We start from the raw sequence: 134,668 nt of genomic DNA, 5'->3' as shown, positions 1-134,668 counted from the left end.
GTAGGTGGCAGGGTCCGGGCAAAGAGGAAGAGCCCTCCTCCCCACTCCACGGGACCCTGGCCTCCCTCCCACGCACCTCCACCATGGAGACCCCCTGGGGTTAGTTTTGAGCCCAGGTGGCTGACTCAAACATCACCTTCACCCTGGGATAAAAGATGTTCGGAGTCGGGGTTGAGGAGGGGGACACGGGGCAGCCCCACTCCATTGTGCTGTGCCGGCTCCCAGCTCGGGAGAGGGGGCCAGCCATAGTCCCCCCACCCTCAACCTCACAGCTCTTCTGTCCTGACCCTTCCACTCTGACACCTCCCCCTGGTAGCTGTAAATTGTTTTCAGGTCTCTCTCCTCATCTAGGCTGTGGACGGGGTTGGTATCGACCAACTCTAATACCTCACACTTTCCCAAGCGCTTAATACAGTGCTCTGCACACAATAAGCGCTCAATAAATATGACTGAATGAATATAAATACATAAATCATAGATGTGTACAGAAGTGCTGTGGGACTGAGGGAGGGGGTGAATAAAGGGTGCATATCCAAGTGCAGGGGGGAGATGCAGAAGGGAGTGCTTTGCACCTAGTAAGCACTCAATAAATGCAATGGAATGAATGAATGAGAAAAGAGGAAATGAGGGCCAAGTCATTCATTCAGTAGTATTTATTGAGCGCTTACTAGGTGCAGAACACTGTACTAAGCGCTTGGATTGTACAATTCAGCAACAGATAGAGACAATCCCTGCCCATTGACGGGCTTACAGTCTAATCGGGGGAGACAGAAGGACAAAAACAAGACAACTTAATCACATTAAATAGAATCAAGGGGATGTAAACCTCGGAGAGCCTCCTGGAGGAGATGGGCTTTTAAGGAGATTTTGGAGGTAGAGAGAATGATCATTCATCTCATGGCTTGGGGGCAATGCAGGGCTGGGAGTCAGAAGCCCCAGATTCTAGTTTGGACTCTGCCCCGGCCTGCTGTGTTACCTTAAGCAAGTCATTTACCTTCTCTGGGACTCTGTATCCTCATCTGTAAAATGGGGGTGAGTACTTAGTACAGTGCCTGGAACATAGTAAGTGCTTAACAAATGCTACAATGATTATTATTCTTATTATCATCCCTCCTTCTTGGACTTTAAGCCCTGTTTAGGGCAGGGATTGGGTCAGTCAGATTATCTTATATCTATCACGGGAATAAATGCCATTCTTAGCTCCGAGTAATCGCTCAGTAAGTACCAACACAAAAATTGTGATAGTAATCATGGTTCTCTGCTGTCCCAGCCATCTCAGTCTCTTCTCCCCGCCCATAGTACCCCCAAAATAAAACTACCCCTCTGAGCTCCTGCTCTCCTGAGATGCACCTATTAGTGTGATGACCTAGGGACAGGATCCTGGCGTTTGGGCACCCGCAAGCACCAAAGACCTGCTTGGGTACTCGAGGGCACCAGAAACCCGCTTGGGCACCCGCATTGGGCGGTTAGCCCTCATAGCGACACCCAGCATGAACGGCGGCCGGTTGAAACATTTTAATGACTTTTGGAAAAAGCTTCATCGCTCCTGCCAAAGGCTCCCTCAGACAATTATGCAAACCGCCTTTTCTGGCAAACCACCTATCGCGGCAGAAGCACCCAGCTGCTCAGACTTATAACTGCCGCTCCATCAGGGCTGGGAGTAGTATTTACATAATTCTCCGGCTGATCCCGAGGCCGCTTTCTGCTGGGAATCCCGGCACCGGGGATCATTAGCCACAACAGGCAGGGCCCTGATTCAGTCCCGACCCCAGCCCGACCCCTCCCCTCCTCGGCCCCGCTGCTGGCACCAACAGTGGGGCCTCGCTAGGACTCTCACTTTTAATTCTGAAGACTCGAAGTCATTGACCCAACCAGTTAAGTGCTCTTGGAAGAGGCAGATTATTTATTATTATCATTATTGGAAAGTCAGGGGGAGGACAGAATTTGGGTGGGAAGATGAAGAGCTCAAGCCTTTTGTACAATGCTCTGCACAGGGTGTTCAATAAACGCCATCGATTGATTGACTGACTGAGGAGAGGAACTACGTGCCTTCTTCCCGTTGTTCTCTCCAAGAGCTCAGTACAGTGCCCGATCCTCAGAGGATGCCCAGGAATGCGGTTGACTGCCAGCCTGACTGTCTAAGGATGGGTGACTGCCGGGCGGGAGGATCTGTCCCTTCCCCCGTCCCTCGTGTCGTCCTTCCCTTTCTTTCCTTCCTTCCTTCCCACCCAGCTTCCCACCCACGGGCTCCCACTTAGCGGGTTGGGCCCCCGAGGACGGCATTCATTCATGCAATTGCATTTATTAGGCACTTACTGTGTGCAGAACGCTGTACTAAGGTCTTGGTAAAGTACAATACAATAATAAAGAGCGACAATCCCTGACCACAACCAGCTCATAGTCTAGAGGGGAGGGCCATGGGGGGACAGACACCGATACAAATAAACAGACATCAATACAAATAAATGAAATGACAGATCTGTGCATACGTGCTGTGAGGTTGTTTTGATGCCTGTCTCCCCGCCTTCTAGATACTGTGAGCCCGTTGTGGGCGGGGATTTTCTCTACTTGGTGCTGAATTGTATTTTCCAAGCGCTTAGTACAGTGCTCTGCACACCGTAAGTGCTCAATAAATATGATTGAATGAATTAATGAATGAAGGGGGGAAGAGCAAAGGGAGCAAGTCAGGGCGACACAGAAGGGAGTGAGAGGTGACGGCCGCCAAGGAGGAGCCAAAGTGTGTGTCCGGCCACTGGCCAGAACTTAACGAGCAGGGATCCTCAGGCCTCGGAGGCCGACAGCTGTCTCCCCCCCGCAAACCATCCACCCCCACCGGAGGCCAGCCGGGTGATGAAGGAGGCAGGGAGTGTCCCGCCGTGATCCCTCTAATAATAATGATGGCATTTGTTAAGCGCTTACTAAGTGACAAGCACCGTTCTAAGCGCTGGGATAGATACGAGGTCGTCGGGCTATCTCACGTGGGGTTCACAGTCTTCATCCCCATTTTACGGATGAGGTGACTGAGGCCCAGAGAAGTGAAGCGGCTTGCCCAAGGTCACACAGCAGACAAGTGGCGGAGCCGGGATTAGAACCCACGTCCTCTGACTTCCAAGTCCGGGCTCTTTCCACTAAGCCTCGCTGCTGCTTAGAAACCAGCCAGAAAGACGGTCTCCATCAGCCGGGAGGGGACAGAGTCGGGGGGAAGCAGGGGTGGAGGAGGGCGGTCGAAAGGATGAATGGATGGATGGTTGCAACGATGGAGGGCGGGCAGTGCAGGGCAGCGCAGGGTCCTACAGTGGGGGAGGCGAGCATGGCTAGCTCGAGTCCAGCTGCTGGGGCCCCAGGAGCAGGTTCCCGGACCGTCACCTGGATGACCACCCGCAGGGACCCCGGGGGAGGGGAGGGGCCGTGGCTCGGGGCGGGAGCAGGTTCGTGGCCTCCGGGAGGCCTGGGCCCAGCCCCCGGACCGACCCCTGGACCAGCTCTTAGCCCAGCCCCTAGACCAGCCCCTGGACCAGTTCTTGGCCCGGCCCCTCGCCCGGCCCCTGGAGGAGCCCCTGGGCCAGCTCGGTCGGAGGGGCCTCGGCCCCCGGCCCGCCCTGACTTCCCTTCCTTCCCCGGCCTCCTCCTCCGGGAGTTGAGCTGTGATGTCCAATTCATCAAAGGTGGGGCCCCGGGCGGATGGAGCCGGCGGGGAGCCTGGCTCCCTTTCCTCCTCCTGGGCCGGGCCGGGCTGGGGCCCGAACCCTCTTCTCTCCGGCCGCCCGGGACCCGGGCACAGCTGGAGGCCGTGCCCAAATCTGAGACTCTCCCGGCCCCCCGAGCATCCTCTGAGCACCCCCTGCTGAGCACCCCCTCCTGAGCATCCCCTCCTGAGCACCCCCCGCCCCCGCTGCTCGGGCCCTGCGGTGCTGAAAAGAGCGTTGCCAGGTCTTGGAGGAGGCGCCGTGCCAGCGGTCGCCACGGCAACGGGCAGAGGAGGCTGGCACAGATTCGCCTGGGGCGACATACCAGAGATGTCGGGAGCGACGTCACAGAGACTCCGGGGTGACGTCACGGAGACACGGGGAGGACTGGCCGTCCAGGACGTCATCATCCCGTTACCCGGTGGCGGTCCGGTAACAATAATTAATGTTGGTATTTGTTAAGCGCTTACTATGTGCAGAACACTGTTCTAAGCGCTGGGGTAGATACAGGGTCATCAGGTTGTCCCATGTGAGGCTCACAGTTAATCCCCATTTTACAGATGAGGTCACTGAGGCCCAGAGGAGTGCAGTGACTTGCCCACAGTCACACAGCTGACAAGTGGCAGAGGCGGGATTCGAACTCATCACCTCTGACTCCCAAGCCCGGGCTCTTTCCACTGAGCCACGCTGCTTCTCTTAATCATGATGGTATATGTTAAGCGCTTACTATGTGTGAAGCACTGTTCTAAGCGCTGGGGAGATACAAGGTGATCAGGTTGTCCCACGTGAGGCTCACAGTCACAGTCTCCATTTTACAGATGAGGCCCAGAGAAGTGAAGTGACTTGCCCACAGTCACACAGCTGACAAGTGGCGGAGACGGGATTAGAACCCGTGACCTCTGACTCGGTACAGCGTCTGGGATACGGTAGGGGGCCAGGACCATCGTCTGTACAATGCTAGGCCCGCTACAGAGCCCCGGATACAGCACGCATCTAGTATGGCTCCTTCAACCCAGCCCGTGGCCAGGTGGATGCTTAGTATAGTGTCCTCAGGAAATTCTACTGAACGGGCGAATGCGAGATCCCAGCTGCACAGGAATGATTTGCCCCGCCGTGCCCCGAATGCCCATCCCTGCCCCGTCTATCTCTCAGGGGAGTGTGTGTGAATGTCGGGGGGCAGTTGGAGAAGGGGAACTTCCTGCTCTCATTTATTCAACCGTATTTATTGAGCGCTTACTGTGTGCAGAGCACTGTAGTAAGCGCTTGGAAAGTACAATTCAACAAAGACAATCTCTGCCCAACAACGGGCTCAGAGTCTAGAAAGGGGGAGACAGACTTCAAAACGAGTAAACAGGCATCGGTAGCATCAATATAAATAAATAGAATTATAGATATGTACATATCATTGATCAAATAAATAGAATGATAAATATGTGCATATACACAAGTGCTGTGGGGCAGGAAGGGGGGAAATAATAATGTTGGTATTTGTTAAGCGCTTACTATGTGCCGAGCACTGTTCTAAGCGCTGGGGTAGACACAGGGGAATCAGGGTGATCCACGTGGGGCTCACAGTCTTAATCCCCATTTTACAGGTGAGGTCACTGAGGCACAGAGAAGTTAAGTGACTTGCCCAAAGTCACACAGCTGACAAGTGGCCGAGCTGGCATTCGAACTCATGACCTCTGACTCCAAAGCCCGTCCTCTTTCCACTGAGCCACGCAGAGGGAGCGAATTGGGGCGATGGGGAGGGGAGGAGGAGCAGAGGGGAAGGGGGACTTAGTACGGGAAGGCCTCCTGGCAGCACTTGTGTATATATTTGTACATATTTATTATTCTATTTATTTTATTAATGATGTATATATATATATATGATTCTATTTATCTATTTTGATGCTACTCATGTCTGTCTACTTGTTTTGTTTTGTTGTCCGTCTCCCCCCTCCTGGATTGTGAGCCCGTTGTTGGGTAGGGATTGTCTCTATCTGTGGCCAAAGTGTACTTTCCAAGCGCTTAGTCCAGTGCTCTGCACACAGTAAGAGCTTAATTAATACGATTGAATGAATGAATGAATGGATGAGGTGAGCTTTCAGGAGGGCTTTGAAGGGGGGGAAGAGTGCTAGTTTGGCAGCTGTGAGGAGGGAGGGTGTTCCAGGCCAGAGGTGGGAGGTGGGTAAGGGGTCGACGGTGGGACAGGTGAGCTGGAGGCCCAGTGAGGAGGAGGCGAGCGGCGGCAGAGGAGCAGAGTGTGCGGACTGGGATGGAGAAGGAGAGAAGAGAGGGTGAGGTAGGAGGGGGCCAGGGGATGGACTGCTTTGAAGCCAAGAGTGAGGAGTTTTTGCTCTCGGCGTCTACACCCGGGCCAATTCTCCAGAATCGTTCTGCTCGTCACCAATTTTTTTTTTTTAGGTGATCTAATAAAAGCCCAAGGAAAATGTGTTCCTAATCCCATTAGCTGCCTTAATATGGAGTTATTAAGCGCCTTGCTATGCGGGGTTTAACAGGGCTGCTCTGTCAGGGTGTGATGTAATCTGGGCCCGCGCCGCCGGCAGAAGGCTTTGCCTTTCAGTCAACTCCGGTGTGTCAGAGATCAAAAGGCAGCCCCCTGCCGTCGAGCCGCGGCCGCCGGTCCCTGGCTGCGGGGGGCCGGGGGCGGGGGGCTGCGGGGCCCGAGGACGGCCCGGCCCGGGAGCCTCGTGGCATTTCCAAAGATAGAGAACCGACATTTCCCAGCGTTTCAAGTCCCTAATCCCTCAGGAGCCGGGAGGCCGGCCGAGGGTCGGTGGGTGGGTGGGTGGGTGTGGGGGGGGGTGGATATGGGGTGGGGGAATCGGACCGGGAGAGGAGGAGGCTGCGATGCCCCGGGTCATGCTAGGCTGAGGGAGGTCTACTTTATTATTATTACTATTATGGTATTTGTTAAGCACTTACAATGTGCCAGGCACTCTTCTAAGTACTGGAGTAGAGATAATAATCATGTGGGTATTTGTAAAGCGCTTACTATGTGCAGAGCACTGTTCTGAGCGTTGGGGTAGATACAGGGTAATCAGGTTGTCCCACATGAGGCTCACAGTCTGAATCCCATTTTACAGATGAGGGAACCTAGGCCCAGAGAAGTGAAGTGACTTGCCCACAGTCACACAGCTGACAGGTGGCAGAGCCGGGATTCAAACCCATGACCTCTGACTCCCAAGCCCGTGCTCTTTCCACCGAGCCACGCTGCTTCTCTAATGGAATCAGGTTGTCCCACGTGGGGCTCACAGTCTTCATCACCATTTTGCAGATGAAGTAACTGAGGCAAAGAGAAATTAAGCAGTTTGCCCAAGGTAACCCAGCTGACAAGTGGAGGAGCTGGGATTAGAACCCATGTCCTCTGACTCTCAAGCCCGGGCTAAGTCACGCTGCTTCTCTTTGTGGGTCCCTACGTGAAGAGTTACCTCATCAGCAACCCCACCGGCTGCGGTAGTTATTTACTGTGTGCAGAGTACTGTGCTGAGTGCCTCCTGGCAACTAATGAATCCATATTTATTGAGTGCTTGCTGTATTTGGAACGCTGTACCGGGTGCCTCCTAGCAACTAATCGATATGTGATATTTATTGAGCGCTTTCTATGTCATAATAAGATAAGCACTAGAAGTCATGACATATGATGAAAATTAATGCTAGGAAGACTTGCTGTGAAGAGCCCGGAAAAGGTCATGAAATGTGCTGATATAACAATTGCCACAAAAATACAAATTGTCAGCTATATGGTGGTGTTTCTGGTGACAGTGTATGGATCCGAAAGCTGGACGGTAAACAAGCTAGAAAGAATATCGATTCTTTTGAAATGTGGTGTTGGAGAAGGCTTTTGCGAATACCACAGACTGCCAGAAAAACAAACAAATGGATTTTAGAGCAGATTAAACCCAGGTGGTCTTCGGAAGGCCAAATGACTCGATTTAGCTTAGCATATTTTGGATACATAATCAGGAGGATTGGTTCTCTGGATAATGCTAGGAAAAGTGCATGGAAAACGAGAAAGGGGCAGGCCAGCAGCTAAATGGATAAAGACCATAACAACGATAACGGAAGAACCGTTAGAAAGGTTGCGGATTAAGGCGGCACGTTCTGGAGAAAGTATATCCAAGGAGTCGCTATGAATCGGAATGGACTTGACGGCACATAAAAATAATAATAATAATTGTACGTGCGGAGCGCTTGGGAGAGTACAGTGCAAGAGTTGATAGGCACGTTCCCTGCTCACGAGGACCTTAAAGACTAGACGGGGAGACAGACATTAAAATACATTAAAAATAAGTTCACAAGGGTTTGTGGGGGGAGGACGTGTTGAATATCAAATGTTTAAGGGATAAAGGTCCAAGTGGAAAGGAGAGGGAGCTGAGGAATTGAGGACTTAGTCGGAGAAGGACTCTTGGAGGAGATGTGATTTTAATGAGGCTTTGAAGGTGGAGAGAGTCATGGTCTCTCTGGTCTGTAAACTCGTTACGGGCAGGGAACATGTCTGCTAATTCTTTTGTATTGTTCTCTCCCTAGCGCATAGTACAGTGCTCTGTACACCATAAACGCTCAATAAATACCATTCATTCATTCAATCGTAATAATAATGTTGTTATTTGTTAATAATAATAATAATGTTGGTATTTGTTAAGCGCTTACTATGTGCAGAGCACTATTCTAAGCGCTGGGGGAGACACGGGGGAATCAGGTTGTCCCACATGGGGCTCACAGTCTTAATCCCCATCTTACAGATGAGGTAATTGAGGCATCGAGAAGTGAAGTGACTTGCCCACAGTCACACAGCTGACAAGTGGCAGAGCTGGGATTCGAACTCATGACCTCTGACTCCAAAGCCCATGCTCTTTCCACTGAGCCACGCTGCTTCTCTATTTATTGAGTGCTTACTGTGTGCAGAGCACTGTACTAACTGCTTGTCGATTGTTTGATTGATATGAAGGGGGAGTTCCGGGCCAGAGGGAGAAGGTGGGCGAGGGGTAGGCGACGAGATCGAGATCAAGTGAGAAGGTTGGCAGTAGAGGAGTGAAGTGCGTGGCATGGATTAAACCACCCCCCCAACTTTTCCTCAGCTCCCCCTTCCTCAGCTCACCTCGATTCTCTCCCTTTGTTCTTCCCTCCCTCTCCCCGCCGACAGCACTTATGTATACATATATATATATATATATGTATACATATATATATATACATACATATAGGTGAGAAGCAGCGTGGCTCAGTGGAAAGAGCACGGGCTCATCCCGGCTCGGCCACTTGTCAGCTGTGTGACTTTCTGCAAGAAACTTGACTTCTCGGTGCCTCAGTTACCTCGTCTTTAAAATGGGGATTAAGACCATGAGCCCCACGGAGGACAACCTAATACTAATGTTGGTATTTGTTAAGCGCTTACTATGTGCCGAGCACTGTTCTAAGCGCTGGGGTAGATACAGAGTAATCAGGTTGTCCCACGTGAGGCTCACAGTCTTAATCCCCATTTTACAGATGAGGAAACTGAGGCACAGAGAAGTTAAGTGACTTGCCCACAGTCACACAGCTGACAAGTGGCAGATCCGGGATTTGAACCCATGACCTCTGACTCCCAAGCCCGGGATCTTTCCACTAAGCCACGCTGCTTCCCCAGCCACGCTGCTTCCCCGATTCCCCTGTGTCTACCCCAGCGCTTAGAACAGTGCTCGGCACATAGTAAGCACTTAACAAATACCAACATTATTATTATTATTATATATCTATAATTCTATTTATTTATATAGATGCCTGTTTTCTTGTTTTGCTGTCTTTCCCTCCCTCCCACCGCCAGACTGTAAGCCCTTTGTGGGCATGGATTGTCCCTCTTTATTGCTGTATTGTACTTTCCAAGGGCTTAATACAGTGCTCGGTGTCATCCTTGACTCGTCTCTCTCGTTCACCCCACGCATCCTATCCGTTAGCGAGACCTGCCGGTTTCACCTCTACGATATCGCCGAGATCCGCCCTTTCCTCTCCACCCAGACGGCTACCTTACTGCTACGGGCTCTCGTTATATCCCGGCTAGACTACCGTGTCGGCCTTCTCTCTGACCTCCCTTCCTCCTCTCTCGCCCCGCTCCGGTCTATTCTTCACTCCGCTGCCCGGCTCATCTTCCCGCAGAAACGATCTGGGCCTGTCACTCCCCTTCTTAAACGACTCCAGTGGTCGCCTATCGACCTCCGCTCCAAACAGAAACTCCTCACTCTAGGCTTCGAGGCTCTCCATCACCTCGCCCCTTCCTACCTCTCCTCCCTTCTCTCTTTCTACCACCCACCCCGCATGCTCCGCTCCTCCGCCGCCCACCTCCTCGCCGTCCCTCGGTCTCGCCCATCCCGCCGTCGACCCCCGGGTCGCGTCCTCCCGCGGTCCTGGAACGCCCTCCCTCCTCACCAGCATGGCTCAGTGGAAAGAGCACGGGCTTTGGAGTCAGAGGTACATCGCCTTGATTCTATTTAGTTGCCATCGGTTTTTACGAGATGTTCTTCCCCTTGACGCTGTTTAGTGCCATTGTTCTCGTCTGTCCGTCTCCCCCGATTAGACCGTAAGCCCGTTAAACGGCAGGGACTGTCTCTATCTGTTGCCGACTTGTTCATCCCAAGCGCTTAGTACAGTGCTCTGCACATAGTAAGCGCTCAATAAATACTATTGAACGAATGAGTTCGAATCCCAGCTCTGCCACTTGTCAGCTGTGTGACTGGGCAAGTCACTTAACTTCTCTGGGCCTCATTTACCTCATCTGTAAAATGGGGATTAAGACTGTGAGCCCCATGTGGGACAACCTGATTCCCCTATGTCTACCCCAGCGCTTAGAACAGTGCTCTGCACATAGTAAGCGCTTAATAAATACCAAATTATTAACAAATTATTATTACCTCCGCCAAACTGATTCTCTTCCCCTATTCAAAACCCTACTTGAAACTCACCTCTTCCAAGAGGCCTTCCCAGACTGAGCTCCTCTTCTCCCTCTACTCCCTCTGCCGCCCCCCTTTACCTCTCCGCAGCTAAACCCTCTTTTTCCCCTTTTCCCTCTGCTCCTCCACCTCTCCCTTCCCATCCCCACGGCACTGTACTCGTCCCCTCAACTGTATATATTTCCATTACCCTATTTATTTTGTTAATGAATTGTACATCGCCTCGATTCTATTTAGTTGCCATTGTTTTTACGAGACGTTCTTCCCCTCGACTCTATTTATCGCCATTGTTCTCGTCTGTCCGTCTCCCCCGATTAGACCGTAAGCCCGTCAAACGGCAGGGACCGTCTCTATCTGTTGCCGACTTGTTCATCCCAAGCGCTTAGTACAGTGCTCTGCACATAGGAAGCGCTCAATAAATACTATTGAATGAATGAATGAATGAATGCTCTGTACACAGTAAACTCTCAGTAAATATGATCGAATGAATGAATGAAATGATAATGAATAATTATGGTACTTGTTAAGCGCTTACTATGTGCCAAGCACTGTTCTAAGTGCTGGAGTACATACAAGGTAGTCAGTTTGGACACAGTCCCTGTCCCACGTGGAGCTCACAGTCTCAATCCCCATCTCGCAGTTGAGGTAATTGAGGCACAGAAAAGTTAAATGACTTATCCAAGGTCACCCAGAAGACAAGTAGCCGGTCGCCATTCGAACCCATGACCTCTGACTCCCAAGCCCGTGGTCTTTCCACTGAGCCTCGCAGCTGTATCCAGAATGGAGGTATTTATATTACTATCTGGCTCCCCCCTCTAGACGCTAACCTCGTTGTGGTTCGGGAACTTGTGTATTGTACAACTGTGTGGCATTGTACATTCCAGTCTGGCCGAGTGGATAATTCCACGAGCCTGGGAATCAGAAGGACCTGGGTTTTAATCCCGGCTCCACCACTGATCTGCCGAGCGACCTTGGGCAAGTCACTTCCCTTCTCTGTGCCTCAGTCCCCTCATCTGTAAAATGGGGATGAAGACTAGGAGTCCCAGGTGAGACAGGGACTGTGTCCAAAAGTAAGCACTTAGTACAGTGGTCTGAACACAGTAAGCGCTCAATAAATACGATTGAATGAATGAATGAGCCTGATGATTTTGTATCGACCCCAGCGCTCAAACATCGTAAGCGCTTAACAAAAGCCATTATTACTAGTAGTAGTAGTAATAGCAAATGCTATTATTATTACAATGCTCTGCACACAGTAAGAGTTCAATAATAATAACGATGTTTGTATCTGTTAAGCGCTTACTATGTGCAGAACACTGTTCTAAGCGCTGGGGTAGACACAGGGGAATCAGGTTGTCCCACGTGAGGCTCACAGTCTTAATCCCCATTTTCCAGATGAGGTAACTGAGGCACAGAGAAGTGAAGTGACTTGCCCACAATCACACAGCTGACGAGTGGCAGAGCCGGGATTCGAACCCATGACCTCTGACTCCAAAGCCCGTGCTCTTTTAACTGAGCCACGCTGCTTCTCAGTTGAATGCATGAATGAACCAGATGATTTTGCATCTGCCCCAGCGTTTAGAGAAGTGCTTGAAACATAGTAAGCGCTTAACAAAAGCCATTATTGTTATTATTATTAATAGCAAATGCCATTATTATTATTACAGTGCTCTGCACGCAGTAAGTGCTCAATACATGCCCTTATTTGATTGCTTGATTGGGGCCAGGGTCCGGCCGGCAGGTCGTTAACGGTTTGGAGCCGGAGAAGGTGAAGGGGTTAACGCTCCTCGGGGAGGGGGGCTTCGTTGCCATGGCGACCAGAGCTTCTTCGGGGGGCCCCCCTCTTTCGCGGGGCCTGGCTGCGCAACGGCAGCTGATTGGCCATTCATTAAATCGTATTTACCGAGCACTTACTGAGTGCAGAGCACTGTACTAAGCGCTTGGAATGTACAATTCGGCAACAGATAGAGACAATCCCTGACCAATGACAGGCGCACAGTTTAATCGGGGGAGACGGACAACAAAACAGAACAAGTAGACAGACATCAATATCATCAAAATAGATTAAATAGAATCATAGATGTATACACATCTATAAAATAGAGTAATAAATGATATATACGGATATACACAAGTGCTGAGGGGAGGGGAAGAGGGTAGAGCAGAGGGAGGGAGTCGGGGCGATGGGGAGGGGAGGAGGGGCAGGGGGAAAGGGAGGGCTCAGTCTGGGCAGGCCTCCTGGAGGAGGTGAGCTCTCAGTTGGGCTTCGAAGAGGGGAAGAGAGTTAGTTTGGCGGATGTGAGGAGGGAGGGCGCTTCCCGGTCAGTGGTGGGACGTGGGGTCCCAGGGGTCGGCAGCGGGACAGGCGAGCTGGAGGCCCAGTGAGGAGGCGAGCGGCGGCAGAGGAGCGGAGTGTGCGGGCTGGGATGGAGAAGGAGAGAAGCGAGGTGAGGTAGGAGGGGGCCAGGGGATGGAGATGGAGATGGTGATGAAGAGCTTTGGGCTTTGGAGAAGCAGCGTGGCTTAGTGGAAAGAGGACCGGTTTGGGAGTCGGAGGTCCCGGGTTCTAATCTCGGCTCCGCCACTCGTCAGCTGGGTGATTTGAGGCAAGTCACTTCACTTCTCTGGGCCTCAGTTACCTCCTCTGTAAAATGGGGATTCAGACTGTGAGCCCCACGGGGGACAACTGATGACCTTGTATCTCCCCCAGGGCTTAGAACAGTGCTTGGCACATAGCGCTTAACCAATACCAATATTATTAAGTCAAAGGAGTGACGTCGTGCCCGGAGCCCCTCTTCCCGGCCCACCCCCAGCTGGCGGCTCGTTGCCCTCGAGTGGGTCCTGGCCAGCGGGGCTCCGGGCCTGCCATCGACCCTCCCCGGCCTGCTCTCCGTCTCATGTGACTGGGAACGCCCCCTCCAGAACAAGGTCCATTCATTCCTTCGATCGTATTTATTGAGCGCTTACTGTGTGCAGTACGCTGTACTAAGCGCTTGGGGCAAGTACAATACAGCAATAAAGAGAGACAATACCTGCCCATGACGAGCTCACAGTCTGGGGACGGGTGGGGGAGGACAAGTAAACAGCGTTAATATAGGTAAATAAAATGACAGATATAGACATAAGTGCTGTGGGGCGGGAAGAGGGGGGAACAGCAAAGGGAGAGAGTCAGGGTGACCTGGAAAGGAGGGGGAAATGAGTCCATGCCTAAGTCCATGCCTCAGGTCTCTGCCATCTGCTCTCCAAGAGCCAGGACAGTGCCGGGCACACAGCAGGCGACCAGTACAGTTCCGCGCACCCAGGACGGCCTAGTAGAGCTTCGTGGAGGTAGCAGGTGCCCAGTACAGTGCTGTGCATCAGCAGGTGGCTACTACAGTTCCGCACACGCTGGGGGAGGCTAGTAGGGCTTTGTGGAAGTAGAAGGCACCCAGTACAGCTCCATGCACGCAGCAGGCCCCCAACTAGAGCGCTGTGCACATGGCAGGCGCCCAGAACAGCGTGCTGCTCTCCAGAGGTGTGGTGCTGCGGTGAGAGCGCCATCGGGCCTTGGCCCGCGAGGACTGGGGACCCTACACTAGTGAGGACAGTGAGGACACTAGCTTCTTTCCCACTTCCTCCCAAACATCCCGTTTTCAAAAGGCTGGGGTCCGGGGATCCAGGGGCCCATCCACTCTCTGCGCCCAGAGTGTGACTGAGCCTGGAAAAAAGGCCACCACCCTGCCAGGGGCTTTGCCTCTCAACACTCTTGGAGACACTGGGCTTCGGATGCCCTCCTGGACATTCATCTCGTGGTCAGAGGTGGACCACCCACCACCCTTGGCTCTCCCTTCTCCATCCCTGACTGTTCCCCACTGACCCAGCACGGACCATCCCACAACTCGGACTCTTCCTCAGTGACCCAGCATGGGCCATCTGACACCCATGACTCTTCTCTCTCCATCCCTGGCTCTCCCTGCCACCCTCAGTGACCCAATACGGACCATCCAACACCCCTGACTCTCCTCTCTCCACCTCTGACTCTCCCCCAGTGACCCAGCACAGACTGCTCCTCCATCGTTGTGATAATAATAATAGTATCTGTTAAGCGCTTATTATGTGCCAGGAACTATTCTAAGCGCTGGGGTGGATACAAGCAAATCGGGTTGGACACAATCCCTGTCCCGCATGGGGCTCGCAAACTTAATCGCCATTTCACAGATGAGGGAACTGAGGTACAGACACGTGAAGTGACTTCTCCAGGGTTACACAGCAGGCATGTGGCAGTTCTGGATTAGTACCCTGACCCTTCTGACTCCCAAGTCCGTGCTCTATCTATTAGACGTGCTTGTGTCTCCGACTTCTCTCTTGGTCATGGTGAGAGGCTAGATTGGGGCAGAGTGTAGGGCAGGAGCTGGTCTGGGGGCAGAGGCTGTGTTGGGGTAGGGGCTGGGCTAGTGGCAGGGCTGGGTGGAGTCAGGGGCTTGGCTGGGCAGAGGCTGGGGCAGAGACTGGGGCAGGGGTTGGGGCAGGGGCTGGGCGGAGGCAGGGGCGGAGGTAGTCTTTGCCGCGGCAAAGTGGGTCAATCAATCAATCAATCAATCCATCTCCAGCAGAAAGGCACTGCGTCCTCTCCCTCGGCCCAGCGCTCCCCACCCCCGAGCCTGGCCTTGGGGGGCTCCCCGGCCCTCTCCCCGCTCTGCCTAGTGTCTGCGCCACCAGATTCCTCCCTGCCGATTCCCATGCCCCATGCCCCATGTGGGTGTGTGTGTGACTACAAAGGCCAAAGTGGAACCTTCAGTCTCTGCTACATTGTGCACACAAAAAGACTGTCTCCTCTTGTGTTGAAGACAAAGTTGAAGGGGAAGAATGAATCGGGCCATTGGACTGGAGAATGGGTAGGATTAATCAGAAAAAGTTTCTTGAAGGGGGTGGCCTGGAACTGCAGTTTAAAAGAGAGGGAAGGGGAAGTAGGGAAAATGCTCCCCTCAAATGAAATAGCTTGGAATTCTGCTCTAGTATCTACCCCAGCGCCTGGTACAGTGCTTGACACATGTAAGCGCTTAACAAATACCATTTGAAAAAACAAGCAAAATCAAGAAAATCTTCCCTGCCCCACTCTGAACCGATGTTCTGGCTCGGCCCAAGTTGCCCGCCTCATGCCCCTGCCTGGGCCGGTGCTCCACCCACGCCAGGCCTCGCTTATGAGCCGCCCACGGGCACCGGAATAGCCACTTCCAGCACGGTCCCGCCCGTCCCGCTGTTGAAGAACATCGGAGTAGGCAATGCCCGTCGTTTGATTTGGGCTACAAAAATGGGCAATGGATAAGTCACAAGGCAAAGGCTACTCATTCCTGCGCTCCTGGGATTCCTATGGGCTCCTTATAATAATAATGGTATTTGTTAAGCACTGTACTGAGTGCTGGGGTGGATACAAGTAATTCGGGTTGGACAGAGTCCCTGTCCCACGCAGGGCTCAGTCTCAACCCCCATTTTACAGATGAGGTAACTTAGGCACAGAGAAGTGTAGTGATTTGCCCAAGGTCACGCACCAGACATGATTTTCTGACTTCCAAGCCTGTGCTGTACCTACTACGCCATGTTGCTTCTCATTCTGCTCCTGGGACTCCAGGGAGGAGGGGGTCCTCATCTATAAAATGGGGATTGAGACTGTGAGCCCCAAGTGGGACAGGGGCTGTGCCCAACCTGATTTGTTTGTATCCACCCCGTGATCAGGACAGAGCCTGGCACATAGTGAGCACTTAAATACCACAATTATTCAGTACTGCCTCCGCCTGCCCAGGGAAGGCTAGCCCACAGCAGCGCCACCCTGCCCACGTGCCCGCTCGGCTAAATCGTGAGCTGGTCCCGGGCAGGAAACGTGTCTGCCAACTCGGTTGTGTTGTACTTTCTCAAGCGCTCTGCCCACAGTAGGCCCTCACTGAAGCCCACAGTGTGGTTGACCACGGGCCCTTGGAAGCCCACAGGGTTCCCTCCCTTCATCCCTTCCTGCCTGCTTTCGGTCTGGGAGGCCGACCGCCGGGGCGGTACCCGTTTCGCCGCCTCCCTCCTCTGATCGCCGCCTCCAGATGCGGGCCGTGGAGTGTTAAGTGCAGACCCAGCCCTCGCCGCTGACTCATGTGGCTTCTTGAAAACATCGTTTATTAGACAAAGTATTTCCTTTTCATATCTTTCTTCATGACCGTGTTGCCCATTCTGGGGGTAAAAGGGGGTGATACCTGTCACCCCTTCCTGCCCCCCAAGGGGGACTGAAGCCTCCCGCCACCCAAGAACCCCTTTGGGAGGAAGGGGCAATGTGCACATTTTAGACCCAGGGGCCTGGCTACCAACCGAGACCCAGCTGGGATTGGGGTGGCTGCGATGCTCCTCTCTAGACTGGAAGCTCACTGTGGGCAGGAAATGTGTCTGTTTATTGTTATATTGTACTCTCCGAAGTGCTCACTACAGTGCTGTGCACACAGTAAGTGCTCAATAAGTACGACTGAATGACTGACCCTTGTCAAGGTGTAGTTTTCTAGGTCTTCCACTGTGAGGGCAAGGGCAGGGGACAGATCAGAGCTGAAGCAAACAGCAGCTGGTGGGCCGGAGGGCTGGGGGAGGGAGGGAGGGAAGACTTCTGGAAAGAGACAGGGCACCGGGTGTTCTAGGGAGCCACTGCCGACCCCACCCCCGCGCCTCCCTCTGGCTTTCACCCCTGACCCGAGGGCTGCCTATCCGTGCCCCGGTCTCGTGCCACTGACGGGATCTGGGATCGGTCTCGGAGAGACAAGGCTGCCTAGATTATCTGCCCACCGCACCGGTGGCGGGGGCAGGGTCTTGTTTCCCTCCGCTCCTCCCCCGACGTCGATCGGTCCCGCCGACGTCCCCTGACCTCGCTGTTCTCACCCATGAAAGGCACACCCTCTGTCTTCTGGAAAAAAAGAATGTTGTCGCAGGAAGCCCTAAAACCCAGGGGGCGGAGGGTCCTCTGAGGGCCCGGGGCAGATGGAGTGGGAACCCCTACCGCCCCTCCCGCACTCGGGCACAGACGGGTGGGTGGGGCCGGCCGGCAAACTGGTGGAATCAGGGCCGCGGGATCGGCTGCCTGCCCCCTATCCGGGTGCCCGCCGAATCCTTGAGCAGCTTGCGCATCTTGGCATCGAACCTATTCTTGCTCCAAGAGAGAAAGAGGATGTTGAGGGTCCCTCGGTGGCAGCCGGCGTCCACCAGCTCCCGCGCGCGGCTCCTGAGCGTGCTGACGCTGGCGCTCAGCACGTTGGGGCAGGCCGTGATCTGCGAGATCTCGATGCGCTCCTGCAGGAGGCAGTCGATCTTGTCGTTGAACGTGGCCCGGGACAGGAAGAGCATGGGCAGGTAGCTCCGGACGAAGGCGCGCACCTCTTCCTCGCGGCAGCCCAGCCCCGCCAGCTTGGCCTCGATGTTCCAAAAGTTCCTCTTGATGCAATCGCTGGACATGTCCAGGATCTTGCTCCCCGGCCCGCCCAGCGCCGCCAACAGGTCCTTGCCGCCCAGGCGGAACGTGCCCTTCAGAAAGTCAATGTTGGTCTCCACCCGCTTGATGCTGTGGGTGAGGATGAAAGCGTTCTTGGAGAGCACCCTGAGGGCAAAGTCCTGGGGGCTGTCACCCCCCTGGGACCGGCAGACCCCCTGCAGGTACTCCACCATCTGCTGGTTCAGCTCCAGGCTGTTGGAGAAGGCGCGGGGCACCTTGGTCAGCAGACGGGAGAGGAGGGTGGGGCTCAGCCCGAGCGAAGAGAGGAACGCGATGTTCTGCTCCAGGTTGGTGTTGCTGTTGCCGCGGAAGAAGGACTCGGGGCAGCGCTCCAAGATGCTGACCACCTCCAGGTCGGAGGTCACGAGGCCACGCCACAACTCCCAGCGCCGCTGCAGGACCTGGGGGCTGTGAACGATGGCCCGGGGGTAGCGGGAGATGATGCTGGCCACCGCCTCCTGGCTGGCGCCCCTGGCCAACAGGAACTGCTCCAGGCCCGTCTTGTTGATCGCCGACTCCCTCAGGTGGGTGGGCCACCGCCGGTGCCGCCGCACCTGGCTGCTGTCCCCTCCTGCGATGGACAGGTTTCTCAGCAACTTGTCGTTCTCCGCCGAAGGCTCCCCGCCTGGAGGTCCCCCGCCCGGGGACTCCGCTTCACCACTCAGAGGCCGCCTGGGGGTACCAGGCTTCGGTGGCAGGGAGGCTAGGCCGCCGGCGCGGGCCCAGACGCTGGGGTGCAGAGAGGAGAAGAGGACCTTGGCCATCGCCAGTTCGGGTGCTCCTGTGCTGGCGGCGGGAGGGTCACGGTTCGGGCTCTCGTGCCTGGGTCTCAGAAAAATCCACAAATCACCAACCGTCACTCTGTGCCGGGGGCGCCCCAAGAATGCCGAGCACTTTTGGATGCAGGGGATACTCCCTCCTCCTCGGGATTCTTTCTGACGCTCAGGATGGTGCTCTTTCATATTTATATTCACGTCTGACACCCCCTCTAGACTGTAAACTTCTTATGGGCAGGGGACGAGTCTCTTAATTCTGTTGTATTGTACAGAGAAGCAGCGTGGCTCAGTGGAAAGAGCCCGGGCTTGGGAGTCAGAGGTCATGGGTTTGAATCCCTGCTCTGCCACTTGTCCGCCGTGTGACTGTGGGCAGGTCGCTTCACTTCTCTGTGCCTCAGTTACCTCATCTGTAAAATGGGGATTAAGACTGTGAGCCTCATGTGAGACAACCTGATTACCCCTCTATCTACCCCAGTGCTTAGAACGGTGCTCTGCACATAGTAATGTTGGTATTTGTTAAGCGTTTACTATGTGCCGAGCACTGTTCGCTTAAGTAAGCGCTTAACAAATACTAACATTATTATTACTCTCCCAAGCGCTTAGTACAGTGCTCTGCACAACGATTTTGTCCCCGGCATGCAAACACCGGACTCCCACAGGACCCCGGGGAGGACTGGAGGGAGGGGGCGTAAGGTCCGGGGGCGGGGAGGACTGGGGAGAAGCAGCATGACGTTGTGGCTAGAGCCCGGGCCTGGGAGTCAGAAGGTCATGGGTTCTAATCCCGCCACGTGTCTGCTCTGTGACCTTGGGCACGCCATTTAACTTCTCCGGTCGTTTAGACCGTGAGCCCCTCATGGGGCAGGGATGGTCTCTATCCGTGGCCGAACTGTCCATTCCAAACGCTCAGTCCAGTGCTGTGCACACAGTAAGCGCTCCATAAATACGACTGAATGAATATCGACTAAACGGGCCTCAGTTCCCTCATCCGCAAAATGGGGATGGAGACTGTGAGCCCCACGTGGGGGAACCTGATGACCCTGCCTCTAGCCCGGTGCTCAGAACAGTGCTGGGCACCATCGTAAGCGCTTAACCAATGCCACAATTATTACTCTCCACCCTAGGTTTCAGCACGGGTGCAGAGCAGGCGTTTAACCCATGCAATTATGATTCATATTATTCTTTTTAGAGAGGGAGCGCAAGGTCCAAGGGGGAGAGGACAAGAGGAAGGGGGAGCTGTGGCCAGGGCGGCTCGGGAGAGAGGGTTTTTTTCCTCTTCTTTTTTTTTTTTTTTCTTTTTCTCCTCCTCGACCCCCCCCGGAGCCTCCCAGATCCCCAAACTTACCGGGCCCCTTTGGCTTCGGCCGCCGGCAGTGCGCATGCGCAGGCGCGGGGGCGCGCCGGGCCACGCGGGGCCGCGCCGGGCATGGGGAGCTGCGCTGTGGCTGCCGCCCCCTGCCGGCGGCCGCCGGACGCGCACCCGGGCCAGCCTTCTTCGGATTCATTCATTCATTCATTCAATAGTATTTATTGAGCGCTTCCTATGTGCAGAGCACTGTACTAAGCGCTTGGGATGAACAAGTCGGCAACAGATAGAGACGGTCCCTGCCGTTTGACGGGCTTACAGTCTAATCGGGGGAGACGGACAGACAAGAACAATGGCACTAAACAGCGTCGAGGGGAAGAACATCTCGTAAAAACCGATGGCAACTAAATAGAATCGAGGCGATGTACAATTCATTAACAAAATAAATAGGGTAATGGAAATATATATAGTTGAGCGGACGAGTACAGTGCCGTGGGGATGGGAAGGGAGAGGTGGAGGAGCAGAGGGAAAAGGGGAAAAAGAGGGTTTAGCTGCAGAAAGGTAAAGGGGGGGTGGCAGAGGGAGTACAGGGAGAAGAGAAGCTCGGTGTGGGAAGGCCTCTCGGAGGAGGTGAGTTTTAAGTAGGGTTTTGAAGAGGGGAAGAGAATCAGTTTGGCGGAGGTGAGGAGGGAGGGCGTTCCGGGACCGCGGGAGGACGTGGCCCGGGGGTCGACGGCGGGATGGGCGAGACCGAGGGACGGTGAGGAGCTGGGCGGCGGAGGAGCGGAGCGTGCGGGGTGGGCGGTGGAAAGAGAGAAGGGAGGAGAGGTAGGAAGGGGCGAGGTGATGGAGAGCCTCGAAGCCTAGAGTGAGGAGTTTTTGTTTGGAGCGGAGGTCGATAGGCAACCACTGGAGTTGTTTAAGAAGGGGAGTGACAGGCCCAGATCGTTTCTGCGGGAAGATGAGCCGGGCAGCGGAGTGAAGAATAGACCGGAGCGGGGCGAGAGAGGAGGAAGGGAGGTCAGAGAGAAGGCTGACACAGTAGTCTAGCCGGGATATAACGAGAGCCCGTAGTGGTCAGGTAGCCGTCTGGGTGGAGAGGAAAGGGCGGATCTCGGCGATATCGTAGAGGTGAAACCGGCAGGTCTCGGGAACGGATAGGATTCGTGGGGTGAACGAGAGAGACGAGTCAAGGATGACACCGAGATCGCGGGCCCGAGAGACGGGAAGGACGGTCGTGCCATCCACGGTGATAGAGAAGTCCGGGAGAGGACCGGGTTTGGGAGGGAAGATGAGGAGCTCAGTCTCGCTCATGTTGAGTTTTAGGTGGCGGGCCGACATCCAGGTGGAGACGTCCCGGAGGCGGGAGGAGATGCGAGCCCGAAGGGAGGGGGAGAGGACAGGGGTGGAGATGTAGATCTGCGTGTCATCTGCGTAGAGATGGTAGTCAAAGCCGTGAAAGCGAATGAGTTCACCGAGGGAGTGAGTGTAGATGGAGAACGGAAGAGGGCCGAGAACTGACCCTTGAGGAACTCCAACAGTTAAAGGATGGGAGGGGGAGGAGGCACCAGCGAAGGAGACCGAGAATGACCGGCCAGAGAGGTGAGAGGAGAACCGGGAGAGGATGGAGTCCGTGAAGCCAAGATGAGATAGGGTATGGAGGAGGAGGGGATGGTTGACAGTGTCAAAGGCAGCGGAGAGGTCAAGGAGGATCAGAATGGAGTAGGAGCCATTGGATTTGGCAAGAAGGAGGTCACGGGTGACCTTAGAGAGAGCAGTCTCGGTAGAGCGGAGGGGACGGAAGCCAGATCGGAGGGGGTCTAGGAGAGAATGGGAGTTAAGGAATTCTAAGCATCGATTGTAGACGACTCGTTCTAGGATTTTGGAAAGGAAGGGTAGTAGGGAGGTAGGGCGATAACTGGAGGGGGAAGTGGGGTCGAGAGTGGGTTTTTTTAGGATGGGGGAGACGTGGGCATGTTTGAAGGCAGCGGGGAAGGAGCCATTGGAGATTGAGTGGTTAAAAATAGAAGTTAAGGAAGGGAGGAGGGCAGGGGCGATGGTTTTAATAAGGTGAGAGGGAATGGGGTGCGAGGCGCAGGTGGAGGGGGTGGCACTTGCGAGGAGGGAGGAGATCTCCTCTGAGGATACTGCAGGGAAGGATGGGAAAGTAGGGGAGAGGGTCGGTGGGGGGGAGGGGAGAGGCGGAGGGGTGACTTTGGGGAGCTCAGACCTGATCGTGTTGATTTTCGTGAGGAAATAGGTGGCCAGATCATTGGGGGTGAGAGATGGGGGAGGGGGAGGAACAGGGGGCCTAAGGAGAGAGTTAAAGGTCCGGAACAATCGGCGGGGGTGACGGGCATGGGTGTCGATGAGGGAGGAGAAGACGTTTTGCCTGAACGAAGTTTCATTCGTTCAATCGTATTTATTGAGCGCTTACTATGTGCAGAGCACTGGACTAAGCGCTTGGAATGGACAAATCGGCAATGGATAGAGACAGTTCCTGCACTTTGACGGGCTTACGGTCTAATCGGGGGAGACAGACAGACAAGAACAATGGCAATAAATAGAGTCAAGGGGAAGAACATCTCATTCATTCATTCATTCATTCAATAGTAATAATAATAATAATAATGTTGGTATTTGTTAAGCGCTTACTATGTGCAGAGCACTGTTCTAAGCACTGGGGGAGACACGGGGGAATCAGGTTGTCCCACATGGGGCTCACAGTCTTAATCCCCATTTTACAGATGGGATAACTGAGGCCCAGAGAAGTTAAGTGACTTGCCCACAGTCACACAGCTGACAGGTGGCAGAGCTGGGATTCGAACTCATGACCTCTGACTCCAAAGCCCATGCTCTTTCCACTGAGCCATGCTGCTTCTCTATTTATTGAGCACTTACTGTGTGCAGAGCACTGGACTAAGCGCTTGGAATGAACAAGTCGGCAACAGATAGAGACAGTCCCTGCCCTTGGACGGGCTTACAGTCTAATCGGGGGAGACGGGCAGACGAGAACAATGGCAATAAATAGAGTCGAGGGGAAGAACATCTCATGAAAACAATGGCAAATAAATAGAAGCAGGGTGATGTACATCTCATTAAACAAAATAAATAGGGTGATGAAGATATATACAGTTGAGCGGACGAGTATGGTGCTGAGGGGGTGGGACGGGAGAAGGGGAGGAGTGGAGGGAAAGTGGAGAGAAGAGGGTTTAGCTGCGGAGAGGTGAAGGGGAGGGGTAGAGGGAGCAGAGGGAAAAAAGGGGGGAGCTCAGTCTGGGAAGGCCTCTTGGAGGAGGTGAGCTGTAAGTAGGGATTTGAAGAGGGGAAGAGAATTAGATTGTCGGAGGTGAGGAGGGAGGGCATTTCAGGACCGCGGGAGGACGTGGCCCAGGGGTCGACGGTGGGATAGGCGAGACCGAGGGACGGTGAGGAGGTGGGCGGCCGAGGAGCGGAGCGTGCGGGGTGGGCAGTGGAAAGAGAGAAGGGAGGAGAGGTAGGAAGGGGCAAGGGGATGGAGAGCCTCAAAGCCTAGAGTGAGGAGTTTTTGTTTTGAGTGGAGGTCGATAGGCAACCACTGGAGGTTTTTAAGAAGAGGAGTGACAGGCCCAGAGCATTTCTGCAGGAAGATGAGCCAGGCAGCGGAGTGAAGAATAGACCGGAGCGGGGCGAGAGAGGAGGAAGGGAGATCAGAGAGAAGGCTGACACAGTAGTCTAGCCGGGATATTACGAGAGCCTGTAAGTAGTAAGGTAGCCGTTTGGGTGGAGAGGAAAGGGCATCACAATCCTAATGACGGCATTTGTTAAGCGCCGACTATGTGCCAAGCACTGTTCTAAGCGCTGGCGGGGGGAATACAAAGTGATCAGTTGTCCCGCGTGGGGCTCGCAGTCTTCATCCGCATTTTCCAGATGAGGGAACTGAGGCCCAGAGAAGTGAAGTGACTTGCCCAAGGTCACCCAGCTGGCAAGCGGCTGAATCGGGATTTAATTAATTAACTAATGCTGGTATTTGTTAAGTGCTTGCTATGTGCAGAGCACTGTTCTAAGCGTTGGGATAGATACAGGGTAATCAGGTTGTCCCAAGTGAAGCTCACAGTCTTCATCCCCATTTGACAGATGATGATGATGATGATGATATTTGTTAAGCACTTACTATGTGCAGAGCACTGTTCTAAGCGCTGGGGGAGATACAGGGTCATCAGGTTGTCCCAGGTGAGGCTCACACTTAATCCCCATTTTACAGATGAGGGAACTGAGGGAACTGAGCCACAGAGAAGTGAAGTGACTTGCCCACAGTCACACAGCTGGCAAGCGGCAGAGCCGGGATTTGAACCCATGACCTCTGACTCCCCAGCCCGGGCTCTTTCCAGTGAGGCCCCGGTCCCTCCCCTGCAATCCAGGCCCCGCCCACCTCTCCGGCCACACACACCTCCATCCTGCTAACTGCCCAGCCCAGCTCTTTGCCCAAAGTAGGTGCCCAATACATTGCTATGTGTAGAGGGAGCCTGGCACCATACTCTGCTTACCGAAAGTGCCCAGTACAGTGCTCAATAAAGACTAATGGCTGACTGGCAATGGAGCTCAAGACCCATAACCAGCGATGTGGGGCATGTACCTCTATGAAAATCTGGCCCGATAGGAGAGTCTGGGAAGAGAGTGTGAAGCGGTGTGGCCTAGTGGATAGAGCATGGGTCTGGGAGCCACAAGACCTGGGTTCTAATCCCTGCTGAGCCAATTGTCTGCCATTCATTCATTGTCATATTTGTTGAGTGCTTACTGTGTGCAGAGCACTTGGGAGAGTATAATGCAATGATAAACAGTCACGTTTCCTGCCCTCAACTAGCTTACGGTCTAGACGGGGCAAGGCAGACATCAATACAAATAGATATAATAATCGTGGTATTTGTTAAGCACTTACTATGTGCCGGGCACTATATTAACTAAGCACTGGGATGGATGCAAATGGGGTTGGACACAATCTCGGCAGTCGTGGTATTTGTTAAGCACTTACTGTGTGCCAGGCACTATATTAACTAAGCACTGGGATGGATGCAAATGGGGTTGGACACAATCTCGGTCCCATATGGGGCTCACAGTCTTAATCCCACTTGACAGATGAGGTAACCGAGGCACAGAGAAGTATGTAATTTGCCCATAGCTATACAGCAGACAAGTGGTAGAGCTGGGAATAGAACCCGTGACCTTCTGACTCCCCGGCCCCTGCTGCTATGTGACCTTCTCTGTACCTGTCACCTCATCCGTAAAATGGGGATTAAAACTATCAGCCCCATGTGGAACATGGACTGTGTCCAACCTGATTAGCTTGTATCTACCCCAGCGTTTAGTATGGTGTTTGGCATATAGTAAGCACTTAACAAATACCATGAAAAAAAAAGAGAAGGGGGAGTCTCAAAAGATGAAGATTGTAGCAGCATTGTTAAAAGCAAAACCTAGATATCTTTGAGGGGAAGTCAAGTGGGCAGGAAGCAGGCAGATTTGGCAAGGACAGAGAGAAATAGGCAGAGAAAGGATTCTGGCTTTGCCGGGTGATGAGGGAGTGAAATATGAGAAAATGGGATATTGGAGATGATGGAGAAATGGATGCGGGGGAAGGCGGAGGGCACGGGGGAGGGCTTGAATTACCGGAAGGCAGAGCAGTTTGTTTGGTCTTTAATCTGGTCCAAGGACACCGATATGGCAGCCCTCTGAGGCCTTACAGCTACCTCTGCCCTCTGCTAGACGGTAAACTCCTCGACGGCATGGATGGTCTGCTAGCTCTATTGTGCTCGTCCAAGTGCTCAATACAGTGCTCTACGACACAGTAGACTCTAAACTTCTTTGGAGTGGAAATGTCTTCTAATTCTATTGTGCTCTCCCAAGTGCTCAGCACAGTGCTCTGTGCCCTGCTGAACTGCAAACTTGAGTTCAGGGATTGTGTCTGCTAACTCTATTGTGCTCTTCCAAGTGGAAGCAGTGGGGCCTAGTAGATAGAGCATGGGCCTGGGAGTCAGAAGGACCTGGGTTCTAATTCTGGCTCCACCGCTTGTCTGCTGTTTCACTTTGGGCAAGTCACTTCACTTCTCTGTGCCTCAGTTCTCTCATCTGTAAAATGGGGATTAAGACTGTGAGCCCCATGTGGGACAGGGACTGTGTCCAACCTGATTAACTTGTATCTACTCCAGTGCTTAGAACAGTGCTTGGCATATAGTAAGTGCTCAACAAGTACCACAATTATTTATTATTATTATTTTCTAAGTACAGTGCTCTGCCCACAATATACTAAACTCCTCCAGGGCCAGGCTCATGTCTGCTAATTCTACGGTACTCCCCCAAGTGCTTAGCGACATTTAGCTCTGTTAAACTGAAAACCGCTAAACTGCAAACTCCTCGAGGGCAGGGATCGTATCTTCTAACTTGTGCTCTTTCGAGTGCTCAGCATAGTGCTCTGCACACAGTAGTCTGTAAACTCCTCAAGGGCAGAGACTGTGTCTTCCAGTTCTATTGTACTCTCCCATGTGCTTCGCACAGTGCAGTACAGGCAGTAGAGTGTAAACTCCTCAGGGCAGGGATCGGGATCTCGACTATGTTGTGGTCTTCCAAGGGTTTAGCACAGTGCTCGGCACCCGGGAGGAGCCCGATAAATAGCATCGATCACATCTGGCTCTGCACTGAGGTGAACGCTTTGCCCATTGTCGGGTGACCCGATGTGGCGGGGCCCAGAGAAGGGTAATGCTAACCTTCTCACTGCCCCTCCATCTCGTCTATCTTGCTGTGGACCCCTTGCCCACATCCCCGTGGCTTAGCGGAAAGTGCACGGGCTTGGGAGTCAGAGGTCATGGGTTCTAATCCCGCCTCTGCCGCTTGTCAGCTGTGTGATTTTGGGCAAGTCACTTAACTTCTCTGTGCCTCAGTTACCTCATCTGTAACATGGGGATTAAGACTGTGAGCCCCATGTGGACAACCTAATTACCTTGTATCTACCCCAGCGCTTAGAACAGTGCCTGGCACATAGTAAGCGCTTAACAAATACCAGCATTATTATCCCGTCTCTGGGCTCAAATGTCCTCCTTCCTCAAATCTGACAGACAATGACTCTCCCCCTCTTCAAAGCCTTATTGAAGGCCCATCTCCTCCAATCAACCTTCCCTGATCAAGCCCTTCTTTTCTCTTCTCCCAATCCCTTCTGCTTCTGACTTGCTCCCTTTGTTCATTCCCCTTCCCAGCCCCACACCGCTTAGGTATATATCTGTCATTTATTCATTTATATTAATATTCATCTCCCCCACTAGACTGTAACCTTGTTGTGGGTAGGAAATGTGACTTTTTATTGTAGAGAAGCAGCGTGGCGCAGTGGAAAGAGCACGGGCTTTGGAGTCAGGGCTCATGAGTTCGAATCCCAGCTCTGCCACTTGTCAGCTGTGTGACTGTGGGCAAGTCACTTAACTTCTCTGTGCCTCAGTTCCCTCATCTGTAAAATGGGGATTAAGACTGTGAGCCCCACGTGGGACAACCTGATTCCCCTGTGTCTACCCCAGCGCTTAGAACAGTGCTCTGCACATAGTAAGCGCTTAACAAATACCAACATTATTATTATACCGTACTCGCCCAAGCACTTAATACAGTGCCCTGCACACGGTAAGTGCTCAATAATAGTTAGCGCTTAACAAATACCACCATTATTATTATTATTAAATATGATTGAATGAATGAATGAATGAAAGATAGGTAATCACCCATTATTCTTAAATGTCCTTCTTACTGCTTCTTGTTTGAACCCTGCGGAAGGGTGCTGGATGGGTTGGGCCACCCCAGAGAGAACCGGGGTGATTTCTCCCCTTCTCCCTCCCTCCCCCCGCCCCACCTCAGTCTAAATAGGCTGGATTTCTCCCTCGCCTCGTTATTTCAGCGTCGTGATTTGCTTCCCCCACCCCCGGAGACAGCCGGTGGTTCTGGTTTCTGGCCTCTTTTGAGCGGCATCTCAGGCCGGCGGTGCCGCAGCAGACAGAGGCGGCAGCAGAGACAATGAAATCCCAGGTCTTTGTTCTGCTCAGCGCTTCCCCTCGCCCACCTCGATGGTGGTGAGCCCTGCCAGCCGCCCGGCCCGCAGAACACCAAGCGGGGACGCGGGCTACCAGCTCGGCCACCGCCCGTCGGGGACAGATGCCCCCCGGGCCCGGCCGGCCCCTGGGCTGATCTGGTGCGGCTGCACAGGGCGGCAACATGGAATAGCTCTGCTAGCCTCTGCTTTTTGTCCTTCAGGCTTTTCCAACTGACGCCTGGAGATTTCCCCCCACCCCCAGGCAGCCTTCAGTTGGCAGCAGTGCAGCTCTTGTTGGATGGCCTTGCTGCTTTTATTGTTTGCCCGTAGCTTCCTTTTCTCTTTCACAGCGGAGCTGGGTTTGGTTTTTTTTTTAATTTTGAATTAAGTCATCATTAAAATCTGCAGAGCAGCATGATCCCGTGGGCATCCGGAGATAGTGAGGCCAGGGGGCAGAGTTCGGGAGTCAGAGGGACCTGGGTTCTAATCCTGCCTCGGCCAATTGCCGCTGCTGTGGCACCATGGGCAAGTTACTTCATCTCTCTGTGCCTCAGTTATCTTACCTGTAAAATAGGGATTAAGACTGTGAGAAGACTGGGATAAAACATGCGGGAGAAGCACCGTGGTTTAGTGGAAAGAGCCCGGGTTTAGGAGTCAGAGGTCGTGGGTTCTAATCCCACCTCTGCCACTTGTCAGCTGTGTGACCTTGGGCAGGTCACTTGACTTCTCCGGGCCTCAGTGACCTCCATCTGTAAAATTCATTCAATAGTATTTATTGAGCGCTTACTATGTGCAGAGCACTGTACTAAGCGCTTGAAATGTACAAATCGGTAACAGATAGAGACGGTCCCTGCCCTTTGAAGGGCTTACAGTCTAATCGATTGTGAAGAAATGAAGTAAAATGAAGATTGTGAGCCCCACGAGGTTCAACCTGATGACCTTGCATCTCCCCCAGTGCTTAGAACAGTGCTTGGCACATAGTAGGCGCTGAACAAATACCAAGATTATTATTATTATTTATTATAAAGTGGGGCAAGGGGCTCTATCCAAACCGATTAGCTCATATCGACCCCAGGGCTTAGTATGGTGAGTGGCACATAGTAAGCGCTTAACAAATGCCCCAATTATGAGTATTATTATGATCGGAGCCAGACTGAAGGGGTGAGGGAGGTCTCCAAGGTTGGTAAGGGCTAGTCCGACCCTGCCCAAGGGGGAAAACTGAGGCCAGGGTAGAATCAGCGTGGCCCAGTGGAAGGAGCCCGGGCTTGGGAGTCAGAGGTCATGAGTTCGAATCCCAGATCTGCCACTTGTCAGCTGGGTGATTGGGGGCAAGTCACTTCCCCCCCATTGGGGGACCATCTGATGACCCTGTATCTCCCCCAGCACTTAGAACAGTGCTCTGCACAGAGTAAGAGCTTAACAAATACCAACATTATTATTATTATTATTAACTTGTCAGCTGTGTGACTGTGGGCAAGTCACTTAACTTCTCTGTGCCTCGGTTACCTCATCTGTTAAATGGGGATTAACTGTGAGCCTCAAGTGGGACGACCTGATTACCCTGTATCTATCCCAGCGCTTAGATATGATAATTGAAATATTATAATTATAATAATTAATAGTATTAATAATTATTAATATTAATAATTATATTATTAAGGGCTCTGATGGGGGGGGGGGTGTCCTGAGGTGCAGCCCAGCCTCCCTGGCCTCCTCAGGGCAGGGGCGAGGCCGACCGCCCTCCTCACAGCGCCTGCGCAAGCGCGCGCGCCCGGGGCCACGCGCGCAGGGGGTGGGGCCACGTGCGTGGGCCGGGGCCACGTGACGGGACGGGGACACGTGGATGGTGCGGCCCCACGTGGTTGGGGCGGGGCCTCCATTCATTCATTCATTCATTCATTCATTCAATCGTATTTATTGAGCGCTTACTATGTGCAGAGCACTGTACTAAGCGCTTAGAATGGACAGTTCGGCAACAAATCGAGACCCTCCCTACCCCACGACGGGCTCACGGTCTAACCGACTGTGAACCACGCGGGATGGGGGCGGGGCGTCGTGGAGGGGGCGGGGGCGTCGTGGAAGGGCGGGGCGAGGCTGGATAATGAGAGTAATAATAATAATAATGATAATGTTGGTATTTGTTAAGCGCTTCCTATGTGCAGAGCACTGTTCTAAGCCCTGGGAGAGATACAGGGTCATCGGGTGGTCCCACGTGGGGCTCACCGTCTTCATCCCCATTTGACAGATGAGGGAACTGAGGCCTAGAGAAGCGAAGGGACTGTCTCTGTTGCCGATTTGTACATTCATTCATTCAATAGTATTTATTGAGCGCTTACTATGTGCAGAGCATTGTACTAAGCGCTTGGAATGAACAAGTCAGCAACAGATAGAGACAGTCCCTGCCGTTTGACGGGCTTACGGTCTAAACGGGGGAGACGGACAGACGAGAACAATGGCAATTAATGGAGTCAAGGGGAAGAACATCTCGTACATTCTAAGCGCTTAGTCCAGTGCTCTGCATGTAGTAAGCGCTCAATAAATACTATTGAATGAAGTGACTTGCTCGCAGTCACCCAGCTGACAAGTGGCAGATCGGGAATTGGAACCCATGACCTCTGACCCCAGCCCGGGATCTTTCCACTGAGCCACGCTGCTTCTGGATGGGGGCGGGGCGTCTCCAATGGGGCGGGACTGGGACTGCGTGGATGGGGCGGGACGAGGCTAAAATAATAATAATATTGGCATTTATTAAGCGCTTACTATGTGCCGAGCACTGTTCTAAGTGCTGGGGGAGATGCAGGGTCATCAAGTGGTCCCACGTGAGGCTCCCAGTTAATCCCTATTTTCCAGATGAGGGAACTGAGGCCCGGAGAAGTGACTTGCCCACAGTCCCCCGGCTGCCAAGTAGCAGATCTGGGATTCGAACCCATGACCTCTGACTCCCAAGCCCGGGCTCCTTCCACGGAGCCACGCTGCTTCTACCCTGGCCTCAGTTTCCCCCCTTGGGCATGGTCGGACTGGCCCTTACCAACTTTGGAGACCTCCCTCACCCCTTCAGTCCGGCTCTGATCATAATAATATTTGTCAGCTGTGTGACTTTGGGCAAGTCACTTAACTTCTCGGTGCCTCAGTTCCCTCATCTGTAAAAGGGGGATGAAGACTGTGAGCCCCACGTGGGACAACCTGATTCCCCTGTGTCTACCCCAGCGCTTAGAACAGTGCTCGGCACATAGTAAGCGCTTAACAAATACCAACATCATTATTAAGAGAAGCAGCTTGGCTCAGTGGAAAGAGCGCGGGCTTGGAAGTCAGAGGTCACGGGTTCTAATCCCAGCTCCGCCACTAGTCAGCTGTGTGACCGTGGGCAAGTCACTTAACTGCAGCGTGGCGCAGTGGAAAGAGCACGGGCTTTGGAGTCAGGGCTCATGAGTTTGAATCCCAGCTCTGCCACTTGTCAACTGTGTGACTGTGGGCAAGTCACTTCACTTCTCTGGGCCTCAGTTCCCTCATCTGGAAAATGGGGATTAAGACTGTGAGCCCCACGTGGGACAACCTGATTCTCCTGTGTCTACCCCAGCGCTTAGAACAGTGCTCTGCACATAGTAAGCGCTTAACAAATACCAACGTTATTATTATTCTTCTCTGTGCCTCAGTTACCTCATCTATCAAATGGGGATTAAAACTGTAAGCCCCGTGTGGGACAAACTGATCCCCCAGCGCTTAGAACAGGGCTTTGCACATAGTAAGCGCTTAACAAATACCACCATTTATTTATTTATTAATACTCATAATTGGGGCAGAGCGGGGATTCGAACCCTTGACCTCGGACTCCCCGGCGCGGGCTCGGGCCACTGAGCCACGCCGCTTCTCTCAAAGGGGGCGGGTGGAGGCGGGGCGTCCGGGCCCCTCCCGGCCGGAAGGGGGCGGAGTTGGGGCGCACCTGCCCGAGCGGCGGGGGCGGCGGTGGCGCCTGCGCAGTGGGGCCGTGGCGCGGCTCTATGGTTACGTGGAGCTGAAGATGGCGGCGGCGGTGGAGGCGGTGGAGGCTGTGGAGGCTGTGGAGGCGGCGGCGGCGAGGGTGGGGGGCCCGTAGCCGGGAGCGCAGCGAGGCGGGGGGCGGGACAGGGGCGGGCTCGGCGAGCCTCGCCCCCCCTCCCTCAGGCTCCTCCCTCCCTCCCTCCCTCCCCCGCGGACCCCTCCCCCCCGGGCCCCTCCCCCCAGGACCGGCCATGGAGGACGAGGAGCGGCTGAGGAAGCTGGAGGCGGGAAAGGCCAAGGTGACCGCGGACCCCCCTCCTCCCCCCGTCCCTCTCCCCACCTCCCTTTCCCCTCCTCCTCGGGGGGTGTTGGGGCGCCTCGGCGGAAGGCCGCGCTTGGGGGGGGGGGCATCGTTTATTCACTTATTTATTATGCATTTGTTCATTATGTAGGGATTGTTCATTCGAGCGCATTTATGGAGCGCTTACTATGTGCAGAGCACTGGACCGAGCGCTTGGAATGAACAGGTCGGCAACCGAGACCATCCCCTGCCGTTTGACGGGTTTTCGGTCTAATCGGGGGAATTCTGTAGTCATTCAATATGGAGCGCTTACTGTGTGCAGAGCGCTGTTTTTAATAATGTTGGTATTTGTTAAGCGCTTACTACGTGCAGAGCACTGTTCTAAGCGCTGGGGGAGACACAGGGGAATCAAGTTGTCCCACGTGGAGCTCACAGTCTTCATCCCCATTTTCCAGATGAGGGAACTGAGGCCCCGAGAAGTGAAGTGACTTGCCCACAGTCACACAGCTGACAAGTGGCAGAGCTGGGATTCGAACCCATGACCTCCGACTCCAAAGCCCGTGCTCTTGCCACTGAGCCACGCTGCTTATAATGTTGGTATTTGTTAAGCACTTACTACGTGCAGAGCACTGTTCTAAGCGCCGGGGGAGACACAGGGGAATCACGTGGCTCAGTGGCAAGAGCGCGGGCTTTGGAGTCAGAGGTCATGAGTTCAAATCCCGGCTCTGCCACTTGCCAGCTGTGTGACTGTGGGCAAGTTGCTTCACTTCTCTGTGCCTCAGTTCCCTCATCTGTCAAATGGGGATGAAGACCGTGAGCCCCACGGGGGACAACCTGATTCCCCTGTGTCTACCCCAGCGCTTAGAACAGTGCTCTGCACATAGTAAGCGCTTAACAAATACCATCATTATTATTATTAGGTGGTCCCGCGTGGGGCTCCCAGGCTTCATCCCCATTTTACAGATGAGGGAACTGAGGCGCAGAGAAGTGAAGTGACTCGCCCACAGTCACCCAGCTGACAAGTGGCGGAGCCAAGATTCGAACCCATGACCTCTGACTCCAAAGCCCGGGCCCTTGCCACTGAGCCACGCTGTTTTTATCCGTCCGTCTCCCCCGATTAGACCGTGAGCCCGTCAAAGGGCAGGGACTGTCTCTATCTGTTCCCCATTTGTCCATTCCAAGTGCTTAGTACAGTGCTCTGCACAGAGTAAGTGCTCAATAAATACGATTGAATATTGCATGAATGGACTAAGCGCTGAAAATACTAATAGTAATACAGCGTGGGCATGTATTTACATATTTATGTATGTGTTTATTATGTATTTAGAGACGCAGCGTGGCTCTAATAAGAATGTTGGTATTTGTTAAGCGCTTACTGTGTGCAGAGTGCTGTTCTAAGCGCTGGGGGAGATACAGGGTCATCAGGTGGTCCCACGTGATGCTCACAGTCTTCAGCCCCATTTTAATAATAATAATGTTGGTATTTGTTAAGCACTTATTATGTGCGGAGCACTGTTTTAAGCGCCGGGGGAGATACAGGGTCATCAGGTTTTCCCACCCTGAGGCTCACAGTCTTCATTCCCATTTGACAGATGAGGGAACTGAGGCATAGACCGGTTAGGTAATAATAATGTTGGTATTTGTTAAGCGCTTACTGTGTGCAGAGCGCTGTTCTAAGCGCTGGGGGGGATACAGGGTAATCAGGTGGTCCCAAGTGAGGCTCACAGTCTTAATCTCCATTTTACAGATGAGGAAACTGAGGCACAGAGAAGTGAAGTGACTTGCCCACAGTCACACAGCTGACAAGTGGCAGAGCCGGGAGTCGAACTCATGACCTCTGATTCCCAAGCCCAGGCACTTTCCACTGAGCCACGCTGCTTCCCAATGAGGTTAATGAGGTTGAGCCACGCTGCTTCCCAATGAGGTTAATGAGGTTGTCCCACGTGGGGCTCACACTCTTCATCCCCATTTGACAGATGAGGGAACTGAGGCATAAAGTTAGGTAATAATAATAATGTTGGTATTTGTTAAGCGCTTACTATGTGCAGAGCACTGTTTTAAGCGCCGGGGGAGATACAGAGTAATGAGGTTGTCCCACGTGGAGCTCACAGTCTTCATCCCCATTTGACAGATGAGGGAACTAGGCACAGAAAGGTGAAGTGACTCGCCCACAGTCGCACAGCTGCCAAGTGGCGAAGCAGGGATTCGAACCCATGACCTCGGACTCCTAAGCCCGGGCTCTTTCCACTGAGCTACACTGTGAGCCCGTCGTTGGGCAGGGAGGGTCTCTTTCTGTGGCCCAGTGGTGCATTCCAAGCGCTTAGTCCAGTGCTCCGCACGCAGTGAGTGCTCAGTAAATACGGTGGAATGAGTGAATGAGGGGGAGGCGGCTGGATGGGCCGGTGGTTAGGGCGCGGTGGGGCTGGAGGGAGGATTCAGGGACACACGTGGCCCGGCTGGGGCAGTTTCAGGGGCGGTGCCAGGGCAGAGGGGCAGGGCTCAGCCCCTGAGGGTGCAGGGAATAACGGGGGACTGTCAGGCTCTTTGCAACACTCAGAAACGACAACAGGAAATAAAAATCAGCGCCTTCCTCAAGCCTTTGGGCCCTTAGTGCTCACAGTCCCACCTCAAGGTGAATAAGAAAGCCCTACTGAGAGCTCACCTCCTCCAGGAGGCCTTCCCAGACTGAGCCCCCCTTGGCCTCTGCTCCCTCCCCCACCCTCTGCTCTTCCCCCTTCCCCTCAGCACTGTGCTCATGTGTATAGATTATTTATTACCCTGTTTATTTTCTTAATGAGGTGTGCATCTCCTTGATTGTATTGATCTCGATGATGTGGTCTTGTTTTGTCTTGTTCTGTTTTGCTTTGCTGTCTGTCTCCCCCGTTTAGACCGTGAGCCCGTCGTGGGGCAGGGATGGTCTCTATCTGTTGCCCAGTTGTACATTCTAAGCGCTTAGTACTGTGCTCTGCACAGAGGAAGTGCTCAGTAAATACTTTCGAATGAACGAATAATGATGGCACTTCTTCAGCCCCTACTGCGTGCCAAACGCTGTGCCAAGCGCCAGGGTGGGTACCAGCAAATCGGGTTGGACACAGTCCCCGTCCCCCAGGGGGCTGGCTGTCTCAATCCCCGTGGTACAGGTGAGGTCACGGAGGCACAGAGAAGTGAAGCGACTTGCCCAGGGTCACACGGCAGACAGGTGGAGGAACCGGGATTCGAACCCACGACCTTCTGACTCCCAGGCCCATGCCGCTTGCCAGCTCTGTGACTTCGGGCAAGTCGCTTCGCTTCTCTGGGCCTCAGATACCTCCTCTGTAAAATGGGGATGAAGACTGTGAGCCTTCCTGATCACTTTGTATTCCCCCCCCCCCCCAGCATTTAGAACAGTGCTTTGCACATAGTAAGTGCTTAACAAATACCACCATTATTTATTATTATTTTATTTATCTGCTCTGCCACGCTGCTTCTCAACCCCAAAAGGAACCATTAGCCGAGCTGCTTGGAAATAGCAATCAATCGTTTTTATTGAGTGGTTGCCGTGTGCCGAGCAATGTACTAAGCCCTTGGGAGAGTACAACAGAACGGAGTTAGCGTACATGTTCCCAGCCCACAAAACTGACTGATTCTTTAGGATGGAAAGTGCTAGCTCTCAGTAGCTGTTTTGAGAAGCAGCGCGGCTCAGTGGAAAGAGCCCGGCCTCGGGAGTCAGAGGTCGTGGGTTCTAATGCCGGTTCCACCACTTGTCAGCTGTGTGACTTTGGGCCAGTCACTTCACTTCTCTGGGCCGCGGTTCCCTCATCTGCAAAATGGGGATTGTGACTGCGGGACTCACACGGATCACCTTGTATCCCCCTCCAGCGCTTAGAACAGTGCTTAGCACCTAGCAAGCGCTTAACAAATGCCATCATTATTATTATTGTCGCCCATGTTGGATCAAACCTCCTTGATGATGGTTGTTTAGCTCCCCAGCCCCACCCACCCCAACTCCCCATCCCCCTCTAATTGTAATAATCATTGTGGTTTTGCCTCGCTCTGGGCTAGGTACCCGATAATCGGGACGGACACTGTCGCTTCCCCACCCCTCAGTCACCCCAGTGGCACGTCCAGGGAGACTCCACCCTGTCCCAGTGCCGGCACTCTGGCGTCCGGAGGAGCAGTGAGGCCTAGTGGAAAGGGCACGGGCCTGGGAATCAGAGGACCTAGATTCTAAACCCGGCTCCGCCACCTGCTTGCTGTGTGACCGCGGACAAATCGCTTAACTTCTCTGCGCCTCAGTTACGTCATCTGTCAAATGGGGATTAAGACCGTGAGCCCCATGTGGGACAGGGTCTGCGTTCAACCCCATTTGCTTTTATCTACCCCAGTGCTTAGTACAACGCCTGGCACATAGTAAGCTCTTAACAACTATCAATGTATTATTCTTTTTAATAATAGTGATATTATTATTATTACTGTTATTATTATTGTGCTGTTGGGCTCTGCTGGCTAGCGAGTGGGGCCGGGCTGTGTCAGGGAGGGGTTGGGCTGGGGGGAGGCCTTTCCCCTGGGACCGCCTGGAATGGGCAGGGGTCAGGGTGGAAATCCCTGACTTTCTGGCCGGGCAGAGGTCATCCCTGGGGAGCGGTTCTCAGCGCCCCAGGCTCCATCGGTCGGTTGGGTTGGGCGGAATCCCAGCACCCTGGTCCTCCCTTCTCCTGTGTTTGCTTTTGTCCCCATAGGGGCCCCAGCCGTGGGGATGGGAGCAGCCCCAGGCCGGAGACAACGGGATGGGAAGGGCCCCGGGCTGGAGCCGACGGGATATAAATAATAATAATGTTGGTATTTGTTAAGCGCTTACTATGTGCAGAGCACTGTTCTAAGCGCTGGGGTAGACACAGGGGAATCAGGTTGTCCCACGTGGGGCTCACAGTCTTAATCCCCATTTTTTACAGATGAGGGAACTGAGGCACAGAGAAGTAAAGTGACTTGCCCACAGTCACACAGCTGACAAGTGGCAGAGCCGGGGTTCGAACTCATGAGCCCTGACTCCAAAGCCCATGCTCTTTCCACCGTGCCACGCTGCTTCTCTAATAATAATAATTATGGTACTTGTTAAGCGCTTACCATGTGCCAAGCCCTGTTCTAAGCACCGGGGTAGATACAAGTTAATCAACTTGGGCACAACTTGGCCAGTTCCTGTCCCACATGGGGCTCACCCTCTTAATTCCCAGGTAACTGAGGCCCACAGAGGTTAAGTGACTTGCTTAAGTGACATGTGGCAGAACAGGGATTAGAACCCAGGTCTTTCTGACTCCCGGGCCCGTGTTTTGATGATAATAATGATGATGGTATTTGTTAAGCACTTACTGTGTGCCAAGGACTGTTTTCTATCCACTAAGCCACTGCTTCCCGGAGCCAATGGGATGGGAACGGCCGCAGGCAGGAGCAGCCGGGATGGGACCGGGCCGGAGCCGACGGGATGGGTCTCGGACCAGTCCGTGGGGGGCCCTTTGGCTTCTCCCTTCTCGGCGAGGGCCCGGGAAGCAGTGGAGGAGCAAGGCGCCTCACCACGGGCAGAGAGCGGAGGCCCGCCGGCCTTCCCGGAGCCGGAACCGCGGCCCGGCCCACCACCCTGAATACCCGTGAGCCCATGGCCGGGGCTTCAGAGGGAGCGACCGACTCTTCCCCGCCTCTGCCACAGCCCTCCCGCCGGCCCCGTTCCCCATCTTCCTCGGGGCCCCGTCCATCTTCCTGTGGGTCGAGGGGGCCTGCGGACCGGGCTCTGGCGGGGGGGGGCAGTCCGGGTCTTGTGTTTGACTGGAGGAGGAGCTTCCCCCGCCCCCTGCCCCCAACTCGCTCAATGCGCTTCAACTCTGCCCAGCTGCAAGAAGCCTCTCACAAATGATGCTTCTTCACATACAGAAAGCGGTTGTCACCGGCCACGGAGGGCCGGACCTTTCGGACTCCTTCTGGGTGGCGGCGGCTCTCCGTCGGTCCCGGGAGGGGGCTGGCGAGGGGCCAGCCGGGTGCCAGAGGTCTTTCCGTCGGGTGAGTCTCTCCCCAGGATTTGGCTTTCCAGGTGGGAGACTGCCCTGGGCGGGTGAGCAGGTGGCAGCCGGGGGGAGGGGGCTGCCGCTGGCTGGAGGGAGCCGGTGGCCCCGCAGACTCCCTCCCTCCTGGGTCACACTAGGGGACGGCGGCGGCCGGGGCAGCCGGGGGCCGGCTCAGAATTGCCAGCCGGCAGCGGCGGGAGGAGAACCCGGCTTCTCCGTTGGCGGGAAGGGAAGGGGGCACCTGGCAGTCGCCCACCAGGCTGAGGGTCAGTTGTACTCGAGCGAGCGGTGCTGCCTGCGTGAAACGGAGCCCTGCCGTGGACTTCACCTTTAGCCACGCTGCTCAGTGACCGCTTTCCGAAGCGCTTAGTACAGTGCTCTGTACACAGCAAGCGCTCAGTAAATACGACTGAATGAACGAATGGAGGCCCCACGCTCTGCCGAGGACTAAGAGCAGGCTAGGTGGACTGCTGGCCACCGTAGGCAGAAATGGTGCCTCATTATTATTGTTAACAGCAACTACGATATTTGCTAAACGCTCGTGTGCTAAGCACGAGTGCTAGGTACCATATAATGAAATAAGGTGCAGGCCCTGACCCACGTGGGGTTCAGAGGATGTCAGTCAGTCAGTCGTATTTATTGAGCCCTTACTGTGTGCAGAGCACTGAACTAAGCTCCAGGGAGAGTATGGTATAAAAATAGACACATGCCCTGCCCACGTGAGCTCACAGTTTGTAAGGCAGAGGGGGAATTATTATCGAATCCCCATTTTCCAGGTGAGGAAAAGAAACTGAGGCACAGAGAAGTTAACCAGCTTGCCCACAGTCACCCGGCAGGCCAGTGGTAGAGCTGGGATTTAGAATACGGATGTTTTAAGAGTAACATGATGCCAATTCAAATGAGGAAGGAGAGAGTGTCCGTCCAGGGCTGTCCCAGGATCTTGGCCTCCTGACTCCGAGTCTTGGGCCGTTTGTATCCCGCCATGTCGCTGCTTCCTCCCGACTCCTGTACTGCCAGTTGCCGGTCTGTGTCCGAGCCCCACGCAGGCCTCTGGGTCCCAGGGCAGCCTGCCCCGCGGATAAAGACCTCACTGTTGGGCCGCAGAGGAGCGGTTGGTGAAGCCAGCGGGGCCTAGTACAGAGCCAGCTCTGTGTGCCGCCCACCCTGACGCCGCCCCGCGGTGTCAGCGGAAAACAAATTTCCGAGTGGCTTCAGGCCACCAAGCCTTGGCGGACGGCAGTGGTGAACGATGAGGAGCCCGCTCAGAGGAGGTGACCGCTACAGTGCTGCCGGAGACCACCGAGTCAAGTCGCGGAGAGCTCGGGTGTGTCAGTTCAGTCAACCAGTGCTATGTACTGAGTGTTTACTGTGCGAGTCTCGAATGGCTCGTGGCTAGTTGTTTCCGGTCCAGGGAGCAGAATATGGTGGTCTAATGGAAAGAGCACGGGCCTGGGGGGTCAGAGCTCCGTCACTTGTTGTCTGTGTGTCGGTGGGTAAATCACTTCACTTCTGCTTCACTTGGAGAAGCAGCACGGCCTAGTGGCAAGAGCACGGGCTTGGGAGTCAGAATAATAATGTTGGTATTTGTTAAGCGCTTACTATGTGCCGAGCACTGTTCTAAGCGCTGGGGTAGACACAGGGGAATCTGGTTGTCCCACGTGGGGCTCACAGTCTTAATCCCCATTTTACAGATGAGGGAACTGAGGCACCGAGAAGTGAAGTGACTTGCCCAAAGTCACACAGCTGACAAGTGGCCGAGCTGGGATTTGAACCCGTGACCTCTGACTCCAAAGCCCGTGCTCTTTCCACTGAGCCATGCTGCTTCTCGTCAGAAGACGAGGGTTCTAATCCCGGCTCTGCCACTTGTCTGCTGTGTGACCTTGGGCAAGTTCATTCATTCATTCATTCAGTAGTATTTATTGAGCGCTTACTATGTGCAGAGCACTGTACTAAGCGCTTGGAATGAACAAGTCGGCAACAGATAGAGACAGTCCCTGCCGTTTGACGGGCTTACAGTCTAATCATTATTATTTAACCAGTCATCATTATTTAACTTCTCCTGTGCCTCAGTTACCTCATCTGTCAATGGGGATTGACATGGGACAACCTGATTACCTTGCATCTACCCCAGCACTTAGAACAGTGCTTGGCACGTAGTAAGTGCTTAAAAATACCATGATAATTATTGTTGTTATTCTCTGGGCCTCGGTTTCCTCTTCTGAAAAATGGGGATCCGGTACCTGTTCACCCTCCTCCTTAGACTGTGAAACCCTTCAATTCTTGGATGGGGACCGTGTCCGACCTGATGATCTTGTCTCTACCCCAGTGCTCAGTAGAGTGCTCGGGCCATAACACGCTGACTAAACCACACACACACTGTTCTAACGGCAGTTTTGGGTGGGATAGGTGTGACGGCAGTCACTGGTCCCAGGGCCAGCCGCGGGGTTGGCGGGTCTGTTTTGAGAGTTGTTTCCAGTCTGAGGCGAGGGCTCTGGGTAAGGGTTGACAGGGTGGGAGCGGTTTTCCGGGGATGTGGGAGCAGAGCACCTGGCGTCACCGTCTTTTCCTGGGTCTCCAGCAAGAGACGGTTGCTCTTGCCAAGCGGTTGCCCACAGAGGATGGTGGCTGGTGTTGGCGATCAAGCCCGAGGCAGTGGCGGTGGTGGGCCCGGGCCTGTGCCGCCCCCCGGGGCAATCCAGCAGAAACCCGGGGCCCCGGCCCGGCCCTTCGTCCTCCACCTGCCGCCGCGGTCCCTGCCCGGACCGCTCGGCCCCGCTGGACATCGCTCCCTGGTCAGGAAGCTCTCCGTCGGGGATTCTTTGCCGTGGTCCTTCTGGGAGTCCTGGGTAAGCTCGGGGCGGACCCGCACGAGAGCGAGGGTGCCCGCGGCACCCTGTACGGCCCAGTGGCACCACTCTTTCCCCAGTCCGCTCGCGTTCCAGCCCAGAGTCCCTTGGAGGAAGGACCTGCTTCACTTCGAAAACCTTTTCTGCCAGCGGCCCTGGGGGCACCCACCCGACTGCCCACCTGCCCTTCTGCCCTCCCCTCCCCACAGCCACTCTAGGGAGTCGGTACCCGTGGTTGTGACTGGGCCTGGGAGCGGGCAGAACTCCCCGGAAGCCCTCTTCTCTGCCAGGATAGTACGCCGATGTTGTTGTCATAGCCGTGCTGAGATACTGGCCACCGCCTCTGCCACCGGGGACTGAGTGCGGGGTCCCGGCCGGGACCCTGGAGATCTTCCGCTCTCTGCTTTCCTGGGGTTCTTGCGATTGGCTCTGCGCCGGTGAACGACTTGGGAAGGAGGCCGTGCCCAGGCCCCGGGAAACTGGACGGATTAACCCACGGACCGTTCGGAGGGTTCCGAGGAGCCCAGATAATCCCCAGCTGCTGAGAGGAAAAGAGCAGGGTGGTCGACTGGCAGCTGGTCCTCTGGGCCTCCCGACGGGGACCCCCCAGAGGAACAACTGTTTTGGCATTCCGTCGTGGAGGTGAGCACCAGCTAGGAATCTCTGTCGTCCTAGCAGCTGGACCTCCGGACTGATGTCCGCTGGTCAGTGACCCAGTGGACTGACGACCGTGTTTAGCAACCGGACCGATGGATCGGTGCCTAGGTCTAAGAGGTGGCCTAGCAGAGCGGACGTGTGAGTTTAGCAGCTGGCGTTTTATCCCGGGATCTGGTGGGGGCCGGAGGGCGGAAGAGGGACTCGCCTGAGGCGTGAGGTTCCCCGACTCGCCCTGACCCGGCTCCGTTCTGCAGACCGATGGGCATTGACTCGTTCCTCATGCGGGCCGAGGGGTCCCGACTCGTCGCGGTTCCCGTACCTGGTCCCGAGGGACGTTTGAGCCTCGGTCCTTGGGAGGACTGCCCCTCCCGTTGCTCCCCCCTGCTGCCGCCGCCACCACGGAGCTGGCTGGGGGTCGTTCGAGCCATCCTGCCCCTGCAGCACCGTCCCATGCCCTCAACCAACCTGCTTGTCCTTTCCGGGTCTCAGGCTGAGGCAGTGCAGAGTGCCGGGGGGTGGGGCTGTAGTGTGTGTGTGGTGGGGGAGGGGGGAGGCGTGCTGCTCTGGCCACAGAGGGTGACGTGAGGTCAGGGCCTCTAAGGTGCCCAGGCAGCTGGCAAGAGGCATGAGATCCCATGAGGAATGGGATCTGGGCAGTGGGAAAGCCCAGTTGGTGGCCAGAGAAACTGAAATAACTTCCCAGGTCTGCCCCTTCTTCCTCCTCCTCCTCCCTCACCGGGGCCAGGAATGCTCACCGAGCTGCAGGGTGGCAGGTTCAGAACCAAGAGCAAAGTGGCAGGTGAACCTGCAAATCCATTCCTCCACAGACTTGTGCCTGGCATCCGGCCTAGAGGGTCAGAGAGAGAGAGAAAGACGAACCAGGAGGAGAAGGTTGAAGGCGTCGGAGGGGGTGGGCAGTATCCCGATGGTGGGCGGCGGGCCGAGACGGCCAGCGCGCTGTCGGCTCCCCGGCAGGGCAGAGCCCGGGGCTGAAGGGGCCGGAGGTTCGATCCCGCGATGGGGTCGCTCACGCTGTCCCGGTGGGTCTCCGTGGCTGCCGGATTGGCCTACACACCTGCCTTTACCAAAACCTCAAGTTCCTTCGTGCTCGGGGGAAGGAAGCTTCTTGATTTGAGGCTCCCATTTTTCCTTGCATTTATCATTCTTACTTGGGCCATCTTTAATGCTAGACATATTGGGTTTTTGGTTCTGGGATCCGCCGTTCAGTAGTTTCATCTCGATTCGAAGAACGGCACTTAGTATTATTGTTGTTATTGTCATTGTTAGTACTTGCCGAGAACCTCCTCGGGGCACAGCTCTGCATTACGTGTGTGAAAGTATTCCCAAAACATGAACTGAAAACAAGGAGCTTATAGTCTAAGGGAGGAAGAACAGGAAGGAAACTAGTTGGCAATGGCCACTTGATCTGATCCCCTCCCCGCCACTCACCCGTCCAGAAACCTTGTCCCCACCTGGCACACCCGCTCAGACCAGGCAGGAATGGGCTGGGGAACACAGTGGTGGCTGATTCTCTTGGGAAGACCACCCGGGCCACGCGTCTGGCCTTGACCCAGTGGGGCTCAGGCCATGTCCCCCCCCCCCCGCCCCTTGTCCGGCCCGGATGGTTTCAAGATGACCTCCCTGGATGCTTCTCCCCTCGGACGCCCAGAATCCCAGGCCAGCTGACAGGGGCCGACCGGGCTGCTCGTGGGACCGTCCTCGGCAGACGCTCCGTCCTTCCCCGATTGAACCGGCGTCTTGTTCCCCCTCGGACACCTGTATTCTGAAAGGCTTTTCTCCGGTAAACCGTTGTAGCCGATTAACTGATGAGCTTTGCACGAGGCCGTCTGGAAGCACTTGCATAGCTGGGAGCTAATTGGCCTCGTCCTAAAGACTTAAGACCCTAAGCGACACCAGCCGGGGCGGCCGGGGTTCTGTCCGCCGCCCATCTTGCCCCCTTCCGCCAGAGTCGTTCCGGCGGCCCGGGCTGAGCTCGGAGCAGTCGGCTGCCCGACCCACCGTGTCCAGGTCATGTTCTGCTACAAGGTAGTGGATGATCCACCTGGCCGCTTATCCAGCCTCTGCTCCTTCGGCTCTCTAGCTCGAATCAGGGCTCATTCTGGGGATCCCTCTGTCAAGGATTCAGATAGATGTTGGCCGATGTAGACCTGGGACTGGAGAGTCTCCCCTTGGACGGGATGAGTCATCGTAGATTCGCGGCGAGCCAGAGGGAGTCGTCGGCGGCGTTTTCTTTATTTATGAAAGAAATGCGCCAGGCACAGCCGGCCCGTAGCCTGTACTTTAAAAATTCTATCTGAGGCGTTAATGCGGCGGAGGGGATGGGAGGGCGAAGGGAGGGATGCGAGGGGGGTTATGGTCAGCTGAGATGGAAGTACTGACTCGAATCCCTTGGTGAAGTCTCATTAGCGATTGAGGAATTTCCCTCTCTGACCCCACTTTTGGATTCCAGCTCGCCCAGTTTCGGCAGAGGAAGGCGCGGTCCGATGGGCAGAAGACAAAAAAGAAGAAGCAGCAGCCGCCCCCGGGCAGCAGGTATGAGGTGTCCTCGGCCAAAGCTGTGGTGGGCCCGGACGGGGCCCGGGACGACGAGGTGCCGGCGGACGGCCCCGGGCAGGGCCCGACGCCCCGAGCGGCTCCCGCCCGTGGCGGGGCCCGACCGGACCAGGCCTATGCTGTCGAGGTAAGTGCGCGTTGGCAGGTGGGAGCGAGGTCAGGCAGACGTGCGGGCGGGAGTGGTGCCTCAGAACTGCAGAGAGGGAGCTTCTCGGCTGTTCTCCCACGGGGTCTCAGGCAGAGTCAGGAACGGGGGCTCCCTGTGGGACTCCTTGCCATCTGTGCCGGGGGGCGGGGGGCACGAGACCTCTGTCCGAGGCGGTAGAGTTGAGCTCCCAGGGTCGGGGCACAGGATGCAGGATACAGGGTTGGTCTCGGGCAGGGCTCACTTCTGGCCCCGCGGGGCAGCCCCTCGGGGATTAAAGTCCGGTGAGAGAGGGAAGCAAGTGGTCCCCTCGTGCTACCATGGCAATGGATCGACAGGGAGTGAGGGGCTGCCGTTGTCTCACCTTTCCCCAGCCCTTATGTGGTTTAAATTCCAATGTAAGCCCCTCCAGACTTGTACGTGGGTAATTAGGTTTTTGTGAAAACGAGAGACCGGAGCGAGATCTGTCAGAATGGGACGAAGCTGGAAATCCCGAACCTTACTGTGGGGATGGGTGGGGGAGAGTTTGGAGCTGGCTTCCCATTTCTGATTCCCAGATGTGGTGCTGAGGGAGCGAACGCTGCTGGCTCATGCCACCCCCTACCACCGTCCTAGAGGTCCAGAAACAGGGACACATCTTACTGTCCATGGTTTTCGGTCCGGCGGGGTGGGGAGGAGAGGATGGGGCTGGCCAGCGGGTCCCCGTGACCCTGGCTGTCCTGCTTGGGAGGGTGCCACAGGGTTCAGTGGGACCCCCGCCACGGCAGAGCCGCGGGAGTCGAGCACCTTTTGCCGTTCTTCCTGCTCCATTTCCCCAGGGAAGAGAAGGCTCTCTCACCATTCTGCGCAGTTTAAACTTCGCAGGGGTACGACTTTGGCACCCGCCCCTTTCCAAGCTCAGCCTCTTCCCTGGCATCGTCCTGGGGTCGAGGGTTTCTGCCAGCACTCGGTTGACGCAGGAGGCAGAACGGAGGGGTGACTGGCCTCTCCGGAAGGGGGAGGGCCCTCGGGCAGTCGCTGAGTCCTAGGCATGTCTCGGTCAAGTGGGAACACTCTCTGCTTCCCAAACAGGTTAGAGCAGAAGAAAAAAGATGAGGCTTTCAAAAGCGCGGTCATTTTCCCTTGTTTTCTTCTCGTAGCCAGAGAGTGAGATTTCGACCACGGCTGACGGTTTCAGCTCAGAGGTAAGAACGGGGCACCCGTCTCGATCGGTCCGTGTCAGAATAGCGGATGACGTAGCCCATCTCCCTCTCCCCGACCGCGTCTCGACTGGGTTTGACGGTGATGGTGTGAGCACCGGCCCGGAGTTGGCGGGTGGGGGCCCCCTGCTGAGTTCAGAGCCGAGGGATGGAGGGAGGATGGTGGGGAAACGGCAGGGGGGTGGTGCAGATGGGCAGGGATCAAGGGGTTATTGAGGGGTGGGGAGGGATGAGGGCCCGGTGCTTTTCTGCAAAATCCAGAAATCCAATTAGTCTTTCTTCGGTGAGTCTCCTCCTCTCGCAGCCACTTCTCACTTCCTTCCTTTCAGCTTGGGGCTAGCTGGAGCCACGCCCCCCACCACAGGGGCCAGCTGACCCCAAGCTCCTCTACCCTTTCCATTCCCTGTGGTGGTGGGGTGGGGCGGGGAGGGCTTCCTCCCACTCTGTCATTCCGGCGACGACGGCCAAATGTCCAACCCCTGGCAGATACGTCGGAGGGTCCCGAGCGTGTCGGTGAAACATCAACTCCCCAAGTGGCGTGTGCAGAGACCTAAAAATGGGGGTGGCAGAAGATTGATGACAAAGAGGCAGAACCAGTGGTTCGGGGAGGAGCGGATCCTAAGGAAATCAAATTTAAGCATACTCCTCACATGCTTGGCCGCATGTCCACCCCAGACCTCCATATGCTAGCATGCGCGCCCCGTGTACACACCCCCTCTGAAAGTATCTTGTGGGTGAGGCCCTTCTGCCCTGTCCAGGGCTCCCTGCTCCTCAGCGCAGCAGGAGGGAGTTGGAGTCCAACGTGGGGAGTCTCTCCTGTTTCCGTAACTCACGGACTTAGATCCAGACTCCTCTGCGTGTCCAAAGATGAGGTCGAAGAACAGGCACAAAGCTCTGTCTTGTAAAAATCTTGGCACTTATTCAGCGCTTACTTGGTGTGAAGTGCTGGTGGGACGACGAGGTTACTTGATCGGACACTCTGTGAAGAAGCAGATAGCGTCCCACCCCACTATCTTGTGGCTGGATACCATTTCTGATGGAGGCTTTGTGGAACCTCCAGGCGAGCCGCGGGACCCCGGCTAGTCCCAGGGTAGGGGCATCTTGTCCCCCACCCTGGCTGCTTCGGTCCGGCGGCAGTTGGCTTGAGCCCCGGGGATTTCTAAAGACTGTGCCTAGGGGTCAGTACGGTGCTCGGGCGCTAAGTATAGTCCTTCGCACACCTAAAGTGCTCAGTTAATTCCACCAATTGATGGAGAGGCGGGCCCTCCAACCCCACTTCTCCCAGCGCCCAGCGGGCTGCTTCGGCTCCGTCGGGCAGCCCCGTGGTGGAGTTTTCCGAGCACCTCTTGTGGGCAGAGTGCTCTGCTGGATGCTTGGGAGAAGCCAAAGGAGGTCAAAGATACAGTGTCTGCCTTCAGGGAGCTTTCAGGCTAAGAGGAGAGGCTCACCCAGAATTATTTTCGAAGAAGAGAAAGAAGAGCATGGAAAGCGGGATGTGTGGGTGAGTAAGTGAAGAACTAATAGGTTACGTAAGGCAGCACGTAGGTCCCCAGGGGCTGGGAGTGCTCAAGGCCTGAGCCGTGGAAGATAATATTTAGGGTATTTATTAAGTGCTTACTGTGTGCCAAGCACTATACTAAGCACTGGAGTAGGAACAAGCAAAATAGGGTGGGACAGAGTCCCTGCCCTACATGGGGCTCACAGTCTTAATCATCATTTTACAGATCTTAATCATCATTTTCAGATGAGGTAACTGAGGCACAGAGAAGTGAAGTGACTTGCCCAAGGTCACACAACAGACTAGTGGCAGAGCCGGGATTAGATCTCAGGTACTTCGGACTCCCAGGCCTTTGCTCTTTCTACTCTGCCATGCTGATTCTCTAAGAGAGAAAGACTTTCTCAAGAAGAGAGACTTTATCGGGGAAAGCTTGTTGGAGAAGGGCGATTTTGGGGAGTGGGGTATGACGGGACGGGACATGGAGGAAGAAAGTGGAGAAAGAACGAGGACTTGGGTTGGCAGAGGGGGCAGAGCGGGAGGTACAGCGATGAAGAGCTCTGTCTGCGGGCCGGGGCATGGTGGACTCGGGGGAACAGATGAAGCAAGGAGAACCGGGAGCGAGCCTCGGGTGGGCCGAGGGAAAGGGATACTAGCCGTCGGAGCAGCAGAGTTCGAATTATATTCTGGAGAGCTCCACTTTCAAAGAGATTACTGTGATTCGGTGGCTTAGCAATAATCTATTAGAGTTGTTCGGTGTTAGAATTCTTGTTTCGTGGCACGGTCAGAATGTAGAATTTTTAATTTCCTGTAGAGAAGAAGGTCAGTGAACAGAGTGATTCTTCTCATACCCCGTTTCTGCAGTTGTAGTGCCCTCAGTTCTCCTAGCACGCGAGGTGACGTGTCTGTCAAGCCCCGTGCTGAGAAAGATGTGCTCTCGCTCCATCGCTCTCACTATCTCTCCCTCGCTATCTTCCTGTCGTATGTGCCATTTTCCCACTGCTGTGGGCATGCCCACGACTGTTGGTTTCGGTGGCACACTCCTGCCGATTACCAGTGGTGGGATGCTCCCCTATTCCCCAGCGATGCTCCTGCTACTGTGGGCACCCTGGGGCTTGGGCAACGCTGGTCTGAAAGGGGCAGGCATTGGGGAGGTGGCAGGTCAACCCCAACCGTGTGAGAGAGGAAGCTGAGGCCATCGGTTACTCCTTGGTCCCGTTTGTAGTCCGCACCCCACCCGGCTGGGCAGGAAGCTGTTCCGGCTGTCAAGTGGTTTCAGAAAGTCTTTCACTTGCACCCTGGCCCTGAGCTGGGAATCGCTTAGACTCTGAACGTTGCCACGGCGATGTTCAAAGCAGGTGCTTCCGGTGGAGCGGGCGTTGATGCACCAAACGAAATCGAGCCTCTCAACCCAGCAGACACACAATTGCCGAGACACGGTCTAGCTGTTCAACAGAGACGAGTCGGCAGGCAAAACGGGGATGGGTCGGAAGGGCAGGCCAGAAAAATCCGCTTTGCTCGGGACGGAGCCCCTGGTAACGTCCAAGATCGTGAGGTTTCCAGGCGTCGATTGTCTTTCACAGGTGAACGGCTGCAGTTTGGGGAGGACAGAAGCACCTCCAAATGCGATAAGGGTACAGTATCATTGTCACCGGCTATAGCCCAGTACTAATGTGCGATACTAAAAACGTTGGAGCGTCTAGCGATGTGGTTTCAGCAGAATGACCCAGCTTACTAACAGATCCTTGCCGTCGCATGCAGCTCGGAGACAGCCGCGTGAAACCCGGAGCGCTTCGCGTGCTGTTGGAATATGGAGCTCGTAGCCCCGCTGCCTGTCAGAGCTCTGAACGCGAGGCGGGTTGCCATAGCGATGAGCCACGGGCTGACGTGTGCTGTCTCAACTCCCGAGAGGTGTTGGATTCAGAGCTCGGCGCCTGAATCGGCTCCCCCGCCGGGGATAGCCCCGAGTAATGAGAGACCTGGCTTGCTTTAGGAGGAAGAAGGAGAGTTTGGAGTCGGAGAGGTGTTTTCCGAACGTGGAGCCCAGGACGGGCAGGCCCGCCTTGAGGCGGCGGAGACCGAGCTGGCCGGGAGGCTGCAGGAGATCGAGGAGCTGAGCAGGGAGCTCGAGGAAGCGAGGGCAGCCTACGGCCCCGAGGGGCTGCAGCAGGTACTGTCGCCTCTCGCGCCTCCCCGGGGCCCCTTTCCAGAAGGAAGATCTGGAAGCCGGGGCCCGGCGTCCCGGTGGACGGCAGGGCGTATGTGGACGGAGGGCCCCCAGTTGGTCTCGTCCCTCGAATGAGCACTGGGTTTTGAGGTTCGGCTCGCCGGGACTCGATCCTCCCCCCTTCAGCAGAGAGGGTGCCCCACTCTCCACATAGCTCTCGGTCAAGACTATTTCCTGGGGGGGTCAGAACCTTTAGGTCCACACGTGCGGCCTTCCGGATAACGTCCGGGATACTTGCCCGCCCCGCCACGAGCCTCCAGTCGGTGCCACGCTTTGTCCCGGGCCTCTGTGAGCCCCCGCTGACCCCCCGGTTCCCCCCTGGGGTTGGGGAGGGCCAAGGGGTGGGTATAGGGTCAGGGGGAGCTGGAGGGCTACTGCTGGGGTCCTGACCCCATCATGGCAGGGTGCAGAGCCTTCTGCAGGGACCTGATATTGTTACCGAGCATTGGCTTCCATAATTCCCTCAGTCACATAGCATCCCCCTTGCCATTCTCAAGATCATCCGCAGTTCACTGGGCCTTTTCCAGAAAAGTGGCTACAGCTAATTTAAGTTTGCTTGAAGCAGTTAGACAGTCATCTAGCCTCTCCTTCTTGAAAAAGAAAATCAAGGCAGCACAAAGCCCGGAGGGTAAGAGTCTTTGGATAATTTGAAGGTGGCTTTTTATGAATTAGCCCCTCTCACTCTGCTCTTGAATCTGGTAGGGGGCCCCACTTAGACCCAGCTGCACAGCCGCTGCTGGAATGCACACTGAGACCACGGTTGTGACTGTGGACATTGAGCTGCGAGGAGCCTGAAATTCTGCTCGTCTAGCCACAGTCTCCTAGTGATCTCTGATTTTGTCTCTATGTTCGCTTTCATCCTTCCCTATGTGTCTGTGCCAGTCTCCTCCTCCCGTTTTTATTTTTAGTGTGTGAACCCCCCTCGAGGGACAGAGACCCTTTCTAATTCCCTTCTGTGTATTCTTTCCCAGTGCTCAGTTCGATGCTCCACACGCGACAGGCAGCTAATAAATGCTATCGCGAGGATGTTGACGCAGCCCCGCTAAAATCCAGGGGGCCCGGAGTGGCTACTTTCCGATGAGCCCTTGGTAAAAATGTGGCATCTGTGGGATTTAGTAGAGCTGCGGGAGCTGGGGAGAGAGAGTTTGGTGGAAACGGTGACCGACTGGGTTATCCAAGCTCGAAGTCAGGGGCAGGGGGCGGATAGAGCGTGCACTGGAACCACCGATTTCACAGGGTTCTTTTTATTTTGACGACCGGAAAGAATTGCTGGGATGAAATAGGATTTTTAAGTCAAGCAAGGTAATGTTTGAGTGATTTACAGAAAATGACCACCTGAAGTGTTGTTGAAAAGTCCCTTGCCGTTGCTGAAGGAATCTTTTGCTTGTGAAATTTTTGCACATTAAGTCCAAACGTTCATCACCCAGAATTGTTTTTGGGCTGTAATAAGGGGCAGCTGTATAACTTCCTGCTAGTTGGTCAATTCCCTTCTGGAGCAAGCCCTAAGCAGTACAGACCTCCTAGTTTAGGGTTTGACTGGTAAGCCAGGGAGTCATGGAGACTTATTTAAGCCATGTGCTTTTATTTCTAGGCCGGCCAACCCATCGATCGATCAGTAGCATTGACTGAGTACCTTCTGCGTGCAGAGCACCTTACTAGGCCCTTGGGAAAGCATAAAACAGTGATAGTTACGATCCCTACCCTCAGTCACCTTGCAGTGTCATAGGGACGATGGATGCGGTCAGACTTTGCAGACAACCGTGAATGAGGAGAGCCCCGTTGTCACAGCTCTTTTTTGTGTTTCTGGGTAGTTGCAGGGATAGTATTTACCGAGGGAGGGCCTACCGAGCGTAGTGCTCCGTACTGATCCCCGCCTGAGTCCGCTCCCGCTGCTCCAGCAGCTCCGAAGGAGGTCTTGTGTGGAGGAGACCCGTCTCGCTGAGCTTCAGCCTCCCCAAAACAGCCTTGTGTCTGGTTCTCGTACATTAATCCGACTCACACTGCCCTTTCTCACCGCTCTGCCCAGCTCCAGGAATTTGAAGCAGCAATCACGCAGAGAGATGGCATCATCTCCCAGTTGACGGCTCACCTTCAGCAGGCGCGGCGGGAGAAGGACGAGAGCATGAGGGAGTTTTTAGAGCTGACCGAGCAGAGCCAGAAACTACAGCTCCAGTTTCAACATGTAGGTTCTCCTCACTCGCCAGCCGCGTGCGGTTTCTTACTCCGGTCGGACAGGCGGGACGAGACGTCCTCCTTCCGATGTCTAACCGGATGTCTGCAGACAACGGAAATCGCTGTCTGCTACCCGAGGGTGTGGGGGTCACATTCGGGAAGGTCCAGGCTTCAGTTCTGACCCCACATCTGACAATGCCAGGTTAGCGCCGTGTCCCAAACGTGAGGGGATTGTGCGTACAGCGGCGTAATAGCTGGCGCTCACCCCTGGGCTCTTAGCGGGTGCCCACTTTTTTATTTTTAATCGTATCTGTTAAGCTGTTACTGTGTGCCAGGCACCGTAGTAAATGCCGGGGAGGATGAAAGATAATCAGGCTGGACACAGTCCCTGTCCCAAATGGGGCTCACAGTTTTAATCCCCATTTTACAGATAAGGCAGTTGAGGCACAGAGAAGTCAACTGTCTTGCCCAAGGCCACACAACAGAGCAGCGGTGGAGCCGGGATTAGAAACCAGGTCCCCCGACTCGCAGGCCCGTTGACTCGCTTCCACTCCTGGGTGGGCTGGGGAGCTTCAGGGGGTCAGTCCCCTTCATTCTCCAGGGTTCCGTCCCAGATCTGCCTTAGGGACGGACGGCGTGTCCGGCTTTTTTCCTTAACCTCCGGAGCTGCGCTGCTCCGTCGGGGTGGACGGACCCCAGGTGTCCTCCCATGAGCAAAGGCAGATCTCCTCCTACCCCGACCCCAGAGCCCGGTCCTTAACCCCGGCCCCGCCGATCCTTAACCCCAGCCTCTTCCCGGTACGCTCCAGTTACAGGCAAGCGAGACGCTGCGAAACAGCACCCACAGTAGCACTGCCGCAGATTTGCTGCAAGCCCGGCAGCAGGCCGCGACGCAGCAGCAGCAGCTGGAGGAGCAAGGCCGCCGGCTGGTGGATTATCAAAAGCAGCAGCAAGAATTCCAGAAGGAAATTGCGATCTTGGAGGAGAAAATCCAAAGTTCTCAAACGGTAGGTCCTCCCGCCGGTCACGTTCCCCGACCGTTGGGTCTGAGAGAGTGGCGGGGCGAGGTGGAACGCACTGGTGGTGCTGAGGGTTGCGCCCCTCAGTAGATGGCTCCGGAAATTCTTGCCAGTCCGTACGCCCCCGGCATCGGCACGGCGATTGCCGAAAGTGGCATTCGGGGAAGAACCCGGGGTGGACGGATAAGGCTATCCCCGATCGCCTTTTGCCGTCCTCACAGGTTTGGATTGATTAGCAGTCCTGCCCGCACCGCTGCGCCCGCCTCCCCGCAGAGCCAATCTTAGGGACGGGGAGCCTGGATCAATCAGCAGCCCTGTCTGTGCTGCTAGGCTTGCCTCCCAGCAGAGCCAGTCTTAGGGATGAGGTGCCCGTGTCGATTATCAGTCCTGCGAGGGGTGAGCTGGAACCTGCCCAGTCTGAGTTTCTACGGCGGCTGGAGGCTGCCCGTTCTTGACCCGTCTGGACCTTCTGAATCCATGTATGTTAGATGGGAATATTTCAGCTCTGGAGAAAGCTAGCATTCAAGCAAGTTATTTTTTGGCGGGGAGTGTGTGGGTTAGGAAATATTTCTTCTTCCCGGCACATGCAGTCATCCATGGAGCTCACCAAATGGTCGACGGTCGAGCTAGTCATTGGCATTGTTGCCAGTATGGCCCGGCCATGCTCGGTTTAGGTGTTAGGCCTCAGCCTCAGTCCCGAGCTTAGAAGCTTCTCTCTGTCTCTCTCTTTTTCTCTGACTCTCTCTGACACTCTCTTTCTCTTAATTCTGTTTCTCTGTCTGTTTTTCTCTTTCTGTTCCTGTCTCTCCCCCTCCTATCCCAGGGCTTTCATTTGGAAATGGGGGGATTCATTGTCTATCAGTTGAGCGTCTGATGTGTGGTGTGCAGAGCACTGTACTAAGTGCTGGGTAGAATATGGTAGAGTTCCTTCCTTCATTCACTCGTATTTATTGAGCGCTTACTATGTGCAGGACAATGTACTAAGCGCTTGGAATGTACAATTCGGCGACAGAGACAATCCCTGCCCGATAACGGGCTCACGGTCTAAATGAGGGAGACAGACAGCACGAGTTAGGAAGCGTGATCCCTCATCTTGGAGCTTACAGTCCTGCCCCAGGGAGAGACAGAAAATAAAGTAAATTGCAGGTGAGGGGAAGCAAGAGAATATAAAACACATAACAAAAATACTCTCTTTTGTGTGTGTGGTGGGCGGGGGCCAGGGGGAGGTTGCCGGTGGGGGAGAGTCGGGGTCGAGTCCCCAAGGATTTGGGTAATGCGAAAGGGCTGAAATGGCAGTGGGGGCACCTTGAGTGGGGAGGTTAGGATGGGCACCGAGCGAACCCAGTTTCCAAAGCAATTCCAGGCCCTGTCCTGAGCGGGGATAAAGGACAGAGCGTTCCTAATCGCACACCAGGACTCTGCCAGCCCGGCTCCTGCGCTCAGAGTCAGGGATTTTCACTCGTGTTTACCAGAGCAGAACTAGGGTAGGTTTGAGCTTAGTTTACTCCGTGGCATCCAGAGGGCGTTCAGTAAGTATCTTCGGGATAGGGAATTATTAAAAAAAAAATCAGCCTCCCCTAAATTCAATTTTCTGTTTTGTTTTTTTGTGGGGGGAGAAAGGGGACCGAACCCTAATTTTGAATCAGCAATTTGGCAGTTCGGAATAGCGTTAAATTGGGGAAGACTCCAAAGACATATCCACCCCTGAATTTGAGGGGCTCCAAGCCGTGGCTGTAGGTCAGCCTTCCGGAAAATCGTTGGCCGGTCAGTTGGAGCCACGGGCATTCGGGACAGACGTTTTCCAGCACGAGATTCCCCAAGCCGGGCAACCTAAGGACAGGCTCGATGGTCGTCTTGCTCCCTAACCCTCCCCCTTCCCACAGGAGCGCCATAAAGAGGCGGAAGAGTCGAGGAGCCGAGAGCTGGAAAGAGAAGCGGCGCTAGAGGTGCTGAAAGCCAGGCTGGCAGAAGGAGAAGAAAGGCATTCCACGGAGCTGAAGGACCACGGGCTGGCCAGGGAGAAGCAGCTGGAGGACCTGCGGGAGCAGATGGCCCGGCGGGACCGAGAGGTCGCGAGTGCCAGGCTGGAGCTGGCACAGGCTCGCCAGAGGGAGCGGCAGAGCTCGGAAGAGGTGAGGCGGCTGATGGGCTCCGTGGAGGAGCTGCAGAAGCGACAGCATGCGGGTGGCTGGGCAGAGCAGGAGGCCCAGCGGAGGCTAGAGCAGCTCCGGGCGGAGCTGGAAGAGACGCACGGGCAGCAGATCGTCCAGATGAAGAAGGAGCTGACCCTGCAGCACCTCGCCCAGACGGAGGCCCTGCGCGCCCGGCACCAGGCCGAGCTGGAGAGAGCCGCCGCGCGGGACCCCGTGCCGCCGATCGACGAGCTGAGGGCACGGCTGCACGAGGCCCTCGCTCAGAGAGACGGACTCTCGCGGGACCTCGTGCGAGAGCGGGAGGTGGCCTCGGCCGAGAAGAGCACCCTGGAGCGGCGGCTGGGGGAGCTGCAGGCCGAGCTGGACCTGGCCCGGGAGCGGGGCCGGCAGGCCGGCGCCGACCTGGAGCGCCGGCTGGCCGAGGCCCTGGGCGCCGCGGAGGACCTGAAGGCCCAGGCCGCGACGGCGGCGGAGGTCACCCGGGAACTGCAGGCCAAGCACGAAGCCGAGGTCACCAACTACCGGATCAAGCTGGAGATGCTGGAGAGGGAAAAGGACGCCGTCCTGGACCGCATGGCGGAGGCGCAGGAGGCCGACCTGGACAGCCTGAGGACCCAGCTTCTGTTCCGCCACGAGGAGGAGCTCTCGCGGCTGAGGGAGGACCTGGAAGGGGAGCACCGGGCCAACGTGGCCCGGCTGAAGGAGAGCCTGGGCCTCCGCCACGAGCAGCAGCTGGAGGGGCTGCGGGCCGAGACGCGCCGGCAGGTGGAAGCCTTGCAGATGGAGAAGGACGGCCTGGTCACCAGGCAGAATCAGCTGCTCCTGGAGCTGTCCGCCCTGAGAGACGTGCAGCAGTCCCCGGGGACGTCCGAGGCGGAGGAGACGGCCCGCCGGCTCCGGGAGCTGCAGAAGGAGGTCGAGGGGCTCCGCCGGGGGGAGAACGAGAAGGGAACCCTGGAGCTGGAGGTCCAGGAGCTTCAGCTGAAGGCGGAGCTGCTGGAGAAGGAGCTGAGGGAGAAAGAAGCCCTCCTCCGAGAAGGCCTCGGCCCGCCCGGGGACGGCGACGGGCGCGAGGAGCCCCCGGGCCTGACCGAGGAGAACCGGCGCCTCACCCAGCAGTGCGCCCGACTGAAGGAGGAGGTGGACAGGCAAAGGGACACGTTCTCGTTTGCCGAGAAGAACTTTGAGGTCAACTACCAGGAGCTGCGGGAGGAATACGCCTGCCTGCTCAAGCTGAAGGCGGATCTGGAAGAGGGCAGGAGCCGGCAGGAGGCCGAACATCGGGAGAAGGTCCGGGCCCTGACCCAAGAGCTCCGCCGCCTGCGAGCCTCTGGGCCGGGGGCCCCCCGGGATGCCGGGGCCCCCGGGGCGGAGACGGCCGAGCCTGGGGAAGTGGTGGAGAAAGACACCACTGAACTGATGGAGAAACTGGAGGTGACGCAGCGGGAGAAGCTGGAGCTGTCGGAGAGACTCTCGGCTCTCTCCGGCCAGCTGGACCAGAAGCACCGGGAAGTGGACCGGCTTCACGGGCGGGTGGACTCCCTCCAGCGGGAGAAAGATCAGCTGCTGGCGATGTGCCGGGAGCTGGAGGCGGTGGCTCAGCGCCAGGGGGCCGACCTCCACGGCGCGCCGGTGGCCCCGGAGCCCAGTGGGGCGGAGGCCGCCTCCCAAGAGTTTCCGCGGCCCCCCGGCCAGGGGGTCCGGGAGAGCCGAGGGTTCGGCGACGGAGCGCAGGCGGCGGAGGCGCGGCCGCCGACGCCAGAAGCCCCTCTCCCTCCCGGCCCGGGAGGCAGGGAGGGGAACCGGCAGACCCGGCTGCCGGAGAAGCGGCCACGCGGGGGCCACTCGGGGCCCCAGATGAGCGGCCGCCGCCGCGGCCGCCGTGGCCACCGCCGGGCCGGCGAGGCGCCCCCCGGGGCCTCCGCCCAGAAGGAGGAGGGTGACCAACTCCGGCGGGAGCTGGGCAGACTGGAAGCTGAACAGGTACGCCGCCCGTCTCGCGGGTGGGCTTCCCCTGGCCCCGGAGCTTCCAGCCTCGGCCTCCTTGAGGAGCCCAAGGGCGGTCTCTGCAGGCCCGGGGGTGGGTGGCATCGTGCTTAGCCGGGGCACCCGGCGGCGTCTCCGGCTGGAGCCGTGGGCCTTATCCAGGCGAAAGGCAGAGCGGGAGGGAGGGAACGAGACCCAGTAATAATAATAATAATAATGTTGGTATTTGTTAAGCGCTTACTATGTGCCGAGCACCGTTCTAAGCGCTGGGGTAGACATAGGGGAATCAGGTTGTCCCACGTGGGGCTCACAGTCTTAATCCCCATTTTACAGATGAGGGAACTGAGGCACAGAGAAGTTAAGTGACTTGCCCACAGTCACACAGCCGACAAGTGACAGAGCTGGGATTCGAACTCATGAGCCCTGACTCCAAAGCCCATGCTCTTTCCACTGAGCCACGCTGCTTCTCAGGAGCCCGTTCAGCCCTGCCCTCCCCGCTGCTCCCATCGGCGCCTCGGGGTCCGGCTTGGTCCCCGGGGACGGGGGTCTCTCCGTGTCCCGGGATGGTGTTTCAGAGTGGACGGCGAATCCCCAGATTTTTCGCTGGTAGCCGGCCGGTTCCAGTAGGATGGAATAGTCTGGGAGGGGGCATGGGGTTCCCTCTACGCTTCGAGAGAGGGGACACTGCCCCCCGGGATCCAGGGGCCTGACGGAGGTCACGGGGGCGGCCTGGCCGGAGGGCCTGCGTGGCTGGCATTCCCGGTTCCAGGGTCTTCCCTGCCGCCTGCCCACTCTGGACCGGACGCACCCCACCTCCTCATCCCGTCCCGTTCTTCGTCCCCCGACACGGAAAGGGGTCGCCGGCGGCGGCAGGAGGGGAAGGTGTCTTCCTCTGGTGGTGGTATCTCTTTCCATCCCCGGGGCGCTCGGGAAGCCGGTCGTTCACAGTGAAGGGGGACTCTTTAGTGCCCTCCTGCGCCTCCACCCGTCGGAGATCGACTGATTGAGGGGAGGCGGTTTTAGACGTCGGCACCTTGGGCGGAGTGGGGCTTGAGAGCCGGGGCCAGAAAGGCGGCCCTCGGGGGCTGCCAAGATGCGGGGCTGCCCTCGTAGTGGGCTGGGGGCCGTTCAGCCCTGCCCTCCCCGCTGCTCCCATCGGCGCCTCGGGGTCCGGCTTGGTCCCCGGGGACGGGGGTCTCTCCGTGTCCCGGGATGGTGTTTCAGAGTGGACGGCGAATCCCCAGATTTTTCGGCTGGTAGCCGGCCGGTTCCAGAAGGACTGCTCGGGATCTTAGCTGCAGCAGGCTCGTGGCTGCAGACGGACCTCCCCCTTCCACCTGCCCGGCCCAGTCCCAGGGGGCCGTGCCAATCCAGACGTGTAGCAAGGGGGAAGCGACTGATTGCCCAACCCTAGGGAAGCCAGCCCACTTGTGTGTCCCTCGGTTCCAGGCGGATTTGAGGCTCCAGATGGAGGCCCAGCGCCTGTGCCTCTCCCTGGTGCACTCCACCCACCTGGCCCATGTCCGTGAGGCCATGGAGAGCGAGAGGGAGCAAGCGCTTTCCGGCCTGAAGGAGGAACTGGCTTCTGCCCATGCCCAAGAGCTCGAAGAGCTACAGGAAGCGCATCGTCTGGAGCTCCGGACTTCCCCGGGGCGTGGGGCAGGTATGTCGTCGGGGCCGCTGCCGAGGGGGGGGGCTGCGGGGTGCTCTACTGCGGTATCCCCCCTCCCCCCGCTCCCTGACCTTCACCACCTCCCTCGGCCCCACCCGCCGAAGGGCCCGGGGTTCATCTCTCGTCTGGGATGGTCGTCGGGGCTCACCGGGTCTTTGCCCACGGAGGGTCCCCACGTGGACGTAGCCCCGGTCGTCTGGGTCGTCCTCTCCTCGCGAGGCGCCCGACGGAGATGCAGAGGCCGGAACGGCCCAGGAATGGGCTGGCCGTGGTCCCGCGGGGTTGGGCCCTGTCGTTGGCTCAGCCCGGGCTCGTGCTCCGCGGCTAAGGCCCACGCCGATGCCCCTCGGCCCCGGCCCGCCCCTCGGCCGCAAGGCGCTGGAGTTAGCTCCCGGGTTTTCACAGTGGGTAGTTGGGTACCCCGGGAGGATTCTGTGCCAGAGACGAGCAGGGGATTGCCCTGTAACGATTCTCCAGGCCGGGCGGTGGAGCGGCCGGATGCGATCCCTCCGTGGACGGGGGATGCGGGGGCGGATTCCCAGTTTCTTATTGGCAAGCTTTGGGAGGCGGTGTCTGAGGAGTGCTCTTCCTTTACCCAGGTGAGTCTCCCCCTTTTCGGACGTCTTCGGCGGTGCCCCTTGCTGGCTCTGAGCCCCTCCCTCGCTAGCCCCACATCCCTTCTCTCCCCTCCAACCGCCCCCAGCTGGCCCCCTCCCCTCTCTTGCTAGCCCCCGTCCTCCCCCCCCCCCCACCGCTGGCCCTGAGCCCCTCCCTCTCTGGCTCTGAACCCCCCTGCTTTTCTTTGATTTGGAATTTGGCCCCTCCTCCCCACCCTTTCGTGTTGGACCCATTGAGAGGTCTCGTATCCCTGCCGCTTCTGCCGCTGTTACATTTAATCCTTCTGTCCGAGCCCCCCAGCTGTGGAGCGGGCCCCGCCTTGGGTTGGGGGGACTCCGCGGTGGTCCGCGTCTCTGATTTGGGCCGTCGCATTCGTTCCGTTCTAATAGTCATTCCTCGATGGCCTCGGAGAACCATCCGCCACCACTCCCCAGCGGGGCTTCCCGGAAGAAGATGGTGGGGAGGCTCCGGACACCCTCACTCCCACGAGGGAAGAACCGGGTTCAGAAGTTCGGGCGCATCGGGCTGAAGGTAACCCGGGGCGAGGGCAAAGCACAGCCCGCTTCCACTGTAGTAAGTTGCCTGCCTCAACCGCGCTGGCACTCTCGCTCCAACCCCGTGGCCCTGGGGCATTTTGGTGAGGGTGGGAATCTGTGCCCCCTCGGGCCAGTGCCCCCCCCCCCCGGGCCGGAGCAGGGAGCCGGCTCTGGAGTCCGGGGGTTTCCCAGGAACTGAGGTGGTCAGCTGGGCGGGACTGCCCACTGGCTTTGTGCTGAGGAGATACCCACCCACCCTGTAGACCTCACCTCCAGTCGCTTTAGCCGCAGTCAGATGCAAGGCCCCGATTCCTCATTTGGCAGTGGCCGAGTAGGCGACTCTAACTGTGACGGTGACGGCGGTTCCCCTGACCACGTTGCCCCACCCTGGGATCGCTTGGCTCTGCGTTGCCCGAGTTGACGGCGAAGTGGCTGTGCCTGGCCCCGGGGGCTTTTGCCCAGAGCTTTGCACCAAGGGCCGTCTTGGAGGAAATAAAGTGTTGCCCCCCGGGACCCCGAGAGTGGTCCCGCTGGTGTCACTCAGCGTCTCTGGTTCCCCGTGACAGATCTGCGAGCGGACCTGCGAGCGCTCGTCAGCAGGATATCCCAAGAGCACAGCCGGCTTCTGGAGCTTCAGGCCCGCTTGGCGAAGGGCGGCAAAGAGGTAGGCAGGCTGCGGAATGGGGACTCACTGGGCGCCGCCAGCTGTCTTCTACTTCTGGGCGCTCTGAATGATATTCCGTGGAAAGGAGACTCGGCCAAGGGAGTGCCGGCCCCGGCTTTATCTGGGGGAGACGGGAGCGTCTCCCTCTGGGCAGGTAGACCGGCCTGATGGCCCCTCTGGAGGTGGGTGGGAGTGTGTCTTTGCGCTCCCTCGATTCTGGGGGGTCGATGATTCCGGAGGCACGAGATGGAGCTTTTTCTTGCTGAGGGGCTTGTGCTGAGGGAACCTAGGGATTTCAGACTGATCCCGTCTTGGGGGGTGAGTCGGGGCAGGCTGTTTTGAGAATGAGCCTTGCTTGAAGGATCTTCACCAAATTCCATTGGTGGGCCAGAACATTAGACTGCAATGTCGGGGCCCATTCTCTGCTTCCAACACCGTTCTCCCCGTTACTCAGAAATCTCCAACATTTGCCCATCCTTCTCCAATTCCAATGGATACTCCTGTCCATTCGCGCTTAGACTCTCCCTACCCCATATGCTTTCTCCTGCATTCTTAATCTCTCTTCTCCCGTTTCATCCCAGCTGACACCCTCCTGTTCCTTCCAATCTCACCATCGCCGTGCCTCATTCTCAGCTGCCCAGATCCCACGGCTGCTCCCTCGCTCATGCTCTTCTCCTTTCTGGCACCTCCCTCCCACCCCCCGCCCTCACCAAACTCCCCCTTCATCCCCACCTGACCACGGCTCTCCCCTCCTTCGTGGTTCTTCTGCCCTTCTGTCAGCCGAGCTCCTCTTGAAAGTCTTCCCCGGCGAGCTTTTCGTTTCCCCCGGACATCCCTCTAGAACGTGAGCTTGTCGTGGGCGGGAAATGTGTTATATTGTACTCTCCGAAGCGCTTAGTACAGTGCTTTTCACACAGCAAGCGCTCAATAAATATTGTTATTATTAATAATGATAATATCTTCTCCCCCAGGACCTTATATCCTCACAACCTACCACTGCACTTTTGTTACTACCGATTTGCATCTTGCAAGTTTTTCAGCACTTGTTTGTCCTCTTTTCTGTCTTCCCATCCTCTTCCTTCTCTTCTCTGCCAATTATATTGTGTCTGTCTGTCTCCTGTTGGATTGTAAGAGGAGGTCCGGGGGCTTGGCTCTACTCACTTGCCGGTGCTCTCCCAAGCACAGTCACCCCCAGTGGGCGCTCAGTACTCGCCGCCGACTGACCGACAGACCGGCCGATTGGCCCTCCGGCTGGTAGAGCGTTCTGCTGTCCCTCGGGGCTGTCACTGCCCGTCTAGCCAGGGAAAAAGAGTGGATTCTCGAACCCCGTGGGTCATGCCCGAACTGGCCTGTCTTTGAGCTCCCGGGTCAGAGTCAGTCACCGTCTCCGTTTTCCCCAATGTCCGGTCCAGGTCGGAGAATGGCCGGCTGGAGGCGCGGAAGCGGGGCGACGGCCAGAGGAGGGCGAGAGCCGTGTCTGCCGGGTGGACGACGCCGGCCCCCCGGCCCCTGCCCAGGCCCCCTTTCTGCCGGGCTGTCCCGGTGAGATCTCTGTGCTCATAACCATTAGGGGCTCCAGGGTAGACAGCGGGAAGGTGGTTGGCAGGTGGGGTGGGAGGCAAGGGAGCAAGACACTCCTGCTGGGGGGTGTCAGGATGGGACCTGTCTGGGCCCTGCCTGGGCGCGCCAGAGTGGGCTAGAAGCTAAACTGTTGTGGACTGAACTGTTGCGGCCTGCCTTGCTTGGGTCATTAACCCCGCCCAGGGAGAATGGCAGCCCTGGAGGAGGCTGCCGGGGCCGCCCTGGAGCCAAGCAGTCTGGCTCCATTTTGGGTGGACGTTGCCGCACGGGCGGCCTTGGCGGTTCCCCCGGCGGGCACACCGGTAGTTCTCCCCTCTCCGCGCAGTTGCCATCGGAGACCTGGCGGCTGGGGCGTCTCTCTGGGAAGAACCGTCCGGGTTAGCTTCGTCACCGGGAGGAGAGCCCGCCGGAGAGACCGGGAGACCCGAGTCCTGTCCTCAGCCACCGTCGGGAGATGCGTCGGCGGAGGGAGAGTCTAATGTCCAGCACCGGTATGTGCTCCCCCGGTCTTTCCTCTGCATCTGTCCTTCCTGGCGGATGCCCCCGTGCCTGGTGAGAGCGGCAGAGGGCCGGCGGCCACGGGCGAGAAACTTCTCCTGGGGGCGTGCAGCAGTGGGGTCCAAAGGGATCGTTGTTTTGGGGGGGGGGTTTATGGTATTTGTTCAGCGCTTACCATGTGTCAAACACTGTTCTAAGTGCTGGGGTAGATCCAAGTTAATTAGGCTGGACCCAGTCCTTGTCCTGCATGGGGCTCACGCTCTAAATAGGAGAGAGAACAGGTACTGACTCCTCATTTTAAATTTTACAGTGGAGGAAACTGAGACACAGATAGGTAAGCAACTTGTCCAAAGTCACACGGCAGACAATCAGCAGAGAGATTAGAACCCAGGTTCTCTGACTCCCAGACTCGGGCTGTTTCCGTTAGGCCACGCTGCCTCTCAGGACTTTGTTTGCGGGGTCAAGGGATTCCCGGAGGGCCTGGGGGCAGTAGAACAGCTTCCTTCACCCCAGGCTGCAGGTCCAACCCCCACCATCTACCCTGAAGTGTGTGTCTCCTGCTCTTTCGCTCCTACGACAGCCACCCCGGTCTCCGGCATCCCCTCTCCTGAGCCCGGAGCGTTCATCGCGCCAAGCCCACCTGCCCTCAGGGAGCAGCCGGTCGTCTGCTAGGGGAGAGAACCCTACCGCTTCCTTGCCCTTGGCTTCTCCCCCTCCCTTAATTGCCCCACCGCAGGTAGCCCCCAAGCGACCCTTCCCCGTATTCAACCTCCTGCTCTCCTGGGCCATCAGGGGCTGAGAGGGCCGGGAGGCAGCCCTCGGCCGCGTCTGCCTTCCTGGGACCGTCCAGCTGCCAAAGTTTCTTCTTCATCAGCCTCGGGATGGGACCGAGCCTGGGATGCGGGGCCGGTGCGACCGGAGCCCAGGAGAGCGCTGCCCCAGAGACAGACCTACTGGCCGCTTTGCTTCGCAGTTGGTCTGCCGGTTGGATCTCTGCTGGCAGCGTGCAAGAACCACGTGGGACGGCCAGTCCCTCTTGGGTCAGGGAAGCGGGGAGCTCAGCAAGCCGAGCTTTGCTCGGCCTCAGAGGTGGCCTCTCTTTGCCTTCAGCCACCGAGCTGAGCGAGCCACGCTGCCCTGTCCTCCGTTCTCTGGGAGAGTCATTCGGTCAGTCAGTCATATTTATCGAGTGCTTACCGTGTGCAAAGCACGGTACTAGGCTCTTGGGAGAGTACAATATAACAGACACGTTCTCTGCCCACATGAACTTACGGTCTAGACGGGGAGACAGACATTAATATAAGGAGAGGCCTGGAGGGATTCCCAGGCTCAGGTTCTGCAGGTATTAGAGAAGCAGCGTGGCTCAGTGGAAAGAGCATGGGCTTTGGAGTCAGGGCTCATGAGTTCGAATCCCAGCTCTGCCACTTGTCGGCTGTGTGACGGTGGGCAAGTCACTTAACTTCTCTGTGCCTCAGTTCCCTCATCTGTAAAATGGGGATCAAGACTGTGAGCCCCACGTGGGACAACCTGATTCCCCTATGTCTACCCCAGCGCTTAGAACAGTGCTCGGCACATAGTAAGCGCTTAACAAATACCAACATTAGGTATTGGGAGGTTGAAGGGGTCCTGCGCAGGTTGGCCTCTACGGTCACTCTCTCACCCCTCGGCGTCCAGTCAGAGAGCCAGCCTAAAGGGAGAGGGTCCGCCGCAGTCCGCTCCGGATCTCCTTCCCGTCTTCGGGGGGGTGGGCTCCGTTGGGATTGGAGATCTCTTCCGACGGGGGGCGGGGGGCCCGCCGCCAGGTTGGCTTGTATCTCGCTTCCATTGCACAGATGTGGAGGTCGCCCTCTTTGTCCTCTGTGGATCACGTGACCTGGCGACCCCAGAAAGGGAGCTGAATTCTTCTCTGTCCCCCTCACTTTGCGGTTTAGATTGCGCCCCGTCTCCCCGCCGGACCCCGGGCGGGGGAACAGTGGTCCTGGGAGGCAGATGCAGAGGCACGCGGACCTTCCGGTGAAGGTGGATGTCGTGAGTTTGATTTTCTCTGCTGTTGGCTGGGACTCCTTCCATAATAATAATCGTATTTTCTAAATGTTGCCTGGGCGCTAAGCACCGTGCCAAGTGCTGGGATAGATACAAGATATTCAGTTCGGACATGGGACGGGCTCACAGCCCAAGGGGAAGCAGTTTGGCCTAATGGAAAAAGCACAGACCTGGGGGTCCCGGCTCCACCATTTGCCTACTTTGTGACCTCGGACAAGTCACTTCACTCCTCTGTGCCTCAGAGCGCTTAACAAATACCACAGTTGTTATTAACTGTAAGCTGGGGATTCGATACCTATTCTCCCTTCTGCTTAGACTCGTGAGCTCCATGCGGGACACGGACTGTGCCCGGTCTGATTAACTTTTATCTATCTCAGGGCTTAGAACAGCGCTTGATGCGTAGTAAGTGCTGACGGTACTCCCGATTTAGTAATTAGGCTTAAGCGCATACTGTGGGCTGAGCCCTGGGGTGGACACAAGCTTATCAGATTGGAGACAACTTCTGTCCAACATGCAGATTACAGTCATTTTATCCCCATTTTACTGATGAGGAAACTGAGACCCAGAGTGGCCGAGGGACTTGTCCGAGGTCACACAGCAGGTCAGGGGCAGAGTTGGGACTGGAGCCCAAATTTCCTGGCTCCCACTGGGTCCCACTGTATCCCCTCCACCTTATTTGTGGGGAGGATGAGTCCCTCAGGTGAATGGAAAAATGGCATGATTCAAATAGGTCTGATGTCACCCGTGCTCGAAGCTGCCGCCGATGAGAAGGGTCACCCTTGGCTATGTGGGAGATGGAAAAGACCAGTGTGTGCTTCCACATGAGGTCCCCCCGCCCACCCCTTCCCTCCTCTCTCGCCCCCCCCATACACACACGCACACGTGCACTTGCAGGCACACTCTCCCTGCTGTGCTGTCAGGTTTGCTGGTTCCAGTGCCTGACACTTTTGCCTCTTTTTCTTGATGGTATTTATTAAGCGCTTACTATGTGCCAGGCAGTGTACTGAGCACTGGAGTAGATAGAAGGTAATCAAGTTGGACACAGTCCATGTCCCACATGAGGCTTACAGTGTTAATCCCCATTTTGCAGATGAGGTAGCTGAAGAACAGAGAAGTTAAATGACTTGTCCAGGGTCACACAGCAGACGTGTGTCGAGCCAGGATTAAAACCCAGGTCCTCCCGACTCCCAGGCCTGTGCTCTGTCCACTAAGCCATGCTGTTTCTCTGTCTCCCCGACTCTCCGTCCTTGGAAAGCTTCTATTCCGAGGGTTGTTCTTCTCTGGACTGGGGAAGCTTCAGCGTGAGCGTCTCAATACGGCATCAAGCGTGTGTTAGCGAGGAACCCGGAAGAAGCAAATGTTCTTCAGTAACGCTGACCTCGCAACCCACCAGGAATAATGCGGGAGCGACGGAAGTACTGGAAGTACTTCCCCAATTTTTGGCTAGTCGGAAAGGCAGAAAGACACTTCTGCTTCCGCTCCTCCGGTGTCCCCTGGAGGTTACCCGCGGGACCCTCAGTCTGGCCATCCTGGGCCAGTCCTCGGGGATGCCTGTTGGGACTGAGGGCTTCTGCTCTTTTTCGGGAAGTTCCCAGCCCGGAGGTGGGAGGAGGCCCGATTGACTGGCGAGGACTAACAGGCAGTTCTTTCTTTCAGGGAAGGGTCGTCCCCGAAGACGAACCAGACGCAGATGTTGTCCGGCAGCTGGAACGGCGCTACCAGGAGAGGCTGGAGGAGGAAGTAGCCAAGGTACTGGCTGAATGTCCCGGAAGGTGGTCTGGCACCCCCGGGGGCCCTGAACGCCCACGCTTGTCACCCGCCGGACCACATGACTGTTGCCCTCCATTCTCTGGTGGTTGGTGTGAGAGGGGTACCTAGCCGGGACCGCTGTAGGAACGGGTGGGATGTCTGGCCTTTAGGTCATCAGGAGCAGTGTCCTGGAGCCCGATGGGTGTCCCTTAGGGGAAGAGGCCAGTGGGGCCCCGTCCCTTGGTCCACGAGGGTCCCTGCGATCTCTTAGCCTCTGCTCCTGGGACAGGGCTTCTGCGTGCTTTATCCAGAAACAGCCCGGGACACGTGGTTTCCCTTCCCGCCCATTCTGAATGGTTTGTTGGTTTTTACCTGAATGAGGAACAAGTTGTCCAAGCAGCCGAGATTCTGCAAGCCTATATCCTGGGGAGAGTAGAGATTAGAGTAGCGCCGGGGCCGACCCTTGTTACCAGCCGCCGAACCTGGGTAAAAGAGGGCCTGGGGCTTCGGAGATATAACGTGGCTTTCCTGGATCTTCATGCCGTTTCGGTCAAACGGCAAGAGTGCTTTAGGGGTAGCCCAGGGCAGAGTCTCCTTGTATTTCAGCGTCTTGGGTTGAGCTCAAGACTCATGGGGAGAGTGTGTGGTCAGCTTTGTGGCCAAGGGAGAGGGCAGCTTTTGACAATCAGTAGTCTTTGAGGTGTAGGCCATTGTACTAAGCCCTTGGAACAGAACAGAAAGGAGACATGATCCCTGCCCTTAAGGAGTTTACAGTCTAACAGATGACCTGCTAGAGTGACTCCTGGGGAAGGTATGGATCCCTGGAAGTGTCTTTGGGAGTCTAGGGGATGATCCGTTTGCCCTGCAGTGCTCCTTGCTCTGGCATCTAGAGGAGGGTCTTGTCTAGTCTGGATCCCCTGCAGTGCTCCTTGCTCTGGTATCTAGAGGAGGGTCTGGTCTAGTCTGGATCCCCTGCAGTGCTCCTCGCTCTGGTATCTAGAGGAGGGTCTGAGTCCTCTGTAGCGGCCCTCACTCTGGCACTTAGAGGAGAGTCCGCGTCCCCTGCTTTGCCCCTTGTTATGGCACCCAGAGGAGGGTCTGGATCGTCGTCGTTCCCTCTCTGTCTCCTGTCTGTCTTTACTTCTTGGAAGTTCTCTGGAAGTTGCCTGCTTTGTTATTTTTCCCTACTAAAGATAGTCAGTGCCTTGGTTTTCCCAAAGTGGCATTTCTTATTGCTTCTTAGCAATCGGGTAGGAGGCCCAGGGTTCTAAGAATGAGTTTGGACTCATCGTCATCTTCATCAGTGGTATTTATTGAGCGCTTACAGTATGCAGAGCACTGTAAGCACTTGGGAGAGTACAGTATAATAGAATTGTTATTCCTATATCTTGCTCACAACGAGCTAAAAGGCTGGAGAGACGGACCTTAATATAAATTATTTGTTATATATAATTTATATGAATGAATGAAGTGCTGAGGGTGGGGAGAATGTCAAACGCTCAAAGGTCACAGGTGCAAGTGCACAGATGACGCAGAAGGGAGAGGGAGCTGGCGAAAAGAGGACTTAATCGGGGAAGGCCTCTTGGAGATACGATTTAAATACGGCGGGGAAGGTTGGGAGAGTAGTGGTCGGGTGTATGTGGAGGAAAAGGGAGTTCCAGGCCAGAGGGAGGAGGTGGGAAAGGGGTAGGTTGTAAGATAGACGAGATGGGGCCCAAACTGGCACTGGAGAAGCGATGTTTGCAGGCTGGGCTGTAGTAGATCAGGAAGGCCAGGTTGGAGGAAGCGAGCTGATTGAGTGCCTTAGAGCCAGCGGTAAAGACTTTCTGTTTGTTGTGAAGGTGGATGGGTAACCCCTGGAGGTTTCTGAGGAGCGGGGAGATGTGGACCGCTCTTTTCGGGGGAGAATTATCCATGCAGCAGAGTGAAGTATGGACTGGAGTGAGGAGAGAAAGGAGGCAGGGAGATCAGCCAGGAGACCGATGCAATAAGCAAGGCGAGGAAGGATAAGTGCTTGGATCAGCGTAGTGGCAATGTGGACGGAGAGGAAAGGACGGGTCTTAGCGATGTTGTGAAGGTAGAAGGTAGATTGAATATGTGAGTTGAATGAGGGAGACGAGTCGAGGACAACACCAGGGTTATGTGCTTGTGAGACAGAGGATAGTGGTGTCGTCCGCAGTTTTGGGAAAGATGGGGAGGACCGGCTTTGGTTGGGAAGATGAGTTCTCTTGTGGACATGTTTAGTTTGAGGTCTCAGTGGGACAACCAGGTAAGATGTCCTGAAGGCAGGAGGAAATGCGAGACTGCAGAGGAGAGAGGCCTTAAGGGACTCCCATCCTCCGAGGGTGGGGCGGAAGGAGGAGCCAGGAAAAGAGCCTGAAGAGAAGCAGTCAGAGATAGAAGCGAGAGGACGGCGTCAGTGAAGTCGAGAAGGGGATGGTCCACAGTATCGAAGGCAGCCGATAGGTCGGAGGGGATTAGGATAGAGCAGAGGCCATCGGATTTGGCGAAAAAGGTATCGGTTACCTTAGAGAGGGCCGATTCCATGGAGCGAAGGCGGCGGAAACCAGATTGGAGGAGTGCGAGGAGAGAATTGGTGGCGAGGAAGGGGAGAGAGCGGGTGTAGTTGGAGAGTAGTGGTAGCAGGGAGATGGGCAATAATTAGACGGAACTGTGGAGTCAAGGGAGGGATTTTTTAGGATAAGGGAGACAGCATGTTTGAAAGCAGTGGGGAAGAAACCATTTGAAAGTGAACAGCTGAAGATGGCTGCAAAGGAGGGAAGAAGGGAGGGGGCAAGTACTTTGGTAGAAAGGTAGAAAGGGATGGTGTCAGAAGTGCAGGTGGAGAGGGCAGAGTTTGAGAGGAGGCAAGAGAGGAGAGGAGGCTACTCTCTCAGAGCATCTCTGATGAGCTGTCGGCAGATCCTCTGGCCTGCCGCAGGTGTTCCGATTTGTCCTCTTCCTCCCCCCTCGCCCCACCCCCAAGCCCGGAGTGCTAACTAGCCGGTCACGTTACCCGTCTGAGTGAGTCGACTGCTGGCAGGGATGTTGTCCACCTCTCTGCTTGGGCCCTGGCCAAACACGTCTCGGCAGTCCAGCATGGTCGTGGGGAAGGAATGATTGGGAGGGTTTTTCAGGGAGAGACAGCAGGAATGAGATGGTGGAGGTTTGAAAGCCCGAAGAGAAAGGGAGAACCTTGAGGCACGTAGAGAATCTCATAACAGCCCTTTTCCTAACTGTGCCAGCAGCCCTGCCATTAATGGGTTTCCGTGGGCTTGTTTTCTTTCCCAAATGATCTTTTACTCAGTGGAGACATAGGACTGTGTTCCCTTGTCAGTCAAATGAGGCAGTGAAGCACAGGCGTGGCCCGGGATCCCCTGTCTGTTTTCAGGCCAGGAAATGGCCTTCGGGGGGCAGGGCCCGTATCGACCTTGGGGCGGCGGCCCCCGAGTTTTGACGTGGGTTGGTGCCCGTTCCTCCGCAGGTGATCGTGTCCATGAGCGTCGCGTTCGCTCAGCAGAGCGAACGGGCCCGGCTGTCGGGGCTGAGGGAAGCCCACGCCCCGGGAAGGCGAACGCACGCACCCTTCCGGCCGGAGCAGAGCCTGGCCAGCGAAATGGAACTCGCCGACGGTGAACCGGCACCGCCACCCTGGGGTGCCCACGTCTCCACCTTTCAAGAGGAATTGAAGGCCCTTAGCCAAGGACTGAGCGAGGACGAGTCCCGGAAGATTCTCGTGCTGGGAAGTGAACGTGGAGATGGGGAACTCGAGCTGGAGGCCCGGGAGCTGGCTTGTGCAGGACGAGTCTTCCCCAGAGACCAAGACTTCGTTTTGAAAGACACGGTAAGGGGACCAGTTTACCCTCTGAGAAGCCCTGGGAACACCCTGGCCAACTCTCCAGTCTTGATCTGGCTTAGATAAGCTCTGTCCCTTTCCTCCTCTCCCTCTTCCTCCTGCCAGTGGTATTGAACATGGTCCCTATTCCTCGTGGGGATCAAAATCTGAAAGGTTAAGATGGGAGAAGGGAATGGAGTCCAGACACAACAGGAGCGAGGAGACTTTCGAACGCCACAGCGATCATTTCTCTGTGATCTAGCGCAGGGTGTCTGTGCCTGATGCTCTTGGCTTCTAGAGTGGCAGCCTGGAGCCGGCAAGAGTTGAGCCGGGTTTTCGAGACTGGCAGGGACGTGTTGGTGCTGGAGGGCAAGCTGAGATTGACACGTTTTGGGTTGTCTGTCCTGCGTGATGGGGCCGGGGCGGTCACTGGGCCGGCGCTGGTCGGGGGCCGGGCGGGGCAGGGTTGGACACGTCTGTCGCTAACCTCCCAGATGCGGCACGACGTGCCAGAGGCGTCCCTGCAGCTGCGGCTGCACGAGGAGAAGCTGGAAGACCTGCGCCAGGAACTGGTACGCCAGTGCGAGGAGCACCAGCAAGTTACGGAGCGGCTGCGCCAGGCCCACATGCGCCAGATGGAAAGGCAGCGGGAAGACCAGGAGCAGCTCCAGGAGGAGATCCACAGGCTGAACAGGCAGTTGGCCCAGGTAGCGGGGCCTGGGCTCGACGACGGAGCCCGTCTCATCCTCCCCACTTCCCCGGGCCCTCGGGAGCTGACTCCAAGGGTGAAGCGTGGGTCATCTCTCCCCAACACCCCAGATCGGAGGGCGGTCACAGCGTATGTAGACCCTCGGCCCCCCGGCTTTTGCGTGGACCGGCCAGCCGGCCCTCCCGGGCCTCTCTTCGGTGCCCGGCTCCTGAGCCCCTCACCCTGTCTGGAGGCTGGCCCTCCTGGGAGTGAGTGACTTTTCCTTGGGTCCTCTGGACCCCCAGCCGGTGGGCAACTCCCCTCTGGCCCAAGAGGCCTCTCCTCCCTCGGGGTTTCTCCAACAGAGCACGCTCTCTCTCCCTCCCTGTCGGTCCTGCCCGGGTTCTCCTCTCGCCTCCTTCCCTCCTCCCCATCACCCGGCCACGTTCTCGGGGCTCTCTCTGTGCAGGCCCTCCTCTCCTGGGACCCCTCCTTGCCATTCTCGGATGGCAAGATGCCTCCTTTTCCACAGTTCTCTCGGGCTGCTCCCACCCCTATTATGATCTCGCTTCGATTCGGGAAACAGGGTTCCCGCGGGTCTCGGGTCTGGGATCCGTGCAGAGAAACCAAGCGGCCCGGCACCAGCCGCGAATTCGGCCGCAACCTTCGGAGTGGGGGGTGTGCGGGGAGTTTCCGGGACCCGGCTTTCCTGGCCGCGGGAGGTTGTTTAAACGAGCAGCCCGCAGGCAGGGGCACCCAGATGCCCGCTGCCCAAGGGCAGGTGTGCGGACCTGACGGCGCACATCCTACCCGTAAATCGGCTCGGCTTCTCTGCACTGGATTCCGTGGTGGCCAACCTCTGGCTTCCGACGCAAACCGTGCCTTCTAAGGGCAGCGATCGACTAATCGGTCCTGCCCGCTACTGGGCCGTCGTGATGCTGACGACTCTCGTTCTTGTGAAGTTCTGCCTTGACGGTCGGCCGTGCCTTTCACCCCGGGTGTGGCCCCGGCTGCCCGTGTCGGGGGGGCTACCCACACCCCGACTCTTTCTGCTCTCTGCCTGTCGCCAACGGATTTCTCTTCTGACCTCTTTTCTCGCCTAGAGTTCCTCAGTAGACACTGAAAACCTGGTTTCTGAGCGAGAGAGGGTGCTCTTAGAGGAGTTGGAATCCTTAAAGCAGCGGGCTTTAGCTGGAAGAGAGCAGCTGTGCTTTCAGGTGCACAGCCGCAGTACACAGACCCAGGTAGTGTGGACTTCGGCTCCGTAGGAGCAGTTGAAGCCAGTGCCAAGGGGCTGGCTCTTTGTGTGTGTGTGTGTGTCTGTCTGTCTGTCTGCCCGCTAGTCTCTGGCAACCATTTTTCCCAAGTAGTTTGGGATGGCCCACGATAGGTGAGGTGCAGGGAGGGGATTGCCGAGGGGACCTCGAACCACCCAGCCACCCACGTTCTTCAGTCCCACCGTTGTCATCGTTCTAGCCCGGCCCCGCCGCCGAGGCCACGTCCCGACGTGGGAGCGGCGGCCTTATCTAGACGCTGCCGCGCCCCGGATCGCTCCGCCGTGCGCGGTTAAACATTAGTTAGTCTGAGCAGTCTCCGGGCCCCACGCCGGGCAGCAGGCCGCTTCTCCTTGGGGCACCTAGAAGGATGTGGTGCCGCTTCCAGGATGATGGGGTTTTTGTCTCTCTTGTCCTCCCTGCCCTTGCCCAAGCTTACACAGGAGGAACCCGACCTCTCTGAGGAAGCCCAGGAGCCCATCCCCGGTGGGGAGGAGCGGGAGAGAAACGCGGAAGACGTGGCTCCCGACGGCCTGTCCGCAGAGAGGTACGCGGAGGGGATCCTACCCCGGGCTGCCGTTGGCAGGAGGCCAGGCAGGAAGTTGATGATCTTTCGCTTACGCTCCGGTAACGTGTATGCGAACGATAGTGATCGGAGTTTGGATTCGGCGCTTACTGCGTGCCGAGCGCTGGAATCGGTGTTGGATAATCGGGTCGGCCACAGACCCTGCCCTACGTAGGACTCACAGTCTAAGAGGTTGGGAGAGTAGGAGATCTCATCCCATTTTACAGGAATGGAAACTGAGGCCCAGAGAGGGGAAACGATTTGCCCCAGGTCCCAGAGCCGCCCAGGACAGAGCCAGAATGGACCCTGGACTCTGAGCCTTGCGTGGTGTCCATCCGCCCTCCGGGCTCTGTCAGAGCGGCGGTAAAGGGAATAGGGGCCACTCCTGTGGCGTGTTGGATTAGGCCAAGCCGTCTGGCCGTTCTTGGGGCACACAGTCGTCGGGCACTCATCCTGGGGTGCCCCGCCGCTATGGCTAAGCCGTCTGGGCCGTTCGGGCTGGCAGTTGAAGCGGGGATGCTCCTCTCGCCTGCCCGTGGTCGTCCGTGTGGGCCAGGCACACGGGGCTTTGTCTTTCCCTGCAGCCGGACTGAGGAGCGGAGCACCTTTTGCCTGCCCCCTCCCAACTGGGATGTGAGGAGGCCACAGGGAATAGGCTAAGGAAATGTCCTCGGGCTTCCCCTCTGATGGACCCTCTCCCCTGCATCTGCCGACATCCCCTCCCATTCCATTAAAATGGGATGACAGACCAAAAGCGCTCTGGAAGACCAGAAGCTCACCATAAAAATGAGAGAGGCTCCCCTTCTCACTGATTCCTGTGGCCTGGCCTGCTCCCACCGGCCCGTGACCCCGGGGATGAGAGGAAGAGGCCCACTCCCCTTCCCTCTCCTCCCCATTCCCACGTGGTCACGAGGAGAACGAATGTCCGAATGCGACTTCTCTCGCTCGGCCAGACACGCCCTGCGTCAGGCCAACCGCCGGCTCCTGAAGGGACTGCTGGAGGTGGCGAAGACGACGGTCGCGGCGGAGGAGACCATCGGCCGCCACGTCCTGGGACTGCTGAACCGGTCTGGAGGAGGCCCGCCAGCCGAGGGGCCCACGCCGCCCCGCCCCTGCGAGACCCACCCTGAAGGTATTTGCTCTATGGCCGCTCGTCGCCCCGGGGGGCGAGGAGAGGGGTCTGCCCTCGGGCACGTGTTTCCCGGCTTGCCGCCGGCCGGACTCGGGGGCTGCCGTCGGAGGAGTTTTCTCTCCCGGTGTCACTTCCGCTCTGCCTCGTGGGCACAGATCGTCCGGAAGCTGGGAAGTATTCTGGGTCTCTGCTCCTCTTAGTCCCGACCTGGCCTGGAAGAACAGGGCGAGGATGCCGGTGTCTTCCGGTCCCCGCGCCGCCTCCCACGCTGTCCCAGAAGTGTAGGTGAAACCCAGAGGACTCTCGGCCCTGACTCTCTCCCCTTTTGAGCGCTCCCCTCCTAGGTTCCAGATGGAGGAATCGTGGGAAGAGTTCCCCGAGCCAGATCCTCAAAGGAAGCAGTGGGTCTGGTTGGAGAAACGTTCAGCGTTTGTCTGCCGCAGACGTTTCCCCTACGAAGAGGGGGTGACTGGTTTTAGAGAAATAACTCTGGACTGGCGTAAGGGCCTGCGTAGTCAGTGGTGGGGGACAGACACTAGCCTCTGCTAGCCTCTCCTGAGCCCCTCTGTGCTCCTGGGGTGCCGCGGTGGGGAGAGCACTGGCAGGAAGGATTTTGATGAGCTGGCAAGGGCCAAGTGGATTTGGATTGGCCAGGAAGGGCAGAGTGGACTTTGGCTGGGAATTATCATTATGCCACTTGTTGAGTCCTCACCGTGTGCCAAGCACTGTACTGAGCACTGGGGTAGATACAGGGTAATCGGGTTGGACTCAGTCCCTGTCCCACCTGGGGCTCAAAGTCTAAGTACAAGAGAGAACGGATATTTTGTCCCCATTTTCCAGATGAGGTAAAAGGCACAGAGAGTTAAGGGACTTGCCCAAGATGAAGCAACAGACTAATGGTGGAGGTTGGGATTAGAACCCAGGTCCGCCGGCCGGTAGGCCCGTGCTCCTTCCGCTAGGCCACGCTGCTTCCCATTTGCAGCCAGTCGCCCTTCCGTCCCTTTTACAAGATTCCCCGTCCCTCTGTCTCCGTGACTGCCGGAAGGGAGGAAGGAGGATGTCACTGAGAGATCTGCGCGGCTCATTGGCTTCTGCGGCCTGGGTCGACGGCGGCTGCAAGCTTGGGTCTGCTGAAAGCCAGCAACTCCGAAGGGGCTTGTGTGGTGGCTCTGCCCTCCGTGCCCCCTCCACTGCCCTGTGTCCCCAGTCTCTGAACGGGAAAAGGTCGGGGGAAGGACTGGGGTGTGGCGCTGTTGGAGGGCATCCAGGCCCCCCCGTCCCCATCGCCGCCTCGATCCCTCCCGCTTGCCAGGCACTCGCCACGGCTGCCGTTTCCACGGCTCTCACTGGGCCGGCGTTTCCCACTTTTGTGGGTGCCGCTGTCGTGCCTGCTGCCGGTCACCCTCGAATCTCTGCGTCGGCTGCAAAATCTGATTCCCCAGACTTCACGGCGCGTCTGAACGGCAAGCGGTGTCTCTCCGTAACGAGTGGTGTGTGCTTTCAGGAGAGCCTGCGGCCCCCTTCTTGGAACGCGAGGGGCCGGGTCGCGCCCCCGGCCCGTGGACGGAGGCGCCCGGCGGAGGAGAGGACCTGTGTCAGCTGGTCCTGCGGAGCGGCTCGGCGGGCCCGGACGTGGGCCCCGAGAGCGAAGAGCTGGCCCTGAACGTCAGCTCCCGACTCCAGGCGGCCGTGGGAAAGCTGCTGGATGCGATCAACACCACCAGCGACCAGGTGAGGCCCCCACGGCCTGCAGCTTCGGGGCCCCCGCCTCGGTGCTCCCCTGGGGTCCCCCGCCCGGCCCCCAGAAGTCGTCTGTGGCCCCGAGGGAGGTTCCGAGAATCTTGGGGTTCCGGGGGGGAGGCAGCGAGGGGAGCGGGCGGGGCTCAGGCCGGGCGAGGAGTAGACCCTTTGCGGGTGTCGGTCGGGCAGATCTGTCGCTCACCCTGAAGTTGGATGGGTGGGGTTCCCCGTCGCAGGGTTCTTCCACCTGCCCCCTTCCCTGTCACTCGCCGCTGGAGGCAGAGTCTGAGGCTCAGCGGGGCTGGGCCTCGCTTGACTAGAAGCTCCTCGAGGACGGGGATCGTGTCGACTAATTCAGCTACTTTCCCGAGAGCTCAGAACAGCGCTCCGCACACCGCGGGCGCTCAGTAAATGCCATCAGCTCATCGAGTGGGGCGGCTGGGCGGCCGCGGCCCCGCGGGTCGTCGGAGGTTCTTCCCGGCTCGCTCCGACTCAGTCCCTCCCTTTTCCCTGGGGAGTGTTTTACTTGAACTGCGGGAATCTGATTGCCACACTCGGACTCCAAGCGGTGTCTGAGCCCGCAGGTGTTTCGTTCCCCCCTCCCCAGCGGGGACCTGGCCCGAACAGGTCCGGGAGTCGGTGGCCCTCGCACGGCCGGAACTTCCCGGTCCTCCCCAGAGAATGGCCGAAAGTTGGTCCGTCGCTAATCTTGCGGGTTATTGGGGGTGCTGCCTGCCTCCGCTGCCATTGCACACTGTTGTTCCCTGGCGCACCTTGTGGGCTTCGTTGGACACCTGGACCTACGGAGCTTGGTGCTAGAAAGATGTGTGTGTGTGTGGAGTTGCGACTCTCTGATTGCAGGATGGAGGGTCCGGATAGAGGAATGGTGGGGAGAGCTGAAGGGAGCGGTGTGGGGGATGATGGGGAGAGCTGAGGGGGCCCTCTGGGTAGGCAGAAGGACACGGGGCTTGGAAGAGAAGGTCAGTCGGTCGTCTGCTGAGCCCTTATTTTGTGCAGAGCACTGTACTAAGTGCTTGGGAGATCGGGAGTGTATAGCATAATGTGATGGACATAGTCCCCGCCCGGTGGGCGGAGCCGGTGCCGGGCCGGGGACGGGGGGGACCGCCCCTTATCGGGGTCGTAGCATTTGTGGGCATTTGCTGAGATTCTCCGGAGGGTGATGTTTCCGAGCAACCGGATGAGCCCGTGGGGTTGTCGGCGGGAGGACGACGCGCCCTGTGTGACGGTGCGGGTCACGGATCAGCTGCAGGGGGCGCCTTCGGTAAGGATAAAACCCGGAAACACGGGGCCCGTTCCTTGCACACATGGAGCTTCCCCTCTACCAGGGGAGGCAGAAAACGTTCACCGGGTGAGGAATCAGAGCGGGTCAGTTGATTATCCATATCCAGTGGCCCTAGCTGCCCCGGGGAGTTCCGCGAGGTGACCGTCGAGGCGGGGGACGGCCGTTGGCTCGCCCCGGCTTGGAGACGAGCGGACCGGGCGAGGGCCGGCCGGCGGGCGTCCTCCCTGCCGACCTCCGCGGCTGGATCTCTCGCCACCGGGGTTGGGCCCGAAGACTCGGGGAGACTCGGCCCCGCTCTCGGTCCCCTGGGTGACTCGGCCCGGTTCTCGCGAGGAGAGAGCCGTCTGAGGTTCTGGAGTGATGGAGTGGCTGGCCAGAACGGATCCCTAGCCACCGTAAGAAGGCCCGGGCTCCCCACCTTGTCCAGAGGGTCCTAAAGCCCTTGAGTTTTACTTTCCCGGGCGTGGACGGGATTTTGGGAGCCCCACCGACCTGCCACCACCCTTTGACTCTCAGCTCAGCACCCCAGAGAGCAAGGAGATCATCTGGGGTCCATTCTTCCCGAGGGCTAGGTGCCGCGGCAGGCTCGGAGGAGTCTTAGCCCCGCCTTCTCCTCCCCCCCCCCCCCGTCCCTCCCTGCGAAACCACCGTTGACTTTCTGGACACGGAAGTCAGAGCTCTAAGTGGGTCAAGAATACATCGATCGACAGTATTTACTGAGCGCTTACCGTGTGCGGAATACCGTACTAGGTGCTTAGGAGAGTACAGTGCAACTGAGTTAGCGTATAAGTTCCCTGCCCACAATGAGCTTATCGTCTAGAGGGAATGAAAAGATTGTTAACGAGATAATCGTGGCCCAAATAAGAGAATTCCTACTGAAGACCGCCTCTTCCTTTCCTCTGACACGGTTTCTCGGGACCCTTTTTACTATTCCACAAGCATCCCTGTGGTCCTTTCCACTCCTCTCCCTAGGGACCCCGGGTCCTCCGTTCCCCCGCCCCTCGGATCCTTCCTTCCAGATTTTCAGACGCTGGGGGAGTTCTGCTGCCAATCGTCCTGACCGTTTTCCCCGCTCGGGGCTCAGAACCTTGCTCCACTGGGGTCCTCGCCGGTGGGTCCCGGTGGGAAAACCCCTTTTCCTGCATCCCATCCCTTGAGCCTCTCAGCCCTGATTTAGCTTGGCCAGGGGCAGGTAGCCTAATAGCCCCCTCCTCTTTTCTGTTCTCCCCCCCACTCCCGGGGATGGGATGGTTTCCAGCTGGAGCCACGGGCCATGGGGTAAGACCTGGTACTCGATCCAGTTAAGTTTCCCTCAGAAGAATGAGCGTGTGTGTGTGTGTCCCCACCATGTGTGGGCCACCCTAATGACCACGTGTCTGTCCCACACTACATGTGGGCTAGCTGTACGCGTATTTGTGTCCGTGGAGGTGGGGGTGTACGTATCCCATCCCGTGTGGGCTAGCTGAGCAAGCGTCCCAGTGGGACCTACGCGTAAGAAGGCACCGTGACCGACTGTCACCGGTGTTTTGATTTCCATTCTGGAGGCCGCTGGGCTCCTCTACTGGGGGACTGCGGGAGCCGGGAGGGAGTGGTGGGGGGGAGCGTGCAGCGATGGCGTTGGGCACCGGTGCCGCCTGCAGCCCAGCCATCCGGTGGCTCGGGAGCGGAAGGAGGGTTGGAGTCGTTCGCCATCTGCGATCAGATCGTGAAGGCAGATGGGTGTCCGTGGCTCGCCCACGAGCCCTCTCAAGTTCCAGGCTTGCAATTTGGATCCAGACTAGGTGATTAACCGAAAGGCAGTTCAGCCTTGGGCCCGAGAAGAACCGGTCAGTAAGCACGGAGACTCCAGCGCTGTTTTCGTCCCCCTACCCTCTTTGCAGATTTATGGGTGCTTACCGCCAACCTGCCCCCACGGCCAGTTGGCTCTGACCCCGAGGGCGGCGGGGGAGAATGCCCGCTCCGCCTGACGGCCCCTAGCCCTTACGCCCCAGCCCCACAGCCCCGGCGTTCTCCAGGCCGGCCCGCTGCTCCCCGCATTCGCGTGAGCGGCCCGTCGGTCCCCGGACCCCCTGTGGGACTCAGGGAGGTTTGGGGATCGGGAGGGGTTGATCCGAGAGGACCTCGTGGAGGAGCTCTCAGGTAGAGAAGGGAATTGGCTTGGTGAAGAGGAGAGGCCATTCTAGGCTGGGGGCCTGGCGTGCGGGCAGATGGGGTGGGAGAGTGGCGTCTGGGGGCCTGGGTGAGTGCAGGCTGTACGTGGAGGGTCCCGGCAGAAATGGAGTTGGGGTCAGGGAGCGGGGTTGGGTATCTTGGTCTGAGACTTCTCTGTTCTGAAATGCGTTCCTCGAACAGAAAATGAGATGGCAGAACTTGGAATTCTGGGGGATTTGGAAATAGCCGAATGCCGCTCAGAAGGCACGGTCTGGAGCGGCATCGACTCGTTCACTTTTTCCCAACCTGGTGGGGTCAACTTTGGGTTTTATTTGCTCCCTGCGCCGGCCTGGATATGGGAACCCGCTGACTGGCGCTTTCCCGGAATGGACCGGGAACTCTGGGGCGAAGGATTTTGGTCTTTTGACTTAGCTCTTCTCCGTTGGGCCGGTCATTCGGTAGCATGGAAGACTGAGAGGTGTACGGCCCCTTTAGCGCTTTTGGGTCGGGCGGGTCGTCCGATGAACCTCTGCTCTTTGGGGCCCTGCCCTCCCCCGTCCCCCCCCGGGCTTTGGGGTTTTGCATCTTCACCTTAGAGGTTCTGGATCTCCACAGTCGGGGACTGACCTCTTACTCCCGTCTGCTGCCAAAAAACAACGAGCGCCTTCTGCTAATGAAAAATTCTCGCTCCGCTATAGGAATAGTTGGTGCTGGAGCTGGATGTCCCGCGTTCCAGCTGGGGAAAGTTGTGGGGAGGCTCCCGACTCATTGCCCAAGGCGCGGGTGCCCGGGCAGTGCCCTTTGAAGTTCCGACTTGGAGGGTGGATCTCGCCAGGCAGCTTTGCAAAGGGTGTGTTGACACACACTCTCCCGGCAGTGTCCACAGAGGACCGCGCGAGTCCACGGGCAGTAAACCGCTCCCTCCCTCCCTCCCCGGGCCCGCATGACTGGTCGGCCCCGAGTCTTCTTGAAGGGCTTTCGCCACCCGGAACCGGCCCGCCCCCTCCCTCCGTCCGGCTGGCCATTCGAGGAGACCGACCCAGAGCTCCTCCTCTCGAATGAACTACCTGGCAGTGCTGGCGGCCCCAGCCGGGAGTGGTGCCGGGTCCCGGCACACCTGGGTCTCTCGGCGACGAGGAGGTTGACCTTTTCCCATCTGCGGGTGGCCGGCCGCGGGGAAGGGTCGGAGGGCCCAGCGGCGTCACCGCGAGGCTTGCGGACCCTGTCCGCTCGTGTTTTTTTCACGTGTGGAGCACCGAGAAGCCCGTGAGGCTTTCCTCGTCCTGAGGCGGCCACCCGGCGCCCGTTTCGGTCCGGGAATCTCGCCGTTCCGGGTTGCCGCGGGCTCTCCGGCCATCTGGCCCGGTCGCCCCGTGGTCCCCCGTCGGTCTCAGAGTCGCGGAGGGACCGACCGGGGAAGAGCCCTGCCTCCCATCAGCCGGTCGGTGGAATCCCGAGCGGGCCGGCCGGCCAACGGGCGGCGGCGAAGCCGTCGGCATGGATCCCTTCCGGATGTACCGGGAGGCAGCCGGAACGTGGAGGGGGTCGTGGGTGGAAGGGCAGGGTGGCGAGCGGGATGTCCTGGAGGTGGAGTCGCGGGTGCCGCTCCCGAGCCCCTTCCCACTCAGCCCGGGCCTGGACCAGAATAACGCGGTTGTGATCAACACGTCCATCCTTCGCTGCGGTCGCGGGAGAAACGGGCACCTCCTGAAGCTGGTGTCCAAAATCTCCTTGCCGACCCCGCCGTACTCCGTAAGTCCGGTGGGCGTTCTCGGTCTTGGGTCGGCATTGGTCAGGATGGACGCGGTGGCGGTGGGCAGCGCGTCGCGGGCCGTGGAGGAGCGGAGTCGGGAAGTCCCGTTGGGCTGGGCCGTGGGGAACTTTGGCTCGATCTGCAGCGGCGGCCCCTGGCGTCTGTTGTACTTGGTGTCCTGCGTCGCGATGCGCCGCTCTGGCGGTGCCGCTCTCGCCCGTTGATCCTCTCGGAGCATCAGCTGGCCGGCGCTGGGCGTCCTGGTGGCTATCTCTCACGTTCCAGCCGGGGCTGCCCCTCACGCCACCCTCTAATAAGTAGCTCCTCTGGCCTCCGGTCTCCCCGTGCCTTAGCTTCCTGTCTTGTGTTTCAGAGTGGTAAGGGTTTGGACAGGGCTTTGGGCAGGGAGACGACTAGGGAAGCGGATGGGCGGGGAGAATCTCAGACCGTGGCTTTTGCCTCGTCTCCCACCGTGGCCGGCCAGTACCCGGCTTGACCGAATGGCATTTGCCGCCATCCCTGCTGCCGGTTGAGGTTGGAGTCTGCTGCAGTAAGGCACGGGGTGAGGGGCTACTCCTTCCCCACCCCTCACCCCCTTGGGCCCCTGGGACTGGGTGGAAGCTTGCTCATCTGTAACCGGCCGTAGGGGATTGGAGGGCTGGGATGTTTTCCTCCCCGGTACTCGGGTTAAAGGGGTCTGTTTTCTGGTTGCCGTGGGGACCCTGTGACACCCCCAGGGAGTTAGTCCGGCAGTTGACTTCAGGCAGCGTTTGTCCCAGCGAGAAAGGCAAAGCTTTTTGAACTCGTCGCTCTGAGGCTGTCCTTCCTCCAGAGAGCCGGTCCCAGGTCCGAGAGGTGGTTTGCAGTCAGCTGGCTGCCTGACCGGAAAGGAGAAACTGATATTCCTCCTCCCGGGCCCGGCTGCCCTCCGGCAGAGCCGCAGAGTCCCTTTAGCGACCGAGGACTGTGGAAAGCGAAAGGGGGTTCCCTGGGGCCGCCTACCTTAGTGAGCTCAAACGGGAGACTTCTCGGGCACATCTGTCATCTTCCCGAAATAGGAGGCAGAGCCAGTCGAGGTGGAGCTCAATTTTCTCCTTTTATATTAAACCAATATTTGTTCTGTTGTTTTGGATCACGAACACCAAACTCTCAGGAAGGACAAAGGCCGAACGTGGTGGGTTGGCGCCTGGGCTGGGCTGGGCCGTGCACTCGTGCGGAGTCTTACTCAGAGTCGGATCTTAGTCTTGGGGAGCTTGGGGCTGGGGGGAGGTGTGGGGTGTGTGTGTAGGGGAAGAGAGATCATTGTCGTATTTATTCATTCAGTCATATTTATTGAGCACCTACTGTGTGCAAAGCACTGCACTGAGCACTTGGAAAAATGCAGTATAACAATAAACAGACGCGTTCCCTGCCCTCGGAGAGCTTATGGGGCTTGCCTCGTGCAAACCACTGTACCAAGCTCTTGGGAGAGTACAGTATAACAATAAACAGACTCATTCCCTGCCCACAGAGAGTTTACCTTTCATTCTGGTAACCTGGACCGAGCCCGATCCGATCACCCCGCGTCAGCCCCGGCTCTGAGCCCAAGCGCCTGGCCCGCAGTTCACGCCTCAGTTAAAGCACCCAATGCCCTCGCCCCCTCCTACCTCACCTTGCTCCTCTCTACTTCAACCCAGCCCTCACACTTCACTCCTTCGCCTCCTCAAATCCGAAAGACAATTACTCTCCCCCACTTCAGAGCCTGATTGAGGGCACGTCTCCTCCGTGAGGCCTTCCCTGACTAAGCTCCCCTTTCCTCTTCTCGTGGGGCTCACAGTCTAATTCTCCATTTGACAGATGAGGTAACGGAGACACAGGGAAGTTAAGCAACTTGCCCAAGGTCACACACCAGCCCGGTTGCCGTCCTCACAGTGCGGTGCTGGGGTAAAGGCACCCGGCCTGTGGGCTGCCACTGCCTCATCCTGCCCCTGTAGAGGAGAGGGGGTTCGGTCCCTTCCCTGGAAGCAGTCGGAAGGAGTGTGCTCTGGGCTGCGCGTGGGGGAAAACGAAGTGCAGCATCCTGCCACTCGATGGGGGATCTCCTGCCTCCCGAGGCTCCGGCGTCCCGAGGTTCCGGTGACACTGAGGCTCCGGCATCCTGAGGGCTCCACCGAGGGGGCAACCGCAAGGAAATGAGCCCACATAGTGAAAGTGATTGTTGATGACGGGTCCCGGGCCCGAACAGGCGCGTTCCTGCCGGGGCCCAGGGAGCAGCAAGTGGGCAGGGGACTGCGCCCGACAGGTAGCATATTGAAGGGGTTATTTATGTGTGGGATTCGTTGACGTTCCACGTGACCACAGCACGGTGCCGCCGGCGGGCCATAATGCTGGGACCCGGCGGGCAGTTAGCGCGCTATCCCCTGTGGTCTTTGCCGTCCCTCTAGGCCATCTGGTTTTCAGGATTCTTGCCAGGCTGTCCACCCTTTGGAAGGCACTCAGGGGTACTCTGGTCGGGAACCTTAAGCTCCGTTGGCCTGGCCCCATCAGACCGAACCAGGACTCTGATTCAGGTCTTGCCGGTCCCAGAGCCCGGCTCTCTCCCCTGGACAACCAGCCGGGCTTTATAGAGCAATACGGAGCCTCTACAAGCGGCTGGCGGTGGAAGATCTGGACATCTGTCCATAGGGGCTGGAAGGGGGGACTAGTGCGGGGGAATGAATCAGGAGAGCTCTAAGTGTGTGTGGGGTGGGGGCGGGGAGGGAGCTCCGGGCCTCAGGAGGGAGGGGGCGGAGACGGGGCCACTGAGAGAAGGGAACTGGCCCATTCCCAACTTCCTCGCTGCTGGAACTCAGACCAAAACCCACCTCGTTCCAGATCTGACTGGGCCTCATCTCTCAAGTGCGGCTGGGCCTTGAAGCAGCCCGGAGAGGTCGGCCGTACTCCCTCCTGGCCACGCTGTCCGCCGGCCGCGCTCAGGCACCCGTTGAGGGTGTGGAGGCCCTTTGAGCCCTCCGCTCGCGCCAGGATGGGGGGGGGGGTCCCTTGCGGTCCGTCGCCGTACCCGCGTTGGGGGATGGAGGGGAGGGCTGCGCCGGCGAGCACCCTCCTGATCCGTGCTCGTGTGTTCTGTTCCAGCTCGAGCATGCCAGGGTGGCCCAGACGGAGCTGCTGCGCGAGTCGTCCCGCCAGACGCAGGAGGCCGCGGAGTTGCTGCGCTGCCAAGAAGAACTCCAGGAGCGGCTCCGGGAAGAGGGCAAGGCCAGGGAACAGCTGGCCGAGGAGCTCAGCAAAGCCGAGGGTGAGCGGGGTGCCCGGGGGGCCGGGGGGCGGGTCCCGAGGGGGTGGGGAGGCCCAAGGTGCCCAGGTAACAGCGGAAACTGGTTTTCTTTGCTCGAAGAGTTCTGCGGGTGCGGCGTTAATGGCTGGTATGGGTTTCACGGTCGTAATTAGGATATTGATTTGGCACTGACCGTTAATGGTATTCGAGTGCTTACTATGTGCCAGGCGTGATACTAAATACTAAACACTGGGGTAGATACAAGTTAATAAGGTTGGACATAGTCTAAATCCCCAATTTACTGATTGGACAGGGTCCTCGTCCCCCATTGGGCTCCTAGTCCAAGGAGGGGTGGAGGGAAAGCAGGAATCTCTTCCCTTCCTGTTACGGGTCACGTCTGGCCCCGGCTTCTGTCCCAACCTTGTTGGCCAAGCCAGCGAGACCCACCCCCTCCCCTCCCCCCGGTCATGGGCGGGGTCCCCTCCCAGGTCCAGGTCCGGCGGAGACCGCTCGTGTTAGGACGGTCATTCCGTGTCTCCTGTCTCTGAGTTACTCTCCCAAACGCTTAGCGTGGGGCCGTGCCTCTGCTAGACTGGAAGCTTCTCGGGGACTGGGACTGTTCTGGCTATCTCCACTGTACCACCACCCCCCCCCCCCCCCCCGCCCCCCAAGCACTTAGCACAGTGCTTTGCAGTAAATTGGAAGCTCCTCGAGGGCAGCGATTGCGCCTACTAACTCTGTTTTACTCTCCCAAACGCTTAGCACAGTGCTCCTCACACGGTAGACTGGAAGCTCCTTGAAGGCAGGAAGTGTGCCTGCTATTAGACTTTGCCCAGTGTTGAGTACGGTGCCCGGCACCCAGCTGGCACTCCATAAATGCTGTTCATAGTTGTGAAACTCGGAGGAGTTCTTGGCTGCATTTTCCTCCCTCGGAGAGCCAGCTGAGAGCCACCGCGCCCCAGTCCGTGGCGCGCGGGCCTGCGAGCAGGGGTGGGGGACGGGAAACCGCGGGCGGTCTTCACGGAACAGCGAGCGCAGCCCCGTCCGGGCCCGCATCTCTAGGCTCCGGGCTCCGGGCTCCCGCACTTGAGGAACCCGGCCCGTGGAAGCCGGTCGACCCTGACAGCCGTGTCCGGACCGTGGGCCTCGCAGCTGCAGCCGTCGCTGCAGTTGCGCTCTCCCGTGATCTTAGCACGGCACCTCGCAGTCGGGGGATGCTCAGCAGTTGCCGTTCACGGAAGGAATGATTGACGGATCTTGAGGGCCAGCCCTGATCCGTGACAGGAAACAGCCCTCCTCGGAGAGATTTGCCTGGCCAAATGCGTTTCCGCGGTGTTCGTGGTTTCCACAGAGTACCTCGTGTGACTCTGGGGGCGTTCAGAGGTTAGGGGAGAGACCCCGGGGCCAATTCCCACGAGGTTGTGCAGAATGGTTGATTATTGAAGGCGCATCTCCTCCAAGGGGCCTTCCTTGACTGAACCCTCATTTCCTCTTCGTCCTCTCCCTTGCTCCCTTCATTCACCACCCCGTCCTCAGCCCCACTCATGTTCGTATCTGTAATTTATTTATATTAATGTCTCTCTCCCCCTTTTAGATTGTGATCTCACCGTGGCCGGGAAATGTGTCTGTTATATTGTCGTACTGTACTCTCTCAAGCGCTTAATTCAGTACCCCGCACACAGTAAGCGTTCAATAATAACAACAGTGATTATGGTACGGTATGTTCAAAAGTACCGTTTTAAGCCCGGGGGTAGGTTCAGAGTATCGGGTTAGACACAGTCCCTGTCCCATAGGGGACTCACGGTCTTAATCCCCATTTTACAGATGAGGAAACGGAGGCACAGAGAAGTGAAGTGACTTGCCCAAGGTCACACGGCAGACAGGTGGCAGAGCTGGGATTAGAACCCACATCCTCTGACTCCCAAGCCCGGGCTTTTACCATTAGGCCATGCCGCTGCCCCATGATGGATCGATTCCCTCCCTGCTGTTTCACACACTGAAGCTTGATGTTTTCTAGACTCCATGCAGCGTGGCCCACTGAAGCGAGGGCGCCGGGCTGGGAGTCCGAGGGACTGGGCTCCCAACCCGGCTCTGCCCCTGGCCCGCTGGGTGACCTGGGCAAATCACTCTCTGGGCTTTGGTTTCCTCCTCTGTAAAATGGGGAGAAGATCCCTTCTCTTCCTCCTTCCCCTTCAGATGGTGTCTGATCTGATTATCGTGTGTCTACCCCAACCTGAGCACAGGGCTGAATGCAGAGTGGGCAGGTGATAAAATACTGTAATTAGGCTGGAAAGGGCCGGAGGGATTGGGAGCAATTGGCCCCCCGCTCCATCCTCCACCCCCCCCCCCCCCCCCCCCCCGGCTGACCCGTTCGCCCTCCCCCAGGTGTCATCGACAGCTACGCGGACGACAAGGCCCTCCTCGAGCGGGAGGTCCAGGAAAAGACGGACGCGATCGGCCGGCTGGAGCAGGAGCTGCTGCGGGCAGGTAACAGGTTGCAGGAGTTGGAGGCTGAGAGGCAGCAGGTCCAGGAGGAGAAGGCTCTGCTCTCCCGGCAGAAGGAAGCCCTGAGCGCGGAGGCGGGCCCCGCCGAGCAGCGTACGTACCCCCTTCTTGCTTCCCTGCGTCTCGCTCTGCCGCCTCGGCTGCTCGGGCTCGCTTTGGGGGGCCGCCGGCGGTGCCGGGCCGGGTCACCGCCGGCCGGGGCGGGGGCCGTCTGTGCCGGGGTCGGAGGTTTGGGGTGGAGGTGGGGGCCGTCCGTGTAGGGGAAATCGGCAGGGGCTGGTGCGTGCCGGGGTCGGCCACTGGGGTGAAGTGGTGGCTGTCATTGCCGGGTTCCGCTGCTGGGGGATGGGGGCGGGAGGGCTGTCTGTGCTGGAATCGACGGCGTTAGGGAAGGAGGGCGGGATCTGCTGCTGGGGGAGAGGAGGGGTCCGACCGTGTCGGGGTCGGCCACTGGCCCGGGACGTCGAGCCTGGGTCGGCTGCCGGAGGTGGGGAGGCAGGGGGTGGGGTCGGCTGCTGGCGACTGCTGGGCGCCGTCGGCTACGACATCCCCGGCCCGTAGCGGGGTGGGATCGGGGCGCGTGCGGCCCCGTGACTGTCCGGGGCCACGGGTGGGGCCGCGGGCAGAGCAGCAGCCGGAGAAGCGTCCCGAGTGGGGCCGAGTCCCCCGGGGCCGCTCCAGTGATCCCCGCGGGGTCCCAGAGGAGGCTCCAGCTTCGAACCACGCCGATGCCGCTGAGGAGGAGAAAGGGCTGTCGTATTTCCTAGGGGTCTCTGGGGCGTCAGACAAGGGTCGGAGGGGGCGCCTCTCGAGGACCGGTTGAGAGGCTGAGCGGGAGTCCGTGGCAGACCCGGCAGTAGTCAGGTGCTGGCCGCGCCCCCGGTGGGAGCTGAGTCCTCACGGTGCCACCGTCCCCGGGCTCCTGCAGCAGGCATGGCCACGGGCCGGGGTCGGCAGAGCCCTGTGCTCGCTGTGATCCCGCATCCTCCCGGGCGGGGCCGGACCGGACGAGAAAACCTGTTGGGACAGCAGCCGCCGGGCGCGTATCTCGCCCGAGCTCCGTCTCCCTGCCCCGTGCCCGCTCTGTGGCCAGAGCTGGGGTGCCCTGGAGGGCGGGTGGATCAATTCGGGGACCAACGGCCCATGCTGGGTCCGGGGGAGGGTCAGGGATGGAGAGGGGAGAGTTAGGGGTGCCGGATGGATCTCTGACCGTGAGGGCGGGTATCCAGAAGGGCGACTAGAACCCGGTTTCCCACTGTGCCCCGTGGCGACGGTCAGACCCGACCCTGGGCGGGGCCACCACCGATCTGACCCACCGTCGATGGAGAGGGGAGGGTCAGGGATGTTGGATGGTCTGTGCTGGGTCACCGGCGGGGAGAGGCGGGGATGAAGGGCAAGTCGGGAATGATGATGATGATGGCATTAAGCGCTTACTGCGTGTCAAGCACCGGTCTGAGTGCTGGGGTAGATGCAAGCTATTCAGTTTGGATAGTCCCTATTCCACATGGGGCTCACAGTCTAAATCCTCATTATACAGATGAGGTAACTGAGGCCCAGAGAAGTTAAGTGATTCGAACTGAGGTCTTCCTGACTCCCAGGCCCGTTCTCTATGCACTAGGCTACGCTGCTTCCCTAAGGAATGCTGCATGGTCCTTGCCGGGTCAAGGGTGTCAGATTGTCTGTGCTGGGTCAGTGGGGAGATTCGGGGATGGAGCGGAGAGAGTTGGGGGTGTGGGATGGTACAGCTCTGACTCTGTGTGTGTGTGTGTGTGTGTCCGCGCGCATGCACAGGAGGGCAGCCAGTACCTGGTTCCTCCATGCGACCCTGAGGCCCGTCCAGTGATGTAGCTCTGCGTTCTCAAATGGGAACCAGATTTTCAGCAATATTCTGGGAGAAAAGGGTGTTTCCCGTAAAGAAACCGCATAGACCTGTCATCACATTGCTTACATCATTAACCCCTGGCAGTCTTAACTTCGGCTCCGTATTCTCTTCTCCGTCACGCCCTCCCCCTGCAGCTGGCCCGGGACGACTGCCCTTTCATCTTGTTTTTCTGTTCTCGCAGGGCTGCTAGGTGCTGCAGTTCATGCAGCTCTCCAAGCAGGTGTGTTTGCGTCCCGCATGGCCGGCCTCTGCCCGGCACACTGACCGCTGCTGCTCTGCTGGACTAATCCGGGGCTGCGCTGGGGGTGGGCCGGCGGGCCGGGGGCTTCTCTAACCTGACAGAGCTGCTGTTCTCTTTCTCCCTGGCGGTGTTTCCCTTTGGCGCCCCGCTTTTTCCAACCCCAAGAGCACGCGGCTTCTGTTTGCAGTGATCGTGCAACTCTGCCCTCGACTCTGTCCTCACCCCGTCCTTCCTCCCCACGGGAAGGAGAGCCGGGAGGCCGGCGCCGAGAGGGTCTTGAGCTTTTGGGTTTCTGTTAACCTGTAAATCAACTAACCTGAGAATCAGCTAACCGGCCATTTGTGTGACCGAGCCCGCTCGGGTCCGGGATGGCGGGCCCTAGATCCGTTGGGGGAGATGAGGTGTTTGGAAGCTCGCGGCAGCGGTCCCGGAAACGGCTCCCGTGGGAGCCCCGCTGGCATCTCGCTTCTACGGGCACGGACCGGGGCCGGAGTTGCCCCCCAAAGGGGCCCGAGGCAGGAAAGCGGGCTCCTCCAGGAGACTTTTGTGTCGGTTATGTCATTTCTCTTTAACAATCAAACACGCTAATGATGACGGTGGTTTTGATTCAGCACGTGCCAAGCCCTCTGCTGGGCTCTGGGGAAGCTATAAGGTCATCAGATCGGCCCTAGTCCCTGGTCGTTAAGGGGCTCCTAGTCTCAGAAGGAGGCAGAGCAGGGATCGTCTCCCCATTTTCCGAGGAGGAGACTGAGGCTCGGAGAGGCTAACTCCAGCCGACACAGCCAGCTCAGGGCAGAGCAGAGACCAGAGCCCTTTGAACTCTTGACTCCCAGCCCCCCACTCTGTCCACTAGGTAGGCAGTCTGGGGTGCTCCCCTCTTCTCCCTCTTCCCCCTCCCCGACTCAATCTCACCCATAGTGGCCCACAGTAGGAGAGTTGCAGAATCACATAGTCAAAGGTATCAAAGGTTTGCTGTGACCTCTCCCCAGGGACGTGAGTAGACAGTTGTGTTTTTCATGCTCGGCCCCGAGTTGACTGTGCCCCGGCCACAACCCCCGAGTGCCCGGGTCTGTACTCTCCTGTAGGGCAGAATCCCACCCCAGCCGAATTCTCTGCCAGTGTTGTTGTAGATGGAGGAGGGGCAGCCGTGGGAATTTTCAGGAAGCAGCTTCTGGGGGGCAGAAGCTGGGGAAGGTTTGAGTTCGTTTTCTCCGGTGAAATCCTGGACTTTCCCATCCAGCTTTTGGGCTCGGTATAGCCAGTCCTGCCGTGGCAGCCAGATAGCTGGATAGGCGGGCAGAGAGAGAGACGGGCGGGCGGGCAGACGGGCAGGCAGAAGGACGAGTGGGCCGACGGGTGGGGAGGCAAGCGAGTGGCCAGGCAGATGGACAGTCTAGCAGACGGGTTGGCAGGCAGATGGATGGGCAGACCCAAGTGGGCAGACGGGCCGGGAGGCAGTAGGACAGACAGGTGGACAGAAGGGCAGGTGGGCGCTGAGACCAAACCCACATACGCTTTCCCGTGCCAACAGAGTTCCTTCAAGAGACAGAGAAACTGGCCAAGGAAAAGCTGGATGTGCAGCGCCAGGCGGAGAAAGAGCGCGATGACCTGCAGAAGCAAGTGAGGACGCTGGAGGTGGACGTGGAAGAGCAGGTCAGCCGCTTCCTTGAGCTGGAGCAGGAAAAGAATGCCGAACTGGCGGACCTAAGGCAGCAGAACCAGGCCTTGGAGAAGCAGCTGGAGAAGACGCGCAAGTTCTTGGACGTACGTCCGATGGCGGGCGGGATGGGAGGGGGAAGGGGCGGAGGGAGCTCGAGGGTCGCGACCGGTGCTTCCAGAAAGCGGAGCGTGGGCCGTGGCAGCGGAGGGACCTGTGTGTGAAGGTGGGCCTCCCGGGGTGCGTGTGTGGAGTGGGGGTGCTCCCCTCAGGGCAGTGCCCATCCATCTGTGAGGAAAGTCTAATGCCCTTCTCCACGGATCCACCATGCTCCCCGACCATCTGTCCGTTCGTCGGTCTAGCCTCGTCCACGCTCCTCACCCGGAGCCCCGGGCAGGCCCACAGCCGTTTCTTCCATCATCGCACTGCACTCTGGAGAGATGCGAGTCCTCGGAAGGGTGTTCCTTGACTCCCCACGGTGTGGGGATGGGCCGGGTGCCATCTCCTGTCCGGTTTAAAGGACTCGGTAGCGATAGTCAATCCATCAGTGGTGTGGTGTCGATGGAGAGAGCTGGACTGAGCCCCTGGGAGAGTACAGTGCAGCGTAGGCAGGCACCCTCCCTCCCCACAAGGTTTTTACAGTCTAGTCGGGGAGAAGCAGCGTGGTTTAGTGGATAGAGCACAGGCCTAGGCGTCAGAAGGACCTGGGTTCTGATCCTGGCTCCTCCACACGTCTGCTGGGTGACCCTGGGCAAGTCGCTTAAATCTTCTGGCCTTAGTTACCTCATCTGTAAAATGGGGATTAAGAGCGTAAGCCCCGTATGGGACGGGGCCTGTGTCCAACCTGATCGACTCGTATCTACCCCAGTGCTTAGAACAATGCTTGGCACATAGTAAGCGCTAAACGAGTACCGTAATTATTATTATTACATTAAAGGAAATTACCCAGAGAGGCAGCTGCAGAGTATAAGGATCTGGACATAAGTGCTGTGGGGTTTGGGGTGGGGCGGGAAGCAAAGTGCTTTAAGGGATACACATCAGGGGGCGTGGGTGACGCAGAAGGGAGGGCAGATAGGGAGGCGAAATGAGAGGTTAGTCAGCAGGCCCCTCTCTGTGCTAATAATAATAATGATGATCAGTGTGGTATTTAAATGCCTACCGTGTGCTAAGCACTGGGATAGATTCAGCACAGTCGGATCGGACACGATCCCTGTCCCGCGTGGGACTCTCCGTCTAAGAGGGAAGGAGAGCAGGTATTTCAGCCCCGTGAGAGGAGGTGACGGAGGCCCAGAAGAGTAAAGGTCATAGGCAGCAGAACAGGCGTTCGAACTCAGGTCCTCCGACTCCCAGCCCCTGGCTCTTTCCCCCAGGCCCGGCTGCTGCCTGTCCTCTTAGTTGATTACCTTGGACCTTATCAGAATTTTCCTTCTTGGGAGACTCTGGGGCGGCAGCAAGTGGAATGGAGAGTAGGGTTGCTGGCTGGGTGTATCGTCCCCCCACACCCAAACACACACCCTCTGGAGTTCGCTCCTTTCCGTGAGTCATCGGGGAAGTGGGGGAGGGAGCCTGCCCGTTTCCACCACAGAGACGTTGCTGATAAGACGGAAAAGGCATCACCGGCTCCTTTTAATTGATGTTTTGAAGAAAGGGATGCAGTGAACTCCTGCCGGAGGCCCGGTTACACCCTCCACTTCATTCGGTCGTATTTATTGAGCGCTTACTGTGTGCGGAGCACTGTACTAAGCACTTGGGAGAGTACAAAATAACACTAAACAGATACCTTCCATGCCCACAGCAAACTTTCAGTCTAGAGGATTTTACACCCTGGGGCCGTTACCCCACTGGCCGTGGCTGTTAGTGTTGGTTCTGGCCGCTCTGTTGGTTTGAGCCCGTGGGGATCCGGGCCCCAACCGGGCCTTTGTGCAGAAATGTTTCCTTCCTGATAGTTCTTTCCCTGGGGTCACGTCTCGCTGGAGTTCCTAGAAGGGCGTCCCCATCCCGAGCTTCCCCAGACCAGAATCTCCGCGTCGTCCCACGGCCGGGGGAGGGAGGTGTCCTTGGTTCTGGAGGCGGCTCGCGGTGCGGACCCGCCTCCCCGCCACTCCGGACCGCCCGAGGCTCGGGGCCGGGAGGGCCCCGGATTTTCCCTGTTGGAGCGCCGGGGCCCGTGGGTTCCAGCCATTCCCCCGAGCAGGAGCGGATGCGTCCGTGTGCTCAGCGATGGGGACCGTTGAGGTTCTTCGCGGTTCATCAGGAAAGAACTGACTTTATGTTCTGACCGTCTCCATCTCGGAGGAGAAACCCGAAGCGGACATTGCGAACTGGTACTTTTCGCGGCAGAGAGGTCGAAGGAAGTGGCCCTGCCAAACGCCGCGTGACTTGTAAGCGTTTCCAGCTTGGACTTCCCAGCTGAGCAAGGAGCCGGACCCAGCGCCTAGCGTGTTGGGTCGTCCCCAGGTTTGGGGGGGCTGTAGTCCAAGCGCTCCGAGGCCGGCCGGCAGCCTGGCTGCCGTTGTCCGGGCTCTTTGGCAACTTCTGGGACCGGACGTTGTCCCGGGAAGGAGCTTCCTCCTCCTCCTCCGGGCTCAGTCTTGGTCGGTGGCACGAAACTCTCCGATCCGGAATGACAGTCTTCAGTTACTCCTTTTGTGGAGGACGAGAGCGATTGTGTCGCCCTTCTCCCCTGCAACCTTGCAGTTTCGGCTTCAAGCCACTCGCCCTCCTGCAGGCCCTGGGAAGCACAGGCCCCTCGTATGGTATAGCACTGCCCACCCCTAATTTCTTCCAATTCGGGGCCCCAAATTCTGACACAGCCAGCATTTTAAGAGCTTCCTCCACTAGCACAGACTTCCTTTTCTTTCATAGTATCTAAGTGCTTACTGTGTGCCAGGCGTAGTACTAAGCACTGCAGTAGCTACAAGCTAATCGGGTTGGACACGGTCCCCGTCCCATATGGGGCTCACGGTCTTAAACCCCATTTTACAGATGGGGTCACTACGGCACAGAGAAGGTAAGCGACTTGCCCAAGGTCACACACCAGACAAGTGGCGGAGCTGGGATTAGAACCCAGATCTTCTGACTCCCCGCCTGTGCTTTATCCAACTAGGCCACGCTGCTTCCCTCCACCAACGGTCAGTCAAACAGTCAGTGGTAATTATTGCTCGCTGTATGCAGAGCACTGTAATGAATGCGTGGGAAAGTACAGTAACAAGCAGTGTGGCTCAGTGAAAAGAGCCCGGGCTTGGGAGTCAGAGATCATGGGTTCTAATCCCGGCTCCGCCACTTGGCTGCTGTGTGACTTTGGGTCAGTCACTTCACTTCTCTGGGCCTCAGTTACCTCATCTGTAAAATGGGGATTGAGACTGTGAGCCCCACGTGGGACAGGGACTGTGTCCAACCCGATCTGCTTGTGTCCACCGCAGCGCTTAGTACAGTGCTCGGCACATAGTTAAGCGTTTAACAAATACGGTTATCATTATTACAGCGTAACAGTGTCGGTAGACACGTTCCTGCCCACAAGAAGCTTACAGACCACAGGGGGAGACAAACATTGAAACAGATTAAGGACAGGGGAAAAAAACAGAGTGAAATAATATTTACATGGGCCGGGGGTGGGTATCAAAATGCTTAAGGGGAACACAGCCATTCTCGTAGTCAGGGCGGAGGGGAGAGCAGATGGGGGAAGGAAAGGGCTTAGTTTAGGAAGGCCTTTCGAAGAAGGTGTGATTTTAGGAGGGTTTTTAAGGTGGGGAGAGTGGCGCTCTGTCGGATATGAAGGGAGAGGGAGCTCCAGGCCCGAGAGGGAACGTGGCCGAGGGGTTGGCGGCAAGACGGAGATGGAGGTACAGAGAGTAGGTTGGTGTTAGAGGAGCAGAGTGTTGTAGTAGTAGGTCGGTGAGGCTTAGTAGAAGAGGGAGAGCTGATTGAGGGCCTTAAAACCTACGTTAAGGAGCGTGGAAGGGGATGAGCTCTTCATGTGGAACTGGAGGCTCTTGAGGAGATATGGACTGAACAGTTTTTCAGAAAAACGATCCGGGCAGCAGAGTGAACTCTAGACTGGAGAGGGGATATCAGACAGGGTGTTGGGAGCTCACCAAGGAGACTGATGCAGTAATCGAGGCGGGATGGAATAAGTGGTTGGATTAATGAGGTAGCAGTTTGGGTGGAGAAGAAAGGGAGGATTTTAGTGCCGTTGCGAAGGTTGAGCCCACAGGATCTGGTGACAGATCGAATATGTGGGTTGAATGAGAGAAATGAATCAAGGATAACGCCAGAGTTTTAGACTCGCGAGACAGGGAGGATAGTGGTGTTGTGTACACCGATGGGTAAATCAAGGGGACGACAGGACTCGGGTGAGGAGAGGAGTTTTATTTTGGACACGTTAGGTTTGAGGTGTCGTGGGACATCCAAGTAAGGGGTATCCTGAAGGCAAGAGGCCGTGTGAGGCTGCGGAGGAGGAGAGGTGTTGCCGCTGGAGAAGGAGGTTTGGGAATGGTCTGTGCACCTAGAGATGACTGCGGCTCCCTCGAGCTTTCTGTCTGTGGATTGCCTTCTCAAAGGAAATTGGGCAGCAGAAAATAGGTTCAAAAGAGGCTGGGGTAGGGTGTGTTCAGCTTGTAGCGGGCAGGGAATGTGTGTGTTGTTGGAGCGTACTCTCCCAAGTGGTTAGTGCAGTGCTTTGCACAACAGTCAGTGCTCGATAAATATGGTTGGTTGAATGAACGAACGATTGAGTGAGTGAGTGAGCAAGCATTCGTGGTGGGAAGAGACAAGGATGGAGAGGGGAGAGTTGAAAGGTTGGATGGTCCATGCTGGGTCGCTGCAGGAGACACAGGGATGGAGAGGGGAGAGTTGGGGTGTTAGATGTTCGGTTCTGGATCACTGGGGAAGAGACAGGGATGGCGAGAGGAGAGTCGGGAGAGTCGGGTGGTCCATTCTGGGTCACTAGGGGAGAGTCAGGGATGGAGAGTTGAGAGTTGGGGACGTTGGGTGGTCTGTGCAGGGTCACTTTCAGACCCAAAGACGGATCTGTCTTCCCGACCGACTGTGCGTCTCTCGGCCCCACACCGAGTGCTTGCTGCCCCGGAAGGAGGAGGCCAAGGGACCGGTGTGACAGGTGTGCCGGGATCGCAGACCTTCGTTTGGCCGTAGGTGTTTCCCGGGTGAATGGCGTTCCCCGGGGCCACCTCCAGGCAGGCTCCCCTCCCTTGCCCGGTGGTGAATTTGCAAAGTGGCCGGACCGCCGGGAGGCGACGCTTCCCCTGGAGACTCCGCGCGGGCAGCGGAAGTCCCTCCGGAACAGCTTCGGAGCCTGTTTTGCACTTCGGTAGAAATGTTTTTCAAACCGTTGTCCAAATGGGATTGCAGGAACAGGCGGTTGATCGAGAACACGAGAGAGATGTGTTCCAACAAGAGATCCAGAAGCTTGAGGAGCAGCTGAAGGCGGTCCCCAGATTCCAGCCGGTCAGCGAGGAGCAAGCCCGAGAGGTGCGTGTCATCCGCCCCGGGGGGTCCACGTGTCGAGGCCGTCTGGACGGTGGGTTGGGGAACCCCAATCTGGGCACCACGAGTGAGCGGTCCCCTGAGACTGCTGGGAAAGAGGCAGCTTTCTGCGGGCTCCAGGAGACCCCAGGGCATGTCCGTTGCCCGGGGAGCTCGTTGTGGGCAGGGAGCGTATCTGTTTATTGTTATATTGTACCTTCCCAAGCGCTTAGTACTCTGCACGCAGTAAGCGGTCCATAAATACGATCGAATGAATTAACGAATGAATGGGAACTGGGCCCACAGAAGCCTGAACCCCCCCCCCCCCCGGGGCGGAGCCAGGTAGTAAGAAGTCGAGGCAGATGGGCCGTCACTCCGACCCTCGTGTGAGGCGCAAACCTGCTGCGAGCGAGGGAGAGCCGTGGGCAGGAAGAGACATCGGCTGGCAAGGATGGGGCAGAGAGCATGTGCCGGGCACCGTGTTGAGCGCTCTGCTGCACCCTGGGGCGGTGCCGGACAGTCAAGCCAGACGCAAGGAGAGCGGGGATCCTCTCCCCGACCTGGGTTGAAAGTCACTGGCTGACCCGGCCCGCCTCCCCCAGCCACACTCGGTTGGGTGATTTCCTTGGTCGGCCGGGTCCTGGGGGCGTTATCGTGGCTTAGCTATGGTAACCGAGGAGGTTACGGTGCCTCCTTGTCAGGGAGAGAAGGGGCAGACTTCCTCCATCTCAGGCAGCGTAGGGGGGCCTGTCTCTGTAGGGGCGTTGGTGAGTCCAGGGGGGTGGGGGCGATGAGTCCCCCCGCCATGTGAGGAGAAGAGGATCCTCCTCATCTCAGGGGTACTCCGGCACCGCAGCCAGGAGAGCCGGCACGGCTGAGCTTCGGTCTTGGTCAGCTCTGCTGGGCTAGGCTCTGTGGGTACCTCCTCCCCAACCCCCGAGGACATGTCTTGCCCCATGGGGCCAGGTGACTCCGGGCTCAGACCTGCCCCTAGCCAGACACCTGCCGAATCGTGGCAAGGGGACTGGGCGTCCCACCCTAGAACGTGGCTCTGGAGAGAGAAAGTCCTCTTTAGCCTCTCTCCCATAACCTGCTGGCTCTGCTTGGCGAAAGACTCACAGACATCCAATTCTTTCCCAACATTCGGGGAAGTCACGGGGCGCCGAGGTACCTTGGAGGGGTGGCCCCATAGACTCTTCGGGGACCGTGGGGGCCGTCTGCCCCACCCGCCTGTGAGGACGGTTTGTGCTCCGGTGAGAGGAGCGGCCTTCGGGGAGAGGGGCGGGGGGTGACACTTCTCCCCCAGGGCTGGGAAGAGTTTTAAGGGCGATGGGCGGACCGGAACCGCAGGGCTCGGACACGCTCAGAAGGGTCACGGTGACTCCTACCACCTCGCTGCTGTCCTACTACAGCCCAGCCCACACACTCTGCTCCTCTAATGCCAGTCTTCTCACCGTACCTCAATCTCGTCCATCTCGCCTCCGAGCTCTCTCCCACGTCCCGCCTCCGGCCTGGGACGCCCTCCCCTCTCATCTCTGACAGACAATTAGTCTCCCTACTGTCAAAGCTTTAGTTAAGCACATCTTTTCCAAGGGACCTTCCCTGACTAAGCCCTCCTCTCCTCTTCTCCGACTCCCTTCCGCATCTCCCTGACTTGCCCCCTTTATTCGTCCCTCCTCCCAGCCCCTTGGCGCTTCTGTATATATCTGTCATTTTGTGTGTTTATATTAATGGATGTCTCCCCCTCTAGACTGTAAGCTCATTGTGGGCGGGGAGTGTGTCTGTTTATCGTTATATCTTATTCTCCCAAGTGCTTAGTAGAGTGCTCCGCACACAGTAAGCACTCAGTAAATACGATTGGCCGACTGACTGAGGTCGTCGGTGGAATTCGGGATCGCCCAGAGCCCTGGCCAGCGGGCCACCGGCCCCACGCGTCCCCCCCCAATTCTCCGCCGGTCTCTGCAGGTGGAGCAGCTGACGGAGCAGCTGAAGGAGAAGACGGACCGATGCAGCGAGGGGCTGCTGGCTGCGGAGCAGCTGCAGAGGGACCTGCAGGAGCGTGATGACCAGCTGGACAGGCTGGGCTGCCGACTCAGGGAACTGGAGCAGGCCCTCGTCCTTGGTCCTCACGGCCGGCCCGAGGTCGGGGCCGCCGCCGGGGGGAAGGACGCGGGCGCCCTCACAGAGGGGCAAGGGATGGGGCAGGGGGAGGTGCCCGCGACACCAGGACCGTCGTTCTCCCCACAGGCGGAGGAGCAGCAGCGAGCCGGAGCCGCAGACGGGAAAGGAGAGCTGGCCCTGGAAGCCCAGCTGCAGGTGGAACGTGAGGCTGTGGACAGGAAGGAAAAGGAGGTAATGACGGTCTGTCTCCCGGGGGCCGGTGGCATCTGGCCTTCCCTGCCCACCCCGGCCACGCCTTCACAAAGGTTAGCTCGGCGTTGGAGTAGCACGCGCAGCCTTTTCGGGGCTGAGGCGAGTTACGGCCGTGCCCGCTCCCCGGGCAGGTGGTGGTTTCCCGGCCGTTTGGCTTCCTCGGTACTGGGAACTCTGAGCTGGGCTGGGAGCCGGGGGTTCCGGGAAATGGGATCCGGGGCCAGTCCGCAGCGACAGGGCCCAAAGGCCTCGGATGCTCCCCACTGGGCCGACCGGGCTCCTGCAGCCACCCCCGGGCAGAGCGAGTGTGGCCCGAGTGGGTGGGGTCCAGGTACCGCGGGTCAGCTGTCAGCCGCTCGGGGGGGCCCCCCGATCGCCCTGGGGTAGATGCCTGGTCTGGTCTCCCCGGCGCCTCGTCGAAGCCTCGCCTGCCACTCTGCGTGCTGTTCCTCAGTGTGGTGCCTCTCGCACCCGGGTCTTGTTCCGGGGGGGGCGTTCTCAGGCCGGGAGCGTCTGCAGCCGCCCACCACCCCGGCTGGCGTCCGGACTCTGACCTCCCTTTCCCACCCGCTTCTTTGCGTCTGCAGATAGCCAACTTGGAGGAGCAGCTGGAGCAGTTTCGGGAAGAACTGGAAAATAAGAATGAAGAAGTCCAGCAGCTGCACATGCAGCTGGAGATCCAGAAGAAGGAATCCACCACCCGCCTGGCCGAGCTCCAGCTGGACAACCAGCTGTTTAAGGTAGTCTCTGCACGCACGCGTACACACAGGCGTGCACGCACCCCTACCTGGCCGAGCTCCAGCTGGACAACCAGCTGTTGAAAATAGTCCCTGCGCATGCGTGCGCACGCACGCGTACACACCCTCTGCTTGACAGAGCTCCAGTTGGACAGCCAGCTGTTTCAGGTAGTCTGGGCTCACACGGACATGGCAGAGCTCTACTCAGTTGTATTTATTGAGCACATACTACCGTGTGCAGAGGACTGTGCTAAGCACCTGGGAGAGTACGACAGAGGTGGTGGACACGTTCCCTGCCCACAAAGAGCTTTCTAGACTACCAGACGGACAGCCTGCTGTTTTGAGATACACACATACTCGCCTGGCAGAGAGCTCCGCCTGGGCAACCAGCTGTTCAAGGTAGTTTTTGCAAATGCTCACGCAAGCCCATGCACACACACACACCCCGTCTGGCAGGGCTCCTGTTGGACAACCAGCTGTTTAAGATAATTTAGGTATGCGCGCACACACACACACACACACGCCTGGCAGAGCTCACCGGGGAACAAATTGTTTAAGGTCATTTCCACCCAAACACATACACACCCCATGTGGCAGAGCTCAAGCAGCAATCAGTCGGTCACTGGTGTCTGCTGAACACTTCCTATGTGCAGAGCTCTGTTCTGAGTGCTTGGGAGAGGACGATACCCTAGAATTAGCAGACATGTTCCCTGCCCATAATGAGCCTACAATCTAGAGGACTGTCAGATCTTCATTTTTCTGGCGAGACAGGTTTCTTTTATTATAAAAAACAAACCAGACATTTTACAGCACCCAGAATTATGGTTTTCCACAAGTACCGTCTCATGCTGTAGGTATTTACTATTTAGCCGTAAACATCCACCTCAGATCAAACCCAAACCAGATATCTGGCGTATGTGACGATAAACTCTGTACCGTCACACCACGTGTTTTCACTGTGTATTTGGGCTAGGGCGTAGTTAGGGAATTAGGGACTCGTCATTTGATTCTGCGAGTCTCTTTAGATATGGCAAGCCGCAGCTTCGGAACGAGTGGCTCAGATCAGGTGAGTGTTTTATTTTATTTATTCTTTTTAATGGCATTTATTAAGAGCTTACTGTGTGTCATACACTGTTCTGAGCATTGGGGTGGGTCAGACGTATTCCTTGTCCCGCATGGGGCTCACAATCTAAGTAGGAGTGGGAACGGGTATAGTATAAGCCTTCCTTAACGTGGCAGAACAGGCTCTTTAAAGTCATTCATGTGCTTGCAAACATACTCGTACGCCTAGCAGAACTTGTACTGGAGAATGAATTGTTAGGGTTGTTTGTGCAAGTGTATGCACACAGACAGACACCCCAATCTGGTAGAGCTGCACAAATGCACATCTGGGGCTCTGCAGGTTCAAGGGAAGCCATCCGGGGGTCACCCAGTACTTCCAGAGTGAGACGACTTCAGTTCGCAAGGCCTCCAAGGGAGCGTTGTCGTCCTCGCCTCGGTCCAGTGTCTTCCAGGGGTCCCTGCCGTCATCGGCGCCTCGACTGTCCCATCCCCTCTCACCTGAGCCCTAACACTGGTGTGGGGGTGGGGGATCGTGCTCTGCAGGCTGGCTGAGGCGGAGGCCCCTAAGCACCTCAGGGAGAAAATGGAAAGTTCTGAAAAGGAACAGGCAGTCAGTGTGTCAGAGGGTGCCGGGGGGAAACCAGAAAGGAGGAAGTTGGAAACAGTCCGGCTTCACCCCTTGGGCCTGTCCCGGCCGGGCACGGATTCCTGCAGATCGGGCTCTCGGCTCCTGTCACCCGCAGGAGGAGCTGGGACGGCTGGGATTGGCGGTCCAGGGCTCCGAAGGCACCGTGGCACCGGACCCTCATCTCATCGTTGGGAAATTTGCCCGGATCCTCCAGGAAAAGGAACTGGAAATCCAGGAGCTGAACGAGCAGATGGCCAAATTGCAGCAGCAACTGGAAACTGCCGCAGATAACAAGGTGTGTATGTGTATGTGCACGCGCACATGTACGCACGCGTTCGGCGTTGGGGTCACCGGCGTCGTCTCACGGTGAGAGGCTGCGGAAAGTAATTGGCTGTGCTCCTTGAGGGCAGAGATGACGTCTGCCAACTCTACTGTCTGGTCTGCCCACAGAGAACGCTCAAAAAACAACCCCCTGATTGGTTGAGGTGGGGTTGAACCTGCCGTTCAGGGGCCTCTCCTTTCCTGATCCTGGAGGAGGCCTTTCGGGCGTCTGGTGTAAGGCTGGACCCGTTCAGTAGTAATAGCAATAGCCTGGACTCGGTGCACTCCCCCACCCGCACCGGTATATAGCACGCTGTGGTGAGCGCTTGGGCCAGGGCGGCAGAAAGTCCAAACACAGACTCGGCCGTCCCGGGACGCTTGATTGACCACCTGCCACGTTCCGGCCCGCGGGTTTGAGCGTGCGGCAGGGTTCGGCGACGGGCTGAACTTCCCGATTCCGTTCCTGCCGCCGGTGACGTTTTCATGCCAGTGGAGTTTCTCCTTTGTTCCCCATGTAATAATAATAATAACGATGGCATCTGTTCGGCACTTACTTCATGCGAGGCACTGAGCGCTGGGGCGGGGGGGTGGAATGAAGGTGATCGGGTTGTCCCACGTGGGGCTCACGGTCTTCATCCCCATTTTGCAGATGAGGTCACTGAGGCCCAGAGAAGTGAAGTGACTTTTCCAGAGTCACACAGCTGACACGCGGCAGAGCCGGGATTAGAACCCACGACCTCTGACTCCCAAGCCCGGCCTCTCTCCGCTGAGCCGCGCTGCTTCTCTAGCGGGCCGACAACCCGTGCCCGTCTCAGTCTCCTTTGGTGGCCGGGGACGGTTAGTGCTTCCACCCCTCCCGCCCCCCAGCGCCCTCTACTGGACACTGCTCCCCACTAAATCAGCTCTGGGGGAGAACTGCAGGCTCTAAAACCTGAAAATTTCTGACAGACTGCTTATTTTATTTGTAATTGGAGTTAGGTGGAGTTGAAAATTTTTTTAGTTGTTTAAAAAATTGAGGGCTTTATTTTTGCCGCCCCTTTTTAAGGATTCGGGGATGCCAGAGTGGGGGACCGGGGTGTCGGAGTGGCTCCAGTGCCCCTTCCTCAAGTAGGTGGTAATGGCGAGTCGTGGGGCTGGAGATGGGGGGCTGCCGTGGCTGGGGCCCTCCCAAGGGTGGGTGGGAGCATTGGTTGTCAGGAAAGGGTGACTTTTCCCCCGACTCTGCCCCTCTCCTCTTCCTCTGCAAGCAGCTAGACTGGGTGTCGTCCCCCCCCCCCCCCCCCGGCCCCCTGGGAATTCCCTACTTGGGGGGTGGGATTGGGAAGAGGCATTGAGGGGAAGAGTAGGAGGTGGGAATACGGGACTCTGGGGAGCCCTGGGTTGGGGGCAGGCTTCATTCAGTTGGGTGGGCCCCCTGTCTGGGGGTCTGGGTGGCTAGTCTGGGTGTGGGCCGTTGGATTCTCGTGAGCTGAGCGTCGCCCGGGCCCTGAGATGGACGGCAGAGGATTCGCAGGGAGCCCCGGCCCCGGCCTCGGCCCCGGCCTTGGGCAGCTCGATGGTCTTGAGCGGAGTCCCCACCCTGCTGGGGGCCTGGACTAGAGCCAGGACGCTGCTCTTCTCTTGCGTGGTGCAGTGGGTGGAGCCCGGGCCTGGGAGACAGAAGGTCACGGGCTCTAATCCTGGCTCCTCCGCTTGTCTGATGTGTGACCGTGGACAAGCCGCCTCGCTTCTCTGGGCCTCAATTACCTCATCTGTAAAATGGGGATTGAGACCGAGTCCCCTGTGGGACAAGGGACTGTGTACGACCCAGTTGCCGTGTATTCACCTCAGTGCTTAGAACAGCGCCTGGCTTACTTTGTGCCATAATTATAATTATTATTATTCTGGACCAGTCCCCTCCAACCCACCGGCCCCGTCCCCCCATCCCTCTTCCCCTGGTCTGCAGCGGGGGGCGCCACTCTCCCCCGCTTTCTCTCTTCTTACGCTCTTCATTTCCAGCCCGTGAGCCACGCTCCGGGCCTTGCGTTCCCTTTCCCGGACGCTCGCCTCTCCGCGAGGCCAAAGCTGGAGCAGCCGTCGTATTTCCCAAGCCCCCTCCGGCAGCGGGGGAGCATACCGAGCGGGGCGCTGGGGCGAGCGCGACCCAGGTCGGCAAGGGCACGTTCCCTTCCGTCCCTTCCCTCGGTCGACTTCTCCTTTTGCCACAGCTTTGGCAAGTGACTTAGACCCCGGCAGTCGCCATTTAAGGCGGCCACTCGTTGGACTGATTTCTCCGGCCCTCCTAGTTAGCCGTCTTCTGGGTTCCGATCCGTGTTTAGCCATTTCCCTTTCCTTTTTTCCCATCGTGCAGGTTATTGAAGAGAAGAATGAACTGCTCCGGGAGCTAGAGGCGCAGGTGGAACGCTTGAAGAGCGACCGGGAATGGGTAAAGAAGAGGAGCCAGGAGGAGGTGGAACAGTTGAACGACGTGATTGAGAAACTGCAGCAGGAACTGGCAGGCTTGGACCAGAAGGAGCCTGTCGGCGGGGCCCTCCCCCCGGGGGGTGCGGACAGCCTGAAGCGACAGCTAGAAGCCGCTCTGGCGGGGGACACCGAGGCCGTGGCCACGGGAGCCGCTGACACGGTGGCCCTGGAGCCCCGGGGGCAAGCTCCGGCCAAGGAGGTGGTCGTCTCTGGTCCGGGGCCCTGGGCCGGGGAGGCGCAGCGGGAGCAGGAACCCAGAGCCCCGGCGAGTGGTCCGGAGATCTCCGGCGTGGGGCCGCAAGGGAGAGGTGCAGCGGGAAGCCCGTCCGGGCTCCAGCGGGGACATTCTGAGGGCCTCGTGAGCCGGGGCCCCCAAGCCCTCGCCGAAGAGCGGCCAGAAGCTCCGGCGCCGGGTTGGACTCACTCCCAGCTGAAGGGCACAGGCGAGCAGGCCCCGGCCGAGACGACCTCGAGCCTCCCGGAGGCGCTGGGGCAGAGAGTGGATGCCGAGAGCCAGGCGCCGCCCCGGCCTGCTCCGGAGCCCGCAGACCTCCAGCGGGTGGCCCTGGGGCTGCCTGGGTCCCTCTCGGGTCCAGCTGGGGAGACCGTCTCCAGTCTCGGCGCGTTGACCCTGAGGCTCGCCGAGCCGGAGGGTCAGCTGGCCGACGCGCAGTCCCGCTTGCTCCTGGAAAAGGAGCAGGTGGGAATTGCAAAGAGGAGCGCTCCCGAGAAGGAAGCAGATCTGCAGGAGCTGAAGACTCGCCCGGCGCAGAGCGCGGGGGATGGCGTAGGGGCGGAGGACGGACAAGGGCCTCGTCAGGGGACTGCAGGAGGCCCCAAGGTGGGTCTGCGTGGGCCGCGGCTCGGGCCCGCCCCTGCCCGCTGGCTCCTCTGCCGCACCTTCTGTCGGCCGCTTTCTCCGAGCTCGTGTCCACAGCTCCCGTTTCTCCCCGCGGACCCCCTTCCTGGGTCCGCGGCGGCCGGAACGAGCTCCGGGTTGATGTTTACTGGCCCTCGTGTGGGCGTGTGTGTGTGTGACACCATGTGTGTGGTCCAAGGATGTTTTTCCCATGTATGTGTGTGTGACCGTGTGTATGGGCCGTGGATGTAGTTCATGTTGGTGTGTGGGGTGGGTGGGGGGGGGGGGTGTTTCTCCCTACTCCTTGTGGAGCACTCTCAGTGGTTGGCGGGGTCGGGGGCGTTTATCCGAATACGAGTCACGTTTGTCACGTAGCGTGTTCTACCATCCGAGTGTGGACAATATGGTAGCCGGGTTCCAGGTGGGTCAGCGTTAGCGGTTGTGGGTCTGGGTTAACGGGCGTGTGTTTCCCGACGAATCCTCCTCTTCCCGTCGTCCAGGGCCACATCGAGGAAGCTCAAGGGAATAGAGCAAGCGAGTTGGTGGCCGAGCTGGTCCTGACTCGTGCCGAGCTCATGGCTGCCAGAGAGCAACTGACCAGCTCCAGGCACCAGGTGGAAAAGCTCCAGGAAGAACTCGTGGTGAGGGTCTGGAGCCTGCCTCTTCTGCCCATCTTCATGCTGACTGCTTGCCTGGCCCCCCGGGCCCGTTATTAACTGGGTGGCCGGGACCGGTGTGAGGACGGGGGAGCAGGAGGCAGGGTGGGGAGGGGATGAGGTGGAATGGGATAAGGGTGAAGCGGGACAGGGAGGGATCAGGTGAGGTGTGGCAACTAAGACAAATGAGGACCCAACTGAGACAAGCGCAGACCCATCTACTCCCACCTGCCCGTGGCACCGAGGCCAGAGGGGCAGTGGGCACCCACCACCGACTCGTGGTGTGGCAGAGTGAGTGCGGGTCTTGACTCTGTTTATTGCCATTGTTCTTGTCTGTCCGTCTCCCCCCGATTAGACCGTAAGCCCGTCAAACGGCAGGGACTGTCTCTATCTGTTGCCGACTTGTTCATTCCAAGCGCTTAGTACGGTGCTCTGCACATAGTAAGCGCTCAATAAATACTATTGAATGAATGAATGAATGAATGGGTTTTCCGGGGGAGTCGTTCCCAGTGCGTGGGCAGATTAGGGGAGTCGGGAGGGCCTCCGCCTCCTATCGGAGGGCCCGGATTGAGCGGCCCGGCAAATTGGGGCGGGAGCCTCAGCTTTTCCACCTTGGCTTCACAGGGGAGAGAGTCCCAGGCAGCCACCCTGCAGGAGGAGCTGGAGCAGGCCCGGGGCCGCCTCGCGGGTGCGGAGGAGAAGCTCGCGGGCGCCCTGAGGCGGGAGGAAGAGCCGGCTGCCCTGGACGGCCGTCGGAGCCCCACGCCCCGTCTTGACCACTCACCGTCAGGACCCGCTGCCAATGGCCAGGAGCCCGCGGCCCAATCCCCGGGCCTGGAGGCGAGGCCCGGCGCGGAAATTCAGGTGTCGGAAAAGGAGCGCACGAGCACCGTTCAGCTGCTGACGGAGGAGTGCGCCAACCTGAGGGTGCTGGGAGAGTGGCTGAAAGTTAAAGAGGTTTGTCACCGCCGGTGGCTTGGGAACGGACTCAGAGGCCCTTCCGTCGCGTTATTCACTTGTTCATTCAATCTTAGTTGCCGTACTGAGCGTTGGGGAGAGGGCGACGGAACAATATAGAGACGCGTTCCCTGCCCGCAGTGAGCTTACAGTCTAGAGGGGGAGACAGACATTAATATAAGTCAATCAATCACAGGTATATACATAAGCGCTGTGGGCCCGGGAGGGGGAATGAATAAAGGGAGCAAGTCAGGGCAACGCAGAAGGGAGTGGAAGGAAAGGAAAAGAGGGCTTAGTCAGGGAAGGCTTCTGCGAGGAGATGTGCCTTCAATAAGACCCAAGTCATGCCATGGTGGCTCAGACTAGCCATCACCCAGCCCAGCATTGGTTTTGATTGATTGCCACAGGGTACATTGAGAAACAGGGTTCTGATTGCCCTTCTAGACACCCACCCTCATGGTCAGAGATGGATCCATAAGTACCCCTGTCTCCCCCCCCCCCCCCCCCCCATCACTAACTGCCCCCTGGTGACCCAGCACTGACCAGCCAACACCTGTGATTCTCCCCCGGTGACCCAGCACTGACCCTCCTGCACCTCTCATTCTCCCCCAGTGACCCAACACGGACCAACATCCAACACCCCTGACTCTCCCCTCTTCATCACTCACTTTGTCTCAGTGATTTGGGGCCGCTCTTCTTGAATCCGCTGTCGTTTTCAGCCTGTTTAATTTTCTGCCGCAACCAATTCCACATGCTTACAGCACGATTGCTGCTTTTTTTAATCACATACGGGGTGAAACCGTTCATTCGTTCATTCAGTCGTATTTATTGAGCACTCATCGTGTGCAGCGCATCGTACTAAGCACTTGAAATATACAATACGGCAACGGATAGAGACAGTCCCTGCCCGACAACAGACTCATGGTCTAAAAGGGGGAGACGGCAAAACAAAACAAGTAGGCATCGATACCATCAAAACAGATAAATAGAATCAGAGATATATACACGTAATTAATAAAATAGAGTTGTAAATAATACACGGAAGTATGCACAAGTGCTGTGGGGAGGGCAAGGGGTAGAGCGGAGGGAGGGAGTCGGGGCGATGAGGAGGGGCAGAGTGGAAGGGAGGGCTCAGTCTGGGAAGGCCTCCTGGAGGAGGGGACCTCTCAGTAGTTTCCTTGGTATTTGCAGCTGCTCCCCTCAGGTATCGGGGGAATCCCCTTTCCTCTTAGGGATTTGGTGATTCGGGGGAAGGTGCCGGTGAGTTGGGGGAGTGAACTTTCTACCAGGTTTCTACAGAGTACCTCTTGTCCTTTGGGAGATTTACGTTCTAATTGTTTTGTATCTTCCGAGACTGTCCCATGAGTTGGGTAGATTTACTGCCGCTGGCAGCACACCAACCCTGAGGGCCAGTGAGGAGCATAGAAGGGACAGTTCTCACTGGAACTTGGTGATGTTGCCAGGCGAGGTGGGGAGAAGCGGCACGGCCTAGTGGGTAGAGCATGGGGTTGGAAGTCGGGATACCTGGGTTTTGATCCTGGCTCCGTCCGCCGATTAACCAGTGGTATTAATCGAGTGCTCACTCGGTGCCGAGCACTGGGCTAAGCGCTCAGGAGAAGATAATACAACAGAGTTGGTAGACTTGATAATAATGATAGTATTTGTTAAGCGCTTACTATGTGCAAAGCACTGTTCTGAGCGCCGGTGGGGGGATACAAGGTGATCAGGTTGTCCCACGTGGGGCTCACAGTCTTAATTCCCATTTTACAGATGAGGGAACTGAGGCACAGAGAAGTGAAGTGACTTACCCAAAACCACACAGCTGCCAAGTGGTGGAGCGGAATTAGAACCCATGACCTCTGACTCCCAAGCCCATGCTCTTTCCACTGAGCCAAGCTGCTTCTGCCAGTGACCACCTGCCACGTGACCTTGGGCAAATCACTTGACTTCTCTGAGCCTCGGTTTCCTCTTCTGCAACATGGAGATGAAATATCTGTTTTCTCCCTCCCCCGTAGCCTGGGAGCCCCATAGTAATAATAATTGTTAAGCGCTTACTATGTGTTGAGCACTGTACTAGGTCCTAGGGTAAATACAAGATAAGTCCCACATGGGGCTCACAGTCTAAGTAGGAGGGAGACCAAGGATTGAAATCCCATTTTGCAGACGAGGGAACTGATCACAGCAGAGCGAAGTGACTAACCAGAGATCACAGAGCAGATAAGTGGTGGAACCTGGATTAGAGCCCAGGTCCTCCTCTGACTCCCAGGGACTCTATCCCATCCGAGGGTTTCGTATCTACCCCGGCGCTTAACGCAGCGCTTGTCAGCCGGTAGCTGCTCGACAGACGCCACCGTGGTTATTACTTCGGTTGCTGTGCGGACCTGGTTCGGAAGGGTTTGTTTTCCCGTCCCCTCTAGGGAGTATCGGTTCCTGGGGTGGCCCCGTCCGACTCTTCCCAGACCAGAGGACCGGGCTCCAGTGGTAAGTCTCCGCGGGGGGGGAGGGGGCCACCGTCTCGTCTCTCACCTCTTCCATCCGGAGGGCTGTCTCTGGGGCCGGGTTGGTTCGAAAGCGGAAGTTTGCATCTCTTTCAGGAGAGTAAAAGCGACTTTCCTTCTAGATTCTGGGTCGGACTGGAGTCGAGGAATCTGTCTCGCTCAGAGTCAGGGATTCGATACCGCCTCGGAAGGCCCGGGAGAAGAAGCCGACGGCTCGGCGGACTCTTTTCCGAAGAAGATAAAGGTTAGAAAGTCGTCGGGTTGCAGCAGTCGCGGCAACGTCGGCGCTCGGCGGAACCCGCCGTGGCCCCGCTCCCCGAGAACTGGGGCTGCACCTCCTCGTCCTCCGCTGGAGGGAATCGTGGGCTTGTCGGGATCGTTGGGCCGGCCTCCGTGAGGTTTGCCAGAAATGGGCCTGGCCGTGGTTCCCCAGATGGAGATCGCTTCCACCCCCTCTGCTTTCTTTCTCTCTCTCTCTCATTCTGCTGCTTTTTGAGGAGGCGGTGGCCCCGACGGGGAGGGCCAGGAACTGGGGGCCGGTCTCTGTGGGCGTGGATGGGACCCGGGGGGCCGGTCTGTGTGTGGGAGTGGCTGGGAGCAGGGGATTGGGCTGCGGGGGAGTGGGTGGGAGGTGGAGGCTGGTCTGTGTGGGAGCGAGTGGGAGCGGGGGGCCGGCCCGTGGGGGAGAGGGGCCAGATTAAGGCATGGGTGGGGAGGAGGGCCGTGAACCCCGGGGAGCTGCTGCCGGGCCTGACGCCTGGGCTTTTACCGTGTTCGTAGGGGCTGCTGAGGGCGGTCCACGAGGAGGGCGTCCACGTCCTCTCGCTCACGGAGCCCCCCTTCCCGGACACCGACCCTCCGGCCGCGGAGCGGGCCCCCGGGCCCTGGCGGGAGGAACGGGACGCCTATCTCAGCACCATCTCCTCCCTGCGGGCTCTCATCGCCACCATGCGAGAACCTGAGCCCCTTGAGGTACCCCCCTTCCTCCCCACCTTCACGCTGACTCCTCAAGCCGCCTGGGTCACCCGGCCTGGGTGCAGGATGGCTCCCGTGTTGCCCCCGCCACTCTTGCGGGCTGGGGCGGGCGGACCGCCCCCCCCCCCCGCTGAGACCCGGGGCTTCCTCGTCTGCCCCCTCACAGGTGCGCGAGAGCCCCCAGGCTCCAGCGAGCGCGCCAGACTGGAGGAGCGAGCTGCTCAGAGCCCTCCAAGACACCTTTCTCCAGGAATGGGGGCTGCTGCTCGCGGCCCTGCGGACGGAGCTGGCGGTCCGAGGGGCCGAGGATGCCCGGGGGTCGCTGGACCAGCTGGAGCGGAGGCTGCAAGAGCAGGTACGGACAGGCGGGCCCTCCTTCCCGGGCCGGCTGGACCTCCGGACCCCAGCCGGCCTGCGGTGCCCTCGCTTCGCCCGCCGTGCCCTTACTCCAGCTCGTGACGGTGACCGTACCGTGCTCCCCGTCAGGGCCGGGTGCAGGCAGCCGCTCTGGACGGGCTCCTGGCTGCCGACCGCAGGAGTCTGCTGATGGAAGTCCGCAGTCTCCGGGATCAGACGGGCCGGAGCGGCCGGACCGCGGAGAGGGACGCCGGAAGTGGTCTCCCGAGGCCCGGTGGGTGCCACGCGTGACCCGGGAAGCCCGGGCCCCTCGTCCCCCGTGGTTTCCGACCCTCCCGCCCCGCCTCCGGGGCCCCACGTGCGGTGGCCCCGGAGCTCCGTCAGCGGGCAGGCCGTCCGGTGACCGCTTCGGTCTGGTTCAGATCACCCACGTGATCTCTGGATCCGGGGGCCCTAGGGACTTCGGTTTGAATGATGTAGGTGACGTGGTACCCCGCGAGCCCCCACCCCGTGACTCTCCCGCCGGCCCCAGACGCCCCAGGAACTGGAAACGGCAGCACTGGGGCCACCATTGGCGCCATATCTTCCGGCTTCATCCTGTTCCCCTAACCCCACTGGGGTAACTCCTGCCACCACACGACGACCATTTCTCCAGATGCCTGAGCTGCTGGCCCCTCGCCGTTGGGAGAATACTCCTCCCCGGGTCCCTGTCAGTGCTCCAGCCCGTTCTCCCCCGACCCGGGGGCGTCCCGGTTCCCCCGGCCCCCAGCTGGCGCGCTGCACAAGCCTGCCCGGGCTCACCCGGCAGGCGAGTCCGGGATGGGCGTTTCGCTGCGGCCCGAGCAGCGGGCCGGGGCGTTGGCCGCGGTCACGTTTCAGGGGCCGCCGGCACCTCCGTTTCCGTAGGGTCGCCTGGAGGATGTGGGGAGGCCGGAGCGGGTGCGCCATGGGAGAGGGTGGACGTCGCCGAGCTGAAGAGCCAGCTCGCGCAGGTTCGGCTGGAGCTGGCCGCGGCCCTGCAGGCCCGACACCGGCAGGCTCAGGAGCTGGAGGCCCTCAGGTGCGCGCGGAGGGGATCCCTCGGCCTAGTCCTGCCTAGATGTCCCATCTCCCTCACCCCTCACCCCTGACCCCGCGGTCCCGGGGCTGGGTCCCACGGCCCCCGCAGGGAAAACTCACCACGAGAAGGCCTCGGGCTGGTGGCGGAGAGGGAGAAGAATGCAGATAAGAGAGGAACCCCAGTCCCACCAGCCTGGACGGCTCCTCTCGGGGGCGGTCGAACCTCAGGAGGAGTCTTCTCCGGCGACCGCTCCGTCGGCGATATTTATCGAGCGCTCACTTAGTGCAGGGCACTGTAGAAGGTGCCTGGGAGGGTACTCTGCTCCCTCGGGGGCCTGGTCCCCGGCCTCTGTCTTTACGGGCGCGCCGTCGGCTTGACCTGGGTCGAGGATGGCGGGCAACGGTGGGAGGCGGCTCTCCCGGTGGATCCGACACGTGGAACGCCGCCCCGGCAGAGGCCCGCTGCCCCAGAACCGGGGACGCGATGCCGCCGTCGCGTTGGGCTCTTCCCCCTCCTCCTGCCCCCTCTGAGGCCGGGTCCTCGGCACCCCCGCCACGCCCTGGCTAGCCCGGCCCCGGCTCCCTCCCCACTCCCGGCCCGCTCGCCCCGCGGACCCTCCGGCCCAAACCTGGTATCTTCCCCGGTGAGCTGGGCCAGGGCAGCGCCCCCGAGCGGCCCAACTCTCTGTTTCCAGGGCGGAGCTCCGAGGGAAGAAGGACGAGGTGGACGCGGCGAACGATTCGTTGGCCGCCGAGCAGAGGAAGGGCCGGGAGCTGCGGTGGGCCCTGGAGAAGGCCGAGGCCCAGGCGGCTCGCAGCCAGGACAGGGGCAGAGAAGAACTGGAGGTACTTTTCGGTTGGCACAGAGCACGGGCCGAGGGGTTCGGGGGCCGACCCCGGAGCCGGGTCGTCCCAGCGGGAGTTGGGATGGTATCCTCCACGGGTCCCCCGTGTGTCTGCGGGCGTCCCTGCGTGTCCCAGTGGGGTTCCTGCGGTATCCCGACTGACCTCGTGAAGGTTTGTGTGTTATGGGAGGCAACGTGACTCAGTGGAAAGAGGCCGGGCTTGGGAGTCAGAGGTCCTGGGTTCTAATCCCGGCTCCGCCACTTGTCAGCTCTGTGACTTTGGGCAGATCACTTAACTTCTCTGTGCCTAAGTTACTGCGTCTGTAAAATGGGGATTAAGACCGGGAGCCCCACGTGGGACAACACGATCACTTCGTATCCCCCCCCAGCGCTTTGAACAGTGCTTTGCACATAGTAAACGCTTAACAAATACCATCATTATTATTATTGTTCTTGAGGAACCCCGCACAGTTCACGGTCCCTTATGGGTTCTTGTGTGCCCTGGCGTGTTCTCTGGTGCCTTTGCAGACCCCTCAGCAGATTCTCTCGTGTCCTCATGTGCCCCTCGTGCCCTTGATGTTTTCGTGTGTCCTGGCATCCTCCACCCCGTGGGAGGCTGCGCTTCCTCCAGCCCTGCAAGTGTCGGGGGTCGCAGTCCAGTCTGAGCAGGGACGGGCGGGCGGGCGGGTGGGTGGCTCCCTGGGGCTCTCCACCGCCGCCCGGAGCGGGCTCGGCCCCCACCTGTCCCGGGACTCGCCCGAGCTGACCCCGTTGCGGTCTTCCGCCAGGACCTGCGGCTGTCGCTTGAGGACCAGGCGCAGAGGAACGTTGAGCTGAGCCGTCTCGTCGCCCAGCAGCGGCAGCAGCTGAGCGACCTGCGGGAGAAGACGGAGTCGCGGGAAACCCTGCACGCCGCCCAGCTGTCCGCGGAGCGGGGCTGGAGTGCCGAGCTCCAGCGGCTCCTGGACTCGGAGAAGGCCCGGGAGCCCGAGGGGAGCGCGGTGGCGGAGCAGGGCGGCACGCACGCCCCGCCGCCGGCCCGGGACGGGGAGGCGGCGGAAGAGGCGGCGGCCGAGCTGCGGAGGCAGGTGCAGGAGCAGCAGCGGCGGCTGGCGGAGCTGGTGCGGGAGGCGGAGGCGTCCAGGCTGGAGTCTCTGCGGGCCGGGCAGCAGCTGGAGCGGGAGCGCCAGGCACAGGGGGCCGCCCTGCGGGCCGCCCAGGAGGCCCAGGCGCAGGGGCGGCAGCGGCTGCAGGCGTCGCAGGCCCGACTGGAAGAGCTGCAGGCGCAGCTGGACGGGAGGACCCAGCAGGTGCGCAGCCTAGAGCGCGAGTGCCGCCGGTCGCAGGGAATCGTGCAGGACCTGCGGAACCAGCTGCGAGCCCGAGAAGGGAAGGGGGGGGCCGGGCGAGCCCCTGACCCGATGCTCAGCGAAGAGCAGGTGGGTCTGCGTCAGCGTCCGCTCTCCGGCCTATCCCTCCCCGCCTCCGCCGGTCCACCCGGAGGCGACGTCGACATCGGTGGGTCGGCAGGGGCGGGGCCTCTGCCCGTGGCAGTCGGCCAGGGTGGGGCTGTGTGCACAGTGGGAGCTTGGCACGGTGCCCCGCCCGAGGTCGGCGCCCGGCCTGGTACCCTGCGCGTAGCACGGCCGTTCGGAACATTCCCTTGGGGGCCTGGGTGAAGTCACCGGGCCGCAGCGTGTAGGTATCCCGGCCCTGGCGGCTGGAAACCACCCACCGCTGGGTCGTTTTTCAAGGAAAGGAATTCTTGCCGCCGGCACGGTCAGGGCGCCGAGGGATTTCCCCCGTCTGCCCGCCCTCCCGTCAGTAAGCGCCCGTCCCGAGCGCCAGGGAGAGCCCATCAGCCGGACGCATTGTCCCTGTCCTCAGGGAGCTCACAGCCTCGGGGGAGGTGGACCCACAGACAGACCGGCTTTGTTCCCAATTGTGGGAGCAGGGGCGGGGAGCCCAGACGTGTCAGGAAGCAGCGTGGCCCAACAGAAAGAGCCCCGGCCTGGAAGGGGAATCTGGGTTCTAATCCTGATGCCTCTGCCGCTCGCCAGCTGTGTGACTTTGGGCAAGTCACTTCGCTCCTCTGGGTCTCAGTTTCTTCATCTGAAAATCGGCGATTCCATGCCTGTTCTCTCTCCCACTTCTACTGTGAGCCCCATGTGGGACGGGGACCGTGTCCACCCTGATAATCTTGAAACTACCCCAGCGGTTAGTACAGCGCTCGGCACATATTAAGTGCCAAGATATTAAGATACCGTCACTTAACTGTATCAGGATGACAGCTGATGAACAGGCTGGAGCCCGTTCAAAGTGGGATGGGTAGGCTGGGGAGGGCATGGGGGATGAGGAGAACACCTTACAGGGAGCGGGGAGAGAGTTCACGGGTCAGCGTGGGGGGGAATCACGGCGGTTCCGCCGGCGCCTCCGTGTGACCGGGCCCCCTCTCCTCAGGCTCCCTGGGACCTCCCCAGCGACAGAACGAGGAACTGGGTGCTCCAGCAGAAGACGGACAGGGTGGGCGTCAACGGGGAAGATGGCGGGGCCGGAGAGTGTCGGGGGCCGGTGCAGCAGACCCTGCAGCACGTGGCTTCGCGGCTCGAACGCCTGGCTCAGAAAGCCTCCAGCAGGTCAGGTTTCCCCCATCCCTCAGCCCTCTCAACTCCCAGCCCAATTCTCGTCACATCTCTGTGGGCCGGGGGGTGTTGGGGGTGTGGCCCGTTCCCGTACAGTTCAAAGGAGGAGGCACGGCGACAGGGAAGGACCCAGTGGACCAGAGGAGGAAGTGGTGGGACAAGGGTAGGGGAGCGCCCGGCGGATTGGAGGAGAAGGGGTAGAGGAATCCCCCACCGGCTTCTCATCTGTCTGGCCGCAGACCTCTTGCCCACATCCCGCGACGCCCTCCCTCTTCATATCCAACAGATAATTACTCTTTCCCCACTTCCAAAGCCTTATTGAAAGCCCATCTCCTCCAAAAAGCCTTCCCTAAGTCTTTTTCCGTTTCTTCCACTCCCTTCTGTGTCGCCCTGATTTATTGTCTTTATTCATCCCCCCCATCCCGGTCCCACAACACGTATGTCCGTACCTGTAATTTATGTATTTATCATCGTGTCTCCCCCCCTCTGGACTGTAAACTCACTGTAGGCAGCTAATGTGTCCATTATATCGGTATACCGTCCTCTCCCTAGCGCTTAATACAGTGCCCTGCAGATAATAAGCACTCAATAAACGTGATTGATTAATTCCTGTTTATGTCCCCTCAGGCTGCCCTTCGACACGGAGGACGACGAGGATTTTGCCTGGCTGCAGAGAGACGTCGACGGCGTCATCTTCCGACTGCTGAAGTGGCCCGGGCCTGCGCAGCCCGGGGAGGAGGTGAAGCTCGTCCTGGGGCGGGGGGGCCGTGGGGCTGCCGGGCCAGGCTCGGTCCCTCTGGGGCCCCGAGAAAGCCGGGACCCGCCTGGAGGGGATGGGCGAGAAGGGCAGTGGGCTGACCGAACCCCCAGATAGAGCTCCCGGTCGGCCTGTTTGCCCTCCTTGCCCGCCCTGCCCACGGCTGTTGAAGTTCGGCCTCGGGGATCCGGCCCAAAACTTTCCCACCCGGCTCCCGGTGCCATAGGGATCTGTGGCGGGGGAGCGATGGGGTCGGCTCGGGTCTGCAGCTTGGATCAGTCGGTCACTGGTATTTATTGAGCGCTTACCATGTGCGGAACACTGTACCGAGCGCTTGGGAGAGTACGGTGCAACAGAATTAGCAGGCGTGTTCCCTGCCCGTAACGAGCTTACGGTCTTTGGGGGAGACGGGTATTAATGTAAATGAATAATTTCTAACACGCGATTTAAAGATACATACGTAAGTGCTCTGGGGCTCGGGGTGGGGTAAATATCAAATGCCCAGAGGTCACAGAGTCAAATGCCTAGATGACACAGAAGGGAGAGTGAGCTGGGGAAAAGGGGGCTTAATCAGGGAAGGCCTCTTGGAGGAGATGTGTAAGCTCAGAGGAAAACTTTGAGGGAAAAAGGTGGAAGGGCGAGCCCCTGTGCCCCGCCGCCTCCATCCCAGCTGCTTCTTGGCCGGGGGCGGGGCGGGCCAGCCAACCCTCTAGCTTGGGGGCCGCGGGAAGTAGGGTGCTCCCCGAGTTTTCCCGTCCCTTCCGCCGTGGGGACTCTTCCCAGGGCAGAGCCCCCTGTAAAGGGATTCTGACGAGCTGGGGCCTCGCTACCGCGGTCTCCTTCCTCTCCCTCTGTCACCGTCTCCGACCCCCGTCTCCCCCACCGCCGTGTGAACTGGGGCGGCCGGGTTTTGTGACGGCGGTCTCCTTTCCAGCTCCCCGCGGGGACCCCGGGCGGCCCGGGGTCGGCGCTGACGGAGAGGCTGCTGAGACAGAGCGCGGAGCTGACCGGGCACGTCAGCCGGCTGACCGCCGAGAAGAACGACTTGCGCCACGCCATCCTGAAGCTGGAGGAGGAGGTCAGATGGTATCGGCAGAGAGGATCCTGGGGCGGCGACGACGACGTGAGTCTTTCCTCGGGGCCTCTGGCGGTCTGGTTTTCCAACAGGCCCGGGGTCCTGGCTTCTTCCTAGCACTGGGACGTGGCAGCTTGGGAGTCCCAAGGTGTCCTCTGCAGACCCCCTCGCTCACCCGGTAGCCCTCCTCTCTCTGTCCCCCTCTCTCCTTCTCTCCAGCCCCGCGGCGTGCTCTCACGTACTCGAGTCGGGAGCAGGTGGGACTTCCAGCCCAGGTGGCGGTGCTCCCCCCCTTCACTCCCCCCGCCGGGTCTCCTTTGCCTTGCCTTAAACCCCAGTTTAAGGGGGTGATCTGGCTCTACTCGACAGGTTCCGGGCTGGGCTCGCAGCCCTCCGAGAGCAGCTTTTACTGCCAGGGGAGGCAGGTGGCATAATCATTTAGCGATAGGAGGGTGAAGGGGAAGGGGAGACGCCCACCTGTTAGCGCTCGGGTAAGGGGGTATGGAAGGAGTTTCTCCAAGCGCTGCGGGAAGTCGCGAGGACGGAAGCGCTCAGGTTGGAGGAGCAAGCGTGCCCAGGTGGCAGACGGAGGACCACGGGGTGGGGAGGCGACAGATGAATCCGGGGAGGCCTCCCGGAGGGGATGGGCTTTCAGATGGGCCTCGCAGATGGGGAGAGTGGGCGCTTGCCAGGTAGGGGACGGGGAGGAATTCCGGGCAGGAGGGAGGATGCGAGCGAAGGGGTGGGCGGTGACGGCGGTGACGAGACCGAGGTGTAGCCAGTGAATCGAGTGCCAGCCGGGATGTGGTGGAAGGAGAGAGGATAAGCTGTGAGGGAGAGAGAGCTGGTTGAGTGCCTGAAAAGCGGCATGGAGTAGTGGTTAGGGCCCGGGCCTGGGAGCAGAAGGTCATGGGTTCTAATCCTGGCATCGCCACTTGGCTGCTGTGTGACCTTGGGCAAGTCACTTCACTTCTCTGGGCCCCAGTTCCTTCATCTGTAAAATGGGGATTGAGATTGTGAGCCCCACGTGGGACAGGGACTGTCTCCAACCCGATTTGCTTGTATCCACCCCGGCGCTTAGAACAGTGCCTGGCACATAGTGAGTGCTTAACAAATACCATCATTATTATTATTATTAAAACTGATGGTGGAGGGCTTCTTCTTGACGGGGAGAGGAATGGGCCACCCGTGGAAGGTTTTGAGGAGTGGGGAGACAGACGTGTGCGGAACGATGTTTGAGAAAAGTCAGCGGTACGTATTGAGTGTTTGCTTACTGCGTGCGGAGCACTATACTGAGCAGTTGGGAGAGTACAGTAACGACAGCGTCGGTAGGCACGATCCCTGCCCGCGAGGAGCTTACGATCTAGAGGGGGAGCGAGGTATTAAAATACATTACGGATATATATGTGAGTGCTCGTGCGGGCCCAGGATGGGGCGAATAGCAAGCGCTTAATGGATACAGATCCAAGTGCTTCGGAGACTCAGAAGGGAGAGGGAGCGGGGGAAATGAAACGTCCGAGTACCTAGCAGCTTGGCAGTAGAGGAGCGAAACGTGAGGGCCGAGCTGTAGCGAGAGATCGGCGAGGTAAGGTGACCGAGTGCCTGAGAGTTGTCGGCAGGGGGGTTTTCTTCGACGCGGAAGCGGCGGGGCGGCCGCCGGTAGGTTTTCGAGAAGTGGGGAGATGTAGACCGAACTTTTTTTTAGAAAAATGATCGAGTGTAGTATCGACTGGAGCGGGGAGAGGCTGGAGGCAGGAATCAAGGTAGGATAGGCTAAGGGCCTGGATCAGCGTGGTGGTGATTTGGATGGAGAGGAAGGGGTGGGTTCCGGAGATGTTGCGGAGGAGGAACCGACAGACGCAGAACGTGGCAGATGAGAGCCAGGGGCGGAGGGTGGGGCCGAGCCTCCCCGCCGGCTGCCACTGACCTGAAGAAAGCGCTTGGGCCGGGAGATGCGGGGATGGGTTTGGGACGGCCCGAGCGGGACCCCCAGGAGGAGGGGGTCCCGGTGGCGGGAGGGGGAGCCGGCGTGCAGAGAGGCAGACGTCCCCTCGTCCACAGCCCGGCGGTCCTCACCTGGCCGGAGTCGCCGCCCGCCCCGATGCCCTTCCCGCCTGTGAGCGCCAGGCCTGGAGCCGGGAGAAGGCAGCGCTGCAGCGGGCCCTGAGGCGGGCACAGGCCGAACTGGGCAGGCTCAAGGCGGAACTGAGGAACGAAACCCTGCTGCGGGACCTCGGCCTCGGCCTGGATCCGGACAGCGCCGTCCTGAAGGTGGGGGCCTCGGCTCTGGGTGTGCCCTTCCGCCCCTCACCCCCTCGTTCTCTCGCGCTCCCGGGTCTCGGGAATCCGAGGGAGGTGCTACTCGTTCTGGGGGTGCCGGGTGAGCCCCATTGCCCGCTTTCTCCCCCGCATCCCGCCATTTCCCCTGCTGCCCATTGCCCCCGCTCAGTGGATTTTGATCCATTTCTCTCCTAGGCCAACACGGTGAGTTAATGCCCGTTGAGCCACCAGACCCATTCCCCCAGGACGGAGTTCGTCATCACTCCTAACGGGCCGCCTAGGTGGCGGCAGGGAAGCTGGGATCGATCCTTTAGGGCTGGCGGGCTGGCGGCGGTCGCTGCCGTTGGGATGAATTGTTCAGGGCCGGCGGCGGACCGGCCCCCCCAGAGGCGGGGAAGGCAGGCGGGCGGGAGATGGAGGAGGAGAACCAGGCGGTGTCCACCTTCCACCTGCCGCCTCCCGTCCCCTGGCCCCCGGGGGGCGGTCATCGGCCCCACTGTGCTTCGGTCTCCCCCCGACCCCATCGGGCTGTGCGAGGGGGGTGGGGGGGGCGCAGCCCCGGGGACCGTGCGGGCTGCAAGCAGGGCCCGTCCTTCTCCGCAGAGGATGTACAGCCGGTTCCTGCGGGCCGAGGGTTACCGAAAGGCCCTGGTCTACCAGAAGAAATACCTGCTGCTCCTCCTGGGAGGCTTCCAGGCGTGTGAGGAAGCCACCCTGGTCCTCATCTCCCGCATGGCGGGGCAGCCGGCCCCTGCGGCCCCGGAACCCGGCCCGCCGCCACCCCCGGCCCTCACCAGGTTCCGCTCGGCCGCCCGGGTGTCGGTTGCGATCTCCAGGTAATAGCGTCGCCGCCCCAGGAATGGTGTTGAGGATGTGTGTGTGTGTGTGTCTGTGTGTATGTGTCTCCCCAGACACGGGAGGCGTTCACCCCTGCACCCCAGGCGGGGGTGGGCCTGGGAATCTGGGGAAAGAATGACCCGCTGAGACGCAGCGGCGGAGTCTCGCCTACGCCCAGCCCCCAGCCTTCAGTGCCCCTTGCCGTCGTCAGGCACGGTCGTCCGTCCCCACGTCGCTGCCGGGCCGTTGGCTGAGCTTTCTCCCCACCCTGCCGCCTCCTCCTCTGTAGGATGCGGTTCCTGGTTCGCCGGTGGCAACGGCTGGCAGGATCTGGCCCCACCGTCGCCATCAGGGACGGCCCCGGGTCCGGCTCAGGTAAGGACGGCCCCGCCCCAATCCCCCTCCCCTCTCAGCCCACCCCTCGCCACCCTCCTGCACGGACCTGTGGCGATCTGTCAGTCCGACCGCCTGCTCGATGTCATCACCCGTCCTTACTCCCGTTCTTCTTCCCGAGGGGCCGCTTGTCTCCAGCCGGGAGGGCCGGTTCCACGGGTGGCGGGTGGGCGGGGGCAGACAGCTTTCCACGGGAAGGGGCGCCCCCCCCCCCCCCCCCCCCGCCCCGCTATCCGTCCGCCTGCCGGCTGGGGCACGGGACTCCAGGGGTCGTCGGCGTTCCCTCCCCAGGACCGTGGCCGGAGCTCGGGGTGGAACGCACGTGCCTGCCCCCGGCCGGGCTTCTGGAGCTGTTGGTGGAGCAGAGAGCCGCCGCCGCCGCCGCCCCGTACCGCTACAGGGCGGATGGGGACCGCCCTCACTCTGCCGGGCCCTCCCCTCACAGGTGAGATCGCGTGGATCCCAGGCGGCGGTGCCTCTCACTCCGGTACCTCCCCCAGCTTTCGGTAATCACGTCGGAGATCCACGCGCGTCTGAGCCGATACGGTTCAAGAGCCGGCGGCGGTCAGATCTCCATCCGTCCAGCAGCGGTGTTTGCCGAGCTCTTAAGATTCTGCACCGACCTCCTGGAAGGGGTCAGTAGTTAGTTGACGCGATTGCTGCCCTCGAGGAGCGCTCAGCCTACTCTGCGCGGAGCGGGGTCCCGTGCTCTTGGCCGGGTACGGCAGAATTTAAAGACCCGTCCAGGAGGGCTACGGTGGCGAGGGAGGGGAGCTCCCCAAAGCCGAGAGGTCAGTCAGGAAACGCGTCCCGGAGGGGATGCGATTTTAGTTGAAGTTGGGAGGGGGTGGCCGGACAGACAGGAAGGGGGAGGTTGTCCCGGGCAGAGGGAGGGCGCGAGCAGGGGTTGACGACGAGAGACGGGATGAGAGTACTATAAATTGGTACTGGGGGAGCAAAGAGTTCGGCGAGAGAGGCTGAGTGTGGCAGGGAGCCGGTTGCGGGCCTTTACGACACGGGTAAGGAGTTTCCGTGTGTCGTGGAGGTAAACGGACAACCGCTGGAGGTTTGTGAGTCGCGGGGAGGAGGCTGATGCAGTAGTCAGGGTGGGGTACGACTGATGCTTAAATCAGCGGTGTAATCATTTGGCTGGAGAGGAGGGGGCAGATGCTGGAGACGTTCTGACTGAGCACATGGGTTCACAGAGAGATGAGAGGAGGAGGATGCCAGGGTTGCGGTCACGTGAGACGGGGAAGGTGGCAGTGTTGTCTACGGTGATGGGAGAGTCGGGGGAAGACAGGATATCGGTGGGCAGATGGTTCACAAAGCGTTGGCGGGACATAAAGATGACGATGATGATGATGATGATGATGATATTGGTTAAGCGCTCTCAGATATCCCGAAGACCAGGAGGAGGCGTGAGACTGCAGAGGGGGAGAGATCAGAGCTGGAGATGGAGATGGGGGCATCGCTGGTGTCGACAGGGTAGTTGAAGCCGTAGAAGCGGGCGAGTCCTCCAAGGGAGGAGTAGATGGGGAATACTCAGAACCGAGCCTCGGGGGATCCCTACAGTTAGGAGGTGGGAGGCGGAGGAGGAGCAGCGGCCAGAGAGGAGGAGAACCAGGAGAGGACGGTGTCAGACAACCCCCGATCCGGGGGGGCAGGGGCACGGAGGTGGATGTGAGCCGAGGAGCTGCCGGATCCCCCCGCTCTTCCCCCTACCGGGTCCCGACCTGAGGCGTCGGCCACTTCGGTCCTCCCCAGGTTCCCCGCCGACCTCGGCCCCGCCTCGCTAGCCTGTTCCCAGCTGCAGAATTACGATCCCGACCGGGCGCTGACCGACTACATCGGCCGGCTCGAGGCCCTGCAGAGGCGGCTCGGGAGCGCCCAGCCAGGTACCCGCCCCCGCCCCGGGCGTCTCCGCCCCTCCCGCGGGGGGCACGTCCGGGATGCCGAGCCACGGGGAGGGGCCTGCCGGGAGGGGGGCGCGGGCCGGGGGGGAGAATCCGTGTACGGGAGAGTCCCTTGAACCTCCCCGGCCCTCGCTCGGCCCTGCCGCGTGGCGGTCTAGGCGGTCCCCGCGGGGCCGGTTGCGGCCGCCCCTCGGCCCGGTTCCGCCCGGGTCCCACCGAGACTCTCGTCTCTCCCTCGCCAGGGTCTTCCGCCGTCCACGCCGGGGGGAGGAGATGATGGCCGAGCCCTCCCCCCGCGGCGGCCGGATCGGAGCCCGCGGGGAAGTGTCGCCTTTCGTACGCTTGTGCCGCCTCCGTCCGTCCATCTGTGCTTCCGTGACGTGTAGATGCCGGGCCCGACACCGCACGTAGGCCGAGCGGGAGGGAGTGGCGGCTCCCCGGCAGTGGCCGTCGCGCTCCGCGCCGCCCCCCCCCCGATCCCCCCCCCCGTGTCGTCCCCCGCCCCCCCCCCCCCCCCCCCCGCCACCGACTGGAAGGTGTGGATACGAGCGGTTTGTGTATATTGAAGCACAATCATCAGCCAATGACCTGTAGAGTGGTGGAATGCTAATTTAAATGATTAACTTATAAGGAAGGATTAATTTATCAGGTGGGTGGAAGGAGGGAGGGGCCCTTGGGGCTCCGCGGCCGTGGGGGCCGTGGGGGCGGGTGGGCGGGCGGACAGACAGTCTCACTTGGAGAGACCTATTTTTGTAAGGGTAGAAGTTTTGAATTTCTGGGGTATTTTGTCAAAAGTTCTGAATAAAGATTCCTGCATCGTTTTACCCACGGGCGTGGATGGATCCGTGCCGGCGCGGGCGGCGATTTCCAGACCGGGCGGGTCGTGTGGTGAACGAACCCGCCGGTTTTTCAAAACGGGTACCTTTAGGTCAGAAACCCGTCACCGTCGATGTGGCGCGCCACCCGAGCAGACGCGCGGGCACGGGGCGGAGCCCGCGTCGACCCCGCCGAGCCCAGCCCGGATCCTAAGGGCGGCCGCCGCCCCCCGCCTCGCCCGCGAGCCGGCGGCGGTAGCGGACGACGGGGTTGTTGGGCGTGTGGATCATGGTGGTGTAGTTCACGGTGGGGAAGTAGCCGTCGAGGAGCTCGAAGTCGTAGAGTCGGAGCAGGGTGGACCAGATGGTCTTGATCTGCACGTAGGCGAAGTTTTCTCCGATGCAGCGGTGGCGACCTGCAACAGCAACAGAGGCGTTAGGGGACGGCGGCGCCCCAGACCGCCCCTGGTACCTCCGCCTCAACCCCAGATGGTCGCCCTCCCCGTGCCCGCGCCCAGGCCAGCAACCGCCAGGCAGAGGGCGGCATCCGTCTAGGCCCCCTGGGCGGCCCCAGCCGCGTTAAAGCCCTTGGGGCCGGCTCCCCCCGCCGCGACCAGGTGGTCCCGGGGCCTCCGGACCACGGGGGCCCACCTGCCCTTGCCCGACACCTCCACTCACCGGCCCCGAAGGGCACGTAGGCGAACTTCTCGCCGGCCGCAGGGTTTTCTTGGAGGTAGCGGTCGGGGTTGAAGTCCAGACGTTCGATCCAGGAGTCCCTGAGCCGGTGGTTCACCGTGGGGGACACGCAGACCTGGTGGCCCGGAGGAATGGTGTAGCCCGCCACCGTCTGCAAGAACAGGGGTGTGTGTGAGGAGGGGAGGGAAGGGGAGAGTTGGCGGTGGGTTTGCGGGCGTTGGGGGGGTCGACCCCGGCGACCGGGGACACAGACCAATCCCCGGGAAGGAGGCGGCAGTAAAGGGGACGGCGTAATGCCGCGCTCCGGCCCCGGGCAGCGGCGTGGACTGGGCCGTGATCACGCCGCACCCGGCGGAGGGGGCCACGCCGATCCGGGCAGGTCGGGGGAGAGCGCGTCAGCGGCCACCCACCAGACCCGGCCCCCGAGGGCCGCCGGCAGGGCTCCAGGGAAGCCGACCCCCCCCCCGCGACGCGAGGGTCTCCCGGCTGATTGGCAGCGAGCCCCAACGCCAGTGGGGAGGCTTGGCTGGTCCACCTGCACCGCCTCCGCATCCATCTCCCCCTCTCGCAGGCCCCCAAGCCCCCTCGGCTGCGGGTACCGGCCCGGCGGGCAGAGCTTCTCGGCGGAAGACCTTCGCCCCCCCCCCAAGGGGTCGGGCCGGGTTCCGTGGCCCGGCGGGCGGCGCCCCCGGTCGGGCGCTCACCTGGGTGGTCCTGGCCATCCTCATCATGGTCATTATGGGCGGCCTGAGCCTCAGCGTCTCTTTCAGGCAGCGATCCAGCACCGTCAGATCTTTGAGCTGAAGCCAGACACGAAGCAGCCGGTGAGCACCCTCTGGCCGGTAAAACCACCCCCGTGGGCCCCGCGGGGGCCCGGGGAAAGGGGAAGCACGGCCCCCCCGCAGCAGACCGGGGCCGGGCCCGGCTCCCCTGCGGCCTAAGCGCCCGCCCGTGCCACCTCCCTCCTAGAGCCTCGTAGAATCCAACGTCGGCCGTGCGGCCCGCCCACCCCTGGGAGGGAAGCTGCGGCCCCGGGCTCCTCCCCTGCCCACCTGCCCCACCCAGAGGTAGCCTGGGAACCCCCGGCTCCATCGTGGGCAAAACTCCCCTTCGCCCTTGAACTGTCCTGACCCAGGGCCCTCCCTGAACAGGGCCTCATCTTTCTCCCACTTTCCAAAACTCAGGGGGAAAGGGGGAAGAGTCCCACTTTCACCCCACCCCACCTCCCCTAACCCTCTCTTTCCCCTCCTCTGAATCTCACACCACCCGCTCCAATTACGGGTCGCCGTCATCTAGCGCCCTCCCTCGACCCCACCTCCGATTTTCCGAACCACTTCTCTCCCTTTCTCGCATTCCTTCTCTCCTCCTGTCCCTACGCTGATCCTCAGAGACTCCAGGGTCCCCGTGGATGTTCCTAACAAGCCTTCCGACACCCACTCCTTCTCACGCGGTTCCACCTCACCCAGTCACCGCCTTGGACAAGGCTCCATTTCATCATCTCTTACCTCACCGACTCTAAAATTCCACTCTCCCCCCACGCCCTCCTCACCTACCTTCTCTCTCTCACACCCCCTCTCCCGTCCCCCAGTCTCTCCACCCCGTCCGAGACGCCCCTCAAACCCGAACGCTCCGTTCGGTCTCGGAATCCAATCACCCCCTCTCGGGGCACCGATCCGACCCTCGCTTCCGCCCCGTCCACCGCACTCCCCTCCCTCGCTCCCCAGCCCTTCCTCCGCTGTCCTGCTCCACTGTCCGACCCAAGGGCTCGCGTCGCCTCCTCCACTCTGGTCCGCGAGGTGCGGAGCATCGCCGGCAGCAGTGCAGACGCCGGCCGGGCCTCGTCCATCTCGAAGGTCCTCACCTCCCCCCCCAGGATAATTTGACCACCCGCCCACACCAAGTATTCCAGACTTCCAACTTCCTCCTCCTACACCCCCACCTCCCTCTTCTGGCTCCCGATAATCTTGCCGACGCCCTAGATCTACCACCTCCCAATTCACTGCAACCCTCCTGCCAGTTTCAAAACTCACTCTTGCCACCTGTGCCCGTCCCCATTTCTCCACAACTTATCTTTCCCCACCCTTCTTCCTTCCCCGAATGCCAAATTCAATTTCCACTGGCTCTTTCCCCACTGCTTTCCAACAGGCCCACGTGACCCCACTGGGACCTCCTGGGGACCGGGAGTGTCGGCCCTGGAGTAGGCACCTGGTGGCCCCTGGCAGAGCCACCCGCCCCTTCCCGTCCCTGGCTCTGGAGTGACTGGGAGGAGAACTGCGGGAACAAGTCCCCGCCCCGACAACCCTCTGCCATACTGGACGGAAGCACCTGCGCCGCTCAAGGCCCGGGCCGAAGTGCCCCACCCCACCCTAGGGTCCCGGCCCCAGCCCGCGCGGCCCCACCTGGTCGAAGTTGAGCGGCGGCAGGTCGTCCCCGCAGACGCGCTTCTGCTCTTCGAAGCACTGGGCCTGGACCCGCCGGTCCCTGGCCAGGAAGAAGCCCAGCCAGGTGCCGGTGGTGGACGACGTGTGCTGGCCGGCCAGCAGCAGCCCGATGAGCATCCCCGCCACCTCGTCGTCCGTCAGCGGACGGCCGTCCCTGGAGACCCACATGCACACGCTGACCACGCTGACCGCGTCGGCCCCGGCAGCCCGGCGACCCTCCCTCCTCCCCCTGCAGCGCCCTCGCCCCGGGGACCGGTGCCCCCGAAGCGCCGGAATACTCATCCCACCCCCGCTTCCACCGCCCCGACGGAAAGACAGACCCCTGCACTCTGCCCCTTCCCCGGTCTGCACTTGAGACAGCGAGTCCTTTGAGGGAGGGATCGTGTCTACCCGCTCTGTTATACTCTCCCAAACTCGGTCCGTGATCTGGCCCCTATAAGCGCTCACTAAATCCCACTGATGGACCGACTGGGCCGCCGGGCGGATCCTGCCGGGGCACTGCCGGGCCTCCCTCCCTGCGACCCCCGAGGCTCCCCCGTCCAAGGGCAGCCTGAGATACGCTCGTCGGGGCCAGCGGCCGTGCAGGCAACGCCAGGCCTGGGGCCCGGGCTGGGGAGCGTGAGGGGCCGGCCCTCACTTGTACGAGGCATCTAGGAGAGTCTGCAGGATGTCGTCCACTGGCTCCCGCGTCTCCCTGCGCCGCTGGATGGCCTCGTAGAAGATCTTCTTGATGGCCCTGTGGGCTCGATCCCGGCGCCTGCGGACAGAGAGCGGGCTGACCCCCGGCCCGACCGCACCCTAACCCCTCCCGGCTCTTGACCCCGTCCCCAGGTGGCCCCGGCCGGGCCCGACCCGGCTCCGCACACCTGCCTTCCCGGGAAGAGACGGCCCCTCCCTCGGGCGGCCTCAGCCGGGGAGCCGACGGTACCTGAAGCTGGGCAGGGGCAGCCAGCCGGGCAGGAGCCAGGCTGCGTGGCTGAAGCCGCCGTCCAGGTCCGCGTACAGCTGGGCCACCTTCTCGGTCAGCTGGCTCCGGATCTCGCGCCCGTGCAGGCAGTGGCTGGCCGTCAAGATGATCAGCTCGGACAGGGCCTCGAACAGGTCTGCCGAGGAGCAGCGCAAGCTGACGGTCGACACGCTTCCACCCGAGCCCCTCAACTCCCGCACGAGACAGCTGGGCTCTTCCGCCCCTTTTCGAGCCGTCCAAATCGTCCCAGAGAAGCCGCTTGGGCTGGCGGACGGAGCCCGAGCCTCGGAGCCAGCAGACCGAGGTTCCAGTCCCCCTCTGGGACCTCGGGCAAGTCACTTCCCTTCTCTGAGCTTGTTTCCTCGTCTGTAAGGTGGGGATTCCCCTCCCCCTTAGAACGCCGGCCCCCTGCGGGGCCACCCCAGTGGTCGGCGCGGCGCTTGGTGTATAGTGGGCGTTTAACAGATGGCTCCGTCCTTACGGTCACTGCCACATCCCCCACTGAGCCCCGGGGTCCCCCAGCCCAGGACGGTCTCCAACAGAGGCACCGAGATGCCGGAAAGAGCCATGTGTCGGTCGCCTTCCCGCCTGTCCACCCTCAGGGCTAGAGCTGGACCAGCCAAAACCCCTGACCCTCCTCTCTTCCTCCCTGACTCTCCCCCCGTGACCCGGGACGGACCATCCAACGACCCCGGAGTCCCAATGAAGCTTTGCGGCCTTAGGGAAAGAGCACAGGTCTGGGAGTCGGAGGACGGGACTGCCAACTTGCTGTGTGACTTCGGGCAAGTCACTTAACTGCTCTGGGTCTCCTTTTCCTCATCTGTAAAATGAGGATGAAATATCTGTTCTCCCGCCTGCTCAGAATGTGAGCCCCCACGTATATGGGGCAGGGACTGTGTCCGACCCGATTAACTTGTATCCACCCCGGTGCTTAAAACAGTGGTTGACGTAACTCTGACTCTCACCTCGGCGGTCCAGCATGGACCATCCAACAACCCTGCCTCTCAACCGGTCGATGGTATCTGAGTGCTTACCATGTGCAGAGACAATCTGGATTAAGCACTCGGAAGAGTACGGTTCCATACGGTCGGCAGCACGTTCCCTGCCCATATGGGGCGTACACTCTTGAGGGGGAGACGGACCTTAAAATAAATTACAGATCGGTACCCAAGTCCCGTGGGACAAATAGCAAGTGCTTAAAGATACCGGTCGAGATGCACGGGAGAAGCAGACGGGCTAGGGAGTAAGGCTTCTTGGAAGAGATGTGATTTTAGGAGGGCTTTGAAGGTCGGGAGAGCGGTAATAATAATTTGGTATTTGTTAAGCGCTTACTATGTGCCAGGCACCGGCAGCGGCAAGGTAAGATAGGAAGGAGAGAGCCGACTGCGTGCTTTAAAGCCGAGGGTAAGGAGTTTCTGTTCGACGCGGAGGACGGCGGGCAACCACTGGATGTTCTTAAGGAATGTGGAGGCACGGACTGAACTCTTACTGAGAAAAACAATCCGGGCAGCAAACGGAAGTAAGGACTGGAGCGGGAAGAGACGGGAGGTAGGGAGGTCGGCGAGGAGGCTGCTTCGGTAGTCGAGGCGGGGTAGGATAAATGCTCAGATCAGCACGGCAGCGGTTCGGACGGAGAAGAGCGGATTCTAGAGATGTTGCGAAGGTGGAACCCACGGGACGTGGGGACAGACCGAACGTGCAGGTTGAACGGGAGAGATGAGTCGAGGACGACGTCAGGGTTACAGGCTTGTGAGAGATGGAATATGGTGTTGCCGTCTCCGGCGTTGGGAAAGTCTGGGTGGAGGACGGGGTTTAGGTGGGAAGACGAGGAGTTCCGTATGGACCTGTTAAGTCTGTGGGGTCGGTGGGACATCCAAGGTTTCGAAGAGAGGGGAAGATAGGAGACTCCCCCCAAGTGACCCAGCATGGATCATTCAACACCCCTGACTCTCCCCTCTCCATCCCTGACCCAGCACAGAGTGCCCAACGCTCCTGATTCTCTCCTCTCCGTCCCCGATTCTCCCCCCGTGACCCAGCCCGGGCTATCCGACACCCCCCGACTCTCCCCGCTCCGTCCCCGACTCTCCCTCGGTGACCCGGCACCGAGCGAGCAACGCTCCCCCGGGAGCACTCCTCCACTGGGCGGCCTCACAATGGAGGGCGATTTGGGATGGCCTCAGATCCCAGATCATTCAACACCTCACTTACTTTTTTCTCCACTCTCTCCCCAACTTGCAAAGTATTCCTTCGTTTCCTTCTCGATCAGAGGGACGTGCTGCTTGAAGTGAGTAATGTTAAGCCCCGTCTTCAACATTTTCTTCTGTTCCAGAAACACCTATTGAAGAGAAAGCGAGATGAGCGAGCACCTCGCCGGGTCGGGCCCCCGCCCCTCCAGGGTTTGTCCAGGTGAGCACGGGTTCGGGCAGGGTGGGCTTCGCCGTATGAAATAATAATGTTGGTATTTGTTAAGCGCTTACTATGTGCCGAGCACTGTTCTAAGCGCTGGGGTAGACACAGGGGAATCAGGTTGTCCCACGTGGGGCTCACAGTCTTAATCCCCATTTTACAGATGAGGGATTACAAATGAGACTGAGAACAAGGGCGGCCCTCCTCCTCTGCCCCTCCCGTGCTCTTCACTGAAAGCACCCTGGGTGGGGGTGGGGGTGGAGTGAGAAGACGTCCCCTCATCTGAAAAGGATTTTGTGATCTGGACTTGTGGCTTCTGCGGCACCTCGCTCCCCGGGGGAGCTGGGACCGGCCTATTCGGCCCAACGGCTCTCCCGGTCGCCCTTCTTTTTAGGAAGCGGGCAAAGAGGAAGTGCCACGGCTGCCCCTGCCCGCCATCTGCCGCCCGCCTGGGTCTCCCCATCTGCCTGGTCTAGAGGCAGACTCCACTGGCTCTGCAGAAGCTGAGCGCTTTCCCATGGGAAAGCGGGGGAGAGGACAGGTTAGAAGCCCATCTTCTTTCTTTTTGCTTCTGCCGCACTCTCCTCTCAAGCACCCAGCGCAGCGCTCTGCACAAAGGGATCGATCGAGAGCATTTTCTGAGAGCCGACTGTGAGCACAGCCCTGGACTGGGCCACACTGGCGAGGGTATGTGAGTTAGAAAAGATGATCCCTGCCCTCGAGGGGCTTCCAGTCTGGCTCGGGGGGACAAAGACCCTGAAATAAGTGAACGGCGCAGAAAGAGCTCGACGTGAGCGCCCGGGAGTTGTGCTCGGTAAGCGCAGGGGACCGAAAGACGAGGACGGGGCCGCAGGGGGAAGGCAGAGAAGCCGGGCCGGGGTGGGGGGCGGCTCCCATTCAGCCAGGGGCCCCGACTCAGCTCAGTGCCGCCGCCCGGCCGGTGGCGAGCGGACTGCGGAGAGCGAGGGGTGGAGGCGCAGCCCCAACCGGGCCGAGCTACGTACGGGGTTGGGCACGTCGTAGGCGACTCCTTTCCCGAAGACGGGCGTGGTGAGGCGGCTGTACACGTCCTCGGCGTTTAGGTCCTCGTTCTTGCTGTTGAACAGCAGCGCCGCCGCGTCGCTGCCCAGCAGGTACGTGAACGTCTTGCCCACCATCGTGAAGCTGAACACGGGGCCGTACTGGGGGAGGGAGCGAGACGCGCCCAGCTGGCAGAGGCCCACAGATCGTCCGCGGGGCGCGCGCCCGCCCGCAAGAGGCCACCGGCTCCGGTGGGTCGCCGACGCCAGGCGTCCCGCGACGGAGACGGGCGGCCGAGACCGGGCGCTGGCCCCGATGGCCCACGCCTGAAGCGTCTCCGTGCCCCCACCTCGCCCCGGGCAAGCCTGGACGAGTCCACTCCCCGCCACTGGACACACTCACCTTCTCGTATGCGTTTTCTAGAAATTCGATAGGGCTCCTTCCAAATGCCACCGCGTGTCCAAGGAAAGGAATGGGCGAGAAGATGTGAGGTGGGAATTTCTGCAAGAGAAAGAACAGTTCAGATTTAACCAAAGGGGGTCTCGGTTTAAGATTCCCCCCAATCCAAGCCTCGAGTCTGCTCTGAATATCTGGTGCCTACTACAGTGCTTAACACAGGGCTCGGCACCGAATTATTATTATTACTACTCTTATTACTGTCACTGAGCAGGAACCCCGAAAGAAGTGAGAAATGGAACTGAGGGACAAAGAGGCACAGGAGCGACTTAAATTGGGATTTCAAGAGCGGCAGAGTGGGAAGTGAGTATTCTTGCAGGTGAGCCCTACTGAGAAAAAGCCGGGAGCGCAGCACGGTGCGGTGGGGGGAGCATTGTTTCGGCTATGGAGAAAGGAGTTAAGGACTAGCGGCAAATTGGCGGAGAGCAGGCCCGCGGTCCCCTCTCGTCAAGTTTCTTGGGCTCCAGAGCTGCCAACCGGGCACAGTGGAAGCCGGAGATGAGAAGTTGCGGAGATTAGCGGTGCAGCTCTGACCTGGCGGGCGGAGGCTGCTGACGGGCCCGAACCGTAGAACCTTGCTCACCGTGGCACGCGCGGGACCCGGTATCTGCGAGGTCTGCAGGCCACGGGTTGGCAGAGGAAGCAGGCGGAGGGGCAGGGAGATGACGGCAGACACGACCGCTCTCTCTCTCTCACTCACCGGACCAGGTGCCGGCAGCAGCCCCAGCCGAGACCCGCAGATTGCTCCGTCGGGTCTCCCGTCCGGTCTCCCCGCAGCCTGCTACCCGGGACTTCGCACCGCGATTCCCCACAGCTCGCAACTGGGTCTCCCCGCTCCCCCGGGGTGCCCCACGGCCTCCCGCCAGGACTCAATCAGATTTTTTCAGGTTTACTGCGTGCAGAGCACCGTACTAGGAGCTTGGGAGGATATAATAGGGCCGGTAGACGCGTCCCCCGCCCACAACGAGCTTACAGTCTAGAGGGGGAGATAGACGAATAGAAAGACATTATGGATACGGACTTAACTGCCGTGGGGCCGAGGGTGGGGTGAACGAAGGATAGAAATACGACGCAGAGGGAGAGGGAGTAGAGGAAATGAGGGCTTTGTGGGGGAAGGCTTCTTGGAGATGTGCCTTCGATAAGGCTTTGAAGGTGAGGACGGTGATTGTCTGCCGGACATGAAAGGGGAGGGAGTTCCAGGCCAAAAGGAGAACGCGGGCAGTAGGTCAGAAGCGAGAAAGGCGAGATCAAGGTATAGAGAGTAGGTTGGCATCACAGAAGTGTGCGGACCGGGCCGTGGAAGGAAATGCGTGAAGTAATTTAGGAGAGGGCGATACGACCGAGTGCCGTTAAAACCAACGATAAGGAGTTTGAGGCAGAGGGTCTTGAACAGCGGGGAGACAGAGACCGGTTTGGTAGAAAGACCACCCGGGCAGCAGACTGAAGCGGGGACAGACGGGAGGCGGGAAGGACAGCTAGGAGGCTGATGCGGTAATCAGAGTGGGAGAGGATAAGCGGTGGAATTAACACGGTAGGAGTTTGACTGGAGAGGAAAGGGCAGATTTTAGTGATGTTGTGAAAACCAGCCCGACAGGATCTGGTGACGGATCGAACGCGCGGATGCGGAGAGAGAGGTGTAAGGAGGGAGACGAGAGGGGGACGCCGCCCAGGTCACGGGCTCGTGAGACCGGGACGACGGCGGTGCCCGTCTACGCCGATGGGAAAATCGCGGGGAGGACGGGGCTCGGGCGGGAAGGTGAGGGACTCTGTCCGGGACGAGTTTCGTTTGAAACGGGACGTCCGAGTAGAGACGTCCCGAAGGCGGGAGGGGACCTGAGGCCGAGGAGGAGAGAGTTCGGGACCGGAGAGGGAGACCGGGGAATCGTCGACACGGAGATGGTAGTTGAAGCCTCGGGAGCGGACGGGTCCTCCCCGCGGCCTCCGTCGGCCCCACCGGGAAGGCCCGGGCCACCGCCGGCCGAGAAACACCCCCGGTGGCCCGCGGTCGTGGCGAAGAGAGCGTCCGCGTAGGCCGGAGCTCTGGGGGGGCCGAGGCGTCCGCGCCCGTCTCCCGGTGGGTGGGGGAGCCCCGGGCCGCCGGAGCCCCCGGGCAAGGCGGCTCCTCCCCGGGGGTGGCGGTCGGGGAGCGGTGGAGGGGCCGCGCACGGCCCGGCTGGACCCCCGGCGCCCCGACGCGGGGCTCCCAGAGACCGGGCGGGCAGACGCCCGGCCGGCCCCATCTCCCCGTCACCTCCGCCGGGCCGGAGGACGCGGCCCGCCGCCTCCGATCCAGTCACAGGCGGCCGCCAGCCGGGCCCCCGCGGCCGCCGGCGTCCTCAGGCCCAGGGCCGCCAGCGCCCCGGCCGCGGCCCCCAGAGTCGCCAGCGCCACCAGCGCCGCCCCGACCGGCCCCGCCGTCGCCGTCGCCGCCGCCAGCGCCACGGCCAGGACCGCCACCGTCACCGCCGCCGTCGCCGCCACGGCCGCGGCCAGCACCAGGGCCGCCAGCGCCACGGCCAGCACCAGGGCCGCCAGCGCCACGGCCAGGACCGCCGCGGCCAGCGCCGCGACCGCGGCCAGCGCCGCGGCCGCTATCCCCACGGCCAGCGTCGCGGCCACCAGGGCCACCAGCGCCACGGCCCCCAGGCCCGCCAGCGCCAGCCCCGCCGCCGTCGCCGCCGCCGCCGCCAGCAGCACCGCCGCCCCCAGCCCCGCCGCCGCGGCCGCCGCCGCCGCGCCCGCCGCCACGGCCACGGCCGCCGCCGCCGCGGCCAGCCGCACGGCCGCCAGCGCCGCCCGGGCCGCCGCCGCCGCCGCTCCCGCCACCGGGCCCGGCGGGCCGCCCGCTGACCTCGGCGGGTCCCGAGGCCCGGGCCCTGCTCCGTCCCCTGCTCCACCCCGCACTCCATCCCCGGCCCCAGATCCACCCCCATCTCCATCCCCGGCCCCCGTTCCACCCCGCACTCCATCCCCGGCCCCAGATCCACCCCGCACTCCATCCCCGGCCCCAGATCCACCCCCATCTCCATTTCCAGCCCCCTTTCCACCCCACACTCCATCCCCGGCCCCAGATCTACCCCCATCTTCATCCCCGGCCCCTGTTCCACCCCGCACTCCATCCCCGGTCCCAGATCTACCCCCATCTTCATCCCTATCTTCATCCCCGGCCCCAGATCCACCCCCATCTTCATCCCCGGGCCCCGTTCCACCTCGCACTCCATCCCCGCCCCCAGATCCACCCCCATCTTCATCCCCGGCTCCAGATCCACCCCGCACTCCATCCCCGGCCCCAGATCTACCCCCATCTTCATCCCCGGCCCCAGATCCACCCCCATCTTTATCCCCGGCCCCAGATCCACCCCCATCTTCATCCCCGGGCCCAGATCCACCCCCATCTTCATCCCCGGGCCCAGATCCACCCCTATCTTCATCCCCATCTTCATCCCCGGCCCCAGATCCACCCCCATCTTCATCCCTGGCTCCAGATCCACCCCGCACTCCATCCCCGGCCCCAGATCTACCCCCATCTTCATCCCCGGCCCCAGATCGACCCCCATCTTTATCCCCGGCCCCAGATCCACCCCCATCTTCATCCCCGGGCCCCGTTCCACCTCGCACTCCATCCCCGCCCCCAGATCCACCCCCATCTTCATCCCCGGCTCCAGATCCACCCCCATCTTTATCCCCGGCCCCAGATCTACCCCCATCTTCATCCCCGGCCCCAGATCCACCCCCATCTTCATCCCCGGCCCCAGATCCACCCCCATCTTCATCCCCATCTTCATCCCCGGCCCCCGATCCGCCCCCATCTCCCTCCCCGGCCCCCGGCCCCCCTCCCGGTCGGCCCCCCGCTTCCCCGGGCCCCCGCTTGGCACCTACCGGGCCGGGTTTTGAGCGGGCCCGGGCGCGGCGGAGCAGGTAGCCCAGGCTGAGGGTGAAGAGGCAGGCGGCGAGCAGCGTGGACGGCAGGCTGCCCCCCGTCACCTGCCCCAGCACCGAGCCGCCCGCCTCCGACCCGCCGACCCGCGCCATCGCCGACCCGCCGCCGCCGCCGCCGCCGCCGCCGCCCGCCGCTCCCGCCCCTCCGCCCCCTCCTCGGTGGGCGGGACTTCCTGCCGGCCCCGCCCCCTCCCGCGGCCCCGGCCCGCCGCCGCTCGGTCGGGGGTCGATGGGCGGGGCCGCGGGGGCCGGACGCCGTTCGGGACTACTTTTCTAAGGGCGGGGGAGCGCGCGGAGGGACGTGCGGGCCGCGGCGCCCCCCAGTGGCCCTTCCGCCCGCGCCCCTCCGCCCGCGCCTCGGCCCACCTCGGCCTATGTGACGTCACGGCGCGGCCGGCCAATAGGGGGG

At 59.2% G+C, this 134,668-nt stretch overlaps 3 protein-coding genes across 10 annotated transcripts; 1 reads left to right on the top strand and 2 right to left on the bottom strand.

Moving 5' to 3' along the window:
- Window positions 1-16,737: 16,737 nt before the first annotated feature.
- On the bottom strand, window positions 16,738-19,132 carry MTERF1 (mitochondrial transcription termination factor 1). The gene has a single exon (XM_016226373.3). The coding sequence runs from the start codon at window positions 19,067-19,069 to the stop codon at window positions 17,678-17,680; it is 1,392 nt and encodes a 463-aa protein (XP_016081859.2). The 5' UTR covers window positions 19,070-19,132; the 3' UTR covers window positions 16,738-17,677.
- Window positions 19,133-32,425: 13,293 nt separating this feature from the next.
- On the top strand, window positions 32,426-121,996 carry AKAP9 (A-kinase anchoring protein 9). Of its 5 annotated transcripts, none has more exons than XM_029070044.1 (51): window positions 32,426-32,501; window positions 44,509-44,739; window positions 45,897-45,941; window positions 49,035-49,085; window positions 49,445-49,621; window positions 51,705-51,860; window positions 52,660-52,857; window positions 54,753-57,005; window positions 58,458-58,671; window positions 59,158-59,279; window positions 59,688-59,829; window positions 60,401-60,498; window positions 61,911-62,040; window positions 62,405-62,570; window positions 64,509-64,596; window positions 66,277-66,369; window positions 69,854-70,213; window positions 70,699-70,911; window positions 71,996-72,136; window positions 72,601-72,713; window positions 73,685-73,863; window positions 75,368-75,594; window positions 83,925-84,087; window positions 86,452-86,664; window positions 88,635-88,673; window positions 90,226-90,458; window positions 95,719-95,838; window positions 97,798-97,974; window positions 98,080-98,184; window positions 98,793-98,945; window positions 100,748-100,927; window positions 103,304-104,257; window positions 104,776-104,916; window positions 105,556-105,888; window positions 108,306-108,369; window positions 108,509-108,630; window positions 109,167-109,358; window positions 109,528-109,716; window positions 109,848-109,992; window positions 110,625-110,778; window positions 111,473-111,623; window positions 112,411-113,061; window positions 114,083-114,258; window positions 114,892-115,003; window positions 115,956-116,144; window positions 118,158-118,367; window positions 118,980-119,212; window positions 119,503-119,588; window positions 119,898-120,051; window positions 121,371-121,501; window positions 121,762-121,996. In XM_029070044.1, exons 1-51 carry the CDS (start codon window positions 32,454-32,456, stop codon window positions 121,794-121,796), a joined length of 11,250 nt encoding a protein of 3,749 aa, XP_028925877.1. In that variant the 5' UTR covers window positions 32,426-32,453; the 3' UTR covers window positions 121,797-121,996. The 5 variants fall into 5 exon arrangements, with proteins under 5 accessions (XP_028925877.1, XP_028925875.1, XP_028925879.1 ...); XM_029070042.1 differs by having other exon boundaries at window positions 64,509-64,605; XM_029070046.1 differs by lacking the exon at window positions 49,035-49,085 and having other exon boundaries at window positions 64,509-64,605.
- A 66-nt stretch (window positions 121,997-122,062) lies between these two features.
- LOC100087589 (lanosterol 14-alpha demethylase) lies at window positions 122,063-134,359 on the bottom strand. Of its 4 annotated transcripts, none has more exons than XM_029070982.1 (10): window positions 134,200-134,359; window positions 130,267-130,365; window positions 129,849-130,025; window positions 128,647-128,773; window positions 126,400-126,574; window positions 126,109-126,228; window positions 125,430-125,625; window positions 123,735-123,830; window positions 123,013-123,181; window positions 122,063-122,750 (listed from the first exon to the last, which is right to left on the bottom strand). In XM_029070982.1, exons 1-10 carry the CDS (start codon window positions 134,350-134,352, stop codon window positions 122,545-122,547), a joined length of 1,518 nt encoding a protein of 505 aa, XP_028926815.1. In that variant the 5' UTR covers window positions 134,353-134,359; the 3' UTR covers window positions 122,063-122,544. The 4 variants fall into 4 exon arrangements, with proteins under 4 accessions (XP_028926815.1, XP_028926818.1, XP_028926817.1 ...); XM_029070985.2 differs by lacking the exon at window positions 134,200-134,359 and adding an exon at window positions 131,021-131,094; XM_029070984.2 differs by lacking the exon at window positions 134,200-134,359 and adding an exon at window positions 130,904-131,008.
- Window positions 134,360-134,668: the final 309 nt, after the last annotated feature.

The sequence above is a fragment of the Ornithorhynchus anatinus genome, chromosome 8 (genome assembly GCF_004115215.2).
Source record: "Ornithorhynchus anatinus isolate Pmale09 chromosome 8, mOrnAna1.pri.v4, whole genome shotgun sequence".
NCBI classification, from domain to species: Eukaryota; Metazoa; Chordata; class Mammalia; order Monotremata; family Ornithorhynchidae; genus Ornithorhynchus; species Ornithorhynchus anatinus.
This window is presented reverse-complemented; position numbering and strand designations above follow the sequence as displayed.

Bases quoted from the DNA above. Each gene is read 5' to 3' on its own strand.
- MTERF1 (XM_016226373.3), bottom strand. From the start codon at position 19,069: ATGAAAGAGCACCATCCTGAGCGTCAGAAAGAATCCCGAGGAGGAGGG.
- AKAP9 (XM_029070042.1), top strand. From the start codon at position 32,454: ATGGAGGACGAGGAGCGGCTGAGGAAGCTGGAGGCGGGAAAGGCCAAG. The intron at 45,942-49,034 runs GTAAGAACGGGG...TGTCTTTCACAG, and splicing joins CTGACGGTTTCAGCTCAGAG to GTGAACGGCTGCAGTTTGGG. The intron at 114,259-114,891 runs GTCAGGTTTCCC...ATGTCCCCTCAG, and splicing joins GCTCAGAAAGCCTCCAGCAG to GCTGCCCTTCGACACGGAGG.
- LOC100087589 (XM_029070982.1), bottom strand. From the start codon at position 134,352: ATGGCGCGGGTCGGCGGGTCGGAGGCGGGCGGCTCGGTGCTGGGGCAG. The intron at 125,626-126,108 runs GTGAGGGCCGGC...GTGGGTCTCCAG, and splicing joins CTCCTAGATGCCTCGTACAA to GGACGGCCGTCCGCTGACGG. The intron at 123,182-123,734 runs GTGAGCGCCCGA...CTGTTCTTGCAG, and splicing joins GGATGGCCAGGACCACCCAG to ACGGTGGCGGGCTACACCAT.